The sequence below is a fragment of the Magnolia sinica genome, chromosome 16 (genome assembly GCF_029962835.1).
Source record: "Magnolia sinica isolate HGM2019 chromosome 16, MsV1, whole genome shotgun sequence".
Classification (NCBI taxonomy): Eukaryota; Viridiplantae; Streptophyta; class Magnoliopsida; order Magnoliales; family Magnoliaceae; genus Magnolia; species Magnolia sinica.
The window spans coordinates 13,758,643-13,902,821 of record NC_080588.1 but is presented as its reverse complement, the minus strand read 5'-3'; positions in this window follow the sequence as shown (position 1 = coordinate 13,902,821).

Genomic DNA, 144,179 nt, shown 5'->3' with positions numbered 1-144,179 from the left:
TTCTAAAGTTTTCAATTCTGTCATGCTAAGTGATATGTTAATAAGGAAACATGATGTATTCACTGCTTCTGCCAAAAAACCATTCGATAAACCAACATGTATTCATCATTACTCAACATATTGTGTGCTCTTTCTAAGCATATCAAGTTCATCCATTCTACAACAACATTCTATTATGGTGTATTTGGTGCAATGAAGTTACAACAATACTCTCATCTTTGCATAATTTTATGAACTCAACTGACTTGGATTTTCCATCATCGTCCTCATGTGACACAAATACATATGCTATGAAAGCGTCTAATCTGCATCACCTGACTGGCTGATGCTGCTCCACTTAAAATTATACTCCTAAAAGCTCATACAAGTTACTAACTTTTGTTCCTTTTAACACAATTATGGTCTCTTTTATAACTTTTCTGATACCATATTCGGTTGTTAACTTACAACTATTGGAGTCAAGCACACTCATAAATATTAGATTTTTCTTCAAATCTAGAACACATTGCACTTCTCTCATAGTTCTAACAATGCCATCAAACATCTTAATTCTTATTGTCCCAATTCTAGTAGTTTTTACAATAAGTATCATTTTTCATAACAACTATTTCACTAATAAATTACCTTAAGTGGTGAAGCAATCCTTATTGGGAGACATGATAAAAATAATCAAGATTAAGAATCCATGTCTCCTAAAAATTATTATTAATTGGGGCTCCAATTAGAACAACACTGCCCCTCTCATTAGAAGGAGCTTCTGCTACATCGCTCCATCTAAAGACTTTTCTTTATTTTTGTCTTTTCCTTTGAGTTTATTACACTCCTTCATGTGCCCCAACTTCTTACAAAAGTGATCCTTTATATTTTTTTCTTTTCAAATTTACACTTGTAGACCTATTACTTTATTTTTTTTATCATTTTTTTAATATAAATTTGCCTCTAGTTCCAAACCTTCAGCACATTTTCCCCATTATCTGATTTTTTTTACAAACTCTTCTAATGTAAAATATGTAAGATCATCTACCGTTATGGTCTCCTTTCCAAAAAATAAACGCTTAACAAAGTAGTAATATAATGAAGGAAGCGAATGTAATAAAATTAAAGCCTTATCCTCTTCATCCACTTTCACATTAATACACAAAAGTTAACAAATAATCTTATTGATTTAATTCAAGTATTCTTGCATAGATGTACCTTCTTTTATCTCCGAGGCATATAACTCTTGCTTTAAATATAACATGTTAGCAAGGGACTTTCTTATGTAGAGACTTTTTAGCTTTTTCACAACATTCTTGTTTATGAAGTTATAAAGCACATCATCTACATGATGTAATGTTAAGGGTCAAATATTGCATATTAGACCACAGTTATTACCTGCTTTTACGATCATGATACCTTTTAACGCCCTATGTTAATCATGTTTGTGATTAAGAGAGTATTTAGGAGCCTATACTGGAAAAGGGTAATAAAAGCATGGATTTAATGCTCATAAATCACTAAGGCAAGGTATGGACTCCAGGGAACCAAGGTCGAAGAATTTACACACCCAGGATTCGAGAAAATCCAGTATTTCATGATAAAAAGGCCTAAAATTCATCCAGAATACAAGATCACAGGGTTCCCACCATCCGTTAGGCTCGAAACTTCATATATGACTTGAGGACCATAAATTAACTGTACACATCAAATTTTAGTCCCTAAACCCTTGTGAAAATGGCCCAACAGACTGATCAGCCCACAAATCGTCAAACTGGGGCCCACTTGATATCTGGATATGCTTCAAAATTGGTTTCAATGGATTAAATGAGATGAGAAAAGGGATAGACGGATAAGATCTCTCACAATAAGCATAGTAGACTCCATTTTGTGTGGGATGTGCATAGAGCACATGTGCACGCGCCGTGCACTCCAACCAAAGTCGGGTCAAACTGACTTTAACCCGACTGATTTAGAAAGAACTCCATCATCCGCAAGTTGCGGACGCTGAGGTGATAAGTGGGCCACCACCTTCGATCATGTGCTCAATCCGGACCATGCATTCATCCCAGGATGTCAAAAAGAGCGTACACATGGAGGTTTTTAGACCCATTCACGTGTACTCATAGAAACAGTGCCACTGCATCTAACGGACGACAAGTTTAAAATTCAATGGGCCACACTCAACATAATCCAAAACAATCCATATCTGAATGGGTTTTTGACAGGAATCGAATGGACTAAATGGATCTATCCATAGAAGCCGATCATGGACCCCACCAACGTCACAGCGTAAGTCCTGTTACGTAAGCTCTGTTTCAGCATCTGAAACCGACAGTTTTGGGGTTATTGCACAATCATGGCCATGATAAGATGGCAGATCTGATCCGTTCATCATGAAGGCCACCCCAAAAAGTCTCAGGAAACGTTATTCCTTTGAGAAGAAAGCAAGGAAAATGGGTTTCTTTGGACTGTCTTCTTGACTACGTAATAGAGCTTACTCAGGGGAGTTCTCAGTTGCGTAAAGGGCAGTCTCCACTGCCTCTCCATACACCGACTCCACTGCTACAGCTGTCCACTGACTCCAGCAATCACTCCCAGCTGACCGACCTTGCTGGTTCTATTGAAAGGAGAGGAGAAAAGAAGGAAAGGGGGGAATCCAATCTGATTGTGGACGGGAGTGCGAGAGAGAGAGATAATAGTTTAGATTTTTTTTCCTTTTTTTCTTTTTTACTGTTTTCCTTGAATTTTGGAGATCTAGCCCAATCATGGTTGGCTAAACCTCTTAGCTAGGTCTAAGAGGTGAAGCTTGTGGCGTGATGGGAAGATATCTGTGGCTTTGATTTATATTTGAACTGATATCGATCCTGGTTTGATTTTAAGGAATGCCTTTAGTTTTTAATGGTTTGTGTGACTGATATTACAATAGATCTGCGATGGCTTTAAGTATTTCCTTTTCATTATTGTGATTATACAGTTAAGAAGCCCTGTTGTTCACCGTCGCCCCTTAGCCATGGTTGGTGATGGAATCCTTCCTAACATTCATACATCTCTTAGATTGGTTGTGAATTGGTTTAATTCTGTTCTTTACTTTGTCTCATGGGCATGGTTTTGTGATGGAATCCATTCTAATTTACATCCTTCTTATCTCCTGAAAACTAGATCAAAAGAAGTTCAGATTTGATTTTCATGTTATATCTTCCAACTAGATGAAGATGGGACTCGAAGTCCAGTTGAGTTCATGAATCAAGCGTAGATCTCCCTGATCTCTATAAGTGGATCCTTGGCACCCTAGTTTCCTACCTTTGATTTCCACAAGTTTTAGATTAATATTTCATCATTATTCTCTCATATTCACTCGATTTAGATTTCATCTTATTCTAGTTCTAGTTCTGGTTATTTTCATATTACATACAAAGTTCAGTCCCTCTGGATTCGACCTCGGTCTTACCGAAATTATTACTACATCACAAACTTATACTTGGGGTGTGAACACGTAAGAGGCTTGTGTTAACAGTCATCAAGTCCAAATCTTTCTACTTGCCATCACTCAATGATGTATTCTTCGTTCTTTCCTTTAACACCTTGTTCAAGCCTTGCTAAAGAAGTAGATCACATACCTTAATCTGGCACAAGTTAAAATGATTTTTTCCATCGAACTTCTCCACATCAAATTTTGCATTTGACATCTTGGTATCCATTTACACACCTTTAATAACTATTGGATTGCTAACCAAAAGACCACAAACCGACTAAATTTGAGCCCAAATCTCTGATACCAGTTATTACAGAAAAATATCCATGCATGTTTAACGCAAGTTACAAAAAAAAATTAAAAAAATTAAAAAAAAAATCACTTGAGGAAAGATCTAAAATAAAAAATCAAAAAACCAAACCAAAAGTTTAGAGACAAGAGACATTAAGATTTATATGGTTTCGCAATATGCCTACGTCGATAAGGTAATAACACAGAGCTTTTTCCTTTACAAAAATAAGAAAAAGCAAAAATGCAAACTTTATCTCTCACTCCCACTCTTTCACTACACAAGAAATTTCACTAAAAAAATCATTCCAGATGACTCTTCACTATCTACACATGCTTCTTTTCTGTAAACACACACACCACGTATAGAGAGCACATAAAGAAGCCTAGGGAAACTAGGCATCATGATGTAGGACGTGGAGGAAGTACGTTCCTATCACAAATGGACCTGAAGAAGTCTAAAGGGAAATACAAAATTTTAGCATAGTTTAATCGATCGAAGTCAATCGATAAAACTGATTGAGTCGATCGATCGACCAATCGGGTCAATCAATCGATGGATATTTGGATTTAGGTGAAAAGTTTGTTGGACATTTTTACTTAGTTTGATTGAAAAAAAATATATATGATTTTCTTATTTGAGTCTGTGGACTTTTTTGCACATTCTAATCGATCGATCATGATTCGATCGACGAAGGATAGAAACTTGTGCATTTTTCAGTTTTTATTTCTTTCTTTGTTTAGGTCTTTTCTAATTGTGTCTTAGGGTTTATTTAAGGGTATTTAAGCAAGAAAACTCATTTATTTTTATAACATTTTCAACAAAATATCTCTAAATTTCTTTTTTTCTCTCATGGATTTGAGAAATTTCTCTTATGGATTCAATGTGTTTATTCTTCAAGTAAAATGGTGATTGACATCATCATGCCCTTCACTGCATTAGTTTGGTATCAGAGCGAATCTTTTCCTTAGATTAATGGATTCAAACAACAGATCGGGCAATAATCCCATGGATGGTGCTCTAGAAATTATCCTTTAATAGCAACAACTTTCGAGGGGACGCAGTGGGAGAATCGGCAAGTCATGCAAGGGTTGCGGTTGCTCTCGATTGCTTAACAGAGACCTTATGACAACTCCGTATTTGTGGCGATAATACGCCTCCCATAGGTGTGGGAATTCGTAATTGTGTTGATCGTGGGGCAATACCGATAGTGAATCATAGAATCACGATTAAGGAGATGGGATCTAGCGATAAAGAGATCGATGACATGATCTTCCAACACCCCAGACAAGGCGATGATCAGGTAGATCAGACGGATTGAGAATTTAGTATGAGAGTCAATCTTTCTACCTTCGATGGTCAACCTCCACATCGAGGACTTCCTCGATTGGTTGCTTAAAATTGAGCCCTTTTTCAAATACATGGACATCCCTAAAAAGAAGAAAGTTAAACATATGGCTTACAAGTTGAAGGGCGGAGCTTCGGCTTGGTGAGAACAACTTCAATTCGCATAGACGAGGCAGATGAAGGCACCAATCCACATGTGGCAGTGGATGAAACAATTGATGCGCATATGATTCCCCCTATTGATTACGATTAGGTATTGTTCCAATAATACTAAAATTGTTGGTAGGGTAGTCGATTGGTAAGAGATTATGTTGAGAAATTCTACCAATTGACAGCACAAAATGATTTAGTTGGGATTGAATTACTGCAAGTCACCCGATTCAATAGTAGTTTGCGTGTTGCAATCCAGGATCGGGTTCAGATGCAACCCATTTAGATGATGAATGAAGCGATCAAGCTGGCCGCCCAAGCTGAAGCACAACTTGCGTAATCCAACACACTGGCCTATCCTGCTAATAGGGTAGCCATTGCAGGTCCTTCACATCGAGCATTACAAGCCAAGGACAAAGAACCTGCAGGGATCGTCCTCAACCTCCTACACCCGTAAACCAAGATTTCGGAGCGGATAAGTGAGATCTCAAAGAGCAGCGACCACTTCTATCAGTCCAAACAGGATCTCAAACGCCTATGGTTGGCCAATGAAAGACCATTGTTACCGATATGGTCAGCTGAGTCACCTATCAAACATGTGTCCTCAACGGCAAGTGGCTAACCTTACTATTAATGATGGAGATGCTGAAAATATAAAAGAAGACCCGAAGATTAATGAATTAAAACACATGTGTCCTCAACGGCAAATTGGGTCCTGCAAGATCACAGTGGATCTCTAACAGTGAGACAGTCGTTGTATATGCCAAAGAATGAGGCACACCTATAACAGCAAAACATCTTTCGAATAAGGTGCACAATGATCCAAAAAGTTTGTGAAGTAATCATATATAGTGGGAGCAGCAAAAATATCATCTCTAAGGTCATGGTGGAGAAGTTACAGCTGAAAATAAAAAGACATCCTTCTCCATACATAATCGGCTGGATTAAGAAGGTCAATGAGACGAAGGTAACTGAACAATGTACTATCTCTTTCTAAATTGGTAACATTATAAGGACTAAATAGTATGTGATATAGTTGACACAGAGGCTTGTCATATATTACTCGGTTGGTTGTGGCAATCAAATAGTGGTGTCACTAATAGAGGACGAGATAATGTATACATTTTCATCAAGGATGGCTGAAAAACCATACTCGTACCTATGGACTTGGATGGGCAACCTAAAGCTTATAAAGTGAATGGGCATTCTCTCTTAGCCATAAGGGACTATGTGGAGGAGTCTAAAGAAATGAGAAAAGTATATACATTGATTGTGAAGGGTGAAGAGGTAGAGACCACAATTATTCTTGAGAAACTAAAACAATTAGTGCGAGAATTTAAGGCAATCTAGCCCAATGAACATGCTCATTATGAATCAGACTGATGACTCGAAATCCTCCTTGTAGTATTCCAGGATCGGAACCTGGTGAATGGGTGCCGGGATCCGAAAATGGGGTTCTACGGAGGCTGTCGGCGCCGGATTCGGCGATCGGGAATTTTGTGAGCCCGGTTTCCGAGTTCGGGGCGTGACAGGTTGTGTTTGTCACAGTGAAAGTACAATGAAAGAGTTTTTTCTAAGTTTGATACAAAGAATTTTAACTTAATAGCCATTCCTCGTACCGATTATTTTAAGTTTTTGACTACTTGGTGACTAAGTACAAATGATGAGGGATATATTCTAAGGCCCTGTTTGTTTCACCAATTAACATAGTAATGCAAATGAAATGTTCATTGATTGCAAATTACTTTTTTTATCTCTTGATAACATTTGCATTTGACCACCAATTCCTATGTTTAGTTTATCGGCAATAAATGTTGTAATAGATGTCTTAAATCGAGTATATTACTAGGTCTGTCGATGTAATCGATATTCTGTTCGATGTCACCTTCGATGGCATCGACCAATTCTCTATCCCATCGATGTTTTCTAGATTTTCTTTAGTTGGTCGCTAGACTAACTGGGTACTTTTTCAGTGTCATCGATGAGTGTTCAATGCCATCGAGAATTTCTGAAAAGTCATGTTTTTATTTCTAAACAGTTGAGGTGTTAGTTTGATGCCATCGACAGAGCTTATGTCATCGACAGGATTAGTTTGATGCCATCGACAAGGCTTCGATAGCATCGATAGATTCTGCATAAATTTTACACAAAACTACGAATTTGTGGGATTTGTTTCTGATTTCGTTTGGGATTCTTTCCAAAGCTATATATATGGGTGTAAACGGGATTGGGAGGTATTTTAAGGGTTTTTAAATTGTCCTAGGGTTTCAAAGGGTGTAGTAAGGGTGAGATTTGAGGTTATTCAAATCAGGTAAGCTCTTTCTCTTTATAATTTCTACTTTTATAGTGATCATCTGTCGCTTTGTGCCGTGATTTTTTCCCAAAAGGATTTTTCCACATTAAATTGTTGTGTTCTCTTTGTGTTTGCTTGGTGCTATTGGATTGTTATCTTAGATTCATCTTTATGTGGTTTTGCGGTTCCCCCAACAAGTGGTATTAGAGCTAACATTGGGGCGCAGGCTTGAATCTAAAGGATTAGTATCAATGAGAAATTCTAAGTGTGATATTAAGAAGTACTCGGGAAAAATAATTTTGAGTTATGAAAGGTTAAGATGATTAGCCTATTAACTAAGCAAGGCAAAGAAGGTGCTCTTGAGGAGCAACGACCGTCTATGAGTGATGAAGAATGAAATACTTTTGATAAGAATGCCTTATCCTCTATCTGATTATGTCTTGCGGATGTGGTTCTATACAACGTTTTGAGGAAGAAAACCACAACTAGCTTGTGGGTGAAGTTAGAGGACGCTTATGCTAAAAATCCCTTGAGAATTGCCTACACTTGAAACTGTAGTTGTTCAACTTCAAGATGACAGGGGGTGGTGACGTGGAGGCCCACATCAGTAGTTTTAATAAGTTGATTTGCAAGTTGCTAGACATGGAGGAAGTGGTCAAAGATGAAGATCATGCATGTATGTTGTTGAATTCTCTTCCAGCATCGTATGAGTCATTCAGGTACTCATTGTGCACCAATAATAAGTCCCTGAGTGTGGATACCGTTATCTCATCCCTTCATGGGAAGGCTATGAGAAAAATAAGCGGTAGCGTAGGGATCTCTTCCAATGCACTGCTTACGAGAGGAAGGAATACTGAGCAAGATACATGAACTTCAAGGATGAGATCCAAATCCAAAGGCAAGGGCAAAGGCAAATTAAAGTGCTATAACTATAGGATGACTGGACACATAATGTTGTAAAAATACTAAGTTGAAGAAAAAAAAACTCAGAGGCTTCTTCCAAGGAGGTTAATATTGTCACATCTGATGAAGAGACAAACATAAGTGATGTGTTGTCAAAGTCTATGATCAGACACTTATACGATGATTGTAGAGACGATTGGATCCTTGACACAGGGGTTTTATATCACATGACTTCTCATCGAAGTTGGTTCACCAGTTACAGAGAGTGCAAGGGTGGACAAGTGTTTATAGGCAATGATAATGCTTGTAATGTTGTGGATATTGGTATGGTGCGCATCAAGATGTTTGATAGGATAGAGCGTACCTTGACTGATGTCTAGCAAGTTCCTGATATGAAAAAGAGTTTGATTTCTCTCGAAGTACTTGATGCTATAGGGTGCAAGTTCATCGGTCTTAATAGTGTCCTTAAAGTTTTAAAAGGGGCATTCATGGTTATGAGAGCGCAGAGGCATGGAAACCTTTACAGGTTTCACTACCAAAAAATCGAGTAAAGGCTATGGAAGTTGAAAGCTTTTAGCTACAGATTAAATCCGTAGCAAAATAGCTACGGATTTAATCCGTAGCTATAGCCTAGGTTCTCTGTAGCTAAAACATACCTTTCAACCTATAACCTATATGGTGCTGAGGGGGATCCATGAGGTCCACTGGAATATATGTATTTGATCTAAGCCGTCCAAAAATTCGGATATATAATGTTGTTGCATAAGCCCAAAAATTATGTGGATTGAATATCTAGGTGGACCACACCATAAGAAATAATATAAATTAAACGTGTACTGTTAATTTGTTGTGTGCTCAGCTTAAAGATTTGATCTAAATGAATTTTTTATCATCCTTAAAATAATAATTTAAATTTATTGGATGGAGTGGATATATGAAATACATCAAAGTGGGCCCCACATAGCTAAAATCCTAAAACAGCTCACGGCCGTCCGTCACGCGCCCGTCGAAAACCCCATCTCCCTCCAAAAACCAAACCCAACGCCATTTTCTCCCGCCTCCAAAACAGAAACCCACTCTCTATCTCCGTCTCCATCTCTCTCTCTCTCTCTCTCTTGCACGCAGTCTCTCTCGTTCCCTTGCCCTCTCTTCATCTCCCGATCTCCCTCACCCTCTCTCACTGTCTCAAGGCCGCATTCCGCATCTCCCGAAACCCATTTCGCTGCATGAAGTAGAAGAAGAAGAAGCATCGTACGGTGAGTATATTTCTTTTTCCCTCTTTATCTCTTTCTCAAATCTTTCAGAGGTTCAATCCGCATTGCCCTCTCTCTGTTTCTGAAATGTAAGGGCCGTTTGGCCGGTCGGATTGGAAGGGATTGGAAGGATTTGCCCCTTCTGTTTCTGAAATCTAAGGGCCGTTTAGCCGGTCGGATTGGAAGGGATTGGATGTTATTGGAAGGGATTGGAAGTTAAATCCTGGGATTGGTCGGGCGTGCCAAACAGAGTCGGTGATCAGATCCCAATGCCTGAGATGGGTTTGGCTCGAGGGATTGGAAGGGATGGGAAGGTTTAATCCCAGTATTGGCCGGGTGTGCCAAACAGACTGGATATATCAATCCAGGGATATAGCAATCCCATGTATCTGAAGACAATCCACTGTCATCAGGTGGGATGAACATGCCTTGGATTATAAACCTGTGGCTGTGGTCCACTCATTAGGTTGCATGCTAGTTTCTGAGTAAAATGGATGGTGGAAAGAAAGGGCAATGAATGGTCCATAGTTAATGTACACGTATGGTCCGCCTGATGAGTAGACCAGTTTGGTTTTTTGCCCAGGGGATGTTCATGTTAGGCTCTGTCTGATGAATGGTCTGGACCTTTCAAACAGCCTTAGAGGAAAGGATGGATGAGCAATTATTAGCAGTGTTGTCAAAATCCTAATATCTACGATTTATGATTTGAGTTGAATTTTAAGTAAGACGACTTGAATCTCACCTTGTATCCCATTTTATATAAATCCTACGATTCTCTGATTTGAATCCTATGATTTATGATTCAAATCCTGATTTACAATTCAAATTATGCTTGGTCTCTTCTATTTAAGCTTCCCTCGGCTTTCATATTATGTTTTTAAATTGGTGGGGGCTTTAAGAATCATTTAGAAAAGGTAAATTATTTTATTGTGCTCTTTATGAGAGATTAAATGATATATATTTTCTTCAACATTAAATCATGGAGCTCTCTCTCTCTCTCTCTCTCTCTCTCTCTATGTCTCTCTCTCTCTCTCTCACTCTTTTTAAGATCTCTTACTTCTTAACTAGTTGAAACACCAAATTAATGTATGACTTATCTGGAATGTTTTCATGGGTGCTTACGATCATGTGGACTTATCTGTATTGTGGAATAGTGGTTAGAAATCAAAATATCTTTTTCTGTTGGTCTACATAATCAAATGCCACTTTTCCAACATGATTCTAATTCATGAAATGTCACAAGAACATAAATTATAAAAGGATCCTTGTATGTTTTTTAAATGAAATTTCTTGAAAGATAAATAATAATAAAAAAGGAAGATAAGAATCCTTTATCGCTATCATAACATGGTATTACTTGGCGCATATTGATGGCAAAAGGATGATTGATAAGTTTTTAATTTTTTTTGCTTATTTATATTTTTCATTTTTGTAGAAAATCATAAAAATCTTACAATTTACAATATGATTTTCGATTCGATATGATTCAACCCCTAATATGATTTGCAATACAATAATAATTTTGACAACATTGATTATTTGTTCCAAACTTCCAACGCAACATGGAATTAGCTCCCCCAATTTCCATTAGAAAGGCCTCCTTGAGATGCACCTCTTTTGGTGAACCCACAAGATTTCGAAAGTTGTGTATAGTTCTCGGTTTTGTTTCTTGAGTTGTTTAGTTGCTCTGCTTAGTTTTGTTTTTCGAGTTGTTTGGCTGGTTCCTTGCTTTTGTTTTCTGTTTTGTTTGGCTTTTCTGTATTTGTTTTGTGCTTGTTCTTTTGGGTTACTTTAGAAAAGGGTGCATGCATTTGTTGGTGTAATGTTCTTTTTACCGGGTTGTTGCTTCATGTTATGTTGGGTTAGCTTGGAAAATTACATGATCAAGTTGTATATTTTAACAATTGTGGCCTGTTGGATGTCAGAAGTGATGTCTTGCATCATTTTGCATTGGATTGGATGCTTTGTATCCTAGAAATGAAGTGTCAAAGGGGTTGCGTGGGTGATGCCCGCTTCAATTGATGGTCTGCTATGTTCTTGGCATGAGGATCTGGGAGGAGTGATTGGGAGAAAGAAGTGGAGAATCCTTCTCCTGGCTGTTCTTTAGACTATGTAGGCAGAAATGAAAAATCATTTTCCAGAATCCGAGTGTCTCTTCAGCTGGGGTGTTTAACAGGGTTTTATTATTCTTTAGAGATTCGGTGCCTTTAGCTCTTAGGACCTTTTGGGTTTGGGTTTCCTCCGTCTTGGGACTGGTATTGTTGTATTTTATTTTATGCTTTTTTTTTTTCCTTTTTGCTATTTCCTGCTTGCTGGTTTGCAGCTATGCCTATTGCTTCATCTTTCAAAAAAGAAAAAGAAAAAAAAAAAAGGAAAAAAGAAATGAAGTGTCAAAGGTATGCAAACTTCACAAATTTTTCATTAAGCATTTTGTAAGAAAATCTTTTTGTTAACTAAGCAGTTGGTTGGAAGGAAGAAGAAAGGATATGGTCCAAAGAGGTACAAAACAGAAAATTTTTTCTCAAGGAGTAACAGGATATTGTGAGACTAGAAGACATGTTTTGGAGGTGAAATTCCTGTGCTATGCAGCTCAAGGAGGGGTGATGAGGACACTAGCTTCCTGTCACCATGTTGTAAATGCTATTAAGGGTGAATTTAATAAAGAAGATAAAGAATGGGGGATGCGCTAAAGGAGTGCTTTCTTAGTGAGTGCTTTGAGTTCTTAGGGGTGTGTCGGTGTGGAATTAATTGTTTGGTAGTTCAAGGCATAACAAACAAAGATATGTGAAGTATTGTTGAAGGTGTTGATTGATGTGTTTTTCTTTACGAGTATAGATGAGAAGAGGATCTGGAAGTTCACAATTCTCAGCTAGATCATTCTTCCATGCTTTGAAATCTAGGGCCTGTTTGGGTTGTGGGAAAAGAAAAGAAAACTCGAGGGTTTTCCATTATTTGGACCTTTTTTGTTGTTTGGATAGCAAAGGAAATGGTGAGATTGGAAGCGATTGCTAGCCTTTCCATAGTCAAATTTTCATGCACAATATAGAACGTGAAAATTGTGAGAGGAATGTGAGATTTCCACTTTCTATCGAAACAAGATCCTCAAAAAATAGAATCCATGGGAATCCATGTTTAAATAATGCTCATAGAGTCTATGATTGGATAATCACTGTACTTTTCTCATCTTTTCCCAGTCCAAACAGGCTCCTAGTGATGAATTTTCCCATTCGTATAAGGGAATTGAGTGTGCCTAGGTTGGAGGCACTTGCCCGGAAAGAAACAACCAATAAAATTCTCACCCTAAATCTCCTGTAACGTGGCATCATTTACTTGAAACTTGCATCATGTTCCATAGGAAACTATGGTGATTGAATGCCCACCATTAGGGCCTGTTTGGCTGGGCAGATTGGATGGATTTGGATGGTATTAGAGTAGATTGTACGAATTTTAAGGTAATGATAGTTGCGTCAATAGATTGGTGCAAGATCTATGGGATTGCTATATCCCGGGATTGCTATTTCTGGTCTGTTTGGGACGCCTGACCAATCCCGGGATTAAACTTTCCAATCCCTTTTAATCCCTTGAACCAAACACGTCCCAAGCAATTTTAAAGGGATTAGGGTGGATTGGATGGGATTTAAAGGTAATGATGGTGATGTCAGTGGATTGTCTTAAGATCCATGGGATTGCTATATCCTGAGATCAGGATCCTGTGTCTGTTTGGACATCAATTTGAATTTCTATGTTTTTTTTTTATTTTTATTTTTATTTTTTTACAATGTCTTTTATGTTACTGGCATAGGCATTCATATATATATTGAGAAATATGATTGAAGTGTTGGACTAGCATGTGCATTTACACCATTTTTTTAAATGTTGGTGACTCATCCACCACATGTGTCATAAAACATGTTAATCCACTGCATTGCATTCATCAGGAATCAAGCTTGGGGGTAAACATTTTTGGCTTTTATTCAAAAACTCAAGCTGTTTTAACTCCTAGTCTGGCCACTTATAAAATTATACCTAAAAATTGTAAATATACATCATATGGTCCACTTCAGTCTCGGAATAATACAATTTTTGGGTAGTTTTTTTCATCATGATGAGCCAATACTATATGAATGGATTGGATGCACAGGAAACAGTGGTAATTCACCATTAAAACTTAATGTGGGTTGAAGAAATTTTGGATAGAGTTGATATTTGTGTGGTTTCTTCATCCTAGGTCTTTGTAAGCATTCCATTGCCCTTGTGTGGTGAAGTCTTTGACTGGTACGATCCATCATTTAGCTTGATATATTAGAATTGCATGCGAGACTTTTCATCTATGCAAGTGGTTTAATATTATACTTATTAATTGCATTATTAATTTTTTGTAAAAATACAATGATGGCAAACTCCTTAATACATTGTATTTGGTAGATAATATCTGTATGGGTCCAATCATCTGATAGCACTTTCTTCATTTTCAACTTTTAAGGAGGATGGTGCATTAGGTTAATTTCCAACTTTAATTTTTGGTAAGGTGCAGGTTGAAAATGGACCCATTGGTTAATCGAGATTTGGCTGTAATGAATAGGGAGTGGATGACACTAAGTTTCCCTGACCTACGTTTTCTTTATGGAATCAGAAGTTTTTCAAAGTTTGCACAAGAAAACCTTCCTGGTAGAGAATTTGTTCCTTGTCCATGCACCACTTACAGATGTGCACGTTTTCCGGTTTCTTATGATGATATGGAAATACATCTAATGAAAAATGGATTCGACCCAAGCTATAGGGTTTGGAACATGCATGGGGAACATGTATCACCTAAGTGTACTGTACGTGAATCAAGTTCCCAACAATATCATAGTGTCTCGAACTTAAATGAGGTTCACAACGCGATCGTTCAAGAACTTGGTGGTAATAACCTAGATGAAGTTGTACAGGATGAGCCCAACGTGACCCCTATAGTTGAAGGCGTCTTCGGAGAAAATGAAACTAATGAGTTTGAAGCAAATCTACGAGACGCAATGACTGAGCTATACCCTGGGGCCCAAGATTTCACCGTGCTGACTTTCATTGTACAACTTTTCAAATTAAAGGTGAATCATGGATGGAGTGAAAAAAGCTTTACAGAGCTCCTTCAACTACTAAAGAAGGTGTTACCTTCCGGTAACAAGGCCCCAACTAATACCTACCAAGCGAAGAAGATCATTACAAAGTTGGGTCTTGATTATGTGAAAATCCATGCTTGTCCAAATGACTGCATCTTATACTGGAGAGAGAACGAGATGAAAACCATTTGTCCAAATTGTAAAACTTCTAGGTACAAGACTGAAATGGGTTCTGAGAAAAAAGAATCTACAATACCTAGGAAGGTGTTAAGGAATTTTCCATTAACACCAAGGCTACAAAGAATGTTCAGTGTGCCATGGTTGGCGAAAGAAATGTCTTGGCACTCAACCAGAAAATTTCAACATGAAAAGATGGAGCATCCTGCTGATTCTATTGCATGGAAGAATCTTGATGACAAGTATACAGATTTTTCAGCTGAGCCTCGCAATGTTCGATTGGGTTTGGCTACAGATGGGTTTAACCCGTTTGGCACTTTCAGTATGTCGCATAGTTCATGGCCCGTTATGTGTGTGACATACAACCTTCCACCAAAGCTTTGCATGAAACCTCAGTTTACTATGTTGACTTTGCTCATTGAGGGACCGCGACAACCGGAAAAGGATATTGATGTTTATTTACAGCCATTGATTGATGAACTGTAAAAGTTATGGCGAGAAGGGGTCACGACGTTCGATGCATACCATGAAAATAAATTCAACATGCGTGTTGTTCTGCTTTGGACAATTCATGACTTTCCAGCATATGGTAATGTTTCTGGTTGTAGGACAAAGGGTAAGTATGGTTGTCCTGTATGTGGTCCTAACACAGATTCTTTGCGACTCCAATATGGAAAGAAACATGTTTATATGGGCCACAGACGATGGTTGCCAATGTCAGAACAGGCTAAGAAGGACACAAGTGCTGGCACGTTCAACAAGAAGGTGGAGATACGACGTCAACCGATCCGTCTGGATGGGATTGAGGTTGAAAGACAAACCGCGAACTTGAATATGCAGTGGGGGAAGACTAGGAAGAGTAATATAAGGGGTATTGATGGAGGCCGACAAGAGCTAGCGGATGATGTTGAATCACCGTGGTTCTTCAAACGGTCTATATTATTTGATCTGGAGTATTGGAAAGATATTCCCGTGCGTCACAACCTTGATGTCATGCATATTGAGAAAAATATATGTGAAATCCTTGTTGCCTTGATGTTGAACACGCCTGGCAAAACCAAGGATGATGTTAATGCACGCAGGGACCTAAAACAATTGGGAATTAAGAAGCGTCTATGGCTGAAAAAGAACAATGGCAAGGTGATTCAGAAACAAAGTCCTTTCTGTCTAAGAAAAGAAGAGAAAAAACTTTTCATCTAGACTTTGCATGAGCTGCGTGTTCCGATCGGTTTTAGTGCGAATTGGAGGACCATCGTAAAGGAAGATTGCGTGGATTTAAAGGGAATGAAGTCTCATTCTTACCATGTGTTGATGCAACATCTGCTCCCAGTTCTCATCCAACATGCATTCAGGGATAGAAAGGTCATTCGTCCTATAATTACAAGCTTTTGCACCTTCTTTAATGCCTTGTGCTCGACAACCGTAGACCTTCAAACACTCCTTACTCTCGAGAGAGGCATGGCTAGGACGTTATGTCAGCTTGAGACTATATGCCCGCCATCGATATTTGTCATTATGATGCATTTGTCGATCCATTTGGCTTACGAGGCTCGCATATGTGGTCCTATATACTATCGATGGATGTATCCATTCGAAAGGTACGTTGTGAGCTTAATAAGAATAAATCGGCTTAACATCTACATTTGCATGTATATATAATGTATCATTAACTTTGTCAGGTTCATGAAGACATTCAAGGCCTATGTCCGTAACAAGACACGACCTGAGGGTTGTATTGCAGAGCAGTACATCCAAGAGGAGACAGTTATATTCTGCAACAATATAAAGGAAAACAGAAAACAAGCCTACTGGAAAAGCTGGAAAAACAGTTTAACAGAGTCATTCCAGGACTACGTAAGTTGGAAGATATCGTTGATGATGACTCTAATGATGACGATGTTGGTCCAGTAGGTACGGGTCAAAGTGTTATCCTAGCGGGTATCGAATACGAACAAGCTCGTAGATGGGTACTGAAGAGTCATCCCAACTACGACGAGTGGGAATGGTATGTATAATAAGCTCATATATATATGTATATATATATTTATCTTCTTTACTTTATGCGATTTCAATATAACAATGTTATCGAATATCGCGCAGGAAGCACAAAGATTTCTTGCAGCGATGCTATAAGAGGATCAACAGGGTGCCTAACGAGGACGAATTCATATCTTGGTTGAAGAGGCAACCAGAGTTCATTGAATCTGACGATAATGAATTTAAAGATGTTGTGAGAGGACCTCTAGCTTTTTCTATGCAATACAATAAATATTGTATTAATGGTTTCCTCTTTGTCACTAAGGACTATGAGGAGAATAAAACGAACCAAAACAGTGGGGTTAGGACAGAGGGTATGACAACCTTTCGATCAAGTGCTAAGGATATCAATACAGTGGATGAAAATCAACCTTACTACGGAGTCCTTCGTAGAATTATCCAATTGGAGTACCGAACAGGGTACAAGCCCGTCCTATTTAAGTGTGATTGGGTGAAAGTGACACATCATGGTGTTTCTTTTGATGCAGAAGCGAATTTGAGATTAGTAAATTTGGCTAGTCTTTACAGTTCAGACAAAGTCGGCGAGCCCTTCATTCTTGCAGAGCATGCTACGCAAGTTTTCTACTCCAGAGATCTAAAAAATCCTGACTGGCATGTGGTCTTGGAGGTTTCCCAAAAAAATTTTGTCGAAGAAGAGACGTGCGTTCTATCGGAACGATTAAGGGCTGTAAGTAATGCCGATGCAGGACCTGATCTCACCTCATTGGCAATGGTTGATGAATTGATATTCAATGAATCTGAAGATGTCAGTGTTGTGGTCGAGAAAACAAAGAAAAGAAAACGATCGAAGAGAATCTACTGATTTGTTTGTATTTTCTAAGAATGTAACAGAATGATATTTATTGGAGGAAGTTTAAACAAGGTTTGGATAATATAGTGAATTTTTTGTACTTTATCTGTGATCTAAATTATTTCTTAACTATTAGCTTTTTTTTAACAATTGTGTTCTTTTCTTATCTTTTCATATTAGGGAAGAAATAGGCACATGGATTCACAAGCAAAGGTATTGGGTGCGCAGGTGCTTGGGAGTACAGATTCAAGCAATACCAAAGGTAATAAGATACTTCTCCTTAATTATATATGTAAATTTCCTTTTCCTTATATATAGGCAGTAATCAATAATGTGTATATATAACTGTTATTCTTTTTATGTAATTGTGTCAGCTTCTTCTTCATCTAAAAAAAGAGGCATTACTAGGGGGTTTCTTTACTTGTGCCACCTGATAGGAAAAAAGTCCTTAAGACGAATGAATTCGGGCAACCGAATGAGGACTGTTCCGATCACAGGGACTTTGCATCGCATGTCGGTGTCCTCACCCGTTCTCATATCCCGATCATATACCCGGACTTTCGCCAAGTGCCTCATGAACAAATTCATATGGTCACAGAAAGATTGTCACAGTTTTATGAGTTTGAGGGTCAAAGTTGGGCTGTAAGTCTTGATTACGTTACAAAACGCATCAATGAAGCGTGGAGGAATTACAAGAGAAGATTGACTACAAAATATATTACAAACAAGGATCCTAGTGCTGTAAGAGATGGTCCTGCCCCCCCAGGTATCCCTATGGAGGATTGGAAGGCCTTCGTGGATCAACGTACCACCGAGGAATTCAAGAGGGTAAGCGCAAGAAATAAAGTCAATTGGGCCAAGCTAAAAGGACCTGCGTGTCTTGGGAGGCACAGCCTGGCTGTTACTCGCCATAAGATGGTATGTATTTAAAAATAGATATTATAGTTTAAAATTGAATTTAAATTTGAATTATCATTCATCTAAATCTATTAATGATGTGTATTTCAATGATATATAATGTGCCAAAGGCGATGGAGAAGAATCTTACCTCTGATGTCGAGATAGGTAGATGTGAAGTCTTCTTAAGAGCCCATACAAGAAAGGACAAAGTTGTCCAATATCCTGAACTTGCTGTAAGTGTATCCCTCGTACCACTAACTAGTACCCTTGTGAAAAGCCTAAGTATAACTTTGAATTATATTGCATTCATTTGTATTTTTTCACAGGAAAAACTAGATGAGCTCTATAGTAGTAATCCTGCTTCTAGGATGACCGGCATGGATGATGCCCTTACAGAGGTAGTAATAAAATTTAAAAATTAGTAGAGTTTTATGGTAATTATGAATATCCTAATAACTTAATTTACAATGTTTTACAGTTGGTTGGGTCTGACAATAGAGGGCGAATGCGGGGTCTAGGTTGCTCAATAAGCAAGGTCAGACTGAAGAAGTCAGCCCCTGCTCGTTCAAAGGTTGAGAATGTGACAAAAGAAAAAGAGAGCGTAACTCAAGAGTTATCTCAGGTGAAGAAAAAATTGGATGGTATGACCCAAGATATAGTTGAGATGAAGAAAACATTGATTGATATGCAGAAAGATAGACAGTATACTCAAAATCTCTCATCACCAACAGTCGCTAAATCTACTCAGGTGTCGTCGGTATGCAAGTATAAATTTTTTACTATAATGAACTTACAATTATATTATAAACGCTAACAATACCAATGCCATTTTATGTGTAAATGTAGCCGGATATTATATATATCGGTAAGAGATGCGACTTGCTTGGTTTTGGAAAACGTGGTGTAGTTGCTCGTGGTGAAGTACACGAAGTTAATCCAAATGCAACTGTCCATTGCGAGCCGTTGGAGGATGGAGCTTTTGTTGTTGTCCTGACTGAGGTTATACAACCTCACGCTCCTTTGTGGAAAGAAGATGGGTTCGCATCTACACTTGGAGAGGCCGGTCCAGGATCATTTGTGCAATGGGGGAAAGAGGCTTTGAGAATTCAATAATTTGAACAAATTTGGTACTGTATAATTGAACATGTGTTGTGTGCATTTTGAACTCAATTTAAACTTGTTGTGTGCATTTTGAACTAATTTTGAACTTGTTGTGTGCATTTTGAACTAATTTGGCACTTGTTTTTTTATTTCTTTTAATATTGAATGAATTTTGTACTCTATATTTGAACGTATTTATAGTCTTAGGCTCCATTTGGTCATCACATTAGTATTTATAAAACCATTTTTTTTTGAAAACCAAATGGAGCTAAGCTCTTTTTTAACTCCGCCAATGCAACTCCTTGCATTGCCGGTCCTAAGCCCGGGTAAAGGAGGAGGGAGAAGGGCTTTAGAATGAATCGTCAACTATGGAGGAGATCTTGAACATGCAGTGAGTATCTCTGGTTTTATAGTTTTACTTGTATATTCCTATAACGATTACTCAAGCATGACGGTTATGCGCATTCTTTCAGGTGGATGTTACATGTGGGAGGGTTGGAGCTGCATATTTCAGATTCAAGCATCTGGTACGTCTCTTGTCAAGAATGCACATGTGTAGTTCATTAAACAGTACATTATGTGATATCATGTGCATGATATCTATGTTGTAATTTCCCTCATGTATTTTGCTTAAAATCCATGTTTATGTATGATTCTCATGCATTGACATGGATTTGAGCTAAAAAAGATCGAAATAGAAAATTTGAGAAAACAGGGGAGATTTTCTTTTATAAAGTAAGTATTTGGGACCAAGTGGTTACGTATTTGCTCCATTAAATTTGCTCGAAATTAATGGAGCAGACTCGGATGTGCGTCGGAGCTATCCGGATGAGCGGGGGTCCCTGGAAGGTGGGAACCGCTGTTATGACCATGATGAAGCTGTCCATTTCCTATGGACAGCGTTGGAGGGGCCTGTCCATTTGGATAGGCCGTGTTTATGTATTTGATTGAAATTGATGGAGCAGTCCCGGATGTGCGTCGGAGCTATTCGGAAGAGCGAGGTTCCCTGGAAAGAGGGAACCGCTATTATGACCATGATGAAGCTGTCCATTTTTTATGGACAGCATTGGAAGGGGCCTGGCATTTGCGTCGGATGGCCTTGTTTATATCTGTATTTGCTTTGCAGGGACCATACCCTTAACCTTTCTCAATTCCCTAAACTTAAACCTACACATAATCCTAATCGTAACTCCCTAACCTAAACCTATCTTTAAACTTGAAAACCCAAACATAAACCCGACCCCGAACCCAAACACGATATCCTAAACCTAAACCTTAACCTATTCTCAATTCCCTAAACCTATGTCTTATAACCTAAACCTAAACCTAAACCTAAACCTAAACTTAAACCTTAACTTATACCTATAACCTATATCCTAAACCAAAACCCATGACCTAAAATCTTAACCTATAACCTAAACCAAAACCTATAACCTAAATATATTCTCAATTCCCTAAACTTAAACCTACACCTAATCCTAATCGTAACTCCCTAACCTAAACCTATCTTTAAACTTGAAAACCCAAACATAAACCCGACCCCGAACCCAAACCCGATATCCTAAACCTAAACCTTAACCTATTCTCAATTCCCTAAACCTATGTCTTATAACCTAAACCTAAACCTAAACCTAAACCTAAACCTTAACTTAGACCTATAACCTATCTCCTAAACCAAAACCTATGACCTAAAATCTTAACCTATAACCTAAACCTCAACCTTAACTTAAACCTATAACCTAAACCTGAACATATAACCTGAACCTAAAACCTAAAACCTAAACCTAAAACTATAACCCAAATGTATTCTCAATTTCCTAAACTTAAACCTACACCTAATCCAAATCGTAACTCCCTAACCTAAACCTTTCTTTAAACTTGAAAACCCAAACATACACCCGACCCTGAACCCAAACCCGATTTCCTAAACCTAAACCTTAACCTATTCTCAATTTCCTAAACCTATGTCTTATAACCTAAACCTAAACCTAAACCTAAACCTTAACTTATACCTATAACCTATATCCTAAACCAAAATCCATGACCTAAAATCTTAAACTATAACCTAAACCTCAACCTTAACTTAAACCTATAACCTCAACCTTAACTTAAACCTATAACCTAACCTCAACCTAGACCTAAGCTTAAACCTATAGCCTAAACTCAAATCCCTAAACCTTAACCTAGACCTAGACTTAAACCTAAACCTATAGCCTAAACTCAATTCCCTAAACCTCAACCTAAACCTAAACTTAAACCTATAGCCTAAACTCAAATCCCTAAACCTTAACCTAGACCTAGACCTAAACCTAAACCTAAACCTATAGCCCAAACTCAATTCCCTAAACCTAAACCTAGACCTAGACCTAAACCTAAACCTATAGCCTAATCTCAATTCCCTAAACCTCAACCTAAACCTAAACCTAAACCTATAGCCTAAACTCAATTCCCTAAACCTCAACCTAGACCTAATCCTAAACCTAAACCTAAACTCAAATCCCTACACCTATAACCAAAACCCAAACCGACACCTAAACCTAAACCTAAACCTAAACCTATAACCTAACCTCAACCTAGACCTAAACTTAAACCTATAGCCTAAACTCAATTCCCTAAACCTTAACCTAGACCTAGACCTAAACCTAAACCTATAGCCTAAACTCAAATCCCTAAACCTTAACCTAGACCTAGACCTAAACCTAAACCTAAACCTATAGCCCAAACTCAATTCCCTAAACCTTAACCTAGACCTAGACCTAGACCTAAACCTAAACCTATAGCCTAAACTCAATTCCCTAAACCTCAACCTAAACCTAAACTTAAACCTATAGCCTAAACTCAAATCCCTAAACCTTAACCTAGACCTAGACCTAAACCTAAACCTAAACCTATAGCCCAAACTCAATTCCCTAAACCTTAACCTAGACCTAGACCTAAACCTAAACCTATAGCCTAAACTCAATTCCCTAAACCTCAACCTAAACCTAAACTTAAACCTATAGCCTAAACTCAAATCCCTAAACCTTAACCTAGACCTAGACCTAAACCTAAACCTAAACCTATAGCCCAAACTCAATTCCCTAAACCTTAACCTAGACCTAGACCTAAACCTAAACCTATAGCCTAATCTCAATTCCCTAAACCTCAACCTAAACCTAAACCTAAACCTATAGCCTAAACTCAATTCCCTAAACCTCAACCTAGACCTAATCCTAAACCTAAACCTAAACTCAAATCCCTAAACCTTAACCTATAACCTAACCTAAACCTATAACCAAAACCCAAACCGACACCTAAACCTAAACCTAAACCTAAACCTATAACCAAACCTCAACCTAGACCTAAACTTAAACCTATAGCCTAAACTCAATTCCCTAAACCTCAACCTAAACCTAAACTTAAACCTATAGCCTAAACTCAAATCCCTAAACCTTAACCTAGACCTAGACCTAAACCTATAGCCCAAACTCAATTCCCTAAACCTCAACCTAGACCTAGACCTAAACCTAAACCTATAGCCTAAACTCAATTCCCTAAACCTCAACCTAAACCTAAACTTAAACCTATAGCCTAAACTCAAATCCCTAAACCTTAACCTAGACCTAGACCTAAACCTATAGCCCAAACTCAATTCCCTAAACCTTAACCTAGACCTAGACCTAAACCTAAACCTATAGCCTAAACTCAATTCCCTAAACCTCAACCTAAACCTAAACTTAAACCTATAGCCTAAACTCAAATCCCTAAACCTTAACCTAGACCTAGACCTAAACCTAAACCTAAACCTATAGCCCAAACTCAAATCCCTAAACCTTAACCTAGACCTAGACCTAAACCTAAACCTATAGCCTAAACTCAATTCCCTAAACCTCAACCTAAACCTAAACTTAAACCTATAGCCTAAACTCAAATCCCTAAACCTTAACTTAGACCTAGACCTAAACCTAAACCTAAACCTATAGCCCAAACTCAATTCCCTAAACCTTAACCTAGACCTAGACCTAAACCTAAACCTATAGCCTAAACTCAATTCCCTAAACCTCAACCTAAACCTAAACCTAAACCTATAGCCTAAACTCAATTCCCTAAACCTCAACCTAGACCTAATCCTAAACCTAAACCTAAACTTAAATCCCTAAACCTTAACCTATAACCTAACCTAAACCTATAACCAAAACCCAAACCGACACCTAAACCTAAACCTAAACCTAAACCTATAACCTAACCTCAACCTAGACCTAAACTTAAACCTATAGCCTAAACTCAAATCCCTAAACCTTAACCTAGACCTATACCTAAACCTTAACCTATAGCCTAAACTCAATTTCCTAAACCTCAACCTAAACCTAAACTTAAACCTATAGCCTAAACTCAAATCCCTAAACCTTAACCTAGACCTAGACCTAAACCTAAACCTAAACCTATAGCCCAAACTCAATTCCCTAAAACTTAACCTAGACCTAGACCTAAACCTAAACCTATAGCCTAAACTCAATTCCCTAAACCTCAACCTAAACCTAAACTTAAACCTATAGCCTAAACTCAAATCCCTAAACCTTAACCTAGACCTAGACCTAAACCTAAACCTAAACCTATAGCCCAAACTCAATTCCCTAAACCTTAACCTAGACCTAGACCTAAACCTAAACCTATAGCCTAAACTCAATTCCCTAAACCTCAACCTAAACCTAAACTTAAACCTATAGCCTAAACTCAAATCCCTAAACCTTAACCTAGACCTAGACCTAAACCTAAACCTAAACCTATAGCCCAAACTCAATTCCCTAAACCTTAACCTAGACCTAGACCTAAACCTAAACCTATAACCTAAACTCAATTCCCTAAACCTCAACCTAAACCTAAACTTAAACCTATAGCCTAAACTCAAATCCCTAAACCTTAACCTAGACCTAGACCTAAACCTAAACCTAAACCTATAGCCCAAACTCAATTCCCTAAACCTTAACCTAGACCTAGACCTAAACCTAAACCTATAGCCTAAACTCAATTCCCTAAACCTCAACCTAAACCTAAACCTAAACCTATAACCTAAACTCAATTCCCTAAACCTTAACCTATAACCTAACCTAAACCTATAACCAAAACTCAAACCGACACCTAAACCTAAACCTATAACCTAACCTCAACCTAGACCTAAACTTAAACCTATAGCCTAAACTCAAATCCCTAAACCTTAACCTAGACCTAGACCTAAACCTAAACCTAAACCTATAGCCCAAACTCAATTCCCTAAACCTTAACCTAGACCTAGACCTAAACCTAAACCTATAGCCTAAACTCAATTCCCTAAACCTCAACCTAAACATAAACATAAACCTATAACCTAAACTCAATTCCCTAAACCACAACCTAGACCTAATCCTAAACCTATAACCAAAACCCAAACCGACACCTAAACCTAAACCTATAACCTAACCTCAACCTAGACCTAAGCTTAAACCTATAGCCCAAACTCAATTCCCTAAACCTTAACCTAGACCTAGACCTAAACCTAAACCTATAGCCTAAACTCAATTCCCTAAACCTCAACCTAAACCTAAACTTAAACCTATAGCCTAAACTCAAATCCCTAAACCTTAACCTAGACCTAGACCTAAACCTAAACCTAAACCTATAGCCCAAACTCAATTCCCTAAACCTTAACCTAGACCTAGACCTAAACCTAAACCTATAGCCTAAACTCAATTCCCTAAACCTCAACCTAAACCTAAACCTAAACCTATAGCCTAAACTCAATTCCCTAAACCTCAACCTAGACCTAATCCTAAACCTAAACCTAAACTCAAATCCCTAAACCTTAACCTATAACCTAACCTAAACCTATAACCAAGACCCAAACCGACACCTAAACCTAAACCTAAACCTCAACCTATAACCTAATCTCAACCTAGACCTAAACTTAAACCTATAGCCTAAACTCAAATCCCTAAACCTTAACCTAGACCTAGACCTAAACCTAAACCTAAACCTATAGCCCAAACTCAATTCCCTAAACCTTAACCTAGACCTAGACCTAAACCTAAACCTATAGCCTAAACTCAATTCCCTAAACCTCAACCTAAACCTAAACCTAAACCTATAACCTAAACTCAATTCCCTAAACCTCAACCTAGACCTAATCCTAAACCTATAACCAAAACCCAAACCGACACCTAAACCTAAACCTATAACCTAACCTCAACCTAGACCTAAGCTTAAACCTATAGCTTAAACTCAAATCCCTAAACCTTAAACTAGACCTAGACTTAAACCTAAACCTATAGCCTAAACTCAATTCCCTAAACCTCAACCTAAACCTAAACCTAAACCTATAGCCTAAACTCAATTCCCTAAACCTTAACTTATACCTAGACTTAAACCTAAACCTATAGCCTAAACTCAAATCCCTAAACCTTAACCTAGACCTAGACCTAAACCTAAACCTATAGCCTAAACTCAAATCCCTAAACCTTAACCTAGACCTAGACCTAAACCTAAACCTATAGCCTAAACTCAATTCTCTAAACCTCAACCTAAACCTAAACCTAAACCTAAAACCTAAACTCAATTCCCTAAACCTCAACCTAGACCTAATCCTAAACCTATAACCAAAACCCAAACCGACACCTAAACCTAAACCTAAACCTAAACCTATAACCTAACCTCAACCTAGACCTAAACTTAAACCTATAGCCTAAACTCAATTCGCTAAGCCTTAACCTAGACCTAGACCTAAACCTAAACCTATAGCCTAAACTCAATTCCCTAAACCTCAACCTAAACCTAAACCTAAACCTATAACCTAAACTCAATTCCCTAAACCTCAACCTAGACCTAATCCTAAACCTAAACCTAAACTCAATTCCCTAAACCTTAACCTAGACCTAGACCTAAACCTAAACCTATAGCCTAAACTCAATTCCCTAAACCTCAACCTAAACCTAAACCTAAACCTATAGCATAAACTCAATTCCCTAAACCTTAACCTAGACCTAAACTCAATTCCCTAAACCTATAGCCTAAACTCAATTCCCTAAACCTCAACCTAGACCTAATCCTAAACCTAAACCTAAACTCAAATCCCTAAACCTTAACCTATAAGCTAACCTAAACCTATACTTATAACCTAAAACTATTCCCAAATCCCAAAACCTATTACCTAAACCTAACCTTTTCCTAAACCATAACCCATTCTCAATTCCCTAAAGCTATAACCTATAACCTAAACCTAAACCTAAACATAAACCTAACCTAAACTTATAACCTTTAACTTAAACCTAAACTTAAAACCTAAATGTATTCTCAAATTCTTAAACCCAAACCTACACCTAATCCTAATCTCAACTCCCTAACCTAAACCTAAACTTGAAAGCCCAAACCTAAACCCGATCCCGAACCCGAACCCGATTTCCTAAACCTAAACCTTAACCTGTAATCAAGTTCCCAAAAGTTATAACCTATAACCTAAACCTAAACCTAAACCTAAACCAAAATCTATAACCTAAACCTTAACCTATAACCTAAACTTAATTATAACCTATAGCCTAACCTTAACCTAAACCTATAACCTAAACCTAAACCAAACCTAAACCTATAATCATATGGTGAGACCATTTCTTTTGTGTCAGTTTCATTCCTCTTTGAGTTTTTTTTTTTAATTCATTAAGAAAAAAAAAAGTGGTTATACGTGATGCACTTCTTTTACTGTCTTTCTTTTCTCTAATGGGCATTCTAATTTATGAATAACATGACTATTTGTAGGATGATGGAATATACGAAGCTGCTGAAATTCGGTGAAGTCGAGCACATTTCTCTAATGAAGCCAAAGATTTGTATTTTCAGCATTATTGTATTTGTAACTGTATTTGATTGTAATTGTAATTAATTGAATGAAGGATTGTAATTGTAATTGAATGAATGAAGGATTGTAATTGTAATTGAATGAATGAATGATTGTACAGGTGATATTTGAATGAACAGGTGGTAATTGAATAAACAGGTGATGAATGAATGAATGATTGTACAGGTGGTATTTGAATGAACAGGTGGTAATTGAATGAACAGGTGATTTAATTTTTCAATGTACAAAATAGCTACGGATATTGACCGTAGCCACTAGTCAAACAGGTGTAGACTTTTTAATTTTGGCATATTGCTACGGACTTTTAGCTACAAATAATATCCGTAGCTGTTTGAAGTTTTTGCTACAGATATAATTGCTATGGATTATATCTGTAGCTATTTACAATATAGCTACGGATTAAATCCGTAGCCAATAATCAGATAGGTATAGCCTTTTAAATTTTACCCTATTGCTACGGACTTTCAGCTATAAATATATCTATAGCTGTTTAATTTTTTTTTGCTACAGGGGAAAAGGCTACGGACTTAATCCGTAGCCTTAGGTCCATGGCTACGGACTAAATCCGTAGCAATAGGTTCCAGACCTATCGTTATGGTACCTACGACGACGGTCGTGTTACGGACTAGCTACGGACTTAATCCGTAGCCATAGACCTAAGGCTACGGATTAAGTCCGTAGCCTTTACCCGTTTTTTTTGTAGTGTTTATTAAAAGCACTTCAGCGGTGGAGTGGCAGTGACGTTACGAATTTCATGCCTGCACGTATATGGCATGCTCGTCTAAGCCACATGAGCGAGCGAGGCAAGAAGGTACTTTTTGATCGATGTTTGATTCTAATTTTTAAGAATTCTGATTTAGATATATGCAAGTATTGTATATACGATAAACAATCTAGATTATCTTTCAAGTATGAAAAATATCTATGTAGGGGAATGATTGATTATGTGCACTCTAACATGGGGGTCATCGCTAGATGTTTCCGTTGGAGGGTCATCATGATTTGTCTCATTCATTGACAACTACTCCCAGAAAGTTTCGGTTACTTCATGAAACGTAAATCTGAAGTTTTCACCATATTCAGACAATGAAAGGCAATGGTGAAAAAATAATCAGGGCAAGAAAAAAAGGTTTTAAGGACTGACGATGGTGGAGAATTTACTTTAACTGTGTTTAATGAATATTGCAAAGATAAAGGGATCATTAAGCATAACACAGTGCGCCACATACCCGAACAAAATGGTGTAGCTGAGCGGATGAATCATACTCTTGTAGAGAGGGCCCGATGCATGTTAAGTAATGCTGGGTTGGACGAAGACTTATGGACTGAGGCCATTAACATAGCTTTCTATTTGGTGAACCGTTCCCTTTTATGACAATTGATTGTCAGATCCCAGAAGAAGTATGAAGTGATCATGAGATGGACTGCTCAGATTTATGCATATTTGGTTGTGAGGTTTACTCTCATGTACCATCAATTGAAAGAGATAAGCTAGACCATAGAGCCAAAAAGTACATCTTTGTTGGCTATGGTGTTGTTGTGAAAGGTTACAAGTTATTCGACAAGGTCACATGCAAGGTCATTACTAGCCATAATGTTAGATTTGATAAAAGCTCTCTATTCCGCAAGAATGATCAAAAGGGGTAGGAGGAATCGAAAATATTGATCGTAGACATTCAGATTAACACTGATAATACTCAGGAAGAGACAGATGTACAGACAGAGGTAGAGGAGTAGGTGGAGCAGCCACTGTGAGAAGAAACTCACCGCAAGATCGTAGGTTACCAGCAAGATACAGGGATAACTCTAATATCGCATATGCCTTTATTACAAATGAAGGGGACCAGTCAACTATTTAAGAGGCTCCTAATGAGACTGATGTAGAAAAGTAGAAGGCATCTATGGACAATGAGATAAACTCATTGCACAAAAATAATACCTGGGAGATGGTGAAGCTTCTAGTGGGTGAAAAAATGATCAGATGCAAGTGGTTATTTAAAAGGAAACAAGATATATACAAAGCAAAACTGGTAGCGAAGAGTTATACTTAAAGAGAATGAATCGACTTCTCAGAGATATTTGTACTGGTGGTTAAGCAGGTGTCTATCAGATTCGTGTTGGTGCTGGTTGCCCAATACAATCTTGAGCTGGAACATATGGATGTCAAGACTGCATTCCTATACAGAGAGTTGGAAAAGTAGATCTGCATGAAGTAACCCTAGGTTTATGAAGTTAAAGGAGCAAAAAACAAGATTTGAAGGTAAATGAGGTTGTTGTACAGCCTGAAACAGTTTCCTAGGCAATGATATTAAAATTTTGATTATTTCATATTGAGTCAGAAATTTACTTGAAGTGAATACGATCACTGTATCTATTACAAGATACTGAGTGATGAAAAATTCATCACCTAGTATTATATGTCGATGATATATTAATCGCCAGTCTTAATATATTTGAAATCAACGTACTGAATACTCAGTTATTATGGATATTCGAAATGAAAGATCTGGGGGTTGTAAAGAGGATTCTCGGCATAGATATTCATATAGATAGGAAGAGTAGTAGGCTTTGGTTATTACAAACAGAATACCTTGAAAAGGTGTTGATCAAGTATTGGATGGACTGGGCAAAGCTGGTGAGCGTTCCTCACATGACTCACCTCAAGCTTTCCTCAAAACCATGTCCCAAAATAGATGAGGAAAAGCAGAATATATCTCATGTGCCTTATTCGAATGCAGTTGGCAATTTAATGTATGTCATGGTCTGTACGAGACTGGATATTTCACAGGTAGTTGGTGTTGTGAGCAGATATACATCAAACCCCGGCAAGAAATATTGGGAAGCAATGAAATGGTTACTTCGATACATTCGATGTACAAAAGACTGCGTCTTAACTTTTGAGAAGATAGGAGAAAAGTTAGTTGGGTATGTGGATTCTGGCTACGTAGGTAGTATGAATTTCAGAAAGTCAACTTAAGGTTACTCGTTTGTACTAGCAGGTGGAGTAATTAGTTGGATATTGAAACTTCAGTCTATGGTGACTCTTTCCATAACTGAAGCAAAGTATATGGCAGTGACAGAAGCATTTAAGGAATGTGTTTGGTTGAGAGGCATGATAAATCAGTTGGGGCTTGAGCAGGAAACTGTGCCAGTTAATTGTGATAGCGAGGAAACTATCATTTGGCTAAAATTTTTATTTATCATTCACGTACCAAACATATTGATGTTCGTCACCACTTTATCCGATAGATGCTTGAAGAATGAGGAGTGACTCTGGAGAAGATCCACATGAGCGTGAATTTGGCGGAGATGCTCACTAAGATGGTTCCTACAGAGAAGTTCAAGTTCTTTGTGACTTCTCTGGGCTTGGCAATAGCATAAAAGGAAGATAGAATGTGCACGAGAAGCAATGGTGGAGTTATGATGCAAGGTAGAGATAAGAAAAAAGAACAATAAGTTACACGTTTGAAGATTAAAGACATGGTGAAAATTGTTATAATAGATGTCTTAAATCAAGTCTGTTACTGGGTCTGTTGATGTAATCAATAGTCTGTTCGATGTCACCTTTAATGGCATCGAACAATTCTCGATCCAATCAATGTTTCTGGATTTTCTTCAATTGATTGCTAAATTAGCTGGGTACTTTTTCGATGTCATCGATGAGTGTTCGATGCCATCGAGAATTTCTGAAAAATCATGTTTTGTCTTAGGAGAATTGAGGTGTTAGTTTGATACCATCGACAGAGCTTCGATGTCATCGACATGATTAGTTTGATGCCATCAATAGGGCTTTGATGGCATCGACAGATTCTACACGGATTTTACCCAAAACTGCGAATTTGCGATATTTGTTTCCGATTTCATTTGAGATTCTTTCCAAAGCTATATATATGGGTGTAAACGGGATTGGGAGGTATTCTAAGGGTTTTTAAATTGTCCTAGGGTTTCAAAGGGTGTAACAAGGGTGAGATTTGAGGTTGTTCGAATTAGGTAAGCTCTTTCTCTTTGTAATTTCTGCTTTCATAGTGATCATCTGTCGCTTTGTGCCATGGTTTTTTTTTTCTGAAAGGCTTTCCATGTTAAATCGTTGTGTTTTCTTTGTATTTGCTTGGTGTTATTGAATTGTTATCCTAAATTCATTTCTGTGTGCTTTCGTGGTTCCCCCAACAGTAAACTCATAATTATAGCATTTTTATATTACTTTAATATTACATCATCACCAAAATACACTAATGTCACTATTTAGATTTGAGATTCTCACAATAGTTACATAAAAAATATATATATAATGATTGCAAGTTCCTTATCTTCTAAATACATTTATATTTGACCGACCATTCTGTGTATGGTTTAGAAGTGATAAAATTGCATTGATGACATATTTCTTTTACATTACTGGAAAGATCTATGAAAAAAATATGCCCTAAGTGTAGTTGGTAGCATTATATATACCATGTTATGTACTTCCCTGCCATTTTTGTAACCGTCACCTATAATCCACATAGGTGTTCGCACCCCTTGAAGTGGACGAGAAAGAAATGATTTCTCAGTCCAACTCAACCTTCCTGGTTATAGACCTAAGAGTTAGTGTGGTGAGTAAGTCTATGGCAAATCTAGCAGAGATATATCGTCAGATTGTGAAAACGGGTTGTACACTACTTGAAGAAAACACAAGGTGCTATATTGGTGTTTGAAAAGAATGATGATAAAAGGATAATGTTATTGAAAATGTGGGTGCTAATTTTGCTGGTGATTTGGACAAGAAAATGCCTACCATGAGCTATGTGTTTACTCTTACTGACAGTCTAATATTAGTTGAAAATCAATATTTCAATAGGCAAGTGCATTATTTACCATTGAAATAGAGTATGGGGCCACTATAAAAGCTATGAATGAAGCTTTCTGGTTAAAAGGCCAGGTAAGTGAACCTAGTTTATAACAAGAAAAGATTTTTTTATTTTATTTATTTATTTTGTCTATTGTGATAGCTAAAGTGATTTGCATTTGGCCAATAATCAAATCTATCATGAGAGGTCCAAATACATTCATATGTTATATCATTGTATTTGAGATGTTATCTTTGAAGGTGTGGTGTCATTGCCAAAGATTTAAATTCATGTGCAATATCATTATACTTGATGAGGTTATCTCTGAAGGTGTGGTGGTGTCATTGGAAAAGATTTAAACCAATGACACATGATAGATATGCCGATGAAGCCTATTGTCAGAGAAAGTTTATTTGGTGTCGAATTTCTCTTGGGCCTAATGTTATCTAATGATGGTTGACATTTGGACCGTTGTTATTGGGAGTATTTTTTTTCTTGCTATTAGAAAAATTAGTTTTCAAGTGAGTTAAGGTTGTAGTGTCATCTCCTATTGGTATACAACTCTCTCTCTCTCTCTCTCTCTCTCTCTCTCTCTCTCTCTCCCGTGTACCTATGTAGGAGCACAATGATGCCTAGTTTCTCCTGCCTTAATCATATGCTTTTTGTATGGGTCGTGTGTATCTATATAAGGGATCATGTGAAGAGAGTGAACAATCTTCCTTTAGGGCCTCTTTGTTTTTCAAAGAAATGGGAAATACATGGGAATAGTAATTATTACAATTTCACTGCGTTTGAAAATTCATGGGAATTTATGTATGTGAAATTGGTTTAAAAGATGTAATTTTAATTTTTGAACTGCAAGGTAATGCGTATGATATATCCATTCTGTCAGTATGTTTTATTACAATATTTTGGAGCATGAGACAAAAAATGAAGCGGATCCAACACTCAAGTGGCCCATGCCAAAAAAAACAGTGGCCCTACAAAGTTTTTAACGGTAAGTATTTGATTTCTTTTTTTGTATGACGTGATCCAATTGAGTATTGGATATGACTCAATTTTTTACTCATACTATGAATTCAACTAGAATAATGGATGAACGGTGTGGATAAGCAAAATACATCACAGTGGGACCCACAGATATTTTGTAATATTTTTGGTTTTCGGGTCAAAAAGTAACTAGTCAAATTAGGTAAGTTGTAAATGTAGGGGGAAGTAATTATTACTTTTTTACACGGCATTTACCAATTCACTGGAAAATCAAACATGCCCTTAAAAATTTTGGTGAGAGATTTTGTATGGTGGAAGAATGGAAGTGAAAGGTAGGCTTTGTATTTCAAATTTTTTTATTTTAATAAAGAAAAAAACTCCAAGTTACTGCCCATTAATATAGACTTTTAGTAGAACCTATATGCCTCATGTCTCTTACCTTTGAGCTTTGATCTTTAGAATTTTTGTTATCAATCTTTTCAAAAGTGATTTTTTTTTTTTTTCCAGCTTGTATTGATTGTATGCTGGTGTTTTTCTGCAACAAAGTATTCTTAACCAACCTAAATTAACTCAAATTTACTCCACCTAACATCAAATGCACCAGCATTTTCCAACTTAAACCCAACCCAACTACCTTAACAGCCTAACCTGAACTTTAACGCTATCCTACCCTATGCTGAACAGATCCGATCTAACTCAAAGCCGTAGATGGATGAATCATACCATCAACGAAAACAGGCTGGTATCTTGCCTGGGTGGGTCATTGTAGTAGGTTTACATGAAAAATGGATGTACCTAACCTTTTTCTACTATATTGCCATTACTACTTAGAATTGAAAATAGCTGGGTCCACGTATCCTTTATGTTTCATTATTGTAAGCGGTGTCCGGCCCCACCCATTAGTACGTTGTGCACTGCACTGCAGCAATTTGAAAATCTGTATTTCTTTTAGGTACATGTTAAAATGACAAGCAAGGGTTTTACGAGTATGTTTCAAGTCACTGTGAGACTCTTGTCGCCGCAACAACTGACTAGAGCTGAGAAAGGCAGTTGGATTCAAGTGAGTCTTCAATAAGGTGGCCCACCCCTCACTAACCGCTTGAGTCCTGTTTAAAGAAGGCTAACTAATGGCCTCATCGAAGTTCCTCTCTCTCTCTCTCTCTCTCTCTCTCTCTCTCTCTCTCTCTATGTGTGTGTGGAAATGGTACATGAAGTGGAGATCTGTCGGCTCCACTTTGATGTATGTTGGACATCCAAACCGTGCATTTGGTGGGTCCCCTCTAGATTATGGGATATCCCAAAAATCAGCTACATCCGGTACTCAAGTGCGCAACACTATCTGAAACCGTGTGAAATCATGCCTAAAATATTGAAAAGCATTTTTTGGGGGCCCACTTGAGTTTTAGATGTGGCTGAACGTGGTGTGACCCTTTATCCAAGTGGGACACATACAATGGATGGGCTGGATGTATAAACCACATCTCAATGGCCCTATAAATGGTCATAAAAGTTTCAATGTATGGATATCCACTCTCAATTATTGTTTGTTGTGTGGCCTACCTATCTCATGGATTAGCCCTGATTTTAGGCTCGTGCCCGTCATGGAAGGGTGCATCTGATTTATGGGGTGGATTTCTATCATAGATCAAGGTGGGGCTCACACAGCTTAACCTCATGGAAGCTCCCATGAGATCGAACAACCATTTCCCAGAGAGAGAGAGAGAGAGAGAGAGAGAGAGAGGGCGCAGGTCTCATGTTCAACCGGTTGGACCATAAGTTATGGTCCACCCACCTAATAACTTCCCATATATTAAGTTTATGTATCATCCAACCCATCCAATAGCTTGGCCTCACCCTGAGGATCACCTTTGCAAAAATCAGCCATATCCCTTCATCAAGTGGGTACACTTAAATAAAATAAAATAAAATAAAATAATTTAAAAAATAAAAAATAAAAAAAAACAGTTCCTAGCAATTGATAAATAAAAATATATAAGTGTAGCCTACTTGATGAGTGGATATGAAATATTTTTGGAGTAGATGATCCCTGTCGTTTGGGAAAGGTATTGGATGGGTTGGATGTCGCATTCACTTAACTGGCTAGAATTAATCAGCTGGGTGGACCGTAACTTGAGGTCCAAGCTAATCAATCAAAATGGTGTGAAATTTTATTTATTAATTAATATTAATAATAATGTCATTTTTATTATTATTATAATAGATGGAGTGGGCCGCTGATCATCGAACCGGTGGTAAGACGCGATCGTAAGGTATGATAGATCAGGAGAGTGGTACACAAGCAACTCTGGTTCATTCGCAATAAGCTTATCTCTACAACGTTTTGTGTAAGGCCCATGATGATTTATGGATGATATCCAATCCGTCCGCCACATGGTCTCCCTGGATCCCAAAATTCATGCTTGAAGACTCGAAAATCACATGGTGTGGCCCACCTGAGTTTTGGAAGGGCCTTATTTTGATGTTGTTCATTCATCCTGGTGGGGTACATCTTCTGAAAGGATTGGATGGCATATACAAAATGTTTTGGGATCCACATGCAACCTAAAAGGTTTCTGTGTGTGCCCTCATTGGCCTTCCATATATTCCTCGTGGTGTGACTCGCTAGTGTTTTCATTTAGGCTGATTTTTGAAATACCGTGTAAAATTTAAAGGGCGCAGATTATGGAAGGATTAGATTTGAGCCTCATATCACAGTGCGCCCCACTCACTTCATTGTAGAATACTACAAATGCTGCAAAGATCTGGACTTTTCTAGCATTTGGGTTTTCTCATGCCATCCTTTTCAAGTACTCCGGCATCCTGCAGTGGTTAATGCTCAGGTACTAAGAAATTGTACCCATGATGTACAACCTGTGAGCCCCGCTTTAAACGGATGGTAAACCAAAAGTCGCAATAATTCGACGCTTAACTTACTGATTTATGGACACTTATCGGACCGTTGAGATGAAAATAACCATTGATCCACTTATCGGACGGTTGAGATGAAAATAACCCAATGCCCTACTTAGTTGACGGTTGAGATTAAATAAACAATCATCAGAATTCAGCAAACAACTGCCCGCGAAAGATTATGGCTACACAAATATACTTTGGATGATACAGCGACGGTTTAACTTGAGTTAATGTATGCCACATGTACCATTTCTGATTGCCAGTGTATCAACCATCACATCCTGCCGGAGTATAAAACACCCCTTCTCTCAATGGGAGTGGTGAAACACAACAGTTCTGATGCATCGTTGTTCACGGAATCACAGGTACGTTTGCATGTACCTCAACCTACAGGTAACGTGCCACAACTAGGGCTGTAAACGGGCTGGGCCGGGCCTTCTGTATGGCAACTATTTCGGGCCGGGCCGTCGGGCCAACCCATTGAAAATTCTGATTTTTTAGGCATTTTTGTTTTTAGCCGTCCCTTTTTTCAACCCACGACATTATTAGGATTGCCTGACAAAAGTGGTTCTCTTTAGAATTATAAGCAAGCTATGATGGGAAGTATCAAATAGGCCTGCTGTTGTACAAATGATCTTGGCCACTCGTATTATGGCCAATTGATCAGATGGTTAAGGTCATCAAATCAGTGTGATATTTACATGGTAGCCCATGAAGTGTGCATTGCAAGTAATGGACAGTCAAGATCAATCCAATGAATTATTTAAGTGTCCTAATCAAACTAGGGGTACCATGAGCCTTGAGCATCTCTCTTCTATGAATTCGTAATTAATGTCGGGATCTTTATATCATCTTAAGGAGGAAAATGCTCCAAATGCTCTCTGAGCACTTACAGGTTATAGTGCTCCTAGTTGCATTGTGATACTTAGAAAAGTCCAATCCACAGATCTAGACTTTTCATCAGGTCTGAGGTACATTTCATGGCAAACATGAAAAGATTAAACTAATCTGACGGATATTAACCATTTCATCAGTGTTGCTAAATATTGACGGTCAGGATATTTTAGACAAGAATAGGTTTAAGTATCAATTTGATCCAATTATTTGTTAGGGACCATCATGAATGACTTATAATTCTCATGAATGACTTATAATTCTCAAAAACTACTTTTGTTATTGCTCGTGAATGATTCTTACCTTACTTGGAGTCCCCACCACTGATGGAGCTTGGAACTCCACCGACTAATTGAGCTAGGAATCTTCTGTTAAACTCCACATCTTAAAATTATTATGAGTTCGAGAAATCTAAAGGCTCCACAAACTTGAATGACGCCTTTATTAGTTAGTTGGAGGTTTTAAGGGCTTTGTTGATGGAGTAAAAAAGGTTAGGTGTTTTTCTTTGTGCACTCGAATGTATGATTTTTGACTTTATGGAATTTAGAAATTTTGAGGATTTATTGAGCTTGTCATGATACAATTTACGGTTTCAGTCATGTGATAAATGCAGGTATGCTAAAATTGAATCTGTGACTCAATTCAAACCAAACGACTATGATCCCAAGTGCCAAGATAGGCAAATACGTGATATGTGACTGAGATCGAAAAAGATTCGGTCACTTATTCATACATTCACACAATATGTTAAAACAATTAGGTGATCTTCAAAAGGCAGGGTTCGTCCTCTGATAATCGGTTAAACATTTGCCTTATACGAAAAGACTTTTTGATGTAGATAAAAGAACAAAAAAAGAGTTTTTATAGTCGGTCATGGAGAAAAGCTGCAAAACACCTTCCTAGATGGAGAAACTTGCTTAGTATTTGAAATGAATCCAACATATGAATGTAGACTGGAATTATAACTACTTGATTACCACTATGGATTATACTACGGAATGTAAATGACTAGCAAAAATAAAAAGGTTATAATAAGGAATGTAAATGACAGATAATTGAAAGATAAATTTGGTTTGATTTGGTTGGTACGAGACAATTTGCTTCTCTGAATTCATTTTTATTTATAGTCTTAATCGAGTCATCTATATGTTTTCCATGTTCTGATGGTTGCTATAACCGTTTCAACGTTACTTAATCCTCTATGCTTCTAAACTTGTCATTTGTCTTGTAATCGCTTCGGCACGATCATTCTTCACTCGAATACTTAATGGATGATATGGCATTGCTCGATGCACTCTAATTATATTTCTGTAGAATCATCTTCGTATATCCCAAAAATCTTTAAATACACTATGCAAATCCATCCTGATTACATGCAATCCATTCTGATTGACTTTCATACAAATTGACGACAATAGGGATGAACAAAGCTAATGAGTCATATTTTTAAATAAGATCAAGACTACAGAGATGGAGCGCTCAATGTTAGCCAAGACTTCAAAGAAAAAAGGAACTGAAGTAAGCAACAACGATCACGATTGTGGAAATAGAGCACTTGAAATCAATCATGACTGAACAAATGGATTTTCAGTTTTTGTTGTATCAATATTCGACTAAATAATAAGATAAAGTATATGCCATAAAACTAAAGTGGAAATGTTACAATCAAATGGAGAATAAGCACAACTACATGCCAAGAGATGTAAGAGGGAAAATGAGAGCTTCAACACTCGTTAACGGAAGAGTGGTTGGATATCCTCGATTTTGAACATACTCCAATCGATTCGAACCGATTCAGATGAAATGTTTTTCCCTCTTTCTATCTTCTTCTCACTTTTCTCTCCCTCCAAGGCCTCTAATCTCAATCCCTCTTGAAAAGAAATAATAATGAAAAAAGGTTATCTCAAATCGATGTTAATTTATAGCCATATAATGATATAGACTTTATATAGTATATATATTTGAGATAATCTTGGAAGTACAACAATGCACAATCCAAAACTGTTACAATAAATTGTGGATCAGGAGGAAACCAACTCTTGTGGTCATAGTAGGACGATCAGCTTGGTTCTTAAAAATTGAAAACGCTTGGATGAGAGACCCTAGTGCCAACTCAAAGACCATGTGATTATTGTTTATGCTCGTTTTTGGTATACCTACATGGACTAATGAGATGCCACCATGTGTCGGCAATACACGTTAAATGATGGATGAAATCCTACTTATGTACCGATAATATTGTTTACAGCTTATCTGGCATACCTAGATCAAATGGTCCAAAAGGCACCATGTGGCAGACGTGCCACATGTGGTGTAGATTGTTAGTGCACTTATTTGTCAATCATGTGGGTCAATGTGTTAGTGAATTAGTTGAGCCATTAAAAGCTGAAGATCAAAGATACATGAAGACATGAAGCATCAAGGAGTGAAGGAACTGGTAAATCGAGGTGCCTTAGTGACCTTAACAACTTTTAGATGATCTCTTCCCAAATAAGTAGACACTCGTTTGATCATCCTTTAATCTTATGAGCTTCATTACAATAACTGTTGTAAATCATATAGCCCCCAAACAATAGAACTAGATGAGTTTTGTCGATCCTCAATCGATTGAGTGAATCCTTGATCGGTCAAATTCGCTCAAAAGTGTCCAACGAGCTAAATAGTAAACTATGGAATTACTTCAATCGATCAATTGACACTAGCCGTTATAAATCCATTGGAGCCTTTTCTCTATAAAACTAAAAATCAGATCTTTATAAAGCGGATTGATTTTAGTGAATTAGAAGCCCTAGTGTATTCCACTCTTCCTCATACCTCCTAGGGTCTGTTTGGTTTTTGTATTACAATGTAAATAGACTGCAAATTAGCATTTATTATTTACATCAGTAATTCCCTTCTTCTACTTTCCCTTGAAGCGACAGTTGTCGTCATCTACTTTAACTTGAAGTGACAACTGTTCATGTTTGGAAGGTATAGCTCCACTACAGGAAAAAGCTATAATGAATGCATTAAAAATTATTGGGCCAACTGATATGTTTATGTCTAATCCATGCCGTCCATCTATTTTAGTTGCTCATTTTATGGTATGACCCCAAGAGTGAGGCAAGTATGAAGCTAAAGTTGACCACACAAAGGAAATAAAAGGAATTGAATGATTACCATTGAAAACTTATCGTGGGCCATAAAAATTTTAGACCATGCTAATATTTATGTTTATCCTTCATCCGTGTATATATAATGTTATGAACAGGTTGGATGACAGCCCTACAACCCTATGAGCCCTAGGAAGGTTTTGGTTTTGAATGGTGCAAGTCATTATCCCCTTGCTTCCTCTAGTGTTGTCCAGTTAAGCTTACAACCTGCGTTAGTTTCTTATCAATGCCCTAAAATGTAACATCCTAGATTCTCATTATTTTGAATTTTTAAAAAACCCTTGAAAATTTTCATTATAATTAACTTATATTGTCACTTACTGACCATTAACACTTGATGTTAACCTATACACATGTGGTACCAATAAAGAACCATAACAATCTAATTAATCAATCGTAGGAAGCCAACGAATCTAGCCAATCACTTAAATATCGAGTTTAATCACATGATTTATTCACATGGAGTCCACATCTAGCTAACATATCACTGACTAATCAAGACAATCGTAACTAAATAAAGATCTACTTAAAGCCGAGACAAGTAAGGGTCAATCTTAATTAGCAAACCAAATCAATCCAATTACTCCTTTAGCCTAAAAGCTAACGCTTTAAGGTTATTAAGACCGAATCGTCATTTTCGTTAATTATAAATAGGTCACACTATGAACGTAATTAATCTAAACACTAATATTGCACACAAGAAATCTCGATAACTAATTCATTTTAAAAATGTCCCGATTTTTTGAACAAGCTTTATACCACTCATTAGTAGGCCACTAGTTTTGAAACTATAGAATAATGTCTGTCTCGCTGGGCTTGACGTCCATCGCAAGACATTTAACTAAGATCGTATCTCAAATCGTTCAACTTGGACTCGCAAGTCAAGTGATTGGGTTGTGTGAATATTTTATATGAAAATATGGAACTTACGTGAAATAAGTTCATTTCTTCTTTCACAAAGTTGTAACTTTTGGACCGTCAATTTACAACCAAAGTCGGGGTACCGACTAAAGATATTTCTCAAAACATATCCATATAGCCGTGGCCCCGATCGACTATTGGTGACCATTGAACAGACTTCTAATTATATTTGTCGATCGGCACATCCAAATGGTGGGCCGATCATATCCATACGTAGATTATTATTAAGGCTAACTATCCTATAGTGGATATCAATATGTACACCCCATAGTAGGCAATAGAGGTTAGAAAAATCCTCTAATATGGCTAGTATAGTAAAAACCGCCCTTGGGGCCATTTACACCAAATCTGGCACTATATAAGGGCTTCATTTGGGCACTCCATCTCTCCATACGAATTTGCATTTTCTAAAGGAGAGAATGAGAGAAAGAGAAAGAGAAAGAAGAAGAAGAAGAAGAAGGGTAAGAGTAGGAGTTAGAGGTTTTGGTGCTTCCTTTCATCGGTCTCCTCCAATCAAGGCCCTGGCTTCGATCATTTTCCTCCATTAAATCCACCCTATTTGCAATTGAGAGATAAGAAACAAATCTTACTTCCTAACCTAGGTTTTTCTAAAATTAATTACATAAATCTCATATTTCTAGTGTTTTTATAGGAATTTGTGATTTCTTCAAATCCCTAACCCTAGGAGCTAAAATCGGATATTCCTTCTTAAGGTGCGGACTATTATGCATAGGTTTCCATTTATCAACCCTTGAGGGTCTCAATTAATAATGTCTTATGATGAATGTGTTATAATAGCTAGCGTGTTCATATGTCATATTTGATTGTATTATATGTTATTGGTTGAATATGGATTCTCACATGTTCGATGAAATGTCTAAGTGATAGAATGTGTTGCTTTGTCGATGTTCACATGCTTGATTTATTGCCTAAGTGATTGTATTACTTTATACATGCTCACACGTTTGACTTAATGTTTTTGTGAGTGTAATACTCTATAGATGCGCACATGTTCGATGAAATGCCTAAGTGGTTGTGCAGTGAAATTTATCCTATAATTATGTGATCTAGAGTTTAGTCCATAGAAATACTTAAGATTGCTAAGATATTGGGTTAGTCGGTAAATCACTTAAATCAAGGGGTAACCCAAGTTAAAGCGGCCACCCTAAACATTTTCGATTGACCCGGGTTGAACACGGATGACCAACAGTAGCTAGACTACATGGGTTGCTTGCACCCAATACTGGTTGTGTCATGGTTCTCTAAAGTCAATCAAATTAGTCCACAAGCCAACTGATCATGTATGTTCACAATGTATGACACGACTAAATGAAATATAGGATACCCTATTCTCAATGGATGTGTCCATTCATAACCGTTAGAACGATATGATCCCACTGAGACTCAAAAGCCGAGCATGATAGTATGGGACATCGTGTCCGAGCTGTCAACCTATGCTGGGGTGACGAGCCTCCCCATAGTGACCAGTGAGTACTGATGAAGGTGATAGACCATTGTTCGAATTACCCCCGTCAAATTACCCGGCCAATGGTTGCGTACTAGAGTACCGTTCGAACGACATGGGCCTGAATGGAATTGGGTGACGAGCACTTTCCTTGTGGTAATTTGGTTTTATGTGATAAGCCCGCACTTCTGTAGCGCCCCAGCTAGTATTCATCCAGGTTGTGGTCCAAGCATGGGTTGGGCTGATCCGTCTGATCCGGACCCCCTTTTGAAAATAATGCTCCAGTTGATCGGGGCAGCGTGCTGTGGGTGTTACAACCTTAGAATTGAGTGATCATATTTGGTTTGGGTGACGACTCATACTGGGTTGATCCTCATACATTTAAGTATCATACCGTACCCTTAGAATTATTGATTTGTGAGGTAAACAAGTGATATTTAAATTTGGCTCAAGGGACACTGGTAAGGAGTCGCTACGTGCAGCAATAAGCCACGTGATTTGGATAAGGACTGGTGATATAATGCCGGTATCCTAGCTTCGCCAATATACCAGATAAATTGAACTTAAAAATCACTTGACTAACATGATTATTCATCGCATCACATTAGATTAGAATGTGGCGAAACAGGCGTGGTTGTCGCATGTTGAGGAAATGTTATCATTTGCGAACCAGGTGGTTGGAGTCGTGTGTGAGGGAGTGTTGTTTGGAAAGGGCATACATCATGACATATCTTCATATGCATAATTAATAAGAGTATTTAGGAATTGTTTGATTTTTTTTGTTTATCATTAACTGCGCTGATTGTATCGATAACATGTGTAACTTAGAATAATGGAACCACTGAGTTATCTACTTACTTCCACCTGGGACAATGTTTTAAAACACCAACCAAGCGTATCATTGATGTAGGTACTAGTGAGACCTCAGACATGTAGACTTATATTAAATTGTGCCAACACCGTTATGTTTTGGAGTATTGGGCGTGAATTGAAAACATTACATTTTAATCATCTTGGGTATGTATATTGTGGTTTGTATAATCTCATTTTGGACGATCATTACTATTAGAATTGTATTTTTAACTCTTAACCTTATATTTCTGAATCTATTGTTATCTCTACCTCACTTTGGATCTTTAATTGGAATTGTGCTACTCTGATTATCTGTGTGTGAAATGAAATTTGAATATAAAAGAGGACACACGTGTGTTTTCATTTGCTTAAAACTTGGGAACTAAGGATCGGAGTCTATATACTCAGGTGCCGATTTTCGGGGCGTTACATAAAATGAGATGGTAAAACATTTAGATGGCATGGATCAGACATATATATGATTGTGGGACCCACAGATTCTACCAACATGCATTTCTGTCCGATTTCATGTATGTACGCGAGATTTTCGAGACACATTTAAGAGAGGTAATTCTCCCCTTTTCAAACATGATGTAAAAGTAATTATGACTTATTTATATTCATTTACATGCAATTCTTAAAACCAAACAGGCCCTCAGGCTCTATTCCAAAGAGATTTATATTATCTTCTTAGTGATTCCTCACTCTAATGAGCATTTCTAAGCTCCGTTACAAGAAGAACATGATCTCAAGCTTTTTTTAGAGTTTAGACATCAATTTTTTAAGTAAATCCTAATATCTATCAACCTTCAGAGTGTCCATTTAGGTGAATCCTCATTTGAAAACCAATTATCCGTTAGTTATAGGAGATGTTACCATCCTCCCATTACCTTGATAACATCATTGGAGCATCAAGTGCAACATAACTGATTCAAGGAAGCGGAAGAAGACCGACTTCAAAGATGGTGCATGAGAGAAGCAGATTCAAGAAGTGAAGACGCATATCAAAGAGACACATTAACGAGACTCAATTCGACAAGTAATGTTGGCAATTTAGAGTCCATATACTCTTTATTGTGTAAGATTGAGTATAAAGTTTTCAACCCAAACTCGATCAAGTCCTTATGTAAGCCCTTAATAAGAGTGTAGTATGTTAAGTCCTTATGTAGGCTTTTAACAGAAGCAAACGTTTGTTAATTCCTTGTATAGGCCTTCGACGAGAGTGTATGCTTGTAAATCTTTATGAAAGCCTCTACAGGGAGTATACTTGTAAAGGTTAGGGGTAAAACTATTGAAAATTTCTAAGATAGTAAAATCTAATACACTTGAGGAGAGTGCGCCTGCCGAGTGTGGAGTAGGAAATTAGTTGAACCACTATATAGTCTTGTGTTTGCGATTGTTAACGTTTGCAATTCTATTCATGCTTATGTGTTTAATTAATTGAATTATATGACCACTTGAATTGAATTGTATATTAGGTACTTAACTTATAAGCACAAGATCACTATATCTAACTCATAGATCAGTAGCTCAATTAGTTAAATCTTTTGTAGTATATAAGAATTGGACCCTTATACCTTAATTGTTCATAATTGGTATATTAGTTAATTAGGTAAAGAATTTTTAAATAGTCCCATTCACCCTCCTTTAAGACTTAACCCATAATTCTAAGCTTTTATTAACCTTCTGCATGACATGGTAGACAATCCATGCAATTTCATAAATCAACTTCAAGAGTCAGAAACTGCACTTAAGAGAGCATTAAATGCAAGAGTTTTATCAAATGTATTCTCCATAAAAGCAAGAGTCTTATTAAAGTCTATCACTCAGCATTAAATGCCAAAATCGTATCAAAGCATATCTATATCTATTATTAAATACTAGAATCTTGCAAAACACAACTCTCTACTAATGCAAAAGCCAAGTGATGGTGGACTCTAACCAATGCAAAATTCAAAGAAGCAAGAGTCTCTCTCTTGTACATGTGGCCATAAGCGATAGGTTACGCTTGCTTGGAAGAATCAATGAGATTTGCACAACCAAATGTCCAGATCTTTCATAATGCTGAAGACAACACAGAGCCACCGCCTCCTATTACCTTATATAAACAACACTCCACAAAGAGCTCTAGGTCTCACACCATTACAACTAAACATATCTTTATTTATCTGTCCAATATAGACATTTATCATTTCTTTTTATTTTAGTTTAGCCCCCCACTACTACTCATAGCATAGGGCTCAAGTTTTTAATTTTTTGTATTTTTTTAAATATATAAATTATTTTACATTTAAATTTTTTTAAGGAACCTTACATTTATTTTTAATACACTACTTTTGGAAAAAATAGTTCGTTTGGTTTCATCTTAAGTTCGAATGTTGAATTAAGGCCTTAATACTCTAATTGTGCATGGAATGATGAAAACTTTATTTACAGATAAGAATAAAAAGTAATTGTCATAAATAGGTTCAATCGCTAAAAGTGATTTGCACAAAGGTTTCTAGTCTAGACAGGTAGTGTTATCACTTTGAGAAGGATATACTTATAATGATATTCAAAACCTTGAGTCAGGAGTCCATGAGAAAAGTTTGACCTGGAAATGATAGAAGATATTTGCCTATAATTTCAGAGAATCCTGGTACGGAAATATGATATATATATTCAGCTCACAATCAGTAACAACAATTGAGTGGAACTAATAACATGAATAAGTTGATCTACATTGAATACCTTATCAGTGGGAGGTCCAATTTCAAGTTTTGTTTCATGACATGAGTGTTATAACTCAATAGGGTATAATATGAGCACTTACGATATCATGTATTGTAGTAGAACTTTCACATCTATTGCAAAGGTAGGTGTTAAACGTTGCGGTGTTGCAATGCTCTAAATTAAGATATTGACAAAAGAGCATTTTCTTAGGTTCCTTGAAAGGAAGAATATCTAAAATCATCAAGTGTTTGTAAATTTCATATGATAATTGCATTATAGGGTACTTAAGGTCAGTGAGAAGAAAAACATTATGTTAGCATACACATTTCAACAAATTAAGGTTAATTGATGATTCAATTTTTTATATCCGTTTATTTAGGTATACTTATAAGTGAAACGAAAAGATAAGGTTGGATATGATTGAGGATAAGATATATCTTAGTAGAGATGAATGGACGGCTTGTAAGTATGCATGTGAGTTTCACCTGGCATGAGATTCATATTCTACACTCGTGTTTTGGGTATTCATATCATTGGGAATATTGGCATTTGCGATCTTGCTTAGTTCCGCCTTGACAAATGAGCAGTTGCTTGTTGTGGTCCAATTTCAATAATTCCAATAAACCGGATAATTGAAGAAACTTCACAAGATTTGTTAAAATATCCAATAAACTTTTAAGCTCGTTGATGAAATACTAGATAATACATTACATGCTAAAGAATGTCATGAATTCTCAAGTTGGAGAATTTTGGAATTATGAGTCATGAATGGCATAATTCCATCTGACAATGCAAAAATTGATATGGATCGCCGTATGACCATTAGGGTGGGACCCACATAGTTGATAAGTGTATATAGTTTGTTATGGGCATGAAGTACAATAAATAAGTCTCTATAGAGTTGTATTGAGAGAAGGCTTCTCTACTAGTGATGGGATTGAGAAGACATGGGCTTAGGAGAGTCTTATGATGGATTAGATCTTCACATAGCCCCTTTAAAAGGACCTGCTCGGTTCCCAATTCTACACACTTTACAAGTAGGATCATTTCTATTAGAGTGTGTAACCAATGTAAATAATATTAGAGACGGAAGACTAACTTGCAATAATCATCCTCTTACGCTTCCCGACAGCTAATACTATGGCCGACCAAGGTACGCACACAGAACTATTGAATCCCTTAGATTTAAGGCTAGTATCAATCTTGGAATTCATTGTGATTTCTTATAAACATAATTAACATATCAGTCACTTGAAGATGTATGGTAAAACATATCAGTTGCTTAAACATGTATAGCATACACGTAAGTATTGCTAGCCCATGGGGTGGTCTAAGATGAGCAATTTCACCTGTAAAAGCCATTGACTTGGAAGTTATTCCAATACTACCGGAAAGCCAGCTTCAGCCACTCTAATTTTCAATATTCCTTTTTATTTCTCATTGAATAATGCAATGAGTATTATTTGGTTGTCCATTGATTTTGAAATTGTGGCCAACCAGGTTAGTGGATTGGCCAGATTTTCATATAAAGTGATCATTATGGTGTGGCCCATCTTCATATTGATCGAATATTTCACATGTGATGTCACTACTCTTTTGATAATTTCTTCAAAAATATATAGGAATCTTGTCTTCAAGTGGCCAATGAATCTAGTCAAATGCCTTTCCAACTTTTTAAGCCATCCAATTCTTTTTTATTTTTTATTTTATTTTAATTACACTAGTAAAATCCACGTGCATTGCACGTGGTGGTCACGTCAATATCTTGTAGAGCTGGTGCACCATGGGACCCACATGTATGGTGGTCCAAATGAGATTATTCTGAGTAAAAACGGACGGTCCGAATTGTACGCGAAAGAATATGAACTATCAACAATTTCAGCAATTTATTTGTTGGGGCCATCATGGATCACTTGTGGTTGTAAATGAATCACATTTATTGATCAACCCTAACCATCCAATCAATGGCTTAAAATGGATCAGATCATTCAATCAATGTATTTTTGCATGGTGGCCTGTAAAAATGTGTGGTCAACCTAATGCATGGTCCGGATTGGCTGATTCGATTTCCCGGGTGTTGGGATGCATCCAGGCCACTGGAACATTTCTCATTTGATTTAGACCAGAAATTTTTGGAGAAATGGTCTACTACCCATTAGCTGTATAGAACTTGGAGAGTCTGATAAATCAATCTGGACCGTTTAAATTGTTGGCTGGATTCTGGATGAAGCATGACTCAAAAAAATCACAATAATTAGACGATGTTAACCGTCCATTTGTTAGCTAAACAATGAAAGATCAACGTTTCAAATTTAACAAGGAAATTAGATGGTTAGTATGATATGATCCTGTAGAGCCAGAAGAACCGTAGATATGGTAGAACATCTCTCCACAGGACACGTGGCAAGGTGATGTGAAAATCAGGTCTGAATGGATGATGGATCTCTAAAAAAATGCCTCTTATGAGACAATCCTATCTTACCTTTGGCCACTAAAGTAATGGTGGAAAATAAAATTGTTAACGGTCCACAATGAGGCTATGATTTGAGCAGGATAGAATGATGCATGTGTGCTACATATGGATGGCTGGGATCAAATAAAACTCTTGCAAGGGAAAACTGGAATCTAATCTAAACCATCCACATGTGAATTAGAAAATGAACAGTGGTCTTTAATAACTTACTTGAATGGCCGAATGCTCATGGTGGACCCCACAGCCCTGAGTACTATTTTATATTTTCTGTTCTCACCAGTCCACTCACTTATTTACCTACTTACTAACGTTTTTATGACTGTGTGGGGCCCACCGTGTTGAATGTACACCATCCAACCGGCGCATTAAGTAGTGATCCCTACAGTGATGAATGGAATGCTCTTAGGATACCCGTTATTAGTGGACTATACTATAAAAAGTAATTGACAACCATCCAAAATATAAATTCATGTGGTGACCCACATGACGGATGGATCGGGTTGATGTTTGGGTCGTCCAGCTTTCACATTGTGGCGACCCTTCTGGACTGGTGGGATTCCCTACACACAAACGGTGGGCCACGAGGAATTGTAGATGAACACATGTTGGGGTGGCATGCAAAATTCCAAAGCTCCGTGGGGTCCACCATGTAAAACATGTAAAATCTACTCCGTCTATCAGGTAAGAAGCATTATTTAAAATATGTACAAAAGATAAGCTCATTAAAAGCATATAAAATACCACGGTATGCTCTAGGAATGTATTAGTGATGGTGGTTCTATCTCACTATTTCTTGTACTGTGGTCCACACGAGCTTTGAATCACCTTCATTTTTACATCACACTTTCTAATATGAGAAGGTGAAACTCATGTACGGATGGATGTTAAAAGGCATCAAGGTGGGCCCCACATTGATAACTAAATAACTCACACCGTACATGTGGCATACCTGTATCTCACATTAAAACCGTTAAATACTGTGGGTCCACCTGTGATGGATGATATTGTAAAAATCGCAATGAAACTCGTGATCTCACGTGCACTATAGATGGTGGCATGACACCCTTGTGAAAGGCATGATCACACGGTCGGCCATCATGATGTGGCATACATGTGCACAATGCCCGTACAGTGGGACCCACCGTGGAAAGAGCATAGCCCCAAAGTGGATGATCCTGACCTTTGATTAATGAACATTTGTGTTGAACTTGGATGGTCCCATCCATTATTTAGATGGCCCACGAATCGACCATGCGAGATCATCGGTTCCATGCAATTTTGGTGCCATCAACCATCAGAGATGGGACCCACAGTATCAACGGTCTAAAATGACATACAGGTATGCTAGATACGGTGTGTACAGGGTTCATCATACCCGTGTATCAACGTTTATATTTCCTACGATGGATTGAAATGTGGGAAGCGGATTGCCTGTAACCCAAGGTACGAAGTTACTCTTGTGTCCGGGGCTGTGTGGGGCCCACAGAGATGTCCATGACAAAGCCACTAGTCCATACAAGAATATAAAAATAGCCAGAACCAAAAATCAGGTGGGCCACACCTAAAGAAACAGTAGGAACGGAAACGTCCACCGTTGAAACCTTCTTGAAGCTGACCATGATGTTAATATGCCATCCAAACCGTTCACAGGGTTATTATCACTCGGATAAAATGTAGGCAGAAATATTGTCCCGATAGAAAACTTCTATTGCCCATAGGCTTTCAATCACCACTGTTTTGTGAGGGTATGACGTACGTGAGTTTTGGATCTTATTGACTTTTAGGCTCTGTTTGGCTGGGCGAATCCCATGAGATTAGGAGGGATGAGATGGATTTTAAGGTAATGATGGTAGTGTCAGTGGATTGGTTTAAGATCCATGGAATTGCTATATCCAGGACAAGTTTACTGGGTCTGTTTGGCACGCCCAGCATATCCCGAGATTTTACCTTCCAATCCGTCCAACCAAGGAATGGGATTAATTTTAAGATAATGATGGTGATGTCAGTGGATTGTTTTAAGATCCATGGGATTGCTTATATCCCTGGACAAGTTCACCGGGTCTGTTGGGCTCGTCATGCATATGCGGGGATATCGTCATCCCATCCCTGCTAATACTGTGGGATCGGTCCAGCCAAACCGGCCCTTAGATTCTTGTCGTGTTGTGGTCTTGCAAAACAGATGGACGAAGTGGATTTATCACAGACACATCTCTATGGTTCCACACAGGATTTATCACAGACACATCTCTATGGGTCCACACAGCTCCGGGCACGCAGGCAATAGAGACATTTCTGTGATGCTTATGGAGATGTAAGTGACAAATCCATTCCGTTCATCTGTTTTGAAAGAAAACAATAGGATAGAATTTTAAAAATCAAGTAACTAAAAAGCTCAGGCAGGTCACACCAACAAAACGATAAAAACAACAACGTCCACCATTGAAAACTTTCTGGAGTTGACCATCATGTTTATGTGCCATCCAAACCGTTCATAAAATTATTACCAATCAGATAATTAACTATAGGAACACATTTCATCCTATAAAAAACTGCTGTCACCAACCGTCATTCAATCCTCACTCTTTCATATGGTATGGCTCAATATGCCTGATTTTTAGAATCATGTCTTATTATAGTCTTCCCTATGGGTCCCACACAGCCCCAAGCACAAAGATATTTGTATGCCCGGGTCACAAGCAATCCCCTCCCTTCCTGGAAAGCGAAGTCATTACTTAAAAGGTTTGAACAAAAACTTATATATACTGATTGCTTGAAAAGATAAAAGGTGTTTGACTTGATCCATTTGAGAATTGCAGGGAAGCTTATAATATATTTTTTAAAGAAAGGATCAGATACAATAGTTGTATGAGAATCACGTGGTAAGATACTCAAACCATATAAAGATGGGCCACACCATGATGATCACCTTATATGAAAATCAATCCGGTCTGCTCATTAAGCAGCTGAAATGTCCAAATCAATGGACCAATTTATGCGAGCTATCATGCTAAGAATAAATAGGATTTGTAGATGAAATTAGCATTGACTTGATTAGAAATAAAAAGTAATATTAAAATTTGGAGTGGCTTAAGATTTTCTCCCTACTTTGTGGATTGGCCCAAATTATGGTGTGGCCCACCTTTTGCATGGATTAGATATTCTGCGACATTTAATTCATTAGTGGGATAAAATGGTTCTATAGTAACTTATAATACAGCTGCCATATCTAATCAATGAGAGATGCTTCAGTTCTCTAGAATTGGGACACTTAGACAATCTAATCCATTGATCTAGACTCTTCATTCATGCAAAATTCACACTGATTTATTATGAAATATTAACCATTTGATCAATGGCCTTTAATTTGAAAGGACAAGATCATTAATTTCTATATATATATTTTTTAAAAGAGTTTTAATAAAAAATTGAATCCATCTATTTATTAGGAACCGTAATGGATTACTCAGTATTCTAAAGAATCCTTTTATTAGGCGATTTTAACCATCACATCCATAGTTTGGAAAAAGGATGACTATGAAAAATAAGGCCCAATCATGGATGGATTGGAACATCCGATTAATGCGATTTATTCACGGTGTCCCATGAAACACGTTCCAGACTTAACGAACGGTCTAGATTGATTGATTGAACTGTCCAAGTGTACAAATTCAATTACCAGTACTAACTAACAGTGCTGCATTTCTCTTGAAGATGAGTTTTCTCTTTGCACTCTCCACGTAGTATGGAAGGGAAATGAAATTGGAAAATGGGATATGGGTCCGAGATTCCACTGTCACATGAGCACCCACCATGCTTGGGCCCTTGTCCAAACTTACCCTGCCCTCACCAATCAGCTATTAATGCTTTGTTGGTCACATCTCCCATTTTTATATAAGTGGGCCATCTCCATTTCCAAATTCAAATATTACCCTTTAAAAATATATTCTTATACAAAAATATTCCAGTGTTCTTTGAGTACTTGAAGTTGTAGTGCTCCTAACTGAATTGGGGTACTTAGACAATCCAATCCATTGATCTAAACCGTTCATGATCTCTAGCACACATTTATGGGCTACTTTGCTAATATCATACCAATCTGACGAAAGTAACCAATTGATCAATTGACTTGAATATGGATGGTCAAGATCGTTTACACAGAAATCTATCAAGTCAATAATTTAATCCATCTATTTGTTAAGGATCATCATGTATTGCTTATGATTATGAGAATCACTTTTGTTAGGCAATCTTAACAATCCCACCCATAGCTTGGAAAAAGGATGGTTATAAAAATAAGGCCAAATCAAGGATGGATTGGATCTTTTGATTAGTATAATTTTTGAATGGTGACATATAAAATGTATTCTCAACTTAATTGACGGTTCAGATCGATTGATTGATCTGTCCAAGTGAGACAATTACACGGTATTCACTCATTAAAAAGAGAAGAAAAAAAAATAAAATACATTGTATTCTTTAGCACTTAAGTTTGAACAAGTGGGGCACATGGCTTCGCAATTCTGACTCTTGATCTGATAGGCCCCACCATGGATTATTATTATTATTATTATTATTATTATTATTATTTAACTCATCACCTACAGTCAAGGTAGTACAACTTGTGGCACCGTACCATCCATTCCCCCAACATACCACATATGTAGGACATCAGGACTACTAAAGTGGTAGGTCCCACCATGAAGATTCCCTTGAACTAAAATCATGCAGGCGTGCTCATCAAGTGGACCATGCATTTAGAATCAACGAACAAACGACAATTTGGCTCGAAATACAGGCTTGGCCCACCTAGTCAGCACATTGGTATGATTTTCGAAAATAATCATCTTCATGGTTGGACCTGTCATTTACAAGGGACTGTTTTTTCTAAAAAGGAGGCATGGTGGTGTGAAAACTGGCACCACACCACAAGTTGCAGTACAGTTTCCCTGGGGATCGTTTGGATGCATGTAAAGTACTTAAGTTGTAAAGGAATTACGGAAGTTGTTTGGATGCATGTCTTTACCTTTAAAGGAATTATAGGCTGAAAAAATTTAGAGAGGTGTAATATGAAATATGGTAAATATTCGTGTTTCATATCAGATGTTAAGTCTTTATAGCTGAAAAGGCATTATATATGTTAGAATACAATGGTTAATATATACTCATGATCGCAGCCTACTATAATGTGTATGGTACATCCAATCTATCATGTACTTCCCTTGATGATCTCCTGTGCTCTAAAAAAATAGCTTATCCAGTATCAAGTGGACCACACAAGGGAAGGAATGGGACGTCTACCATTAAAAACTACTATATTACATTTGTGACCCACTATAATGAGTGGAAGACTTCCAAATTTTGTAGCGCGTGCATGCTTTAATGATCTTTTAGTACCCTAAAAAAAAAAAAATTTAAGTCTTTCTTATGTTATTTATAGATTTTAGAAGGTTTATTGCCCAAGCTCTCCCGTACGAATAACTACTTTATTATCTAAACACTTTACAGGCTAGCCAAACACAATCTTTTTATGTATAAACATATTACCACTTAAAAGCCAAACAAAATAGCATCTAAAACAATCCCTAGGTGATCAGCTCTCTGACCAAAAACATTGGTGGAGGGGCAAAAGAAAATTTATGATCAACTCTTCACTCAAACTCATGACCTCTGTATTTAAATGCACTCCATCTACCACTGAGACATAGATTACTTTTAATTAAAGATGCATGCTTGCTTTCTAACATATGGTTGTGATTCAATGAGGCCTTCATGTGAGATGATGGAACACTTGTTATAGATCTTGTCAACAACCAATGTTAGAATTTTTTAAAACCCAAAAAAATTTAAATTTATAAAAGAAAATATCATATTTAGGATTTTCATGTAGAATACAATTAAAAACCTAAAGCAAAAGTATAAACAAATGATATACCATTACTTGTTGACCATTGACCGTGAAGAAAAAGATGATGTCAATTCTTCAATAAAGGAGTTCTCTCCTCAATCTATTTCAGAAGAAAGAGAAAGTGGAGAGCCAACCTTAGAGTTGGGCTAGGGTGTGTACAAGAAGAGCCATCCACAAAGTGGACCGATAATTTAGACACATGGATGATGATGTAGCACCCCACCTTAGGTTGACAAGTTGATCAAGTTGGATGAAAATCCTGATCCAAACCCTAACCAAATCCTGGTTCAAACTCTAATCCAAAACCCTAATCCTAACCCTAGAAACTTAACCATAGGAGCCCCAAACCCTAAGGACCGAAACCCTAGAAATCTCGACACCCAAGTCACTAGGTCAACCCATCGAGTCAACTCACCTAATCGATTCACTGAGTTAGCTCACCCAGTCATATCACCCACTCAACCCATCCAGTCAAGCCTGAGATTAAAATGAGACTGATCCCAAACTCAAAAGTATAAGGAAAATTCGGAAGAACAATAAAAGGATGAATGCCCAAGGAGCTTAAGCTCCCACACCCTTGAGGGAGCCACCCTGCCAAAATAGGAATCCACGTGTGGCTCTGGCAGTGCTCAGGGCATCATTGGCCACATGGTAGGTCACCTGTCTGGCAAGAGACCACCACAGAAGTGGGATTTCTCCCTTTGCCACCCCATCCATGTGCCCTTGTGAATGGACTCTGATGCCTCCCCCTGAAACCAGAAACCCTTGAGATCTTGTCATGTGACAATTTTAAATCCAAGATACCCAAACCCTGTTTACCGCTGGATTTAACAAGATTTGTAAGAAAACTAAGCTGGGAGGCTATAAATAGCCCCCTTTCCTTTATATTTAAATTTTTTTTTAAAAAAAAAAAAAAAAACATAGAGCATCAGGAAGCACCCCAAACAGCCCAAGCCTTAACCATTATATCCCTCCACCAAGGAGAAGAAAGAGTTAGAGGAGAGAGTCCAGCTCAGGTCCCACCTAGTCTAGGTTAAACCTTTAGCCATCAGAGCAACCAAAGCCTCAATTCAAGCCACTCAATTTAATCCTTGTGATACTACTGTTCATCCAACTTTCAATTAGCTTTATTCATTTTGTATAAGCATCGTGCATGTAACACTCCGAACTTTTCAATACCCAAGTATTGAAAGTTCTCGAGTGTTACCATGAAATTTAACTTATTATATACATGTGTACAATACCAATTTAGCTATCCTAACTTTACATTTATTCTCCAACATGAATCTGACCGTTGGGAATAATCTCCATTTATAGATCAAGCCACCTGACTATTGATTTTGAGATAGGATCATCATATGCTTAAGTATTCTTACTTTTCCATTATAACCGACTGTTCAGTCAACTATTCACCACTAGGTAAAGATATTCGACCGTCCACTCTGAGTTTAGACCACCTGATCATAGTAAACTAGATACTTGATCTCAACATCCACTTGTATACATATCAAATTGAGATTTCGATTCGCTTATCTTCTTCACCACCTATGAATATGCTTAACCCACCATTAAAACTACAATCTGAGAAACTTATACATATGAATAAGTCACTTGAATCTAACGGTATACATGTTCTACCTCTTGATCACTCCAAAAACTCACTTATGATCATCCATTTATAAAACTGACCATACACCCACTTACATACATGATCAAAGTACTAACCACCAAGTTTTTCTATTTTTAACATGTCGTTTGACCATCCATTATATTGGTTAATATACGTATATTCCCTTAATTAGTTTGATGAATAATTCCTTATTCATAATGATTTAAATATAAGTTCTTTCTCCTATAACCATGTTGAACCATTAGATTTTCTAAAACTCTCATATCAGTAATAATTACAAAAATGTCATTAACCTAGACCCCTAAATTCTAGATCACATAGTTCCCACAATCTTTTTGATGTAAAATTTTATACAATGCCTATGTATCATAAATTAACCATACATGTCAAATTTCGGCCCTTAAATCATTGTGAAAGTGACCTAATTGACAAATCAGCCCCTTAACCGTTGATTTTAATGTCCATCGAGTGAAGAAACCTTGTGGGTAGTCGTAGTAAGATATTTCCCTTCATATGAATGACTTGAATTGCTCTTCATATAAACCAAGTGTGAAATATGAAGACCTCACTTTGGTAGGTTTTTCATTAGGCTCGAAGTTACCTTATCAAGGCCTATCAACTCCTTATAAATCTGGATCTTCCGATTTAATCACCTCATTCCATCCATCGCAACTCAAATTTGGACCACACTCTGTTCTCATATGATTACGAGGTTATACAAAATTTAGGCCCTGATCTATGGTCTTACACCGATGAAGGTTGAAGCCAGTTCATTCCTTTTAGTACAAAAGGTGAAATTTTAGATTTAAGCCTTTTCCAAAATTGATTAACCACCAAAATTTATCCAACTGTTTTCCTATCCTGACTACACATTTCTCCCAAAATTAGGCCCTAATAATTAAGTGTAGACTGTTAATTGAGATCAAGTTCGTTTTGGTACCTGTTAAGAGAATTTTTAAACTAGCCAATCACCAAGAAAATCATATCCCCCAGCTCTATTCGACGTCCTTAACACAATGTACGAATTAAATTTAAAGAAAGATCGTCAGAAAAGGAAAAATTGGAAAAACCCAATCCAAGTGTGATGTGAAATATACCCCTCTCACACACCCACTCATTTTAAAATTGGGTGTGCGTTCCCCTCTCCACTCACATGCCCAATCTCCCAGTGCCTAAGGGGAGAGAGAGAGAGAGAGAGAGAGAGAGAGAGAGAGAGAGAGCAAAAGAAGAAGAAGAAGAAGAAGAAGCCTAAATGCCCTCTTCCTTCTCCATATGCATGGTGTCTCCCTTTTGCTCAAGCAATGTCATGATTCATATGGATATCTATCTAGGGTTTAGATTTAAGGCTAATATGAGGGATTCCTTTAAGCTTACACTAATTTAAGTTGAAATGATTTATCTTATTTTTGCATACTTTCATATTACTGTGATTTTTTACACAATTGATTGATTTATCATCATTAATTATTTATCCTTTTGGAAATTATGGTTAAGAGATAATTTTAATTATGCATGATTTTTATGAGTTTATATAGGGTGATGGATACAAGCCTTGCCCTTTACCAATTTTAAGAGCGACGCATGCTTTATTGAGTTGGCCTTTTACTTATCTCCCCTTATTTTTGTTGAGTTAGCCTATTGATACTCTTCTCCTTTATTAGGTCAGCCTTTTGCTACCTCCCTTTATGGCTGGGACATGTGTCTTGGAATTCCAAAACCCCCACGGTTTGATTTATTTCTATATTGATGCAAGTGATGTGTTATAGGCCTCATATATATTATCGTGGACGTAATGCGTTTCGAGTAGCAGCCTTCTTGGTCGGCACATAATCCCGTGGGTTGGTGAGTGGTACACAATCGATGTAAGTAAATTTTCATGCGTGTTACATCACTTTTTGGGATTGGAATTCACAAATAGTCGCTCCATGAACACATCGTGTCACGTAAATCTCCTAATTACATTGTTGTATCACCTTAAGATGTTCGCATAAATCCACGTTAACGTTGGATACGCTAACAAATCTCCATAGTATGGGATGCAGGGCGAGTCAGGTTTTCTAAGAACTATATTCCACATTGTGATGACCACTACATATGATAGACCGCACACACTATGATAAGTATGTATTCATGTAGATTAGTTGCACATATTGATATCACTCGTAATGGTGGAGTACGAGACGAATTAAAACCCTCACATTATTCTTATAAATTCCTTGAATTAATGTAAATCTTAAAGGATAACCATCACTATGAGTAGGGCATCGACCCTCTCCAACCATACAGATATTGTAGGTGAATTACAGGTGATAATATGGCTGATAATCATTCTATGGAAAATTCTTTCGAAAAGAAAAAAAAAGAAGGATAACTCCATGAATTGTTTTATTTATTTTTCGCTACAGACTTTGATAATGTAATAAGCTTCCATTGAGAGAGCATTAAAAATTATTTGTATGCTTTTTACTCTAATGGAATAATAAATACAGTTGATTTTATTCTCGCGAATGGTTACCTTTGTAAATGTAACTGGATGTGATTTATCTATAAAAAAAACAATGAGCAATTTTGAAGCATCTAATTTTTATATTATTAACACCTGAAATTCTCAGGTATGACTATGTACTTGGGCCACGAAAATTTGGGATGTTATAGTGCAGTACCTCTTCCCTCCTCCACCCCTGCTTACTCCATCCATAACACCGTATTTATAATATAGCACACCCAATCAGAATTTAGACTGATCAATTGATTGCTTTGGCAAGTTGGCAATCAAGGAGAATTTATCCAGTGAAAACTACAGCCTGTCATAGGCATTGCATCTAACACCTTCATACACACACAACATCACATACATAACTTAGCGAGTTAATTGGATCTTGTCCATTAGAAACTTGGGTTGGTTGGTTCATCGCTTCGTCAAGTAGGTAATTATGACAAATTTATCTAGTTAAAATTACAACTTATCAGAAGCATTGCATTTAACACAATATTACATACACCCATTGCATCATTAGTGCACAAGAAATAATCATAATCATCGAACGCTCATGGATTTTGTAAAGTAGATATTGTACGCTTATATGGGTAGAGGGGTGCCTAATACCTTCCCTCTTTGTAACTATGGTTCCTTACTCAGAATCTTCAACTGCAGATCAAGGAGTCATTTTAGGTAAGGGAATCTTGATATTCTTTATCTTAATGTTTCTATAGGATCTAGCCAACTTTGGAATCGGATTAATTAGCTAGTGGCAACTCCATTCAAACATAATCTTTTTGCAATCATACTGAAACTTCCATCTGCCTGCGTGAGGGTGATCCACCCAGGATCCTGTGTCCACATAATAGACACTCCATTGGGGATGTGCTAGCCCCACTAATCGTGACTTGACTTGAAAGACAAGTTCTCACAAAATTTTGAGAATCAATCATTCCAGCGTATCTGCATTAGCATCCATCATTCATCCAAAAAGGAACAAATTAGTATAAAAATCCAAAAATTCCACACTATTGTGCCTCTTCGAGTCAATCTCCCTTAAAAAAACATTGCTTACCTTAGCATAATCTGTACCCGATCCCAAATAGCTATGGCCAACCATGAAGAAGAAAGTCATTTCTTCCCTACTCTCAATCTGCCAGAAGGCCATCCTCAACAATAACATGAAGTAGAAACCGCACCAGCTACATGCATCCAAGAGCTGGCACAAGGAGTAAGGGAAATGCATGAAATGCTGCCCAATTCATGCAAGCCCAAGCTATGATGGCTAGCAACCTTACTAGCCCCACACAACAACAACTGCCCACACTCGCATTCAAGCCAGCCTCAAGTTCGGTTCAACCACAACCGTCAGAATCCATTTAGGATCATTGCCACCAATAAGCACATCCCTCCACCTCAGGGCATTTCTTTCAATATCCTCCCAACAATGAGAGTCAACTTCAAAACAATCCCATAGTCGGGATTTCTAGTCAACTTCCAACTAATCTCACAGCTAGGATTTCTAGTTAATTTCCAACCAATCCCACAGCCAGGATTTTTAGTCAATTTCAAGTAACAATAACTTCCCTGACTGGAAGTCTAGGACAAGCACTGGTGGATGCCCATAATGTGGATCAATGTGGAGTCCAATTCAACCAACAGGCAGTGGAAAATGCCCACCAAAGGGGCTACTTCCCAATGTCTCAGCCTCCCTTAATTAGGAGTGCATTTCAATATCATCAATTTCCCATATCTTAGAATATTGTTACATATCAATAAGTTTCCCCTAAAAGGAGCCATAGGGTCAAAGATATAGGCCACTATGCTAAAGAAGTGGAGTACGCCTTGCCGCAAAGGACGTCGATCCTTCAAAGGAGCCAAACCAAAATGGACGAGTTGTGAGAGCAGTTTCAAGCCATGCAAAATCAATTTATAAAACAAACTGAGGGTAGAACAATCCTACACAAATTTCAAAAATTTATGTCCCTTCCCAGATGCACAGCTACCTAAAAACTTTAAGGTACCCAAGTTCAAGAGGTAAGGTGGCATCGGCTGGCCGACAACCCACCTCAAAGCCTTATGTGGAGAACTTATCATCGTGGCCGAAAATAATGGAGCCATCATCTGCTTTTTCCAAAAATCTTTGAAGGGCGATGCTTTGGACTATTACACATCTCTAAATTATCATCACATTTAGACATGGGAACAACTTTCCTAAGCCTTCGTTGTTTGGTTTGCATACAATCTCAACATGACACCTGAAAGAGCAAACTTGGCAGTCTTAAGGTAACGAACATATTTAGGACATTAGAGAGCTATGACTATTAGAATGAGAACCCCCATTAATGACGAAGACGAGAAAATCTCCATAATTGTCCACTCGACAAATCCAAGTATCTATGAGTACCTGATTTCATACCCTTACGCAAACTTCACTCAAGTAATACATTATGGGGATCAAAGTTGAAGCCGGAATTAGGGTTAGGATGAACTCCCCTTGGCTTCACCATGCCACCCCAGAAAAACAAAGCAACATTGAAGGAACACCTATAAGGTATGTGAACAGGAATGAAAATCCTTCCTTCCAACGTCCAACATAAGTCAACAACATCATCGCCATCACTCAAGGCAACCACTATGTTGCCCAACAAGGTGCCAGCAATTCCAACAATACCACCCTTAGCTAACTTAATAGAGATATCAATAAAATCCCCTGCCACTGTCGCAACAAATCCAACAACTACAGCAACCTAGGGGAAATCCCCAATACTTGCATCAAAATAACCAGATGATAGCGAGGGAAAATAGGAAGTTTACCTTGCTCACACAAATGTATAGCCAAATCATGGCTACATTGCTACACAAGCAACTTCTTACTCCTTTACAACCTAGGCATCCTCCAAAGCCTTTTGTAATGACCCTGAAAATTTTGTGCTTTTCTTTCCTTAGTAGCTATTTGGGATAATTAGCGCTTATCTCGATTGCTTGTGAAATTTGCATCAATCACTTTAAATTCGATCTGCATGACTCTAAACTTGTAGATTAGTTAGCGCTATGTTAATCTGAAATCTGGGATTCATCGCTAAAGCCAGTTGCCCTTGGGATTTTTTGAAAGTTCTGGATCGGATTTGGACCGCACGTCGAAAGTCCGATAGCGATGATCTTACGCTGTTGCGGTCACCATGTTGGACTTGGTCATCACCTCGAAAATCAAGTCCAGATGATGTTCTGGGTCGATTTGTTTGAGTTCGGAGTGAAGAATGTGAGAACGGTTGGAAAGTAAATGTAATTTTATGAAATCTGAGTCGTGTCGCTTGCGCGATGATTTTAAGCAATCTGACCATTGGATTCTGACCCAATTTCACCCTCTGATCAAGGAAGGTGGCCCAGGCATGTCCTTGTGCTTGTGGACCTGATCGAGATTCAGTGACCGTTGAATTGAGTGTGGTCCGCCACGGCTGATCTGTAAAGCTGGTCGATACGAAAACTCAGCTTGACGTAGATCCATGGTTAGTGAGCTTAAGTCCGACCTTTTGTGGTAATAGGTCCACCGGAAGTGCTTCGTTGGATCGTGAGAGGCCGGTTTTGGTTATACCCTAAGTATACCTTGGCCTTGGGATTACTTTCATCAATGTTAGGCCTATTTATAAACCTTAAAACCCTAGCTCTCTTTTCCATACGAATTTCCTAACCCTAGCTAAGTGAGAGAGAAGTTGGTGAATCATCTTAGATTCTTTCCCATTCTTATTTATCCTTAAACTTTCGCTTTGAATCGTTATTCCGGCGATTCTAAGTTCATCTTTGGGTAAGTTAACCTAACCCTAATTTGTGTTAGAGCTTAGAATAGTCTTGGTGTTGTTGTATCTCATTTCTATTCTTGTCTTAGGTTATCTTGTCGCTGTTGACGAAGACATATCGTCTGAAATCAGTTCGGTGTTCTTTTCTGGCTTAAGGTGTGAAATTTAATCGTATAGGTTATGGTTTTCAAGGCTTTCAATGCCAGTTAATAGTTTATTCTTGTTATGGATGAGATTTCACATGCTAAATGTTAAGTTTATGTTGCGTTCCTAATATGCATGTGTTATATTGAGATTTGTATATTCTATGTGTATGTATAAAGTACCGTATGCGTATAAAATATGAACCTGTGTTTGTCATGATTATTTGTCGTGTATGTATGCTAATTGTATGTGTGACGACTCCTTGGCAAAAGGAATTGTCCAAATGTGTGTATTTCAACATACGTCATGTATGTTGAACTATGTATTCTAAGTGTTTATAGAAATGTCTGAATGATCTAAAGTGTGATATATCAACCTAGTATGGGCATTGAGAAGCGATTCTCAACTCTCCCACTAGTGTGTATGATTTCCTTCATGTAAGTTACATTCCTTATTGTTTAAATTCAAGTATTACTTATGCTTATATTCATGTTAAGTTGATATTCTTCAAATGCTTGTGTACCACATGATTTGAGTTGTTGCTCCATTACTGTTCTACATTTAATACGAATATCTAATGTAGTGTAATGTGTTAGTCCAGGAAATCGGTAATCGGCCTTAAGATCATGGCTGGGGTTGCTTTCGCCACGTAAGACGTGATTAGACGAACCCGAGTCGTATTAGAGTTGTCGGCAGTAGTTTGGCCATGCGGAGTGTTTGCGCACTCTATGTCATTCAACCCAACGTGCGCTCGTGCTAGTCGAGTTCGTCAAGTAACTCGATTGTCCGATGTATGTTCACCATGTATGGACGCTACTATTTGAATCTAGGGTACCCAACTTACCGATGAAATCCTATTAACCATGGTACCTTGATCTGCTAAGACTCATGAGCCGGACATGGTGGTATGGGACACCGTGGTCGAGCTGTCGGCCTACGCTGGGGTGACGAGCCTCCCTGTAGTGATCAGTGAGCAACCTAACTCGTGAGCCGATTATGGTAGTATGGGACACTATATTCGCGCTGTCGGCCTACATTAACTGGTGACGAGCCCTTTGTAGTGACCTCGAGCATACCTGGATACCGCATTGAGGTGACGAGCCTTAGTGTAGTAACGAAGGTATGATAGGCGTGCATTGATTGGTGACGAACCCTTTGCAATGACCTCAAACATATGATCGTCTGAGATGTCTAGGACTGACGACCCTAGAATGGATCACTGTTTGGATGGTGATATGAGAAAGGTATCTTAGCTTCCCAATCCTGCTGTATGAAAAGGATTAATAACAACTTGGTAATCATGCTCATGCACCGCATTTGCATGTGCTTTGTAGATGTGGCGCACTTTGAGGTGGTGTCATGCGTAACGTAAGATGAAACGCTGAGGGTGTGCGCGTGAGGGCACGCATCATTTTACATACATCCTTGCATTAACAAGAGTACTTAGGACATGTTTGATTATTCTGCTTTATCATTACTGCTTGATTGAACTGATAACATGTTAACCTTTGCTTTATTGTTTCACTGAGTTGATCACTCACTCCCACGTTCTGAGGCGGTGTTAAACACCCACCAGACTCTGTCTTAGCTACTGATGTTACAAATGTTGAGACGACCTCTGAGGCAGAGCAGGAGATGGATGATGATGAGGCTACTTTCTCTTTTATGCAGTTTTCAGACGGGTTCTAGTGAGCCTTATTCTGATGCGCAGGATGCTGGGATTTCTTTTGGAAATTAAATGATGTAATTTGATACTTGTAATTTTGATAGCAACACTTACATTTCAACCTGGTATGTATATGTATTTCAGGGATTTGCACATGTACACATATATTTCTATAAGTCTTCCGCTTGCTTTCTTCACTTATCCCTGAATTATGTTTGCTATTTGGCTTAATCTATTCCATATTTTATGCACTAATACAGACAACATACATCCATCATTAAATATGTTGCATAAGTGATGTTTTGGAACTCGGGAGCTGAGTTATGCTCGACCCCTGAATTTCAGGGCGTTACACCTTTACGTCCCAACTACAACGAGAACGAGTCTTATGCATACCACCAAGGTTGCCGTCACACAACAGACCCTTGCTTTGCCTTAAAGCATGTGGTTCAAGAGCTGATAGATGGCCAAAAGATCATTAACTTGACCCTCGAAACAAATCCTGCTGCTCCCACCAATATCCTCTAGAATCCTCTACAACCGCACGAAGTAGGCCTGAGTTTGTTAAATGGCCTTGCCGTCAACAGCATTGAGGAATGCCACGAGTTTTTCTTCTCCCATTTAATCTGTTAAAACTCAAATATTGCATATTTAACCCTTCAATTACATTAGTTTTCTTGGCATTTAATTGATAAATTGATTTAATTATATACATTTTTATCGTGCGAGGTGATTCAGAAGCTTATGATAAATATGTGCTTAAAAGGATGAATTTAGAGCTTAAAAGAATATAATGAAGATTTAGAGATTTGGAAGTTATTAATGAAGATTCACACACTAAAGATCCAAGGAAACCAAGTGAGGAATGAAGAGAATTGAAGATTTGAAGAGAAGAAAAGGAATCTTGAAAATTGGCTTGACAAAAGATATTCTGAAATTTCAGGGCCAGAAAACATAGTTTTGAAATAAGTCCAAAATACACTTTAATTCCATCGAAGGCACTTCAATGGCATTAAAGTAAGTTATCCATACAATCGAAGCAAATTCGATGCAATCGAGAATTTCAAGATTTTTTAAGCTAAACTCGTCAGACAGTTCTGGACCAATTTTTGATGGCATCAAAGGTGCAATTGAAGACACTTCGATGACATCAAACGTATGCAGAGAGTGCATAAATTTGAGGTGATTTGCGAATTTTTCCAAGGCGGTGCGAAAGTTTGAGTTGCAAAACTATTTAAAAGAGTCCCCAGGTTACTCCAAATCATCTTCTAGGGTTTGGAAAGAGAGAGAAGGCTTAGGCGGAGCACCGACAATGTTCTTCCACTTCGAATTCTTCACGGTTCTAGTAGATCATTTTATTTTTCTTCTAGGATGTTAGTCTTCTCAGGCTAATCTCTTAGCTAAGGCTAAGGGATGAAGCCTGTAGTTTATTTTATATTTAATTTGCTTTGATTCAAGTTTATGTTGAACTTCCATTAATCCTTAGTTTGAATAAATTAAGGTATATTTCTAGTTTTGTATGATTTATTATGACTAAAACTATAGTAGATGTTATGAAAGCTTTTGATATTATCTTATTGGCTTTAGAATTGTGTGATTTGTAAAATCATGTTGTTCACCATCGTCTCCTAGGCATGGTAGATGGTTGAATTCCCTGCAATCATTACAATTAGATGGATCTTTGAGAACTAAACTAATGAAAAGTTCAGATTCTATTTTAAATACTCCATCATCCGATTGGATATGATAGGACTCCGATTTTAATCGAATTATCATTGAATCAAGTAAATTGAATATTGAGATTGTTATAGGTGGATTCCTAGATTCTAATTCTTTTATCTTTATTATTTTAAAACCTTTTTCTAAATCACTGGATTAAAAACCCAGACCAACTAAGTTAGAATTAGATTAGTTTTAGACCGTGTTCCCCATTCCCTCTGGATTCGACCTCGTTCTGACTGAGTTATTACTACATCGTGACCCTACACTTGGGGTGGTGAATATAATCTATTCACACCATTACCTATGACTAGGAAGATGCACCCCTGGTCTTGCAACGGGCACCCCCTGCCCCTCCAATAGAAGAGTCGATGGTCCTCTAAGGTGCACACTTTCCACACCCTTCTTCATTACCCTCATCCATACAAGGGACCTCCTACAACAGATAAAAATGAGAGCATGTGGTCCTAGAAGGATCTCCCTCCTATTTCGAGTCAGTCATTCTGCAAGGGGTAGCTCTAATCCCTTATCCAACTATTGTACAAGGGGCACCCAATATCAACCAAAGTTGGGAGCCAGTGGTCCTAAAAGGAGCCCCTTTTACATTCGAACTGGTCAGGTAGTCGTTCTAGCTCCTAGAATGAGAAGGCCATGAGGAACCCTCCCTCTCTTACCTACTGAAAGGCCCACTGAAGAACAATGAGTAGTAATGAGGAAATGCTTCACCAACTAATAGTCATTCCATGCGGGCCTCCTGCATCTAAAGCGACCAACCAAGGGTTACAAAGTCATGGCATCGATGGGAAGATGGACCCTCAAGCGGCAGACCCATATGAGAACATTCAAGCATCCACCTCCTCTATGGCACAACCGTCTCCTCTGAAGCACCAGTAGTCCTCACTGGAAAGGAAGCACAGTCCTACAATGTGGTTCCCTGGAACTACTTGGAATGTACTAAAGTAGGGAACATGAACTCCAATGGATGGTGTATTAAAAGAGATAACCCATATCAAGGGAATCCCGAAGGTGCTCTGTTAGGGTTTGGCAAAAAGAATGAGGTGACTTATGACATCACAACCCAGCTCAAGCTAATCCTTACCCAAATATCTCTGAGGACTACTATGCACCTCATGCATGCATCGTGAAGCATTCTCCATGGCTCTGAATGACACGCACATCTCTTTAGATACTCCACCTGAGATGGTCGCTCTTATGAGTAGGTAGCTCCTTGCCCCCCGAGCCATTACCTTCACTAACGACGAGCTTCCACCAGAGGGACGCAACCACAAATGCTCACTGAATATAATCGTGTGCCACAAAGACCTTCAAATCTCGTTGGTCCTTATCGATAATGGCTCTAACCTAAATGTGTGCCCTTTAAGAACAATGGTTTAGCTTGGGATTGAGTCGTCTTCATTCCGACCCAGTCATATGAACGTGAGAGCCTTCAACAACTCCGATAGAATAATGGCGGGAGAAGTGGACATTGAGGTGCAGATCAGTCTCAACGTTTCAATAATTACATTTTAAATTTTGAACATATCGAACTCTTTTGTCCTGCTACTCAGAAGACCATGGCTCCACTAGGTCTGAGCTATTTCTTCCATCCTCCATCAACAGGTTAAGTATATCCTAAAAAACAAAGTGATCTCTATTCTAGTCGAACTGGAATTCATCATCCCATCTAGTTATTCCACTCCTGAGCCAAATATCCCCTTCATCGACATCTATCATTCTGAGGAGGAATCCCGTATCATAGTTTTAAATTCAAGACTGTGAACGTTATTACCAACCCCTCCCCCATGGGTGTTGAATATGTCTTCCCACCGGCTGAGCAATTGGCCCTTAGATATTGGAAGAAGAATCACTACAATGCTACAAAAATTGATCCACTATCCAATGCTAAAAAATGTGGGCTAGGAAATCAACCTTCTTTCAAGGAGCGGAAGGGTTGTTGAAAGGCTTTCAGGTGCACTCCCATTCAGTTTGTGAAGGTTGGAATGTCTCACCAAGATGAGGAATCTATCATGCCCCAAACTCGGAAACCGGGCTCACAAAATTCTCGATCGCCGAATCCGGTTCCGACAGCCTCTGTAATACCCCATTCTCGGCTCCCAGCGTCCATACGCTAGGTTCCGATCCTGGGATCCTACAAGGAGGATTTTTCAATATACATTTAACTCGTAATAAGCATAACCACAAGATTACCCAAAACATAAAGGCAACATCATCATTACATATCCACTAATATAATTATTTGAGTATAATGCTGAAAACGAAATACATAAATCAAAAATCATGCTCCAGAAGACCACTGTACGTTCCAAGCTCAACACTGCTGCATCACCTGCATGCATCTATCGTGCATAAGCTTATAAAAAGCTTAGAGGGTGGTGTAAGTGTGTGCACAAGGTAAGTGCCAAGTATTCAATATAATGCCATAGTCATACAATACCGCACATACTGGTAATCCATAAATCATACAATGTCAGAATAAGCAGAAATATTGACAAGATCATGAATTATCAGAGTAATCAGAAATACTGACAAGATCATAATTCACATGATAACAGAGTAAGCGGGAATACTGATAAGTCCATAAGTTATACAATATTAAGATACGAAATACAAATCAAACTATGCAAATGAGGAGTCATAGAGAGCCAAATATTAGATGCAGAGGATGCAATGCAATATACATTCCTGATGAGTAACACAGTTGGCGTCAGCCATACCATATGCCGCGGATGTAATGCAACATGCGGTGTGAATGGAATGATCATGCTGGAGTGTGAAGTCGGGATGGTAGTACGTAGTATCGCAGGCTATGGGGTCCATCACAATGAAATTCTATCCAAACTAGTCTCATACCTAATTTGGATAGTCAGACTCAATGTGGTAAACTCCTGATCTTAGGTTAGTCGCATGCCCCAACCGAAATCCTGGCCATTGCGAAGGTACACATAACAAATAGTTACGCACCACCACCCCGAGTGGATAGTGAATGAATGAATGAATGAGTATGCAACTCCTGCTCAATAATTCCACATATCAATACAGTTCATCTCTGGGATCATCACCGGGGTTTAGTACACTCCAAATGGCACTGCCCCTCTCCCAGCAACACAGTCTAAATGAGCGTAAGAAACCTCACTATCCGCCTGACCAATAGTCTACCAATACCTATCCGGCACGTCAATAGCGGACCCATTTATGAGCTGGTCAAACTCAGCCTAGTTATGCCCCCTACGCTCAGGTGGGTAAGGCCACACCCCCTCCCAACCGATCACGACACAGTGGAAGACGCAGCCTCCTGATATTCGGTACTTGGGCGCTCATGTATTCACTCGGTCTCAATATTAGGGCATCTCCTGCCCTCGGAGGCTCAGGGACTTTCATCCACGGACATCCAAAGTGCCTAGATGCTTGAACCAAATATTTCCGGTGTCCCATCTAGCCATCCACGATAAGCCTGCGGAGGTCATTGCCGTGATGTGGCACAATCACACAATGCAAGATGCATGAGTCATGTAGTCCAACTATGCATCAATCATGCGCATACCGTGGGGTCATGTGGGATAACTCCACCTATCAGGGAGTCCCATAAACCATCTACCCAATGACATATACAAAAGTCAATCACATCTCATAACAAATATGCAAATGATGCTTATGGGCATGTATTATGATGCTATGCTGTCTCATAATCGACATCGATAATTTGCCTAACGAGGCTTGAGGGAAAGTTACAATGTGGACCTTTAACCATCTTTTCCCATCAATGTGAACATTCAACCAACATTGCTCCCAAGGAGTGGTTCACATAGGGCCGAACATATAGTGGGCCCATGGCCTCACACAAGGGCCTAATATACACTATCATGGGCCTCATGCAAGGGTTACATACACATCACTATGGGACGCATCACATGAGCCTCGAATACATCACGATGGGCCTCGCTCATGGGCCTTATATACTCCACAGGTGGGCTGCATCAATGGGCCACACTAATAGGCCTCATACAATCAAGTGGGTTGTATCAATGGGCCGCACTAATGGGCCTCATCACATAGACCTCACATGCATCACATTAGTCCTCACACAAGGCCACATGTAACATCATAATGGTCCCCATATACGAGCCGCATGTACATTACAATGGACCATATTCCATAGGCCCTGAACACATCATAATGGGCTACATCCCATGGGTCTTGAATTCACCACACTGGGCTACGTCCCATGGGTCTTAAATATATCACAATGGGTGGGCCCTACATATGGGCCTAATATACATCACAGGTGGGCCCTGCACATGGGCCTTATACGCAACAAGTTGGGCCTATCAATGGTATCTAGGGAGAGGCATAATGCGGACATTTAATCAACATTATCCTTACAATGTGGACGTCAAACCATCATTGCTCCCAAGGCACAGCCTGCCATAAACATCATTACATAAACCATGGTGGAATCACACAATGCAATGGGCCTTATATACATCCTATTGGGCCTTGACACAAGGGCTCCAAATACATCAAATGGGCCTCATAACATGGGCCTCATATATATCAAAGTGGGCCTCACACAGCGGGCTGCATATATCACATCGGGCCTAGTCAAATGGGCTGAGACAATGGGCCGAATCAACTGGGCCAAATTGAATGGGCCAAGTTGAATGGGCCGAGTCAAATACATCAAATGGGCCGCAACACGTAGGCCTCATATATATCAAAGTGGGCCTCAATAACGGGCCATAAATACATCAAGATGGGCCTATTCACATACCCAAGAAGAATCATATTGAAGGATCATTTGGGCCATACCACAAATAGCAATGGAGATAACGACTTTCACTGTTAAACAATTCACAAGGCCTACTATAAAGTTTATTTTCCAACCAATCTAATCATAAGGTCATAAAGACCTGGAATAAGAGGGAAAACAAATTCCCTATTGATCCAAAACTTCTATGACCCAAATGGGTTTCCATGATAGACGTTCAATCCTCCACTATTATGTGGTGTGGTCTACCTGATCAATGGCCGGATACATCAAGGTGTGGCCCGCCTTAATGTATTAGAGATCCAACCTATTCATAAACTAACATAGTGGTAGATGAAGTGGAAACACATATCAGCTTAATAGGAAAATACTGTGGCCCTTAGAAATTTTTAATGGAGGATGTCACTGTCCCCATTAGTGTAATGGTGGGGTCTACTTGAACCATGGATCTAACTCATTCTTAGCCTCAAGCCTGTAAGACAAGCTTGCCAAATGGTAGACGGTTTGGATGCAACACATGCATCATGGTAGGTCCGGGTCCTGTGGGGTGCACACGTCACCAAATGGGCTCCATAGAAGCTGTGTCAGCAGCAGCTACAGGGCTGGTGTGCAGTACACTAGCCACTCCAACTCCCTTCACAAGTGGGTCCCACGTGGGGCCCACCACAATGTTTATTTTCCATCCAATCCGTTGATAAGGTCACACGAACCTGGGTGAAATAGAAAAACAAATTTCATATCAGATCCAAAACTTTTGTGATACCCAAAAGAGTTTCAATGGCAGACGTTCAATCCACTGTTACTTGTGACGTGGGCCACCTGAGTTCGCTACACGACTGATTTTTGGAGGGTTTACTATCAAAAGGGAGGGCCACCAAGTGTACAGCGTGGATGCTCGACACACATCACGGTGGGGCCCACGCCTGGGACCCTTGTCCCTGCCCGCCCGTTACATGCAGCAGGACACTACTGGTGTCCTCTGGCATCAGCGGCAGCACCTGCTACCTTGTATATATATATATATATATATATATATATATATATATATATATATATATATATTTTATATAAAAAAAACCTATTTTCTTGAGGTTTTTCACAAGTGGGGCCCGCATCAACTAAATTCACCCTACTCATTGGTTTTTATTGCTCAAGACAGGCCAAACGAGTCCAATATTCGACATATTTCAGTGTAAAGAACCATCAAGGTGAGTTTTAATGGTAACAAATACTGTTTTCTATCCTATGGCCCGCCAGAAAGTCAGATTGGCTCCATTTTTCAGCTCAACGCCTAAAATGATCAGAGGAAAAGGATGGACATCTTAGATTAAGTACATACATCAAGGTGGGACCTGTATGAGTGGTTCACACTTCACTATTAGCCAAGCCACCCACCTAGACGTTAGTTCACACCCTTGTCAGTACACGCACTCCATGTTAGCCACCCCTACTGCCACGTCCAGCATCTAGGGACGCTGGAGGGCATGGATAAACACAGGCATCATGGTGGGTCCCACATGGATGTGGCTCACCATTGCATGTGTATATATATAATATAATATAAATATAGTATAACATATATCATTCAGTCCAGTATGGGGATTTCCACCGTCCCAATAATGGATGGTGTGGATCTCCACCTACAATGGGATGGGCCACACCGCCAGATGGATAGTTATACATAACACATATTTGTGGGGCCCACTCCAATCATGATAGATAGATAGATAGAGAGAGAGACGTGAAAGGGGAGGGACCCCGCCACTAATGGGCCCTCCCTTAAACAATGCATACATCATGTAGGTCCCACAACAAGTGGCCCCAAAATTTTGAGATCAACGGTAGATCACCCACCTCTAGGCCTTTCCCTTTCTCCCTTAGACTTGTAAGCTTCTTGCCTTCACTTTTAATGGTGGTTGATGGGGTTTTGATGGTGGGGATGAGAGATGAGAGGGTGGGCCACACTTGTTGCTTGCTTGGGAAGGCTTGAACATATGGAGCTTGGGAGAGTAGAGATAGAATGAGAGAAAGAGAAAGAGAGAATGTTAAAGGAATGAGTGATGTGGTGGTTGTAAGGAAAAGGGGATGGGAAGCAAGGTGTTGTTTGATTTTTTGTAAAAAGAGGAGTGGTGAGGGGAGAGAGAGGATTGACTTTTGAAAAGGAGGGATGAGTTGTTGTACTTGGGGCATGGTGTGTACTTGACTTGGATGATTGATTGATAATGGGACATATCGTAGAGATTCTCCCGAAATTCGTAACGCGTGGTGTTTCTTCAGAATGAACGTGGACCCATATCTCCTTGCCTAGGTATCGGTTCAGTGTGCGAGTCACGGCGACAGTGCGGTCGCTAAGGTACAAGTTTCAGGTCAAGCCGACTTCAGTATGCAGGACCCGGCTTAGGCTCGCGCGCAAACATAGGATACGAGTCGAGAGTTGCCGAAATTTGGCTGGGAGGACCGCAGAAGCCTACGAAATGGTATGGACTAGGATACGGGTCTTACAAAATCTATTCCAAAGAGAATATCAGGGAGACTCCGATCCCAAGAGGCAGCCCCATTTCATTTCTAGGTTGGTCAGTAGCTTGGTCTCCCATATGATGGGAGAATGTCCTAAATCCATAAGGGGAAGGGTTAGAGATCAAGGACGTGCGTCAGCAAGAGTAAGAGTAAGGGCAAATCATGCAAGATCTAGGAGCTAGCCATTAGGCTTTAATTCCCATCTTAAGTCACACAAATCAACCAGGGGCATGACCTGCCCACTCCAACACCAATCAACTAGAAGAACGACCTGCCCACTCCAACAGCAATCAACCAGGGGCACAACCTGCCTACTCCAACATCAATCAACCAGGAGCGCAACCTGGCCATCGCACTTTCAATCAATCAAGGGAACAACCTCCCGCCACAACATCAATCTACCAGAGGCGCAACGTGCCCACCTCGACACCAGCTAACCAAGAGCCCAACCTACCCACCTTGGTTCCAACCAACAAGGGACATAAAGAGTCCATCCATTAGACTAAGAAGGGCAAGTGGTCTTCCCTGGATGGGTCTGATGTCCAAATTCGGCCATCATCCACGATTGAGTAGCCCGGAGACCTCCAATGTGTGCTAAGTGATCAAGGGGGAGCTGAGTCCAATTTAAACTCTGAACCTGACACAACAAAAATTATGGTTATTGGGTCAGACCCTGATTCTTTGCATATATCATCAACCCCCATCTCTCAAGGGGAAGGAGTTCGAGGTGTAAATTGATATGTTATTCCCCTGTCTGTTAAATCGGATGGCGAACCCAAAGGGGCACTGGTCTAAAAATGCATGTTTAAATTCCCTTTGGCACCTTGAGTAAGGTTAAGACCAATTATGGTTTGCAATGTCAGCATGCTGAGGGTCCTTTTGAACTCAAAAATTCTCAAAAAATAAAAAACTTTCAAATTCAAAAACATCAAGTATTTTAGCTTTTTAAAATCTAGAAAATCCAAAAATATTAAAATATGCATGCAATAATGTGCCAAGCGTGTTTATTGTGTTGCATGAGTTCATGGGTGATTCATATGAATTTTACATCGAGTTAGACTTCAGGCTTATGGATCTGGACGAAGTCCAGGATGAGAAAGATGATGATTGACACAACTTCCAAATTAGAGGACCTCCTTAAAATTTTTGAAACTAAGGCTAATGTTGTGGCAGATGACTTTGAGATTATAAACTTGGGGATCCCTGAAGTTCCTCGTGAATTGCACATCGAGAAATCCCTACCTCTATAATACAGGCATAAAATGATAGACTTCCTGACTCAAAGATTGTCCAACTTCGCATTCTTATATGAAGGCATCCCTGGGCTCGATGAAGAGTTTGATGTACACCGTCTGTCGACGAAGTCAGAGATAAAGCCAGTAAAGAAAAAGATGAAAAGAATGAAGCTGGAATGGGCCCTAAAGATCTAGGAAGAAGTCATTAAGCACTACAATGCAGGATTCTTAGTAGTCTCCAACTACCCTAAATGGCTTGCGAACATAGTGCTAGTACCAAAGAAGGATGTCAAGGTCTAGATGTGCATCGGCTCTAAAACCTTAATAGAGACTGTCCTAAAGATGACTTCTCCCTACCTAACGTTGACACTCTCATTGATAACATTGCAGGGCACAAGATATTCTTATTCATAGATGGTTTCTCCATATATAATCAGATCAAGATGGCCATAGAAGACCCCGAGAAGACTTCATTTATCATGCCATGGGGTACATTCTGTTATAGGGTTATGTCATTCGGTCTAAAGAACGAATGAGCTACATATCAGCGAGCAATGATGGCCTTATTCCACGACATAATGAACAAAGAAATGGAAGTCTACGTGGTTAATATGATTGTCAAATCCCACACAATTGAAGGACACTTTAAATACCTGAAGAAGCACTTCGACAGGTTAGAAAAGAAATTCGGGCTTTCAAATGCAGAATTAGTACATCAACCGCTTTATCGCGCAACACATGCCCATCTGTGAGCCGATATTCAAGTTCATTCAGAAGAATTTGCCAAAGGAATGGAACGACGATTGACAAGTTGCCTTTGAAAAAAATCAAGAGGTATCTAATGAACCCTCCAGTTCTAATGTCATGAACTCCCGGACAACCCCTATTGTTATACATCTCGGTAGAAGGAGACGCAATCGATTGTGTCCTTGATCGACATGATGAAATAAGAAGGAACAAGTAATAGATTATCTGAGCCGCAAGTTCACCGACTACGAGATCTGATATTTAACTCTCGAGAAGACGTGCCTCACTTTAGTATAGGCAACTCAGCGACTTCAACAATACATGATTGCATTCCCTATCCTTCTCCATGCTTGCATGGATCCGCTCAAGTACCTATTAGAGAAACTGACACTTGCTAGAAGGATGGTTAAATGGAAGCTACTTTTGTCTGAGTTTGACATCACCTATGTCATTAAGAAGGCAATCAAGAGACAAGCATTAGTTGACCATCTAGCCACCCACTCCCTGCCTGACTATCGACCATTGAAGACTTTCTTTCTAGACGAGGATATCCTCCTCATCAAGGAAGAGGAAGAAAAGTAGGGAGGCAAGTGGACACTCTTCTTCGACGGTGTGACAAACTCTAAGGGGAGTGAATCAGAGTAATCCTCTACTCCCCCGACAATATCCATATCCCAATCTCAAAGCAACTAGCATTCAATTGCACTAACAATGTGGCAGAGTACGAAGCATGCATCGCCAGTTAAAAGGAAGCCATAATCTTAGGTGTCAAGAGGCTATGAATATTCAGAGACTCGCAACTTATCATCAACCAAACCAATGGCGACTGGAAGACTAAAAATGAGAAGTATATAACATCACGCCTATCTCAAGAATTCGGTTGAAGAATTTGAAGAAATCATATTCTCATAAATGTCAGGAGTAAAGAATCAGTTCGCAGACGCCCTTGCTACCTTAACATCGATGCTAGATATTCCAAAGGGAACCTTTGAATGGGAGCTCGTAGTTGAGATACAAGATGTGCCTGCTTTCTTCCTGTAAATAGAAGAAGTTGAGGCCGTCCCCAACATCAAACCTTGGTATACCAACATTAAATGATATGTGGAAAGCCAGGAGTATCCGAAAGAAGCTATAACAACAGAGCGTCAAATCATCTAGCATTTGGTGGGATAGTACACAATTAGTGGTGAACTTCTCTACAAGATATCATTCAACCAAGTCCTCCTTTCAAAGCTGCAAAAATTATGAAAGAAATCCACGATGGAGTCTATGGCCTATATGAATGGTATATGACGACGACAAAGATTCTATGACTCAATTACTATTAGCTAATGATGGAGACGGACCACAACCAACACGTCAGGAAATGCTTTTTAAGTGTCAGGAGCATGAGAATCAAATCCATTCCTCCGATTCTGAGCTACACAACTTGACTACACCCTCGCCTTTCTCTATGTGGGATCTCCACATCATCGAGACGATAAATCCTAAGGCTACAAACTGTCACGATTACATGCTTGTGGCAGTCGACTACTTCACAAAGTAGGTAGAAGCAGCATCCCACATCACTATAGCAACATCTCATGTGGTCAAGTTTATGAAGAATGATATCATCAATCGACATGGAGTTCCGTATGCCATTATCACTGACAATGGGTTAGCCCTCATCAATAAGAAGATGGATAACTTCCTCAATAAATTCAAGATTTAACGCCATTAGTTAAGCCCCTACCGCCCTTAAATGAATGGTGGAGTCAAAGCCACTAACAAGATGATCATTGTAATACTCGAGAAGATGGTCAAGATATATTGGGATTGGTCGATGATGCTTCCATATACACTATGGGCCTATCAGATGTTTGCACGGTCTACTACAGTTTCAACTCCTTTAAAGCTTACATATGGAATGGAAACAGTTCTACCGATTAAGATACAAATCCCATCTCTGCTAGTATTATTGGAAAGCAAAGTTGAAGAACGGAAATGACGGTGAGCTAGATACGATCAGCTGTATCTCACAAACAAGAAGGGCATGCCTTTGCTAAATCATTTCCAATGCTATCAAAAAAGGTTATTTCCAATGCTATCAAAAAGGATCACCTAGGCTTACAACAAAAGAGTCCAAAAGAAAAGCTTTAACGTGTGCGATATGGTCATGAAGCGCGTCTTACCGTCGCACCTACCCAATTCCCGATATTGAAAAACGTGAACTTATGTTATAAATTTAATAAAAGGCACCGCATCTTGAAATCCTGAGGTACACCTTGTTACAAAGTCAATTTAAAAGGGGAGGGAATGCAAATATTCAAAATGAAAAGAGAGGGTTACTAAGAAAATATAAAATTGAAAAGAACCATAATTGAAAAGAACCATTCTCTCTCTCTCTCTCTCTCTCTCTCTCTCTCTCTCTCTCTCTCTCTCTCTCTCTCTCTATATATATATAAATTGTACAGCATAATTTGTACTATTTTATTTACATAGATCAGAAAAGAAAGGGTGGGGTATTAACTAGGGTGGGTGTGGATATGAATTCCCAAAATGAATTGAAGCGAAGGGCATAGAGATGGTTTGCTACGCCCACATCTGCCAACATGGCACATGAGTGTGACGTCCAAGCAGTCCATATTGTGGGCCATCCTTCGTAGACCGCCTGGCCCGAAATTCATTCCTGTACGCTCATTAAGTGGGCGGCAAGGTAAAAAAGAATTGGACAGCTAAAAGAAAATAAAAAATAAAAAAAATCAGCCGTTTGTTTGTGGCTTGCATTCTGGCCCACCCTAGTGAATTGACCTGCCTAAATTTTAGGCCATACTATCTAAATAATAAGACCCACCAGATGGACCGCTCGAATCTTTGTCACGTACCAAAATGGCACGTGTGTGGGCAACTTGAGGGAGAGCAACATATGAGTTGTAAGAAGGTATAGAACTGGCTACAAGTCAACAAAGCATAAGAGAACATATGGGAACTTCATGAAATACATTGGAAGAAAATATTAAAATAATAAAATATAAGGCTCCTAACAAAATACAACCACTAAATTCTCCTATGAGAATTATGATTTCATGGTGAGATTGATGCAATTATCAGTACACCCGTTTGTATCACTGGGCACTGCCAGTGCCTTAAATTTCAAAAAATACAACCTTTTCTTCTTCTCTCTGTACGGAAACGATTATGTACGCACATCTGTTCGAGTGATGCGGGGCCCATCTGCGATGTTTATGTGGAATCCAAACCGTGCATCTGGTGAGCTGCCTCATCTTCACCGTAGATCACAAGAATAATCCTGATCCAAAATTCAGTTGGGACACACTGCAGGGAGAAATTTACAATCACGCTCAGCCTATATATTCATGTGAGTGGGCCACCCGAGTTTCTGTATATCCATTACTCGGTGTCGGGCGGCGGACATGATGACAGGGTTGGATGGCATGTTCACTACACAGTGGACCCCACCTTCCATATGGAAGTGTCTACGTTGGGCAGAACCGTCCCTAATGTAGGCCCCACCTGAGTTATCCTTCCTTTTGAGTAGGAACCGCTGATAAATGCTATAAGTTAGTTATCCAACGTTCAATGTTCCTACGAGTGGCACACGTGTGTAGATTCATAGATGGGCCATGCACGAAAATCAGACCAATCCAATGATCCCACACCCCAATTGAGATCTGTGCCTGAACTAGTGGACGGTCTAGATCGATAGATTGGACTGTTCAAGTGTCCCAGGGAAACTAGGAGTACCGTAGCTTACACTGCTTTGAGATCAGTGGATCATTTATCTTTTCTATTCTATTTGATACTCTGGCAGAGTATGATGCTTGATACACATGCACTCAGAAATTATAAACGTCTCATTCAATCACTCAAATTAAAGCGCCAAAATTGTGTAACACACTGTTGCTAAGTCACTATCTCATGAACATATTAGTTGAACAATCCCAATCTTTGATTTGTGACCACTTGAAATAGACCATTGGATATTTTTCATCCTTATCTATCCAATTAATGTCCACTGCTTCAATAGTTGGATCATTAAATAAGCTTCATTTTTGGTTCATCATACATCTTGACATCTTGACAGATGGTCATAACTTGAAGAGTTTGGTTTGAAGTATATGTGTGTGCTATTTATGCAATTCCTGGTAATTTCTTAGTGCCTGAGTATCATCCATCACACTCTGCCAGAGTACCGAAAGTAAGGAATAACATAGGCCACAGGCCTCGGAATTAAAAGGCAGTGCGCAGAGTTTAGTGATCCAGACCGTTCATTTTGTGGGCCCACTTCATGCTCCTAAATATGCCAAGTTGGAAAGATCTTGAGCCTTCATTGATGTCACAAATAGATGGTTGAGAAAACAACTCACCATGTCTAGATTCTTCCGAGAAAGGACAATGATTAAAGCGTTAGGATCTTTTTAGAGTGTCACTATCATCCATGGTCACCCAACCATGTCCCCACGTGTACGGAATAAGCATCACCACACCATACATCTATGGTACAGAAAATATACTATTTTATGAGGAAAGCTATTTGCAGCCATGCATCTGCATGTGCCACACACATGTGCTGAGGTCGCACACGTGTTTGAGATATGTGATGTTTGTCAGGTAGGCCCCTCGGTGAATGTTCCATGACCACAAATTTTTTTTTTTTAAAAAAATGGCTCATATACCATTATTAGGTGGACCATTTTGTGGTGCATGGACCATATACAGTAGGGCAAAACACATTTAACGGTTTGGATCACTGAACAATCGGCTCCACCCATACAAACTATCTGCCCGTGCCGTACTGTACAAACATTCCGCACCACCATTAATGCTTGTACTAACGTAGAATAAAATGCTAAGGTGTGAGTCTACGATCGAGAAATGTTCACATACAATCGGATCTAAAGTTTCCCATACAACACTTTCTTTACTAGCGACTGCTGTTCTTCTAGTACATCTGATCCATTCAAAAGGTGGCCAGTAGCGTAAAGATGAAGTGGGACAAACAATAGGATGGTCTACTCATTTGGTAGGCTACACCATCAAAATAAATTGATAGCTGATGGTCTAACTCAATACCATCCGTGGTCCACCTAATAAGTTTATTGATCCAATTTTGGTCCAATTTGATATTTATGGTTCGGCCCACCTTTTTCACTGTTCAGATTTGCCATGCAATTGACAATTTTGTGGGGAGAGGACTCTACGGTCAACTTGGACACAAATATTATACGAGCTGTACAGGAACTGAGTTAGCTCAGTTAGCTTGCTCGACTCAATCGAAAAAGCTGTTTTTTTTTTTTTTTTTTTTTTTTTGGTTTTTGGGGTTAGCTTGTTAGTGCACACCCAGTACACACACTCCATGTTTGCCACCCGCGCTTGGGATCGATGCCAAGACATCAAGTGTTGAAACGTGGTATCTCCACTCAGTCTGCCAGTTGAGTTATAGATCTGGGTGTCAATCGAAAAAGTTTGATTTGGAAGCTGATTTTTTTAGCTCAAAAAAATTAGGAACTGAGTTCAAGCTCGCCCAAGCTTAACTCAACTCAGATCGAACCCTAACTCGGATTGAATAAGTTGGTGACTCAATTATTTTGATATTGATGTTGCTCACCAAGTGTTTGATAAAATGACTCAACGAAGTGTCAATTGGTGACAAGGAAGGTATGAATATGAAACAAATACCCTTGTATCTTGATTTTGATGTTGCCTAGTAAGTATTTGATGAAATAACTGTATTCTACTACTGTTGTTCTATATATCATGAGAAATTGAAAGTGCACTCCATGTGTTTGTGAAAATGCCGCACATGCTCGAACTCAGCTCGAACTGGCCCGACCTGCTCATCGAACTGAGCCGAGCTGAGTTTGAGCTGGGTCAGCTTGTGGCCAAGCTGAGTCGAACTGTGCTAAGCTCAAAGCTGTTCGAATTGTGTACAGCCCATGTATATGTGTGAATAATTATCTCTCAAATACTTACAACCTACTGAATTTCAATGATCACATCCAGTTGCTGTACGTGACAGTCATTTCCTATCTGACTAACATGTCATGTGCTTAGAGTATCCTATCTGTGAAAAGGTGGGCCACACCATGACCATCATATGGCGCGAAAATCAGAGTAAAGACAATCTACTCACTGGTATGCCAACCAGGACACTAGTCATACAGTCAGCTACTCATTGATCTTTAAGTTGTGTCCCACTAGAGGAGTGGATTGTACTGATTTTTGGACGACGTGATCATCCTAGTGGGTCCCACTTCAACACACGTGGCATGAAGGAAAAACCTTAGTTTTGGTGTGTCCTTCATTCGAGTGGGGCACACCTGATGATTGGGTTGGATGAGACATACACAACTCAATGGACCCCACATCTCATCTGGAAGTTTTTATGGTGGGCATCACCTTCCCTGATGTCCATCATTTTTTTTTCTTGGGTGTGACCCACCTGAATTATAGATCAGGATGAACGGGTTGGATGTCACTCACAGATCACGGTGGGCCCCACACAGCTGAAACATATGTTAACTAAGATAGCTTGAAGTGTAGATATGTATGGATGGATGTATGAAGACAATGGGGAAGGAAGGTGATGGGGATAGATGAGAATGTGGGATGAGGGGTGAGAAGTCCATCACATGCAAAAAGTGAAAGAATCACATGGGGGATGCCTTTGGAAAGTAGGCAGGACCAACTAACTAGTCTCAATCATCCAGCCCATGTTCCAAGGAACCACAACACTCCTCCATTAGCCCACATTGATTGGCCCCATCATCTCCCTTCTCCTTTTCTTTTTCTTTTTTTTTCTTTTTTTTTTATAACCTAATCACCATGTGCTCATGCTTTCTAATCAGTGGCACCTTGAGAGAGAGAGAGAGAGAGAGAGAGAGAGAGAGAGAGAGAGAGAGATTTTTATTTTTTATTTCTAACTAAATCATCATGTGATCATGGCCCACCAATCAGTAAAAGGGAGAGAGAGGAGAGAGGAGAGAGGAGAGAGAAGAGAGGAGAGAGAAAGAGAGTCTTTTTTCTAACCAAATCATCATGTGGCCATGGCCCACCAATCAGTATAAGAGAGAGAGAGAGAGAGAGAGAGAGGTCCACGAGATGGGATCAATGAACTTAAAAAGTCTCCCTGCATTATGAAGATATATACACTCCTGTGATATTTCACCACCATTTTAAATTATTGATGACTTTCCAACCATAGACATATGACAGTTGTCCTGGATCCAGATGACCCATATCTTTGACCGAATTGAGAAGATGATAGTAGCCATCTGATTTTTATCCTGAAATTTGGACCACTCATTATTTTCAACCATCTAATTCATATCCATTAATCAAATGGTTATGATTATTCAATGAATGTGATCTTAAACATATGCTCCATCCACAATGTTCCTCTCAATTTGGACGGCCTAAGTCCCCACCATTTTTTAAAGGCCGTCGAAGTTGACACGGAATTCTAACCCTTCAATGGGTGGTGATGGTGGGTCCATGGTCAATTTGGGACCACCATCCCTTTTCCATTTTCAAATGCCTGTGAAAGCCTAAGCCTATCAATAAATAAATGAATAGAGAGATTTATATAGATCAGGGGGAGTTATTTGCTACTCCTGCTCCGTGTGAGCCTTGATATACAGGCGGTTAGATTTTGTACAAGAGGCAAATCCACGAAATTGTGTGACGTGTTGTATCTAAGTCACAATCTCAAAACAAGATCGCTTGAACAATCCTAACCACTGATTTGCAGACCTTTGTTTGTTTAGGACCACTGGATATTTTCCTTTTTAACCGCTGAATAAATGTCCACCAATCGGATGGTTAGATGACGAAATGAGTATAATTTTTGCTTGGAGGTATATCTAAATATGGAGGCATGATTTGGACAGTTTAATTTGAAATATTTATATTCCAAGTATGAAACTTGTAAGTAATATCTAAATGCAGGTGTATCATGCACCACACCCTGCCAGAGTATAAAGCTTTTCTCTAAATCCACATCCATGGAGGTTCAAGAATGTATAAAAAAATTCAATTCAAAGACTTTGTATTAAAAAATAAAAATAAAAGCATGCAAGTTAGTGTGACCATCAAACAAGGGAGGAGAGAGAGTGCATGTTTGGGATTCACATGCTTATTATTAGAGGAAGGTCAAGGCCCTTCCCTCCTTTTATTTTAACTAATCAAATGGTTTGCCATCTGAGCCGTTCATTTCATGGAACACATAATGGATGGACCATTAATTGGAAATCACTGTGGTCAGGCAATCCTAACCATCTGATCGGAGTTGTTTTGATGTGAAAAGGAACGGTTTAAAGAACGTCCACAACGGTTCACATTCATTGGATGAAAGTCCTCCATTCGAACAGTTAGGACTGTCTGATCATGTGGTTTCTCTTTTCTTCTCTATTTTTTCTAAGATGATCCATCAGTGATGGGACCTGACAGATGAGTGGTCCAGATTTTGTACTAATGTACCACGTGACCTCATGGAGTGTGTGCTACATTTGCATGTGGTATTTTGCGTATTATATTTGGCTTCCTTAAGACGAGTGAGCAATCTTTTCTGAGAATTTTATGACTGTGGACCTCAACTTTTATCCATTGGATATTCCTGAAGCAATACAAACTTAACATACGAACTTATACCTCCTCGTACGGACACCAAATTCCAAGACGAAATTACCCCTCCTTTTCACCGAGACGGATTGGCTACTCCCCCTGCCACCAGCCAATGGCAGATGATCGGTGGTCTGTGGGCCCCACCATGATGTATGCTTTTCATCCATGCCATCCATATATTTTTTTCAGATCATTTTATGGTATGAGACCAAAAATGAGGTATATCCAAATCTCAAGTGTACCACATTATAGGAAACAGTGTTGAATGAGAGTCAACCATTAGAAACATTTAGGGGGCCATAAAAATTTTGGATGAAGCTGATTTTTGGTTTTTCCCTTCATCTGGGCCTGTATGACCTAATCAACAGATTAGATGTCAAATAAACAGTTCATTGGGCCTTAGGAGAATTTTAATTATCAATTTCCAGTCAATATTATTTTCCTGTGGTGTGGTCCATTTGAGATTTATATCCCTCTCATTTTTGGAACAAGCCCTAAAATGAATTGTAAAAATGGATGAATGGAATGGATGAAACACATACATCATGGTGGGGCCCACAGACCAGCAACCACCAGCCATTGGCTGGTGGTAGAGACGAGCCCTTACCAACGGTCTTGCGATGGGAACTCAAGTGGGGCCTACTGTGATGTTTGTGAGAAATCCTCCCTAGTCTAAGTTCATTCATAGGGTCACAGAGACCTGGATGAAGAGGAAAACAAATTTCATAATGATCCAAAACTTTTGTAACTCCTAAAAGGGTTTCAATGGTAGGCGTTCAATTCCCCACTACCTTTTACAGTGTGGTCCACTTGATAGTTAGATTTATCTTATTTTTCATCTCAAGCCTTAATATGAGCTTGCCAAATAGATGGACAGTTTGGATATAACACAGACTTCATGATGGGACTCACAAAAGCAACATAGTCAAAAAAAAAAAAAAAAAAACACACACACACACACACTGCTGCTGCACTACCGCCGGTACGGCGGCAGTGCCGCGACAGTCTGGCAAATTTTTATTTTTATTTATTATTATTATTATTATTATTATTATTATTATTTTACAGGGAGAACTTTTTCCCCCTTACATTTTTCTCTAATACATAATTATGTAAATATGTATATATAAGTATATAAAAATAATTTTCTATCTTTTAATTCATTTATTTGTCTATTTATTTAACAAGCATATCTCCTAAATTAGAATGAGTTACTTAACGTACCATATATGATTTTGGGGTAAGAGAAGCAAATTTAGCCAACCAAGATAGTTATTTTCTAAGATTCCATCAGGTTAATAGTCGAAAATCCATTTCATTCTCTTCACGGTTAATTTCAATCAGTTCGGGGTCAAACTAGAAATTGAGTGGGGCAAACCAGAAATTGAGCAGGGAAAATTAGAAATTGAGCGAGGTAAACTGAAAATTGAGTAGGAAAAACTAGAAATTGAGTGGGGCAAACCAAAAATTGAGCGGGGCAAACTAGAAATTGAGCGGGACAAACCGAAAATTGAGCGGGGCAAACCAGAAATTAAGCAAGGCAAACTAGAACTTAAGCGGGGAAAACCGAAAATTGAGCGGGACAAACCGAAAATTGAGCGGGGCAAACCAGAAATTGAGCGAGGCAAACTAGAAATTGAGCGGGGCAAACTAAAAATGAGCGGGGTAAACTAGAAATTGAGCGGGGTAAACTAGAAATTGAACAGGGCAAACCGAAAATTGAGCGGGGCAAATTAGAAATTGAGCGGGGCAAACTAGAAATTGAGTGGGGCAAACCGAAAATTGAGTGGGGTAAACTAGAAATTGAGCGGGGTAAACCGAAAATTGAGCGGGGCAAACTAGAAATTGAGCGGAGTAAACTTTAAATTGAACTGGGAAAACTAGAAATTGAGCGGGGCAAACTGAAAATTGGAGAACTACTTCATTATGAACACAAGGAAAACATTATTAGTTTCACCATTTCTTCTTAATTAAATAATGCTTGCAATTCAATCTATTTCCATTTTGCATCCAAACACAGCTCATTGTATCAATGCACAGATGAATTGAATTGTAAACATTCGCAAGATAATGATGTTTTGTAGAAGTAATGCTGAGGAACCAGCATTCAAACCATAGTTATGCTTCTTTCAAGTCACCTTGAAAGTTGTGGCATTACAATTGGATCCCACACACTCAATTTTTAGTTTGCCCCGCTCAAATTATAGTTTGCCCTGCTCAATTTTCGGTTTGCCTCGCTCAATTTCTAGTTTGAACGGGGCAAACATGAAATTGAGCTGCAAACATGAAATTGAGCGGGGCAAATTAGAAATTCAGTCGGGCATTAATGAATTTGAGCGAGGGAAACTAGAAATTCAGCGGGGCAAACATGAAATTGAGTGGGGCAAACTAGAAATTCAATAGGGCAAACATGAAATTGAGCGGGGCAAACTAGAAATTCAGTGGGCCAAACAAAAAATTGAGCGGGGCAAACATGAAATTCAGTGGGGCAAACATGAAGGTTGAAGGTCATCAAAGAAATTTAAATTTTTGACAAAAAAAATTAGACAATTTTTGGAGTTTTCGACATATCAAAAACTTTAGTTAACATGTCGACCCGATCGATCAAAGCGTTTCGACCGATTGACTCGATGGATAGATAGGTTACATAGTTTTGAGTGTTTTTATGCAATTTGTTTCTATTTCTAGTTTTGATTATATATACTGGTGTAATCGATATTAGGGTTACTGCTAGACATGCTTAAGGGTTTGAAAGGATTATACCCTGGACTATATCTCAAGTGGTAGACTAAGTGAAGATACCTTATTTCAACATTGAGGTCTTGGTGTCAATTCCCTAGTGGGGGGTGGCTAATAGTGGAATGTGCAATGACAATGGATTGTACTAACAAGCTAACCACCCCCCCCCCCCCCCCGCAAAAAAAAAGGAGGGTTTGAAAGGATTTTTGAAGAAAGAAAAAGATAGGGTTTTTCTCATGGGTCTTCAAATTAGTAATGCAATGTAAATGAGCATACACTACAGTTATTTTAAAGAAAGATGATCTGTAATCGTCAAATATTGTTTGTAAACCCTATCTGATAATTGTATCGTAGGATGCTCATGTTCAGTGCGAGTACAAATATTAAGTTGGCATATGCATTTCAGTAAATTAAGATTTAACCGCTGATTCAAGTTTCGATTTTTGTTTATTAAGATATACTCATTATACATGCATAAGGTGAAATGAACAATTATGAATGGCTATGATTGAAGCTAAGGCATCTCTTGATAGAGATGATTGGACCACTTAGAAGTGTGCATGCCAGTTACACCTAGCATGAGATTTTCATGTTTTACACTAATGTTTTCAGTATTTATGTTGTTGGAAATGCTGACATTGTGATCATGCCTACTCCCACTTTGATAAATGAGGTGATGATTGTCGTGGTCTAGCATCGATAGTTCCAATCGACCAAATAATTCAGGATACTTTATAGGATCCATTAAAATATCTAGTAGAATCTCGATCATTAATGAATTACCATATAATACATTGCATATTGAAGGATATCATGATTATCCCAAGTTAGAGAATGTTGGAATCATTAGCCATATATGGCATGTTTTCATCTGGTAATGCAATGATTAGTTTAAATTAATCAAATTGGGTATATAAGGTTTTATAGGCATGAAGTACTATAGACAACTCAAGAAAGAATTGTATTGAAGAATGACTTCTTTTCTTGTACGTGAGAGATTGAGAAGACGTAGGTAAGTGAAAGAGTTCTACAATGGGTGGACTCTCTCCCATAGCCACTCCCCTATATAAAATGCATTTGGTCAATTTCTTGTTTGCCCCGCTCAATTTCATGTTTGCCCCTCTAAATTTCTAGTTTGCCTCGCTCAATTTCATGTTTGTCCTGTTAAATTTCTAGTTTACCCCACTTAATTTCATGTTTGCCCCGCTGAATTTCTAGTTTCCCCACTGAATTTCATGTTTGCCCCGCTCAATTTCATGTTTGCCCCGCTCAATTTAATGTTTGCCCTGCTGAATTTCATGTTTGCCCCACTCAATTTCATGTTTGCCCCGCTCAATTTCCAGTTTGCCCCGCTGAATTTCTAGTTTCTCCCACTCAATTTCATATTTACCCCGCTCAATTTCACGTTTGCCCCACTCGATTTCTAATTTGCCCCGCTCAATTTCATGTTTGCACCGCTCAATTTCATGTTTGCCCTACTGAATTTCTAGTTTATCACGCTTAATTTCATATTTGCCCCGCTCAATTTCATGTTTGCACTTCTCAATTTCATGTTTGCCCCGCTAAATTTCTTGTTTCCCACGCTCAATTTCATATTTGCCCCGCTGAATTTCTAATTTGCCTCGCTCAATTTCATGTTTACCCTGCTCAATTTCCAGTTTGACCGCGAAGTGATTGAAATTGACCACGAAGTGAATGAAATGGATTTTTGACCGTCGACCCGATGGAATCTTGAAAAATAACTAGGTTGGTTAGCTAAATTAGCTTCTCCTACCCCAAAATCATATGTGGTACGTTAAGTAAATCATTCTAGTTTAGGAGATATGCTTGTTAAATAAATAGACAAATAAATGAATTAAAAGATAGAAAAATATTTTTATATACTTATATATACATATTTACATAATTATGTATTAGAGAAGAATGTAAGAGGGAAAAAGTTCTCCTTGTAATTAAAAAAAAAAAAATAACTGCCAGACTGCCGCGGCACTGCCGCCATACCGGCGGTAGTACTGCGGCAGTTTGTGGTTTTTTTTTTTTTTTGGGTCCCATCATGAGGTCTGTGTTATATCTAAACCGTCCATCTATTTGGCGAGCTCATATTAAGGCTCAAGACAAAAAGTAAGACAGATCTAACTATTAAGTGGACCACACTGTAAAAGGTAGTGGGGAATTGAACGTTTACCATTGAAACCCTTTTAAGGGTTACAGAAGTTTTGGATCATTATGAAATTTGTTTTTCCTCTTCATCCAAGTCTTTGTGACCCTATGAATGAACTTAGATGGGGAGGATTTCTCACAAATATCATAGTGGGCCCCACTTGAGTTCCCAGTGCAGGGACGTCCGTCGACACTCGTCTCTGCACACTAGCCAATCCGCAAGGCAAGGGTATTTTTGTCCTAGAATTCGGTGTCCGTACGAGGAGGTCTAAGTTCATATTTTAAGTTTGCATTGCTTCATGAATATCCAATGGATAAAACGTGGGGTCCACAGTCGTAAATTTCTCCTCTTTCTTTTTTTTTCTTTAGAACCCATTTAATGAAGGTACATGTACATGTTTTTTTTTTTTTTTTTTTTTTTTTTTTTTTTTTAAAAATTTGTTATTTTCAAATTACAAATTTACAATTGCTGTAAAATAGAAGAAAATAAGAAATAAAAAATTATAATATTAAGGATAGGTTGAAGTACGTGTGGTTACACTCTCATTAAAGCATTGTTCACCTAATCTCAAAATAATTGAGACTACTGACATATTAAAAACAAATAGTTTTCAGTATGCAACAAGCCTATTCGTGGTTCTACTTTCAGTGAGCACGAAGGAACCACTGATAAAACTTTGTAAATACGATTTTTCTGGCAGATGAAAAAAAGAAGGAAAAAAAAAATCTTAAATGTAAAGAAAGTTAGAAAGTAGAAGATTGACTTTACTATATTAAACCACTATACTAGTCTTGTTCTTATGGATTTGCTGGCTTCGGTTCTGACGCAGGGGAGGACATGAGGTCGAGCACCGTCTTCCTCAAGAGGATAACTACTCCGAATCCACGAAACTTCTCTGGACTCCTCATAGAGACTTCTCGAATCCACGAGGAAAGAAAGCAGAAAATAGAAATAAATTCTAATAAATTCGAAATTGATTAATTGATAATTGATAATCCTCTAATGCGTCTCCTTACACCATTAATAAAGAAAAAAATAAACTAAAATTCGTAATTACCAAAAATAGCAAAATTCTAACTCTAATAAAAATCCTAATTCTAATAAAACTCTTCTAAGGCCTAATTTCTAAAAATAAAAATTGCAAATAAACTTTCTCTAAAAGATTCCTAGTATAACTAAAAGTTATTTCTAAAAGGAAAGAAAATCTAAAACTCTAAAAATATTTAAAAAATCGGAATTACTAAAAATAGTAAAATTTTCCTAAAAATTCATTTTTGAGCTGAAAGCGCATGTTTTCTGACGAAACGGATAGATGTGACCCACTTTGTGGGTCAGGTCACCTCGGATGGCCCATTTCAGTAAAGATTGATAGGTTGTGTGCCCCGTAACGATACCCGGATCAAAAGTTATGGTCAATTTATGGTCCATCTTCTTTTAGCCCAACCATGCTAGGAACGTATCTATAACAAGTTCTACATCAGACCCCTCCACTTGAAAAAAATTCGTTCTCGATTTACGCAAGAGACTTGGCACATGCTGAGATAACTTCTGACGCCGATGTTCATTAGCCTTTTTTTTTTGTACTTGGCATTAAGCTCTTGAGTTGACATAATACATGTACTCATGCTTTCCTTGACTTGACTAATATCGATCAGTTCCTTCACATCTGCTTTCAAGATATCATATTTTTTCTGATAATGTGGGCAATTAGGCGGACTTGCCCCTGTGATGGGATCAACGTGATTTTGTATATCTTGTATGGGAGGTAATTTATTAGGGAGTTCATCGAGCACAACCCCCTTGAACTCTTGCGATACTGGTTCCAAATCCTCTAGGATATTCACAGGCTCCACATATTTTTTCTCTTCAACTAATGCATATATATCTCCCGTTTCCTCAGATTGTTTAACAAAGGCTTGTTCAGTCATGAGAGATTGTCTCTCAACTTTAGAAGTCTTGAGTTGGTTCACCGTTCCCATAGGGGTCACATGTTCGCTACTAATAAATCCTGTGGTCTGTTGCAACTCCGTTTTGACCCGGTACCTCTCGCCGACAAATAATAGGATTTCTTTACATAACCCTTTAATGATTGGTTAGCTTGCCTATAATTTTGATTTTGTTGGAATAATACCTGATCGTAATTGGTAGGGAAGAATCGCATGCACAATAACTTCTTCATTCGCGACCACATGCAGATTGGCGCCTTCATCCGTCTCGTTCGCTCGAGTTGAATTTGTTCCCACCAATCTGAAGCTCTGCCTATCAACTTGTAGGTCACGAGTTTAACTTTTTTTTTCTTCCATTATGTTTATGTAGTCGAAGAAACCAATCGAGGAAGTCCTTGAAGTAGAGTTGACCATTAAAACTAGGAAGATCGACTTTCATCTTGAATTCTTGATCCATCTGATCAATGCCTCGTCTAGGATGCTGTGAAATTATGTCGCTAGATCTCACTTTATCAAGAGTGATCCTGTGGTTCATTGATAGCGTCACCCTACGATTAGTATGATTACGAATTCTAGGAATTGTTGATGGTGGATCACCACCATGAATACGGAGCTGCCCTAGGGCCTCTGCCAAACGATCCGCCCTGCGATTGATGGAAGCCTGCAGCCCTTGCATGGCTTGCCGATTCTCTCGTTGCGCTACTTTGAAAGTTGCCGTCGTTAAAGGTAAATTCCCTAGAGCACCGCCCATGGGATTGTTACCCGACCCGTCGTTAAAAGCCATCGATCCGAGGAGAAACCTCGCTTTGATACCAAGCTGACGCAGGGGAGGACGTGAGGTCCAGCACCGTCTTCCTCAAGAGGATAACCATTCCGAATCCACGAAACTTCTCTGGACTCTTCACAGAGACTTCTCGAATCCACGAGGAAAGACAGCAGAAAATAGAAATAAATTCGAAATTGATTAATTGATAATCCTCTAATGCGTCTCCTCACACCATTAATAAAGAAAAAAAATAAACTTAAATTTGTAATTACCAAAAATAGCAAAATTCTAACTCTAATAAAAATTCTAATTCTAATAAAACTCTTCTAAGGCCTAATTTCTAAAAATAAAAATTGCAAATAAACTTTCTCTAGAAGAGTCCTAGTATAACTAAAAGTTATTTCTACAAGGAAAGAAAATCTAAAACTCTAAAAATATTTAAAAAATCGGAATTACTAAAAATAGTAAAATTTTTCTAAAAATTCATTTATGAGCTGAAAGCGCGCGTTTTCTGACGAAACGGACAGATGTGACCCACCTTGTGGGTCGGTTCACCTCGGATGGCCCATTTCAGTAAAGATTGATAGGTTGTGCACCCCGTAACAATACCCGGATCAAAAGTTATGGTCAATTTACAGTCCATCTTCTTTTGGCCCAACCATGCTAGGAACGTATCTGTGACACGTTCTACATCAGGTTCATATTGAACCCGCAGGCTTGATTAGAAAACACTTGGAGGTTACTGGTTCATATGAGAAAATGAGTCAAATTGTTTGTGATATTGAAATGAACCAAACAAGCTCTGTTAATATAAGCAAGGGTGGTTGGATGTTTTTGATTAGGTTCATTATTGTAAAGGACCGTTTCAACTTGTTGTTGAGAAAATAGTCATTTTTTGGCAATTTCTGACCGTTTTGCACGTAAGAGACTAATTGCATGCTAACTGTTTAGACACATTGACTAGCATTTCTGATTGTTGGGCTAGCCACATGCAGCAGTTTTTACATGGTCTTGTTAATTATTGTACAAGTAGTTATACCAAGCCTCTTAAACAACTCAATGACTTTTATATAAGATAATGAGGTCTCTCTCAAACATTTTACATACAACACTTTGAATCCAACCACTTAACCCATCTCTCTTATCCATAGTCACACTGCGACTCGCACATGCCTCACTCCGATTCATGTAAAGTCACAAGGGAGCGATCCATTTGCAACACAATGCGCACATGAAAAGTGCGCTACTAGAGCCTCTACAGCCATACTGCCTCACATGCCCTCTCACCAAGTCCGAGTCTGAGTCTCTCATCATGATCATGCCCAAGCTCATGCTTATCCTCAATCTCACCGAGCAGATATTAAGATACTCAACACATTACTTATTAAGAGGATTTTTTTCTCCTATTCAATAACATATTATTCCCAAATGTGTATGCATGTAATTTTTAAATATATTTTTTAAAGAAATCATTTTCCATAACATTTTTTATGTACACAATTCAAACAAAAACAATTACTGCAACCTATATTTTTCAGGGAAAATTTACCAAAGCCCCCTCTAAGGAATTATAACAAAAAAACCCAAGATGTATAGGGCTTCACGGCACGTGTGTCAGCATGGCACACGTGTAGAATTCTAAATTGTTCATTTAAGTAGGACGTATTGTGAGGATGCCCTTTACTGAAAATTTGTTTGGTCCACTAATGGGATGTAGAATATTTAGACCTTAGTCATTTTCCAACCATTCATTTTGCCCTTACAATTGTGACCCACTCGAAGAGTGTACCAAGCCTTTTTTCAGTGAAGGGCAGCCTCACGTGCCCTACTTAATGAATGCAGCATATCTCATGCCATGTTGGCACGTAGGGGCCATGAAGCACTGTGCATACCATGCAGCCACTCACCTCTATGTGTAGCAGTTCATCTCCATCATTTACAAGATGGTGACACGTGGACCATGTTAAGTAGCTCAGCATCCAAAAATGTAACTACTGAACATTTCCATCCCTTTGATATTTGGCAATAAAAAGATAAAATGGCCAATCGCCCAAATTCAAAGTAAGAATTCCAAACGGTTAAGATCTACCAGTTAGTGAAATAGGCGGTTTGGATGGTCCAAATTATCCCAAATAAACGGTGAATGACTCACCATCAAACCATCAATACAAGGATCGTGCAATGAAAATATACCTAGAGCACTTGGTCCTAGTTCTTTTCATCGGGGGCTCTTGTAAATTTTCCTATTTTTATTTATAAGGTTGCACATTTTCTCTACTCTTGTATTGGAGAGGGAGTGCATTAAAACCATTTTCTCTACTCAGTGTAATACTCTTTTATTGGAGTAGCACATTTTCTCTACTCTTGTATTGGAGTAGTACCATTTTCTCTACTCTATCACCAAAGATGCATTATCAACCATGATAGATTGAGGAAATGCTATCCCAATATGTTGTCAAGCTCAACCTTACCTAGATTCTAAACCGTACAACAAAATGACATCCTGTCATGTGGGAGTTGGGCCACACATACCTAACTGTCATGGACAGGCCCACTTGATTCCATTAAAAAATAAAAATAAAAACAAATCGTTGACTCAAATGTCATCATCAATCTTCATCAAGCATTATGAAAAAATCCATTGTCATTGACAATTTTACCCTACAATTAGTCATAAATGGCCAATTTTATCAATGCAATTAGTCATAATTAAGTGTTACCATAGATTAAGATATTTTTATATTTGTTAAGATGTGTATATATTACATAGATTAAGATATTTTTATATTTGTTAAGATGTGTATATATTAGTATATCTCTAGTTCTCATATAGATTTATCTCTTCTATATATTTATGTTATTTTTAGTAAAATAAACAAGTTACAATTTTTTATAATATATCATCTAATGTTTTAACATGATATCAGAGATAGAGTAAAATTGAAATAGCAGAATTTCCTTTCTTCTTTTTGTTCCTTATCCCAAAAATATCTCTACAATTAATCTTAGCTAATTTGATTATCTGTCGTCATATTTGGGCTTTTTCATTACCAATGGCATTTTAAGGGTTTTTGATCTTAGAGAGAAAGAGGAATGGCACATAAAAAAGATTCAATTGTGATTGTTGGTTATGAGCCCGGTGGGCCTTGCATTGCTTAGCTATGAGAACTACACAATCAAATTGGCCACTCTTGATCACACTAGCCATGTTGAGCAGGACAATGACGTGGATTTCTTAGTACCGGGGCTTTTGACAAGATCTATTTTGTTGTTGTATCGGGCATTTTAAACCAGACTTATTCTTATGCTGGGCATTTTAAATTGAAAATATTCTTGTGTCAGGTATATTGATCGAACTTGTTATCATACCAAGCATTTGGAACGACTCTATTTTTTGTTGTTGAAATATCTAAAGTCATCGGAAGAGAAAATATTGAACTCTGAGCACCGGAAGTATGTATTTACAATAAGAGAAATAAGTGAAATCTCTGTCAATGGAAAGTGATTAGATTGTTTGTCAGTCATCGAAAGATTCGCACCTCAAAAGTTATTAAAAGTGTTACCTTATATTTATTGGTTGTTTCATCGCCTCATGTTTGCCTCATACTATAGTTGAATTTTTCTTTCGCTTTTCAACAAATGTTTACCTTACATTTCAAACTTAAAACTAAAGTTACTTCTTTCAAAGCACGTATCTTTTTGACAAGGAATGTTAAAATAAATTAAGGTAATTTTACTAAATTAACATATTTAAATATTTTTAAAGATGTCCATAAGTTAGAATCTATATAGATCTCACACAAGTCTCTCCTCTTATATATATTCAAATTATTTTTAGTAAATAAAAAAACTCTTATAATTTCCATAAGGTAGCCTCCTGTGGTTTAACCTTGTGAGAGTGTGAACTTCAAGATTTAAAAAGCATTAAAAGGAACATAAGTGAGAATATTTATATTAATGAAAATTTTACATGCTTATATATTTTTGGCTCAGATTCTTCCATCTACCCATCATGCATGGTACAATTTTAGCCACTCATGGATAATCTAGCCAATTTGATTTTTGATTTGAGATGCCCACAAAAATATTTCTCATCAATCTTACTCTCTCCCTTCCTCTCTCCACTTGCATTTTTACCCACTAATACCTTATAACTCAACAATCCAATTTCATTAACTACCATGGAAGCTTCGAATGACGGCTGTCAATCAGTAGAGTTTACATGGCCTAGCGGGCTACATGATATTAAATTAATTTCTTGTTGGGGAGGGCCGACCACTTGCTACTAGGGCTCTCAAGCATCACCTACTTAAAGATACCTCGTTTCAACACTGATGTCTTGGCATCAATACCCAAGGGGGGTGGATAACCGTGAAGTGTTATCTGACAGTGGATGTACTAACAAAAAAACAAAAAAAACAAAAAAAACAGCATCACCTGCTTTGCACTATTGCGTGGGCCTGGCGCACCCCTCAAAAGGCCAAAAGGCCACAAAAAAAAAACAGAAGAAAAAAACAGAAAAGAAAAATCAAATAAAAATGAGGGGTACCATTAAATGGTATCATCATCAAATATCCATACTAGGTTCATGGTATGGAAACATGCTAACTGTACTTTGTACTAATTCTTTTCATCAGGGGGCATATTGTAAATTTTCCTATTTTTCTATGTAGCACATTTTCTCTACTTTCTGTATTGGGAAGGAACAAATTGTACTAATCTATTACCAGAAATGCGTCAACCTTGATAGATTAAATACCATCCGTCTCATATCATACCCAAACAAGCTCAACCAAAACCACACACCATCATGTGGAAGGTGGGCCACCCGTACCAAGACCATCTTCGACAGACCCACCTGACTTCACGATAACAACAAAGCATTATCAAATGTCCGTCACATTGTGAGGATGCCCTCTACTGATATTTTGGTTGGTCCACTCGCATCAGATAGGCCACATAAAAAAATATTTAAACCATTGATCATTATCTCCAACCACTCATTTTGCTCAGACGATTGTGGCCCAGTGACCAAGCGAATTTTTAGTAGAGTGTATCCTCACATGCGCTCTACCCAATGAATGGCATGGATTTCGTGCACATATATGATGTAGGGATGAACGTGATGTGATCGATCGCCGTATCTTCCTCGAGGGGATAACTTCTCCGAATCCACGAAGCTTCTCTAGATTCATAGAGATACCGTGAATCCACGGGAGAAAAATAAGAAAATAGAAATAAATTATAGAAAATTTGAAATTTGATTGATAGAAGATAAAAACGAATTTACAACCCTTTAAATAGTGATTATAAACCTTGAAAGATGTTTTAGAATCAAACTCCAATTCAAAATCCTTAAAAATCAAGACTTACTATAAATAGTAAACTTACTATTTATAGACGGTCATGATTTCCACTAGACCTTATGGTTTTCGGCTAAAAATAATTAGTGTCTTATTTGGCTAAACCATGTTATTCTCTTATTTTTTCTAAGCACTTTTCATGTTGGACACAACTCCTAAAGCTCAAAGGTTATAATCAAACTAAAACTTACTATAAATAGTAAAATCGAAAATAAAAAGGATTTTCAACTGTTGATCTGATGGAATCTCATAAATTCGGTGTGGGTAACCCTCAGCGTAGGAGGGTTCGATGGTTAAAGTAGCTTTCCTACCCAAAATCATATATGGTACGTAGAATAACTCATTCGAATTTGTAAGATATACCTATTTTATGGTTCTGACAGTCCAGATCACTTCCACCTCCAATCGCGCCTTCTCTAGTCCATCTTGGACATTAAAGTGTCCGTGACCCGCTCTACATCAATATCCCTATATCCCATATTGGCATGTGTGCGGTGAAGAATTATGCATGCATGCAAACCACTACGTCCATTCCTCCCTACTGTTACTCTTCGCATTTTCTCTACCCTTTTTTCTTTTGTTTTAATGGAGTGGTATCTAAATCTACTGATCTAATACGAAAAATGCATAAAAATTGTTAGACTTAGGAAATACCATATCCTATACATCGTATATGTCTAATCAAACTCAACATTATATATATATAGACCCACTAGCCAAAATGGCATCCCATCATGTGGAAGGTGGGCCACCCATGCTAAGATTGTCCTGGACAGATCCACCTGATTGCTTCCTAATAAAAGGCATAAAAACACGGCACATTCAGGGTAGTTGTCTTATCCAACCATTGTCTGGAACCGTCCGCCAGAACACTGTGGAAATGCATGCCTTGTGGCTTCAACAATCGTTTGATAGGCCCCTATATAGGGCTTTCATTCCGTAGCTTTGTTTCGGAGGAATCTAGGGTTAGGTTTGCCCTCTCCCCACTTTTCTATTTATAAATAATAAAAGTTAATTAGACGGTCAAGGGACTGCCTCATCAGGGACACCACGCTCAAGGGTGGATTGGATGCTACTGAGTTTTAAGCCTCTTACACTTTACAACTAAAAAGAATTCCAGGTGTCTAGTTAAATATTATTTTATTTGGCTTTTAAGTGGTAATTTATAATTACAGTAAATAAGTTATGTATTTGGCTAACTGGTAAAGTGTTTACAATGTTTAAAGTAGGCATTCACACCACATAGAGCTTGGATAATAAATCCCATCAAAATTGACAAATTATATAAAAATGACTTGAATTTTTGGAGATTTTTATTAAAATGGCTCAAGGTATGGTTGTTGCAAGAGCCCTTTTTATTTATTTATTTATTTTTCTTTGATTTTCCAATAACTTTTTAGTTTTTACAAGACCAAAATGTCATTGTTTTTATGAGTTGCACCCCGTATCTACTTTTACTTGCGAGGAAGCTTTGTAGCCCTAATCCCAATGCATCATCTTGCCATCATGTGGTAATTGGGCCCACATGAAGGGAGATCCAACCCATTTATTCTCTTCATATATGGAAAATAATTTCAACTGAAAGATACCAATTTCAGTTGGATATGAGCTCTTCATGGCCCACAACAACTGATAATGATATTCGTTCACTCCAAATTGTTTCTTTATGGTGGGGTATATCTTATGTCACGCCCTAAACTCGAAAATCGGGCTCACAAAATTACCGATCGCCGAATCCGGTGCCGACAGCTTCCGTAGTACCCCATTCTCGACTTCCAGCATCCATACGCCAGATTCCGATCCTGGGATCCTAAAAAGATGATTTTTCAACGTACATTTAACTCGTAATAAGCATAACCACAGGTTTACCCAAATCACAAAGGCAACATCATCATCATATATCCACTAATATAATCATTTGAATACAATGTTAAAAGGAAAATACATATATCGAAAATCAAAGCTCCAGAAGTCTACTGCACGCTCCAAGCTCAACCCTCCTGCAACCAATGTCCCCTGCATGCATCTATCGTACATAAGCTTATAGAAAGCTTAGTGGGTGGTGAAAGTGTGTGCACAAAGGAAGTGCCAAGTAAGTAATATCAGAGTAATTAGATTAAGCAGAAATACTGATAAGCCCATAATCATACAATATTAGAAATACTGGCAAGATCATAAATCATACGATATCAGAATAATGCGAAAACATGCTAATACGCCAATAAATACCATCAGCCTTATCCAAGTTATGCGATGCAAAAATATAATAAAAACAATATCATATACTGATGAAGTAATGTAGATCAGCTATGCAATGCGGGGACAGTAAGCCAAATATCAGATGCTGATGATGCAATGCAATATGCGGTGCGAATGAAATGACCAAGTTGGAGTGAAGTCGGGATGATAGTACGTAATATCACAGGCTATGGGGTCCATCACAAGAGACTTCTATCCAAACCAGTCCCATACCTAAATTTGGATAGCCAGACTCAATGTAGTAGACTCTTGATCTCAGGTTAGTCGCGTGCCCAACCGAAATCCTTGCCATTATGAAGGTACACAATAATTAGTTGTGCATTACCAACCTGAGTGGATAGTGAATGAATGAATATGCAACTCCTACTCAATAAGTCCACATATCAGTACGGTTTCTCTCTAGGATCATCATCAAGGTCTAGTACACTCTACATGCAAATCATCACCCACTGACGTGCGACCATGCAAGTGGAAGAGATCTCACTATTCGCCTGGCCAGTAATTAGCCAATATCTACTCGGCACGTCGATAACGGACCCATTCACGAGCTTGTCAAACTCAGCCTACCTATGCCCCGTACGCTCGGCGGGTAAGGCCACACCCCTCTCAACCGACCACGACATAGTGGGAGACGTGACCTCCTGGTATTTGGCACTCAAGAGCTCATGTATCCACTCAGTCTCGACGTTGGGGAGTCCTCTGGTACCAAGAGCATTTAAGGATTTTCACCTAGGGCCATTTATGGCAGCCCGATGCTAAAATAGATTTTTGGTGTCTCATCTGGCCATCCATGATATACTTGTGGAGGCTATAACCCTGATGTTGCTAGGGCGTATAGTAATCACAACATAATGCAAGATGCATGAGTTATACAATCCAGTCATGCATCAATCCTGCGTATACCGTGTGCTTATATCAGACAATCTCTACCTATCCAAGAGTCCCATAACAACTTGCCCAATGATATATGCAATGGTCAATCACATCTCATAACAAACATGCAGATGATGCGTATGGGCATGTATCATGATGTTATGCTGTCATATACTCATAATCAGTATCAATAACCGACATCGACAATCGACCTCGACAATGTGGACATTTAACTAACATTGCCCCCAAGGAATGACCTACATAGAGCCTAACATATAGTGGACTCATGGCCTCACACAAGGGCCAGATATACAACACCATGGGCCTCACTCAAGAGCTTAATACACATCACGATGGGCATTTCACATGGGCCTAACATACATCACAATGGGCTCCATCGTCTGGCCCCCAAATGCATCACGATGGGCCTCATCACATAGATCTCATATTCATCACATTAGGCATTAAACACGGGCTGAATACACATCACAATGGGCCTCAAATACGGGCCGCATATACATCACATTGGGCCTCAAACACAAGCCGAATACACATCACAATGAGACTCAACTACGGGCCGCATATGCATATCATTGGGCCTTAAACATAGGCCGATTACACATCATAATGGGCCTTAAATATGGGCCGTATATACATCATATGGGTCTCGAATTCGGCCTCGACAATCAGAATTGACCTCGATAATTGACCTCAATAATCGGCCTAGACAATCGGAATCAGTCTCGATAATCGAAATTGGCCTAGACAATCGGAATCAGTCTCGATAATCGAAATTGGCCTAGACAATCGGAATCAGCCTCGACAATCGGAAAGGCCTCGACAAATGGAATCGGCATCGATAATTAGAATTAGCCTCGACAATCGGCACCAATGATCGGCATCGACAATCGACACCGACAATCAGCATCGATAATCGGCACCGATAATTAGTATATAAACAAGGCGAGATCCATAGATAAACAACTAATCAACCATAATATAAAGATAGGCCCTCGGTCGTGGTTATGTCAAATCCGATAGCGCGAAACCATCCATCTATGACAAATAGGGCTCACTTCTCTGGGTTAACCCACAAGAGGATTACGAGAATGGGCCTAACAAGGCCTAAGGGAAGGTCACAATGTGGACATCCAACCATCATTGCCCATCAATGTGGACATCTAACTAACATTGCTCCCAAGGAGTGGCCTACATATAGAACCAAAACATATAATGAGCTCGTGGCCTTCACATAAGGGCCATATACACATCAAGTGGGCCACATCGCATGTGCCTCGTATACATCACAATGGGCCTCGAATACATCACATTGGGCCTCACCCATGGGCCTCGAATACATCACATTAGGCCTCAACATATGGGCCAAAATATATCACATCGGGCCTCATCAAATGGGCCTCAAATACATCATATGGGCCGAAATACATGGGCCTCATATACAATAAGTGGGCCGCAACAATGGGCTGCACCATCTACACCATTCATCTATTTTTTTTTTATAGATATCATTATAGAGTATTACCCAAAAATGAATCATACCCAAAGATCATCTGGACCATACTACAGATAACAGTGGAGATAATGATTTGCACCGCTTAAAATTTCCAAGGGCCCACCATAACATTTATTTTCCATCCAATCTGTTTCATAAGGTCACAAGGACCTGGATTAAGAGGAAAACAAATTTCATAATAATCCAAAACTTCTATGACCCATAGGGGTTTCAATGGTGGACGTTCAATCCTTCACTGATCTACAGTGTGGTCCACCTGATAGATGGCGTAGATAAAATACTCATACCATGGTGGGGTCCACTGCACAGACGGTGCAGATAAATTACTTATACCATGGTGGGGTCCACTACACAAATGGATGGTCTGGATTTAAGGTTGATAGATGGCCAAGGTTGAATAAATACATCAAGGTGGGTCCCACCCACACGTGCCACACGTGTGGGATGGTCCACATATCAAAACAAATGGACGGCTTTGATAAAGCACATACTTCATGTGGGAATCCACGTCCCACGTGGCATGCTCCACCTAAGATTTGAATCTACTTCATTCTCTAGGCCTTCAGGGTTGGGTCGATGGTGGGAATTAAAAATACATATATCACGTTGTGTCCTCAAATGGGTAGATGGTGTGGAATGCTACACATATACAAACAAGGTGGCCCCACCGCTCACATGTACAGCACGTGTGGGGTGGGCCCACTGCTGCCAAAACAGGTGGAGAGCGTGGATGGACAAATATATCATGGTAGGTCCCACAACACCGTCCAGAGAACTCTGGACGGTGGGATTCATAGAACACGTTCATCAAGGTGGGTCTCACCACCTGTACGTGTGACACGTGCAGGATTGGCCATGCATGGATGGATGGTTCGATATAACACATATACCATGGTCCCACGGCTGCTGGACAGCTGTCCAGCAGCGTCCATAAGATGGACAGTGTGGATCAAATCCACTCATCATAGTGGGCTGTGCATGGCACGCTAGGTAGATGGATGGTTAGGATGGGATACGCCCACCAGCAGTGGGTCCCATCAATCTGACCTGCGTCCAAAGCCAGATACAGTTATATATATCTATATATATATATATATATATATATATATATATATAAACACATCCATCATGGTAGGCCCCTCATGAAAGGACGGTTTGGATGCAATACACATCCATCATGGTAGGCCCCACGTGAATGGATGGTTGGAATAAATGGGGCCCATGTGGTGGCCCATCAAAGCTTTGGATTGGCTGATATTTGTGTTTTACTTCATCCAAGCCCGTCCATTGAACAGGCAATGGGGTGGGGTCCAACACATGGACGGCCTAGATCAGGTGGGCCACATACATCATTATCACATAAAAAAAGAGCAAAGGCGAGAGAGAACAACGTGAAAGGGGAGGGACCCCACCACTAATGGGCCCTCCCTTATACAATGCATACATCATGTGGGTCCCACAGCAAGTGGGCCCTTAGAAATTGAAATCAACAGTGGATCACCCACCTATTGCACTCCTCCTTTAGCTCTTTAGACTCCTAGGCTCTTTATCTTCAATCTTAATGGAGGTTGATGATGAATGAGTGGTTGAGATGGGAGATGAGAGGGTAGAAAAATGGGCCACACATGGATTGCTCTTAGAAGGCTTGGACATTTGAAGTTTTGTTGCTTGGGAGATTGTTTGAGAAATGAGGGAGAGAGAGAAGTGATAGGATGATAAGGGATGGGTGTTGTAAGGAAGGGATGGATATGGTATAGGCTTGGTTGAAATTTGGGTGAAAGAGGGATTGGTGGAGAGAGAGAGAGTTAACTTTAGGTAAGGGTGGTGTAAGAGGGGGATGGTTCCTTGTACTTAACTTGATTGATGGATTAATGTGACGTGTCGTAGAGAGTCTCTTGGAATTCACAACATAAGGTATTTTTCACGAACTGAACACGTGCCCACATCTCCTGGCCCGGGTATCGCCTTGGGTGCGAGACGCAGCGTTGGAACCGCGGCAATAGCGTGGTCGCACTGGTACAGGTTTCGAGTCGAGTTGATTCTGATATACGGGACACGACTCAGGATCGCATGCAAACGCCAATAATAGATCGCGGGTTGTCAAAATTTGACCAGGAGGACCGCAGAAGCATACGGAACGGTACGGGCTAGGATACGGGTCTCAAAACTCTCCTGTCCTAATAAAAATTTCATCCTCGAAATTTATAGAATAGACAAGGGAAGAGGAAACATCATCAAGTATATATGTCAAGGCTTAATCAATCTACAAAAGGATGAAGATAGTGCTCTCTAATCTCAACCTCGCCCTCCCAAGACGCATCATCAACACTATGGTAATTCTACTGAACCTTAGCTTCTGGATAAAAAATGATTGAAGATAAAATACTATGCAGCCTCACAATCTCAACGGTAGGGAGCTATATCAGAAAATCTCTAAGTTATTCGAACTCGGGGATCTAACCATTCTAAGTTCTCAACAATCATAGAGTGTAAGGTAACTATCAGCAGATATGTGATGTTATCTTTAGGTATTCCTAAGTTATGCTCTGATATCAACTTTTGTCACACCCTAAATTCGGTACCGATAGCCTCCGTAGTATCCCATTCTCGGCTCACAGTGTCCATACGCCAGATTTCGATCCTCGGATCCTACAAGGAGGATTTTTCAACGTACATTTAACTCATAATAAGCATAACCACAAGTTTACCTAAATCACAAAGGCAATATCATCATCACATATCCACTAATATAATCATTTGAATACAATGTTGAAAGGGAAATACATATATCGAAAATCAAAGTTCCAGAAGTCCTCTGCACGTTCCAAGCTCAACGCTACTGCAACCAACGCCACTTACATGCATCTATCGTGTATAAGCTTATAGAAAGCTTAGTGGGTGGTGAAAGTGTGTGTACAAGGTAAGTATCAAGTAAGCAATATCAGAGTAATTAGAGTAAGCAGAAATATTGATAAGCCCATAATCATATAATATCAGAAATACTGGCAATATCATAAATCATACAATATCAAAGTAATGCGAAAACATGCTGACAGGCCCATAAATACAATCAACCTTATCCAGGCTATGTGATGCAAAAATATAATAAAAACAATATTATATATTGATGAAGCAATATAGATCAGCTATGCAATGTGGGGACAGTAAGCTAAATATCAAATGCTGATGATGCAATGCAATATGCGGTGCGAATGAAATGACCAAGTTGAAGTGAAGTCGGGATGATTATACGTAGTATCACAGGCTATGAGGTCCATCACAAAGGATTTCTATCCAAATCAGTCCCATACCTAAATTTGGATAGCCAGACTCAATGTAGTAGACTCCTAATCTTAGATTAGTTGCGCGCGCAACCAAAATCCATGCCATTACAAAGGTACACAATAATTAGTTACACACCACCAACCTGAGTGGGTAGTGAATGAATGAATATGTAACTCCTACTCGATAAGTTCACATATTAGTACGGTTCCTCTTTGGGATCATCACCGGGGTCTAATACACTCTACATGCAAATCGCCGCCCACTGACGGTCGACCATGCAAGTGAAAGAGACCTCACTATCCGCCAGGTCAGTATTCAGCTAATATCTACCCGGCATGTCAATAGCGGACTCATTCACGAGCTGGTCAAACTCAGCCAAACTATACCCCTTACGCTTGGGCGGGTAAGGTCACACCCCCTCCTAATCGACCATGACACAATGGGAGACGCGACCTCGTGGTATTTGGCACTAGGGCGCTCATGTATCCACTCAGTCTCGATGTTGGGGCATCCTCTGGTATCAAGAGGGTTTAGGGATTTTCACTCACGTCCATCTATGGCAGCCCGATGCTAGAACAGATTTTCGTTGTTCTATCTGTCCATCCACGATATGCCTATGAAGGCTACAACCCTGATGTCGCTAGGGCATACAGTAATCATAACACACAATGCAAAATACATGAGTCATACAATCTAGTCATGCATCAATCCTACGCATACTGTGCGCTCATGTGAGACAGTCTCCTCCTATCAGGGAGTCTTATAACAACCTACCCAGTGACATATACAATGGTCAACCACATCTCATAACAAACATGCAGATGATGCGTATGGGCATCTATCATGATGCTATGCTGTCATATACTCATAATCGGTATCAATAACCAACATCGACAATCGACCTTGGCAATGTGGACATATAACCAACATTACCCCCAAGGTATGACCCACATAGAGCCTAACATATAGTGGACTCATGACCTCACACAAGGGCCAAATATACAACACCATGGGCCTCACTCAAGAGCATAATACACATCACGATGGGCCTTTCACATGGGCCTAACATACATCACAATGGGCTCCATCACTTGGCCCTTAAATGCATCATGATGGGCCTTATCACATAGATCTCATATTCATCGCATTAAGCCTTAAACATGGGCTGAATACACATCATAATGGGCCTCAAATACGAGCTACATATATATCACATTGGGCCTCAAACACAGGCTGAATACACATCACAATTGGCCTCAACTACGGGTCGCATATGCATCTCATTGGGCCTCAAACATAGGCTGATTACATATCACAATGAGTCTCAACTATGGGCCGCATATACATCATATGAGTCTTGAATTCGGCCTCGACAATCGGAATTGACCTCGATAATTGACCTCGACAATCGGCCTAGACAATCGGAATCAGCCTCGATAATCGGAATCGGCCAAGACAATCAGAATCGGCCTCGACAAACGGAATCGGCCTCGATAATCGAAATCGGCCTCGACAATTGGCACCAATGATCAGCATCAATAATCGGCACTGACAATCAGCATTAATAATCGGCACCAATAATCAACATATAAACAAGGTGAGATCCATAGATAAACAACCGATCAACCATAATATAAAGATCGACCCTCGGCCGTGGTTATGTCAAACCGATCGCGCGAAACCATCCGCCTATGGTGAATGGAGCCCACTTATCTGGGTTAACCCACAAGTGGATTATGAGTATGGGCCTAACAAGGCCTAAGGAAAGGTCACAATGTGGACATCCAACCATCATTACCCATCAAGGTGGACATCTAACCAACATTGCTCCCAAGGAGTGGCATACATATAGAGGCAAAACATATAATGAGCTCGTGGCCTTCACATAAGGGCCATATACACATCATGTGGGCCGCATCGCATGGGCCTCGAATACATCACAATGAGCCTCGCTCATGGGCTTCGAATACATCACATTGGGCCTCACCCACGGACCTTGAATACGTCACATTGGGCCTCACCCACGGGCCTCGAATACATCACATTGGGACTTGCCCACGGGCCTCGACTACGTCACATTGGGCCTCAACATATGGGCCAAAATATATCACATCGGGCCTCATCAAATGGGCCCTAAATACATCATATGGGCTGAAATACATGGGCCTCATATACAATAAGTGGGCCGCAATAATGGGCCTCACCATTTACACCATTCATCTATTTTTTTAGATATCATTATAGAGTATTACCCAAAAATGAATCATACCCAACGATCATCTGGACCATACTATAGATAACAGTGGAGATAATGATTTGCACCGCTTAAAATTTCCAGGGGCCCACCATAACATTTATTTTCCATCCAATCTGTTTCGTAAGGTCACAAGGACCTGTATTAAGAGGAAAACAAATTTCATAATAATCCAGAACTTCTATGACCTATATGGGTTTCAATGGTGGACATTAAATCCTTCACTGATTTGCAATGTTTTTCGCCTGATAGATGGCGCAGATAAAATACTCATACCATGGTTGGGTCCACTGCACAGACGGTGCAGATAAATTACTTATACCATGGTGGGGTCCACTGCACAGATGGATGGTTTGGATTTAAGGCAGATAGACGACCAAGGTTGAATAAACACATTAAGGTGGGTCCCACCCACACGTGCCACACGTACATGTGGGATGGTCCACATCAAAACAGATGGATGGCTTTGATAAAGCACATACTTCATGTGGGAATCCACGTCCCACGTGGCATGCTCCACTTGAGATTTGAATCTGCTTCATTCTCTAGGCCTTCAGGCCTGGATCGATGGTGTGAATTTAAAAATACATATATCACATTGTGGGGTCCACATCCTCAAACGGGTAGATGGTGTGGAATGCTACACATATACAAACAAGGTGAGCCCCACCCCTCACACGTACAACATGTGTGGGGTGGGTCCACTGCTGCCAAAACAGGTGGAGAGAGTGGATGGATAAATATATCACGGTAGGTCCCACAACACCGTCTAGAGATATCTGGACGGTGGGATTCATAGAACACGTTCATCAAGGTGGGTCTCACCACCTGCACGTGTGACACGTGTAGGGTTGGCCGTGCATGGATGGATGGTTGGTATGATATAACACATATACCATGGTCCCATGGCTCCTGGACAGCTGTCCAGCAGCATCCACAAGATGGATGGTGTGGATCAAATCCACTCATCATGGTGGGCAGTGCATGACACGCCAGGTAGATGGACTGTTAGGATGGGATACGCCCACCAACAGTGGGTCCCACCAATCTGACTGGCGTCCAAAGCCAGATACAGTTATATATATTATATAATATATGGTGATATAATATAATATATTATATTATAATATATCATAATATACATAAGCTATAAAGAGCCATCGTCCAGACCCCTGGATGTTCTGGACAGTGCTGATCTAGCACCCAAATCATGGTGGGTCCACACGTAAGAGTGGCCCACCATAACATTTAATATAAAATATTATATTATATAATAATATATATCATATATATATATATACACACACACACACGTGTGTGTGTGGGAAGGTGGGAGTGTTAACGTCCAGCGTCCAGAGACGTTGGACGAACGTCCTGATGAATGAAACACAACCATCATGGTAGGCCCCTCATGAAAGGACGATCTGGATGCAATACACATCCATCATGGTAGGCCCCACATGAATGGATGGTTGCAACGAATGGGGCCCACGTGGTGGCCCATTAAAGCTTTGGATCGGCTGATATTTGTGTTTTACTTCATCCAGGCCCATCCATTGGACAGGCAACGGGGTGGGGTCCAACACATGGATGGCCTAGATCAGGTGGGCCATATACATCATTATCACATAAAAAAGAGAAAAGGTGAGAGAGAACAACGTGAAAGGGGAGAGACCCCGCCACTAATGGGCCCTCCCTTATATAATGCATACATTATGTGGGTCCCACAGCAAGTGGGCCCTTAAAAATCGAAATCAACAGTGGATCACCCACCTATTGCACCCCTCCTTTAACTCCTTGGACTCTTAGGCTCCTTATCTTCAATCTTAATGGAGGTTTATGATGAATGAGTGGTTGAGATGGGAGATGAGAAGGTAGAAAAATGGGCCACACTTGGATTGCTCTTGGAAGGCTTGGACGTTTGAAGTTTTGTTGCTTGGGAGATTGTTTGAGAAATGAGGGAGAGAGAGAGAAGTGGTGGGATGATAAGGGATGGGTGTTGTAAGGAAGGGATGGATATGGTATGGGCTTGTTGAAATTTGGGTGAAAGAGGGATGGGTGGAGAGAGAGAGAGAGTTGACTTTAGGTAAGGGTGGTGTAAGAGGGGGACGGTTGCTTGTACTTGACTTGATTGATGGAGTGATGTAACATGTTGTAGAGATTCTCTCAGAATTCGAAACGGGCGGCATTTTTCTCGAATTGAACGCCGGCCCACATCTCCTAGCCCGAGTATCGCCTCGGGTGCGAAACGCAGCGTTAGAACCGCGGCGACAGCGCGGTCGCACCGGTACAAGTTTCGAGTCAAGCTGACTCTGATATACACGACATGACTCAGGATCACGTGAAACTCCGATAATAGATCACGGGTCACTGGAATTTGACCAAGAGGACCGCGGAAGCATACGGAATAGTACGGGCTAGGATACGGGCCTCACAACTCTCCCCTCCTAATGAAAATTTCATCCTCGAAATTTACAGAACAGATAAGGGAAGAGGAAACATCATCAAGTATATATGTCAAGACACGATCAATCTACAAAAGGATAAAGTTAGCGCTCTCTAATCTCGACCTTGCCCTCCAAACACGCATCATCAACACTATGGTGACCCTACTAATCTTCGGCTCCCGGATAAGAAACGATCGAAACAGGAATACTATGCAGCCTCATAATCTTAACGGAAGGGAGCTCTATAGAAAATCTCTAAGTTATTCAAACTTGGGGATCTAACCATTTTAAGTTCTCAAGAATCATATGATGCAGGATAGCAATCAGCAGATATGTGATGTTACCTTCAGGTATTCCTAAGTTATGCTCTGATACCAACTTCTGTCATGCCCAAAACTCGAAAACCAGGCTCACAAATTTTCGATTGGCGAATTCAATGCCGACAGCCTCCGTAGTACTCCATTCTCGGCTCTAAGCGTTCATATGCTAAATTCCAATTTTGGGATCCAACAAAGAGGATTTTTCAACTTACATTTAACTCGTAATAAGCATAACCACAAGTTTACCCAAATCACAAAGGCAACATCATCATCACATATCCACTAATATAATCATTTGAGTATAATGATGAAAGGGAAATACATATATCAAAATCAAAGCTCCAGAGGACAGCTGCACACTCCAAGCTCAACGTTACTGCAACCTAACGCCACCTGCATGCATCTATCATGCATAAGCTTACAAATGCTTAGAGGGTGGTGAAAGTGTGTACACAAGATAAGTGCCAAGTAAGCAATATCATAGAAATCAGAGTAAGAAGAAATATTGGCAAGATCATAAATCATACGATATCAGAGTAATGTGAAAACATGCTGATACGTCCATAAATACTATCAGCCTTATCCAAGCTATGTGATACAGAAATATAATAAAAATAATATCATATACTGATGAAGCAATGTAGATCAGTTATGCAATGCGGGGACAGTAAGTCAAATATCAGATGCTGATGATACAATGCAATATGCGGTGCGAATGAAATGACCAATTTGGATTAAAGTTGGGATAATAGTACGTAGTATCGCAGGCTATGAGGTCCATCACAAGGGATTTCTATCCAAACCAATCCTATACCTAAATTTGGATAGCCAGACTCAATGTAGTAGACTCCTGATCTCAGGTTAGTCGCGCACCCAACCAAAATGCTTGTCATTACGAAGGTACACAATAATTAGTTGTGCACCACCAACCCGAGTGGATACTAAATGAATGAATATGTAACTCCTACTCGATAAGTCTACATAATAGTACGGTTTCTCTCTGGGATCATCACCGGGGTCTAGTACAATTTATATGCAAATCGCCGCCCACTGACACGCAACCATGCAAGTGAAAGAGACCTCACTATCCGCCTGGCCAGTAGTCCGCCAATATCTACCCGGCACATCAATAGTGGAATCATTCACTAGCTGGTCAAGCTTAGCCTAGCTATGCCCCCTATGCTCGAGCGGGTAAGGCCACACCCCCTCCCAACCGACCACAACACGGTGGGAGACGTGGCCTGCTGGTATTCGGCACTCGGGCACTCATGTATCCACTCGGTCTCGACGTTAGGGCGTCCTCTGGTACTAAGAGGGTTTAGGGATTTTCACTTAAGGCCATCTATGGCAGCCCGATGCTAGAACAGATTTTTGGTGTCCCATCTGGCCATCCATGATATGCCTGTGAAGGCCACGACCTTGATATCGTTAGGGCTTACAGTAATCACAATACACAATGCAAGATGCATGAGTCATACAATCCAGCCATGCATCAATCTTGTGAATACTGTGGGCTCATGTGGGACAGTCTCCGCCTATCAGGGAGTCTCATAACAACCTGCCTAATGATATATACAATGGCCAACCACATCTCATAACAAACATGTAAATGAGGCGTATGGTCATGTATCATGATGCTATGATGTCATATACTCATAATCGGTATCAATAACTGGCTTCGACAATCGACATCGGCAATGTTGACATTTAACCAACATTGCCCCCAAGGAATGGCCCACATAGAGCCTAACATATAGTGGACCCATGACCTCACACAAGGGCCAAATATACAACACCATGGGCCTTGCTCAAGAGCTTAATACACATCACGATAGGCCTTTCACATGGTCCTAACATACATCACAATGGGCGCCATTGCCTGACCCTCAAATGCATCATGATGGGCCTCATCACATAGATCTCATATTCATCACATTAGGCATTAAACATAGGCTGAATACACAACACAATGGGCCTTAAATATGGGCCGCATATACATCACATTGGGCCTTAAACACAGGATGAATACACATCACAATGGGCCTCAACTACACATCTCAATTGGCCTCAACTATATCCTATCACAAATCCCAATTGCTTCTAAGCTTTAGCTAGGTGGGTTGTTCACTCCCCAAGTATAGGGTTGTGATGTAGTAATAAACTCGGTGAGACCGAGGTCGAATCCCAAGGGACTAATACCTATACGTAATCTGAAACTAAGTAGAACTAGAACTAGACTAAGATGAAATCTAAATCAACTATAATTTGAGGAGTAATGATGAAATAATTATCTGAAACTTAAAGAATTCAGGGAAAGGGAACTAGGGATTTAGAGGATCCACTTGTAGAGATTAGGAGATCTTATGCTTGATTCAAGAACTCAACTGGGCTTAGAGTCCTGTCTTCATCCAGTTGGAGGGTGTAACCATAAAGATTAAAGCTGAACTTCCTTTGATATAGTTTTCAAGAGATGAAAGGTATATGAATTAGAATGGATTCCATCACCAAACCATGCCTAGGAGACAAAGTAAACAACAGAATTAAACTAATTACCAACTAATCAATAATGTATGAAGGTTAGAAGGGTATCGTCATCTGACCATGCCCAGGAGACGATGGTGAACAACAGGGATTCCTGACGTCATAAACATAAAAAGGAAAGGAACATGCTTAAAGCTATCACAGACCCATTGTAATTTTAGTCACAACAGACCATTAAAAACTAAAAACATTCCCTTAATTAAACTAAAATCAACATCAGTTTAATCTAAACAAAAGGCACAAGCAAAAAAGGTCTCCCATCACGCTACAAGCTTCACCTCTTAGCCTTAGCTAAGAGGTTTAGCCCGACATGATGGGGGCTAAAGTACTCCAAAATTAAGGAAAACAGAAAACAAGAAACAAATAAAACTAAAACTAACAACTCTCTGTCTTGCACTCCACGTCTGAAGATAGGATCCGCTGATCTTCTTCTCTTTTCTCTTTATAGTAGCCAAAGGTCGGTTGGTTGAAGCTTTCGCACGAAGAGGTGGTGCATGGACAGCTGGAGTCGGTGGAAGAACCGACCTCCTTTCGTAAAAAATGAATCACACCTGCAACAGCATCCTGTGTCGAAACGTAGTGGGGCCCATGAATGATGCTAACAGAGAAATCCGACCCGTCCATTGAATTCCTCTCGGAATTTCAGTCAGGAAGGGGTGTTTTTGCTCGGGTTTAGTGCGGTCCATCGAATCAAATATTTCCACCGTCTGTCTTCCATTTGGACGATCGAAAACCGATCTCTGATGTATCTTACAAGTTCGCCACCTAGAACATGTTTATGGGGTCCTTTTATGCCTGATGGATGGTCCCAATTATCTGGATCATCGACCATGGTGGCCCACAAGAACGGACCGCAACCTCTGTTGTGAAACAGAGTTTCCGGCTTCGCACTGTGATGGTCGGTGGGCCCCATATTGACAGTGATGGAGAAATCTACGTCGACCATTAGATTCCCAATGAAAAATCGTCGGGAATGGTGAGATTGTATTGATTTAAGCCCACAAGATCTTCTCATTTCACCGATAATCATCCGTTCAGCTGAGATATTCACATGAATGCTAGCATGGTGGCAAAAAGACACTTATGCACTGGTCTTGGCCATCCTATAGATCGAATGGACGGATATGATCATCACACTGGGCGTCTAGTGGGGCACACTGGCTAAAACTGTAGCTGCATAGTGAAGACGCTGGTGCGTTTTTAAAATTTTGAGAAGTTATCAGTCAGCATAACGCTGACCAATTGGGACGATTGGGGTGCACGGTGAGTGCGTGCACACTGTGCACATACACTATCCTGAGCGGGGTTCACTGAGATTCGTGTGAGAATCCTCTCCGTCCATCTGATGTGCCACTCCATTTAAGGGGTTAATACTGAATTTGAAGCACATCCAGATATCAGACGAGCCCCAAATCAAGATTTTAGGACCTGATCTGTCCGTTGGGCAACTTCTAAAAGGATTCGATGGTTCAAATTTGACTTATACGGTTCATTTATGATCCTCAGGCCACATATGGAGTTTCGAACTGAACGGATGGTTAAAACCTCGTGATCTTGCATTCTGGCTGACTTCTAGGCCACTTGAGCTTCAGCTACTCAATTTCCTTGGATCTCTGGTGTGTAAATCCATCGATCTTGATCCCCTAGAGTTCGTCCCTTGCCTTGGTGAATTCAGACCGTCAAATCCACGCTTTTAGTACCCTTTTTCAATCCAGGTTCCTAAATACACCTTGCATCACAAACACGATTAAATTGAGCCGTTAAACAGTACTACGTTCGTAAATCCAGGCAATAATTAGGGTCTAACATGTAATATTTGACCCTCAACACAACCCCCAACTAGCATCTTGCTAGTCCCGAGCAAAGTATGCGAAAAATAAGTTGAGACTTACAGGAGAATTTCTCGAGTGATTTTTCAAAAACTATCCAGATCCCAGAATTCTAAGATTCATGAATGTTGGGCATTACTTTCTCCGGGACTCAAGCGCATGGTAAACTTGATAATTACATTCAATGTATTAACCCATCAATTAGAGAAAATTCTAAACATTAAGTTCCATGGGTGTATAGTGTAATCTCGGCTTACCATCATTAACATTCACTTCTCTATTTCAGGATATCATTGGTAACCAACAACATTAAGATTCACTTCTATAAAACTTGCCTCATAGATCATCTTTTCATTCTTCCAACTTTTGATTTTTCCATTAAAAGTAACGCCAAGAAGGGGAATCAAATCCTCACCTATAGGGAGCAAACCTATGGTGAAGACTGTACACCCAACCCTTTTCACATATCATCCATGGGGAATTAAATCTACACCTATAGGGAACAAACCTATGGTGAAGATTATTCGCCCAACCCTTTCCAAGGGTATATCTGTTTTTTTTTTTTTTTTTTTTATTTTTTATAGCTAGGTAAATTTTTCTAGGCTGGTTCCTTACGTGCTTAGTGATTACCAACTTAACCCTTCAATATCAAACTAAAACCTTAATGTGAAAGCGAGATGTGGCATGTGAAATCATGACTCAATCAATGTTTAGAACTTCTAATCATGGATTAACAATTCAAACTTAACTGTTAAATCTAACAAATAACTAAATCCAATAGTTGTAAATTACCAACATCACGTATCTTGAAATTCTAAGTGCCCTGGATGGCCGTCAAAATCACTTCGAATTTACAAGAAATTCCAAAAAATTTTAAAAATTTTAAAAAATTTTGCTCAAGACCAAGAAAACACTGATTAGGTAACCTAATCTCCCACCCCAACCTAAAATCTACATTGTCCTCAATGTAAAAGATATAAGCATGCAGTGCACATGGGACATTGAAAGTAAATGAGAAGTGATGGGAAGATAGTACCTATATAACGAATCGAGAGAGACTTTCCAAGAGATCGCAGCATGAAAGCCGATCAGCATGAGAGTGAAGACACGAAAACAAACTATCCTAAAACAATGCAAGAAGCAAACTAACCTAATGGCATAAAACTGTCTATCGTAGAACAACATAAAGCAAACTACCCTAGTCCTATGAAAGCAGAGAAAAACTACTGAGTCACGCCGCGAGGTTCCTCTTTCGGCCAATATCTTGATAAGTTTCTCAGTAAATTCTTCAACAAGATCATCCAAAAGCCCTTTTTGCAATAAGCTTGGATGCCCTGGAGCATGACTTTTCAGAGAAATTTATGGACCTCAACATAAGGTTTCCTTTTAATTTCCTAAGGTGTCCAAAGTATATATGATTCACCTGTGATAGAGAAAGTTTCAGAGTTAGTACCCCAGGGTGAATCAGAGACTACAGGTAGATAAAATTCAGAAAAATTCTCAGGAAGTAATTTAGTCTCAACACATTCTGAAGTTCTAGACTTTGGTTCAATTTTCAGCTCCTCTTCCTTTAATGGTAAACATTTATGGTCTGGGGAAGGAGGGGCTTCAGAATGAGGGTTCTCTTGGTCAGTGATAACTACCGAGGTATTGTCTTGTGAGGCATCCACTATTTCTTTTGTTATAGGTTCATTTAATTCTGCAAAGTGTGCTAAGCAATCGTCCAAAGTTTTAAGACATTCAGCTGAGAGTGACTCATTTTTCACGTTGAAGTGTGTGATAATCTGTTCAAGGATTCCATCATCTTTATGAATAGATGGAGGTATGCTCTCTTGCTCCAACCCTGCACAAATAAATTGAGAGTCAAGAGACAAAGTATTAATGTGAGGACTCTGTTTATTGATACTACTCAGAAGAAGCATTGAATCATCAAAAGTGTATAACTCAGATGGTGGCCTCAACTGGGTGGTTTCAACTTTCAGAGTCATATCAGGTGGCTCGTTCATCTCCTGAATCATATCATCATCCATTTCAGGGGAGTGATCTAAACATGCCTTGCAAAGGTTGGAAGGTTTAGGTGAAAGTGGTTCATCCTCTACATTTAAATTAGTCATGTCAGATAGGTGGAGTAGATCTTCCTGTGCCTTGTGATCACCTTCCTGGACCATCATTGAAGTTGATTCTAGTGAAAGTTAGGCTGTGCTCTCATGAATCTTATTCCAATACTTATCAGCTTCAAATTCAGTGCAGTACACACTTGGGATGGGATGACTTTCCTCACATTCTATTCCTAAATTGGGTTGAGGTTCAAATAAACTGACCTCTTCCTCATCATTGAACTCGAGTGTGTCATGTGAGTGAAGTGTGTTATCATCATTATATTTGAAAGACACCCATGTCTCTTCACCATTCTTTTGAACAGTCATCGAGATCGACTCATCGGGAAATTGAACCGTATGCTTGTTAAGGGAATCTAACTCCTCATTCCAAATTCCAAAGCTCTTCAAAAGCATGTTAGGATCACCTTCCTCGCATTGTATTTCTGGAATGAATTGTGGTTGGGATGAACGAGCCTTCTCTACCTTATCAAGGCGCGAATTAAGCTCTTCCAACGATTTTCTCATTTCCGCAAGACAAGCCATGGTACAATGAATTGAATCCTCTTGGATCATTTCTGGTTGGATCTTGAAGGTAGGGGATCCAAGAGAATAATCATTATAACATGTTTTTAGGTCATTTCTTCAATTTTGATGTTCCACTGATTATAGTCATACAGATCATAGGTGGGAGAATCTGATGGTTGGTAATACATATTATCACTCATAATATAATCACGCATTATTTTATTTTTGTCGGATGGGTGATAATAATTCTCACTCCCATAGTTATGATAACCCCCACACTCACGTACTGTTTTGTTAATCCATAGGGTGTAATTATTCTCCTGCATATGATCATGTAAGGACTTCTTAACCGGTGGATCTTTATATTCCGATCGGTTCTCAATGATAGTTTCAGAAAATTTTTGAGACATAGGTTGATTTCTACCATAATCATAATCCCAATATAAATTATTCTTCTCAGCATACTGATGTTCCCACTCGTACATATACATGGTGAGACCTTAACTCTGAATCTAATCCTAAGAAAAATAAAAGAAAGGATCCTACAATAATATGGAAAGTAAGAGGAGAAGTTAGAAAGGTGTTACCAAATAAGTTCTTATGTTAAGATCCTGCAAAACAAAACAAACCAAGTTAGTATCTAAGAGATAAGACCTAATCTAAAGAATAAAGAAAGTAAAGAAATTAGGATAAAGTTACCAACTTAGAAGATCTATCAACCACCCTACAAAATAGGAAGTTAGTTCTAAAAATCAAATAGAAATAAAAATCTAAAACTAAAGTTAGTAAAATCCTAATCTTAATCTAATTCTAAAACCAATTAATTTCAAAAATACATAGCCGTCAGTCCCCGGCAACGACGCCAAAAACTTGTTCACTCCCCAAGTATAGGGTTGTGATGTAGTAATAAACTCGGTGAGACCGAGGTCGAATCCCAAGGGACTAATACCTATACGTTATCTGAAACTAAGTAGAACTAGAACTAGACTAAGATGAAATCTAAATCGACTGTAATTTGAGGAATAATGATGAAATAATTATCTGAAACTTAAAGAATTCAGGGAAAGGAAACTAGGGATTCAGAGGATCCACTTGTAGAGATCAGGGAGATCTTATGCCTGTTTCAAGAACTCAACTGGACTTAGAGTCCCATCTTCATCCAGTTGAAGGGTGTAACTATGAAAATCAACTGAACTTCCTTTGATATAGTTTTCAAGAGATGAAAGGTATATGAATTAGAATGGATTCCATCACCAAACCATGCCCAGGAGACAAAGTAAACAACAGAATTAAACTAATTACCAACCAATCAACAATGTATGAAGGTTAGGAAGGGTACCGTCATCCGACCATGCCCAGGAGATGATGGTGAACAACAGGGCTTCCTGACGTCATAAACATAAAAAGGAAAGGAACATGCTCAAAGCCATCGCAGACCCATTGTAATTTTAGTCACAACAGACCATTAAAAACTAAAAACATTCCCTTAATTAAACTAAAATCAACATCAGTTTAATCTAAACAAAAGGCACAAGCAAAAAGGTCTCCCATCACGCTACAAGCTTCACCTCTTAGCCCTAGCTAAGAGGTTTAGCCTGACATGATGGGGGTTAAAGCACTCCAAAATTAAGGAAAAAGGAAAACAAGAAACAAATAAAACTAAAACTAACAACTCTCTACCTTGCACTCCACGTCTCAAGATAGGATCCACTGATCCTCTTCTCTCTTCTCTTTATAGTAGCCAAAGGTCGGTTGGTTGAGGCTTCCACGCGAAGAGGTGGTGCATGGATAGCTAGAGTTGGTGGAAGAACCGACCTCCTTTCACAGAAAACGAATCGCACCCCGCAACAACATCATGCATTGAAACTTCGTGGGGCCCATGAATGATGCTAACAGAGAAATCCCACCCGTCCATTGAATTCCTCTCAGAATTTCAGTCAGGAAGGTGTGTTTTTGCTCTGGTTTAGTGCGGTCCATCGAATCAAATATTTCCATCGTCTGTCTTCCGTTTGGACGATTGAAAACCGATCTCTGATGTATCTTACAAGTTCGCCACCTAGACCATGTTTATGAGCCCTTTTATGCCTGATGGACAGTCCCGATTATCTGGATCATCAACCATGGTGGCCTACAAGAACGGACCACAACCTCTATTGCGAAACAGAGTTTCCGGCTTCGCGCTGTGATGGTCAGTGGGCCCTATATTGACAGTGATGGAGAAATCCATACCGACCATTAGATTCCCAATGAAAAATCGTCCGAGAATGGTGAGATTGTATTGATTTCTATGAGGCCCACAAGATCTTCTCATTTCACCGATAATCATCCGTTCGGCTGAGATATTCACACGAATGCTAGTATTGTGGCAAAAAGACACCTAGGCACTGGTCTTGGCCATCCTACAGATCGAATGGACAGATATGATAATCATTTCGGGCATCTAGTGGGGCCCACTGGCCAAAATTGCAGCTGCGTAGTGAAGACGGTGCGTTTTCAAAATTTTGAGAAGTTATCGGTCAACGTAACGCTGACCGATTGGGACAATTGCGGTGCACGGCGAGTGCGTGCACACTGTGCACATGCACTCTCCTGAGTGGGGTTCACTGAGATTCGTGTGAGAATCCTCTCCGTCCATCTGATGTGCCACTCCATTTAAGGGGTTGATACTGAATTTGAAGTACATCTAGATATCAGACGGGCCCCAAATCAAGATTTTAGGAGTGATCTGTCTGTTGGACAACTTCTAAAAGGATCCGATGGTTTAAATTTGACTTATACAGTTCATTTATGATCCTCAGGCCACATATGGAGTTTTGAGCTAAACGAATGGTGAAAACCTTATGATCTTGCATTCTGGCTGACTTCTAGGCCACTTGAGCTTCAACTTCTCAATTTTCTTAGATCTTTGGTGTGTAAATCCGTCAATCTTGGTCCCCTAGAGTCCGTCCCTTGCCTTGGTTAATTCAGACCGTCAAATCCACACTTTTAGTACCCTTTTTCAATCCAAGTTCCTAAATACACCTTACATCACAAACACGATTAAATTGAGCCGTTAAATAGTACCATGTTCGTAAATCTAGGTAATAACTGTGGTCTAATATGTAATATTTGACCCTTAACATGGGTCTCAAATTCGGCGTTGATAATTGACCTCGACAATCGGCCTAGATAATCAGAATCAACCTCGATAATCGGAATCAGCCTAGACAATCGGAATCGACCATGACAATCGAAATTGGCCTCGACAAATAGAATCGGCCTCGATAATCAGAATCAGCCTCGACAATCTGCACCAGTGATCAGCATCGACAATCGGCATCGACAATCAGCATCGATTATCGGCATAGATAATCATCATATAAACAAGGCGGGATCCATAGATAAACAACCGATCAACAATAATATAAAGATTGGCCCTTGGCCGTGGTTATGTCAAATTCGATAGTGCGAAACCATCCGTCTATGGCGATTAGGGCCCACTTATCTGGGTTAACCCATAAGAGGATTATGAGAATGGGCCTAACAAGGCCTAAGGGAAGGTCACAATGTGGACATCTAACCATCATTGCCCATCAATGTGGACATCTAACCAACATTGCTCCCAAGGAGTGGTCTACATATAGAGCCATAATATATAATGAGCTCGTGGCCTCACATAAGGGCCATATACACATCAAGTGGGCCGCATCGCATGGGCCTTGAATACATCACAATGGGCCTCGCTCATGGGCCTCGAATACATCACATTGGGCCTCGCCCACGGGCCTCAAATACATCACCTTGGGCCTCACCCACGAGCCTCGAATACATCACATTGGGCCTCGCCCATGGGCTTCGAATACATCACATTGGGCCTCACCCACGGGCTTCGAATACATCACATTAGGCCTCGCCCACGGGCCTCAAATACATCGCATTGGGCCTCGCCTCAAATACATCACATTGAGCCTCACCCATGGGCCGCACCATCTACTCCACTCATCTATTTTTTTAAGATATCATTATAGAGTATTACCCAAAATTGAATCATACCCAAAGATCATCTGGACCATACTACAGATAATAGTGGAGATAATGATTTGCACTGCATAAAATTTCCAGGGGTCCACCATAACATTTATTTTCCATCCAATTTGTTTCATAAGGTCACAAGGACCTGGATTAAGAGGAAAACAAATTTCAAATAATCCAGAACTTCTGTGACCCAAATGGGTTTCAATGGTGGACATTCAATCCTTCACTGATTTACAATGTGGTCCACCTGATAGATGACACAGATAAAATACTCATACCATGGTGGGGTCCACTGCACAGACGGTGCAGATAAATTACTTATATCATGGTGGGGTCCACTGCATAGATGGATAGTCTGGATTTAAGGTAGATAGATGGCCAAGGTTGAATAAATACATCAAGGTGGGTCCTCCCCACATGTGCCACACATGTGGGATGGTCCACATATCAAAACAGATGGACGACTTTGATAAAGCACATACTTCATGTGGGAATCCACGTCCCACTTGGCATGCTCCACCTGAGATTTGAATTTGCTTCATTCTCTAGGACTTCAGGCCTGGATGGATGGTGTGAGTTAAAAAATACATATATCACGTTATGGGGTCTACGTTCTCAAATGGGTGGATGGTGTTGAATGCTACACATATACAAACAAGGTGGGCCCCAACCCTTACACGTACAGCATGTGTGGGGTGGGCCCACTGCTGCCAAAACAGGTGGAGAGTGTGGACGGACAGATATATCACGGTAGGTCCCACAGCACTGTCCAGATATCTCTGGATGGTGGGATTCATAGAACACGTTCATCAAGGTGGGTCTCACCACCTGCACGTGTGACACGTGTAGGGTTGGCCATGCATGGATGGACAGTATGATATAACACATATACCATGGTCCCACGACTGCTGGACAACTGTCCAAAAGAGTCCACAAGATGGACGGTGTGGATCAAATCCACTCATCATGGTGGGTCGTGCATGGCACGCCAGGTAGATGGACGGTCAGGATGGGATACGCCCACCAGCAGTGGGTCCCATCGATCTGACTGGCGTCCAAAGCCAGATACAGTTATATATATATATATATATATATATATATATATATATATTATAATATAAGGTGATATAATATAATATATTATATTATAATATTTCATAATATACATGAGCTATAAAAAGCCACTGTCCAGACCCCTAGATGTTCTGGATGGTGCTGATCTAGTGCCTAAATCATGGTGGGTCCACACGTAGGAGTGGCCCACCATAACATTTAATATAAAATATTATATTATATAATAATATATATCATATATATATATATACACACACACACACACACATGTGTGTGTGGGAAGGTGGAAGTGTCAATGTCCAGCGTCCAAAGACGCTGGATGGACGTCTTAATAAATGAAACACATCCATCATGGTAGGCCCCTCATGAAAGGATGGCCTGGATGCAATACACATCCATCATGGTAGGTCCCACGTGAATGGACAGTTGCAACGAATGGCACACACGTGGTGGCCCACCAGAGCTTTGGATCGGCACATATTTGTGTTTTACTTCATCCAGGCCCGTACATTAGACAAGCAATAGGGTGGGGTCCAACACATGGACGGCCTAGATCAGGTTGGCCACATACATAATTATCACATAAAAAAAGAGAAAAGGTGAGAGAATACAACGTGAAAGGGGAGGGACCCCGCCACTAATGGGTCCTCCCTTATATAATGCATACATCATGTGGGTCCCACAATAAGTGGGCCCTTAGAAATTGAAATCAACGGTGGATCACCCACCTATTGTACTCCTCCTTTAACTCCTTGGACTCCTAGGCTCCTTATCTTCAATTTTAATGGAGGTTGATGATGAATGAGTGGTTGAGATGGGAGATGAGAGGGTAGAAAAGTGGGCCACACTTGGATTGCTCTTGGAAGGCTTGGATGTTTGAAGTTTTGTTGCTTGGGAGATTGTTTGAGAATTGAGGGAGAGAGAGAAGTGATGGGATGATAAGGGATGGGTGTTGTAAGGAAGGGATGGATCGGGTATGGGCTTGGTTGAAATTTGGGTGAAAGAGGGATGGGTGGAGAGAGAGAGAGTTGACTTTAGGTAAGGGTAGTGTAAGAGGGGGATAGTTGCTTGTACTTGAGTTGATTGATGGATTGATGTGACGTGTCATAGAGATTCTCTCAGAATTCGCAACGTGGGGCATTTTCCTTGAATTGAACGTGGGTCCACATCTTCGGCCTAGGTATCGCTTCGGCTTGCGAGACGTGGTGTCGGAACTGCGGCGACGGCGCGGTCGCACTGGCACAAGTTTCGAGTCAAGCCGACTCTGATATGCAAGACACAACTCAGGATCATGCGCAAACGTCGATAATAGATCGCGGGTCACCAGAATTCAATCGGGAGGACCGCGGAAGCCTACGGAATGGTACCGGCTAGGATACGAGTCTCACACCTTATTTGTGAACGTGACTCATTATTTGATCTATGGCCTTGGATTAAATTCTGAATCCAATGGATGGAGTGGATTCGACACATACCCCACAATGGTCCCACAACTCTTAATACATGGCAACCTAAGCCCTTGATACTTAAGAACCACAACCCATACTTAACACGTGACAACCACGACCTTTATCATGTGTAAAGGATCTGGGTCATAGTTTTCATGTGTGGATTGTGGGGTATATCATGGGATATGTGTCGAATCCACTCAATCCATTGGATTCAAATTTTAATTTAAGGCCAAGGGCCAAAGAATGAGTCATATCCACAGATAAGGTAGACCCCACCATAAGAAAATAGTTAAGAGTGAATGGCCACGTTATCGGTTCTTGTGGGTCATAAAGAGCTCATATCTAGCTGAAATTAGTGTCTTCCTACCGAAATGGTGAGCCACAAAAAGAATGATCAAATTAAATCTCCCATCAAGTAAGCCCAATAACCAGGTGATGGCCATGTGGCTTCTCCCTCAAGAAAAATTAGGTACAAGTGCAGCTCATAAAGGTAAAAGCATTAATCCTATAAAAATTTAAAAGTTATCATGAAGCTAAATAAGAAAATGAAAAGGGAGACTATTTTTTTAGAATGGTCATACCTTGAGGCCATTTTGAAAAAAAAAATCATTTTTTAGGCCATATGATAGCATCAAAGCATGCACATATTGGATGTATTGAATGTCCATCCACCCATCACAGTGGGTCTCAAATGCAATCAGAGAGTTTTAAATAGTGGACATCCTACCGAAGAGCATAAAAAAAAGCACATGATGGATATATTGGATGTACCATACACATTAAGGTGAGCCCCACACATCATGAATGTGTATCAACTAGTGTGGTCTATTATGTATAATGCCTTTTTAGTTGTAAAGTCTTTAAATGTAATTTAAAACAATCGTAATGTTTTTACAACTTGTAAAGCCTGTAAGGCCTTTACAAGCAAATGTATTTACAGCCCGTAAAGCCTTTACAAGCAAATGCAAGTATATAAATAGCATTTATAATCCTACAATTCGATTACCTATAATTCCTTTACAACTCCAGGAACTTACAGGCATCCAAATGACCCTTAATAGTCTCCTTAAGCTAGGGCATGGATATTTATCATGCCTTGTTGGATGCAATATGTTGAAGATGAGCATTGAAATCAATTTGGCAAACATGTCAGCCAACTGGTCTTTGGATGAATGCGGAGTATGAATGATCCCAAAGGTAAGCATTAAAAAAAAATGAGAATTAACTTTAATGTACTTTTTAAGCTCATGGAAGATAGGATTGAACATTATATGAATGGTCACCTAGTTGTCGCTAAATAATGACAAAGGTGTAGGAGTAACAATCCCGAGGTCAACAAGGAATAAATGGAGGCACAGTATCTCACTAGTACATGACCCTTGGAACAATTCTCGATGGAAGAATGAGCAACAACTACGTTTTACTCTCCCACAAGATTACCACCAATATAAGTACATAAACTTGAAGTAAAGCATTGGTCTTCAACGGAACTCTTCAACATTTTTTTTTTATTCACTTAAGGCTAGTTTAATAAAACTTATTTTTAGCACTTATCACTAAATTTGGTATTTTCAAAAATTTTCACTTATTCATAACATTTGGTAAATTCATATAATTAAATGCTTAATTTCATTTTCAACTAAAAAATGAGATTTTTTTTTTTCAACTCCCCTCCCTTGGCTTATAACTTAACATGGAATGTGGTAAGTAATTTTGCTCCATGTTAATAATTTAAAATGAAAACAATGCCCTTCATCTTTTAAAAATTGACAACAATTTTGGGCCGCCTTATGAGGTTTGATCACAGATATAAACCATTAATCTCGAAGTACTATCAAGTCCTTCGAAATGAGTGGTCACTCACCTAAAACATGGACTGAAGCATTAAGATCTTAGATGTCCAACTTGATGTGTTGTTGTACATCCAGGTCACATATGCAGTAATAATGATTTGACATTATGGTCCATTTTTAAAGGTGTTTCTAGATTCCTTTCATAAAGTGGATCACATATCTTATAACACTCATATAAATTCAAAACAAGTGATCCCATATCTTGAATGGAGATTGGAACACTAAGATCTTGTATGTTGAAGTTGGTATGTGGCTACAAATCCAACCCACAAGCGTGGTAATAACGATTCTACTTCGTGGCTTAATTTTTATGGCATTTTTAATCTCCTTTCATCGAGTGGACCACACATCTTGTAGTAGTTAGTGATAGTTTGAAATAATTAGTTGCATATCCTAAACAATGATTGAAGTGTTGAGATATTGTAAGTTAATCCATGTGTTATGGCACATCGGGTCACATGTGCGGTAAAAAGATTTTGACTTTATGGCCTAGTTTTCAAAGTGTTTCAGGCCTTTTTTCAAGATATGGACCGCACATCTTGTAATGCTCATTTATACCTTTAAAAAAAGTATTTGTACGTCCTAAAAAGCAATTTGAACGTTGAGATCTTGGACATATAAAATTGTGTGTCGTCACACATGTTGATAAAAAAATAATTTAAAAATGTGAAATCTAAAGTCAGTTGTTTGTGTCCCATTTTTTTTAATTTTATTTATTTATTTTTTTTGTATTTTTTCCTCCTTTGGGAGATCTGACCTTCCATGATATCCAACACTTCGAGTTCTATGAAATCAAATGGTTACACATCCAAATCAGGGCATGGATGCAACAAAAATATAAACGAATGTTCAAGATGGCATATTACTTCAGCAGACCATATCCCCTCATTTGCTTATTGGATTTGGCCAAAATTTGGTCTAGGTGGGTTTCTCGATATGTTCTTTGAGATGATCTGGTCATATTGGATCATGCATAACCAGATCCATCTAGATGAGATTATGATCATTTGATGTTCTTTTTAATAGAACTAATTCAATTTAGGTAAGCTTGGGATGAAAATCATTCTATAGCTCAATGAATACCCACTAAACATATTTAATAATTTGAAATGATCAGATGGTGTTCCAATCAAAAGGATGTAGGTCATGAACATCAAGGCTTGTTATTGTTGGGATTTTGGCCTGCGGAAACACACAGATCTAGATCTAGGATAACAATTCAATGGCACCAAGCACATACAAGAGAACACACAGATTTAACGTGGAAAACCCTTGCAGAAAAAAACCACGGCACAAAGCGACAGAATTCCACTATGAAAGCATCAATTACAAAGAGAGATGACTTACTTGATTCGAACAACCTCGAATCTCACCCTTGCTACACCCTTTAAAAACCCTAAAACCCTTTTAGGAACCTTTAGAACCCCTTTAGAAAGCCTTAGAATACCTTAGAATAGCCCTAGGGACCCCTATTTATAGTTTAGGAAACTTCACTTTTGCACCATTGCGAAACCGCCTCAGATTTCCACAGTCCGCACAAGATCCGAACTCGAATCTGCATAACCTTGACTGGTCGAGCAAAGTCATCGACTGGTCGAGGGACCCCCTCGACCGATCAAGCCATCCCCTCGACTGGTTGAGTGGCCCAGATACCAAAAATCTGTGCTCGTTGGACTTCGAGTCGAGATGGCCTTGACTAGCCTAGCAAGCAACCCAGAAGATTTAAGTCATCTTCTCTAACAACAATCTCCACCATGTCTTCAATTTTCAAACGTGTAGCTCCTTGACCTCTTCTCTTATCTGTGCATCACATCATAGCTTCTCGTGCACACTCTGTCCTTCTTTTCTGTTATTGCCAAGCCAAGAGAAGTTACACAGAACTTGAACTTCTCTGCAGGAACGATCTAGGTGAACATGCCTGCTGGATCTGAGTCCACGTGCCTAACCACCTTTGTTCATGTCTTCTCAAAAGGAAAGACATAGTCTTCTTACCATATCACCGCTACCCAATATTGCTTGTCGGGGTACTTGCTCACAACATTGATAGCCTGTGAAATAGCCGATCTAATCCAGACCCTGGCATATACTGCCAACCGCATTCGAATAAGGCTTATGAGATATCCTGCTTTTCCTTATCTGTTTTGGGACATGTCCTGAGGAAAACTGGAGGAGAGACGTGTAGGGAACGCTCTCCGGCTTTACCTGGCCCATCACATCTTTGATTAATACCTACACACAAGGTATTCCTCCTGTGATTACTAAAGCCTACTCCTCTTTCAGTGTCAATGCCGAGAACCATCTTTGTAGCCACCTGATCCTTCATCCTAAATGTCTCACTTAACCGAGTCTTAAGTACATTGATTTCAGACATGTCATAATTAGTGATCTACATGTCATTAATTCCTGACTCACCATGAAGGAATCAAACCATTGCCTAGGTGACAGGTCCAACCACGACCTCCTGCAAAGTCTTTTCTCATCCCCTTTAACTTTGAATAGCTCTGGTTGCTTCATGTAGATCTTCTCTTTACTTTCCCTTACAGAAGTGCAGACTCCACATTCATCCTTCCAGCTCAAGATCACATTGGCCAACCAGCGCCAATCATGGATCTAATAGACACCTGCTATACCGCCAGCGTAATATCTCTGAGAAGCCGATCCCCTCTCTCTGAGCATAACCCTTCGCTACAACCTCGCCCTGTATCTATGTTGTATCCTCCTAAAGATCCACCTACATCTAACAGCTCTTTGGCCCACTGAAAGCTCCACCCGCTCCCATATGTCAGTCTGGTACAATGAATCCATCACATCGACCATAGTCACCTTATACTTCTCAGCACCAGGCTCACCTAGAGCCATCCGAATAAAAGACGAATCCCCTATAATATTGGAATCATCCATGTACCTCGCCAATATCCTGCGATCATGCCATGCGATTCTTCTCACAGGTGGCTGCTTCACCTGCTCTGTATCCCGATCTGCACGTCTCAGCCTTCCTGCCCTACCCGCTCATGTGGCCATGCCAGCATGCCACACATGTGTAGAGGTGGATTCCGCTACATCCACTGTAGCTCCACCTTTTGAAGTGCTCCCGATCAACCTGTACAAGTTACCGAGTCGTTGCGCTTTCATGATTACCCTTGCCCCCTTAAATACCTTAAGAGCACCATCAATACCTGTATACTTGCATCCTTTTACCTCAAGTACACCAAGAGAAATTAGATTCTGCTTCAAGTCAGGAACGTACTTGACATCAGTCAAGGTACACTCCACCCCATCAAACATCTTAATGCACACCATACCAATAGGCACAACATTACAGGTAAAGCCATTGCCCATAAACACCTGTCCACCATCGCACTCCCTGTAGCTAACGAACCAACTCCGATGAGGAGTCATATGAAAAGATGCCCATTTGTCTAGCATCCACTCATCCTTACGATCATCATATGGCCGCCTGATAGTAGATACAGACAAAACATCACTATCACATCTACTCGATCCATCTAATGTGGCAGCATTGGCCTCCCTGTACGAAGCCTCAGAATCTTTTCTCTTTGATTTAGGATTTTCACAATCCTTCTTCATATGTCCTTCCTAACCACAATTCCAATACTTTACCTTTCCTTTGCCCTTGCCCTTTGATTTAGATCAGAACTTGAAGAACCTGTACCTTGTTCAGAATTCCTACCCCTTGTAAACAGTGTATCAGAAGATATCCCCATGTCGCCGTTTAGCTTTCTCATAGCCTTCCCTTGAAGGGCTGAGATAACGGTGTCGACACTCAGGGTTTTATTCGTGCTGCACATAGTGTCCTTGAATAACTCATACAACCCCGAAAGAGAATTCAGTAACATACATGCTTGTTCTTCATCTTTCATCACTTCCTTCATATCCAGCAATTTGTAAACTAATTTATTAAAGTTACTGATTTGAGCCTCCACATCTCCACCCTCTGCCATCTTGAAGTTATACCACTACCGCTTTAAGTGTAGGCAATTTTTTTCGTATAGACATCCTCTAACTTTGCCCATAACTTAGTCGCAGTTTTCTCCCTCATGACGTTGTAGAGAACCTCATCCGTGAGACATAAACGAATCGATGATAATACCTTTTTATCAATAGTATTGCATTCGTCATCAGTCATAGTAGACTTTCGCTCCTCAAAAGCACCATCTTCACCTTGCTCGATTAAGGAACTCATCATCTTAATCTTCCATAACTCAAAATTATTTTTCCCTGAGTCTTTCTCAATCTCATACCTAGTGCTTTCCATTATTACTAATCCCTCAGATTCAGATCTGTGCCCCAACGATTGCTCTGATACCACTTGTTGGGATTTTGGCCTGCGGAATCACACAAATCTAGATCTAGGATAGCAATTCAATGGCACCAAGCACATACAAGATAATACACAGATTCAACGTGGAAAACCCTTGCGGGAAAAAACTATGACACAAAGTGACAGAATTCCACTATGAAAGCATCAATTACAAAGAGAGAGGACTTACCCGATTGGAACAACCTCGAATCTCACCCTTGCTACACCCTTTAGAAAACCTAAAACCTTTTTAGGAACCCTTGGAACCCCTTTAGAAAGCCTTAAAATACCTTAAAATAGCCCTAGGGACCCCTATTTATAGTTTAGGAAACTTCACTTTTGCACCCTTGCGAAACCGCCTCAGATTTCCGCAGTCTGTACAAGATCCGGACTCGAATTTGCGTAACCTCGACTGGTCAAGGGACCCCCTCGATCGGTCGAGCCATCCCCTCGACTGGTCAAGAAGCCTAGACATCAAAAATCTGTGCTCACTGGACTTCGAGTCGAGATGGCTTCGACTAGCCTAACGACCAGCTCGACCGGTCGAGCAACCTAGAAGATTTAAGACATCTTCTCTGACAACAGTCGTATGGTGAGATCAAAGGATGACCTATCATAATCGGGAGCGGATTAGCTATTACTCGGGTAATAGCTTAGTGGGTGTTACCCTTACCATGTGGGGCCCACCTTGATGAATGTGTTTCATATCCACATTGCCTACACAATTTTCATCTCATTTAAGGATGTTATCTAAAAATTTATGCATATCCAAATCTCTTGTGGACAATACCACTAAAAAAGGTGGTGAATGACCATTAAAAGCTTTTTGTAAGTCACAAAAGTTTTAGATCAAGTTAATCTCTTATTTTTCCCTTCATACAATTATGTTTGACCTTATCAACCGGTTTGATGGAAAATAAATATAATTGATCTTCTTACAATGGGCCTTGGGAAGCTTTAAATGGTGAGCGCTCAATTAGCATTATTTATTATAGTGTGGTCCACTTGATATTTGGATATGCTTAATTTTTGGAACCATGTCCTAAAATGGGCTATAAAAATGGATGGATGTTGTGGATATACAAAATATGATCAAGGTGGGCCCTATAGTAAGGATAACACCCACTAAGTTGTTACTCGGGTAACACTTAATCTGTGACATCACAACTAGCTAATATCTAAGCACAATATACGGTCAATCATGATTGGCATGGCATACCTGCGAGATATCTGAGCCATTTATGAAATATTTGACATAGATCTCACACATTAATTTAATTAATTTTCAATCTCTCATTACCTGCAATTCACCATTGAACTTGCTAAAGTAGTAAGGGTTAAAACTTATAAATTAAGTGACATTTGACATTCTCTTACTGTACTGGGCATAGATGAGCCAAATTTATAAGGATAGAAATAGCAAGTTTTGTTTCATACTCTACAAGAGATAGAAATTGAAACAATGTGGGCAAATATAACAAATTGTCAAATTTTAGACATTTGTGGTTCATGTTTGCCAAATAAGTTTTTTTGTGAAAAAAAAAAATACTCATTTTCAAATATTTTGACTTTTTTGGGACATTACCAAAATGATTTTTTAATACTTATAAGTATTAAAATTCAACACTTAAATTAATCTTCAAACCTTATTTTTCAATTTATCAAACGACACCTTAGTCATCATTGGGAAACAAAATCAGTTAGTTAGCATTAGAATAGGCATGAATATCAAGAAACAAAACTGGATGTAGTGAAGACTATGATACATAACATGAAGATAATAAGAGCACAGTAAAAATGTCTGGAATTGGAGAAATTCCAATTGCTTTTTCTGTATTATACTTCACCCCAAATCGGATTTAAATAAAGAACATACATGTGTATACAAGGAAATCTTATAAGGAAATCTAATTAGAACCAATCATAATTAAAGTATTTCTATATATGGCTAATGGCTAATTAAGCTAATGTTATATATGAAAAATGTACAATTAATGACATCCCCCCCCCCCCCCCCCCCCTTGAACTGATGTGGGAGAATGAACCACCATCAGTTTGCTACTGAGAAACTTATGTCGGGATGATGTCATGGATTTTGTAAATAAATCAGCAAGTTGTAGTTCTGATGTCACATGAGGGAGAGAAATGATTCCAGCCGTATATTTTTCTCACACAAAGTGGCAGTCAACTTCAATGTGTTTAGTGTGCTCGTGAAATACTAGATTAGAAGCCAACTGAATAACACTCAAGTTGTCGGCATATAATGGAGTTGAAGAAGACAAATGAATCTCAAGATCAGTTAACAATCCCCATGAACTAAGTAATTTCACTACAAGCTTCTGTCATCACAAGGTATTCGACTTTTGTGCTGGATCGAGATATCGTGGTTTGCTTCTTACATTTCCAGCTAACAAATGATTGTCCCAAGAAAACACAATAGCCGGTAGTAGATCATCGTGAAGTGGAATATCCTACGCAGTCATGTGATTGGAAGCCCCTGAATCAATATACCAGGTTTCGGTGGAGTCAATATTACCTATAGAACTTGAGAAACCCATAGCCTGGAGAATCTGTTGAATTTGTTCCAGAGAAAGAAGATTTGGCTGCACTGATGAGGGTGAGACAAAGAAGAAGAATCAGTCTTCTTAGAAGGAGATGTCACAAATGCACGTCCATGTCGCTGGTACTGAGGGGGTAAAGGAGGTCGAATTGGGCAGTTTTCTATGTCATAACCTTCTTGTTTGCAGTATTAACAAAATAGAGTACTTAGATCAGATGATTTCAGAGGCTTTTTCTTGTTGGTACAATGAGTAGCTACATGATTCATCACAATTATAACACTTAACTTTTGACATGTCATGTGACCTTCCCATAATATTGCAAGTAATGAGGGCAACATCAGGAATAGTTTCTCTCATGGAAGTAAGGGTTTTCAAACATGTTTCTTTTGCCATCAAATCCGATAGAGCTATCTCAAGAGATGGAAGTTGATTCTGGTTCATTAGTCCGATTTGGGTTGGCTCAAACTCCGGACAGAGTTTATATATGAATTGCATCAATTTACTTGTTTCTCAAAATGTCTTTACTGTCTCTATTGTTGCGGCAGAGATCATTGGATCCATAAGTTAAATCTCATGTGAAAGGGATGTAAGCTTAAAATAAAAATCCTGGACACTCAGAGATCCTTGTTCCAATTTTGATAGCTTGTACTCTCCTTGATATCTATGAGCATGATTTGATTGCTGATAACACATTTTCAAGTAAGCCCATATTTCTAATGTTGTCTCGAATGATATAAGATTAATCACAATGCTGCTCTCAACACTTTTAAGGGTCTATGTGACCACCTTCAAATTATTGGTGATCTAAGTTATGAGTTATTTTTCATCAGTTGGTTTTCCCACAGAACCATCCACATAGCCATAAAGGCTCTTTCTTGCTAGAAAATGCTTGAAATGAAATTGCCAAAAGGAAAAATTCTTCTCATCCAACTTAACATGGATGGTCTCGATCTTATTCGAGGAATTTATTGAGGCCATAGGAAATTAACCATAGAGATGAGGGGTGAAAAATATACCATTGTGTGAATTGGGAAAAGTGGCCCCAATTTGAGAAGAGAAAAAAAAATGACAACCTTGATTGCAACAAGATGGGAATGATAAAGGACGTTTGCTGGTTCTGTTGGTCGTGTAGAAGAGGAATGAATTGTTGGGCAAACGGAAGTACAAAGTTGTAGCAATGCACTAAGAGAAATCTGGACCATCTAAAGATTTCAGATTAATGGCTCTGATACCATGAAAATGTCTGGAATTGAAGAAATTTCAATTGTTTTTTTCTGTATTATACTTCACCCTAAATCAGGTTTAAATAAAGAACATACATGTGTATATAAGGAAATCTAATTAGAACCAATCCTAATTAAAGTATTTTTATACATGGCTAATGGCTAATTAAGCTAATGATATACATGAAAAATGTACAACTAATGACATCTAATATAATCTCACACATGAATCCTTCATAAATTGGTTTGCCATACTATTTTCATATATCATGTAAAGCCGAGTAAATATATAAATTTATCCACAAGTTCGTAATACATTTCTAGATTAAAAAAAAAAAAGATTCAAATTGCTCAGAGAACATGTACTGGTTAACTTTAATTAGTGAATATGTAGGATGAGTATAAAGCATGTCAGTAAGTTGCAAGATGTCCAATGTATACTTCAACTGAGGGATGAAAATTCACATTTGAACAAATGAGAGTAACCATAATTGTGAAAAAGTAATAAAGAGATACTAAGTCCTTTATTTGAAAGCTTTATTAATCAAAAAACAATTTTGTTGTATAAATTTTGACATCACTATTACCAATAAAAAGTATGTCATCAACATACAATGCGAGCATAATAGTTAAAGACTGGTTTAATTAACAAAGACAGAGTATTTAGAGGAGCAACATTGAAACCCAATTTGAAGGACAATAGTTCAAAGCAAGCACAAGACGATTGCTTAAGGTCGTAGACTGTTTTCTTTAGATGACATACTTTGTGAGGGGGTACATGTAACTTTATTTATGGAGATCTCTATTGATAAATGCATTCCTGACATCAAGTTGATAAATCGACTACTAAAGATTAGCGGTGATTAAAAGAAAAATATGCACGAAAGTAAGCTTGGCAATTGGAGAGAATGCGTAATGATATTCCACCCTAAACTTTAGTGTAAATCATTTAGCCACTCATCATACTTGTAGCAAGCAAAGAACCATATGGGTGATATTTAATAGTATACATTCATTTGCATCCAACAAAATAGTGAACATTAGGAAGATCAACCAAATCTCAAATATCTTACTTTTCAAGAGTAATCATCTCTTCAAGCAGAGTGGCTTTCTACCTAGGGTATTTCAAGACTTTAACAACTTTAGAGAGAATTAAAAAAAATTAAAACATAGAAACAAATACAAGAAATGAAGGAGATAAAGAAAAGCAATACTATACCGGAGGAATAACGTTACGCTTCACCTTGAGAATAATAATGAGATGATTAAAAGACATGTTGGGATCTATAGCCCTTAAGAAAGATGAAGGAGGTAAAGTAAAGGACGAGTTGTGTTCTTTAACAAAATATTTTCATCTACAATAGGAAGAGGGAATTGACTGATGAAGTTGATTTATCCTTGGTCTAAATAGGAAAGATCTTAAAGAATGTGGTATCCCAAAATATATACTGATGCTTTCTGACTAAATAGTAATATTTATGTCACTTTTGAATAAAAGAGTACTTGAGAAAAATGAGTTGGACAAACCAGGAAGAAAAATTATCCTAAACAAGACCAACTAGGTGCGTAAAAAAATACACTTAAATATTTTAGATGAAAGCATAAATAAAGGAAAATCAAGCTTAGGAAGTTTTAGTGGGTAACTCCTCTAAAATAATTGAGTTTACATCCTATTGATCTATATATATATATATATATATATATATATATATATATATATATATATATATATATATATATAGGACATGGTACTATGCGCTCGACCTCACGAGTCCGTCCCATGAGGTCGAGCTGTGTGGGCCCCACCGTGATGTGTTTCGAACATCTACCCCATCAGTCAGATGCACCATTCCATCATGGGCCTAGGTCTCAAAAATCAAGTCAATCCGTGACTTGTGTGGGCCACACCACATACAGAAGTGGGGAGGGGCCGTGCACCATTAAAACATTCATAATCATTTTTTGGGCCCACCAAGATGTGGTTTGCAAATCCAGACCATCCATTATGTGTGTCCCACTTGGATGAGGGTTCAGACCAAGTTTCAGCAGCATTCAAAACTCAGGTGGGCCCCACCAAGTGCTTTTATATGTTTTAACGGTGTCTTCACATGATTTTAGATGGTATGGCCCACCTGAGTTCCGTATATGGCTGATTTTTGGGATATCCCATAATTTAGAGGGGACCCATCAAATGCATGGTGTTGATGGTCGACACACATCACGGTGGGGCCCACACAGCTCGACCTCACGGGCGCTTATCATGAGGTCGAGCGCATATATAGTACCTTTTCCATATATATATATATATATATATATATATATATATATATATATATATATATATATATATATATATATATATATATATAGCACTTAGATCGCTCATCCTAATAAATTAAGGGTATTGCTACTCCAATTAGTATGGACCTTGTTACCTCTAATAGATGTTGATTCTTCTATTTTGCCACCCAATTCTATTGGGGAGTATAAACAAAGAATAATTAAAAAGCAACATCGATGTTATAAAAGAATTTGTTATAGTTTATGACACACATAATCCATATCGTTGTTAGATCTAAATACTTTAACAATTTGCCCAAACTAGATTTGAACATACTTTATGAAATTTTGTATGATTGATAAAATTTTTTAGTGGTTTTCATTAAAACCACTATGTAAACTTAGATAAAACGTCAACAATTGATATAATACCCATAACCAAATGGATAAGGTTAGAGTTGGTGCCCTAAAAAATCAACGTGTCTATGTGGATGTGATAAGGTCAGTCTCAATTATTGATCTTGATGATCATGGGTCCATTTGGACATGTGCTCTATACATTTGATAGATATAGTGTTATCTTAATCTTATTATTTGTGAGTTGTGTGAGGAGTATATATTATATCATCTTGTCATTGGGAACTTGAGATTGGTTATAATGGTTGTTGACCAAGGAAAGTTGTATTCCATAGATCTTAATACTCTAATGACGTCACAGATGCATAGTACACCTCTATAGACATCATTCTTTGAGATGTATGGTAATCCACGATGAGAAAATTGATTGCATTAAGATGGAAGGTCTTCACCACTGGTTTCTGACTTAGTCTCGATCGTGCCTTTAGCTCTTGTGCCATGGAAGAGAGATCCTAGTATGAATCCTTGAAAATTTACATTGGATGATCGAAGTTCAAGTCAATAGTTTGGGAGACCATTTGCCTATACTATGATCCTGTGATCAAGAACTTAATGGTACACATTAGTGAGGAGGTGTGAGGGTCTTGAATTCTGATCAGACTATTGTGGCTTACTTTACGAGGTTTCCTAAATGCCACAAAAAGTGAGTGTTATTGGGCACATCCATTAGGCTTTATTGATTCTTACATAGGCCTATGGTGTCATGCCCCTGATTCGGTAAGTGGACTCACAAGGAACCCAATAGCCGGTTCTGGCCACAACAGCCTCCGTAGTACCTCATTCTCGGCTCCTGAGGTAGGTTCCGATCCTGGGATCTCACAAGGATGATTTCCATAACCGTATAACCATTTTCAATATGAGCATACCCAAGATCAAAACAAGTATATCTGAGAATAACAAAGGCACACATCACAAAATCCACTATGAATTTGAACTTTTACAAGTACAAAATAGAAAAGGAATACATTTGATAGAAAAAGAAGTAAGAAGAAGATCTGCAACACTGGGGGGTCCTCAACTCAACTCTAATTCAAGCTCTGCCGCTATGATGCTGATCTAAGATCACCTGCATGCATCAATCGTGCATAAGCTTATAGAAGTTTAGAGGGTGGTGAAAGTGTGTGACAATGGTGCACAAAAGAATAATAGAAGATATAGAAAGGGAAACATGATCAATGATAATATTATTAGCCTTACTGAGGCTTAACATGAATACAATGCAATGAGTACTAGGCGCCTTACCAAGGCGATGCATTAGGGGGGCTTATACAGGCGATGTGAATGCAATGCGATGTGAGGTGATGCCAGTACTCTTATCCAATCCACATATCAAGTACATTTTCAATCATAAGGAAATCATCGGGGTCCATTACACTGTTAGATGACTGTCGCTCTCCAGACCCGCATAGTTAAACAAGCGTAAGACACCTCACTACCCACTTGTGGACAATCAATCACCAACAAGGCTTGACAGCAGTGGACCAATTTACGAGTTGGTCAGACTTATCCTAGCAACGCCTTCTTACACCATATGGGGAAGGCCATACCCCTACCCAACCAACTACACAACAGTGGGAGTCGCGGCCTAATGGTGTAAGGCCCTCGTGCGCTCGTAGTTTCCACTCGATCACGGTATTGGGGCAGATCCTTGATACCATGAAAGTTTGGAAATTTCACCCATGGGCATCCTATGCACCCTGTATGCTTAAGTAACATTTCTGGTGTCTACATATACGGCCATCCACGAGTGTCCCTATGGAGGCAATACTCTGATGAAGCAAGGGTGGATCATTATGAATGTGATGCTAATGCATGAGTCACGCACACAGATCATGCACTAGCTTCAAGCACTCGATGTGCACAAGGGGAGAAATTCCATCCCTCTATCAAGTCAACTAACGACCACACACAATGTAATCTATTCACGCAGATGATGCATATGGGTCATAATGGTGTAGGTGTGCTACTCGGTGATGATGACGGGAATCATACTCCTCCTTCCCAAGGAGGGACAAGGCCTAGATATATAGACATGTGTTCTAAAGAGAAGTCCTCTAGTGGGGGCCCAATATTTTGGGGTAGCCCACAAACTAAGATAGTTATAAAGCCCAAGGGGAAGCGGTCCTAATCAAGGGCTTAAGGTGTGCCTTCAACCACCTATAAGAACCCTATGGGCCTACCTTAGGGCCACCAAGGAGGACATCCAACATCAATTGGGTCCCAAAAGGCAGCCCGCTATGCATATAAAGTAAAGTCCAAAGCCCAAGCAATCCATGGCCTAGTGGGCCATACACTAAGCACAATACATAGGCAACATGGTGGGCCCTCAAGAAAGATTTGGGTCCAACCATAAAGATCATGAGTCCACTCATTGTGGTGGGCCTAATGGGCGGCCCATTATTCCAACATATCGGTGATCCTTATATTTAAAACAAGTAAGTTGGGCCTCACATCTCGGCCCAAGTATGGGTTTATTTTTATGTGCAAGCAAGGACCCAACTACTTGAGTATTTTGGCCCATAAAACCCATCACAATGGTATGATAAATATAGGCCCCAAGGGTCTAATGGGCCTATCAAAAGCTTCAAGATAATGGGCCTAGGAAAACCCAACAAATAACTAAGAAGACTAGTCCAATAAAACCCTAATTGGAATGGGCTTTAAATATGCACTAATTAAGCCTAAAAATCTAACTAAAATGGGGCAAGATATGTGTAATAATGTCCTCAAAATTTTTGGACCATTTTGCCCCAAAATATTCATTTATGGGCAGCAACCATGAGCCTATTACTGAAATTTCAGCCCACCCACAATCTGGCTTGCTGAAAATTAAAAAATTAATTAATTTACATATTCATTTTAGCTCCTGGTGACCCATACATGTCACAGGGGGTCCACCAAATGAAGTGGGTAGATTAAACACATAAATCAGATGGGCCATGCTACTGGACTGGACGTCTAGCAGCAGCCCAATGGGCTAGGCGTCTCATGTGTAGGCAGCTCTATGAGCCTAGGTATTTGGCCCAAAAACTCATCCACTGGGCCTCAATTAGATGCTAATGAAGGGGAGGATGATCACGTCCCCTATGGACCCCACATGGATGAATGGTGGGATATAAAATACATTAAGGTGGGCCCATCAAGTGGCCTGGACAGCCAGCCAAGGCAAGACGCCCCAGCTTGGTGGCCCACTCCAGGACTCACCACAGGCGATACAAGGGCCCGATGGACTTGAAAATTTGCAGAGTGGTCCTTCCATGGGTGAGTCACACCTTCACAAAATTTCATAATTTTTAGACAATCAGAAGTATTTTATTTAATTTAAAGAAAACAGACTGTTTAGAAAATTTGTTTGACCTAGGCATCCCAGCCTGTTGGGCCGGTCTAGCCCTTTCCACGGTCTACACAAGGGTCCATTGGCCCTAAAAATTGGTAGGTGGGTCTTACCATGGGTGCGTCACACCTCCATAAAATTTTAAAATTTTTGGATACTCAAAAATATTTTAATTAAATTCGGAATTACAATCTATCCAGAGTGAAATGTTGTTGTCCATGCAATGTTTATCCAATAAGGTGGGCCCAAACTTCATCTAAGAGGGGGAAAATGGATGTTTAGTATTTTTTCCATAAAATACAACAAGGTAGGGTCCATAAAAGTGGCCCACCCCTTAGAGAAACCAAGCTAAAATTTATGTTTTTTCTCCATGCATGTGGGCTGGATGGTTCAACAAGGTCGACCGCCCACCCATATGGGCTTCCCTTTTTGGGTACCATTTCATGGGCCATCTGAGGTATGATTCATCAAACCTTAAGGTGGGGTCCATACCTTCATATTACACCCCACAATCATAAAAAAAAATAGTGAAAATCATGATCCAAAATTCATGCCAAAATTGACCATGACAGTCCATACAATAGTCCAGATTTTTTGGACTACAATACATGACTAGATATATCAGCCTATATCTCAATAATCTCAGCAATTAAAAGGTGTGTGGCCTTCCTTAGTGGGCCCCACACATGTCCAAATCATGAACTAAGGTCAGGATACTTGTACGCATTAATTTAGGGTGTCTAAAAACCATGGAATAAGGTGGTAGGGGCGTCCCACCCTTGCTGAATTTTGGGACGTCCTAGGCCCACCAAGTGGGCCACACACATCATCATCAACAATAATAAGAGAAAGGAGAAGAAGAAATACAACCCGGCCATGGGGATAAGGCCCCGCCACTAATGGGCCCTCCCAAGATTCAATCTCATCCATACAACTATGTAGATTGTACATGCAACAATAAACCAATGCATGCATGATCCATAACTAAAATAGGTGGTTGGGATGCCATCCCAACATGACTTCTAGGGTTTCAATGCCCTTGGAATGAAGTAGATAATACAATATATCATGATCAGGTCCATGGAGAATAGCCCCATCATGTATCATGACATACATGTAGGATGGGCCAAAGGGCCACATCCATGGGGTCAAATGGGATCCCCACCATGGATTGGTGGGTCCCATATGATCCATTTATGAAGAAAAGAGAAGATTAAAGGTCAGGAAAGAAATCAAAAATTTATATTCACCCACATGCAAAGCAAGCCTCCAAACTTCTACACCAAGAAGATCTTGAGCCTAAGAAGAGGTTTTAATATCTATTCCTAGTGGTGGGATTGGAAGTATGTTGGGGATTAGAGGGCTAGAGAAAAGAGGGAGAAATGGACATTGGGAGAGGGAGAAGTTGCTAGCAAATGGAGGGAAATGGAGGGAAATGAGAAAGATAAAGAGTGAGAAAGGGATCATAATGAGTTTGTAAGAGAGGTCATCATTGCATAGGGAGGAGTTTATAATGCTTAGGCTTTAGGCTAGGCTTGTGTAGTGTATGTTGAGGTGGGTGGTGTTTTTCATAGAATTTGTGTGGTGTGTGTAATATGTATAGGGGCTTGTGCCAAGGAGGTGGTCTACTTGCATTGCACAAAAGTAGGCCACATAATTAAGGGTCATACTATGTAATGTTCATAACTTTTGATCCATATATCAGATGGACGCACAAGACTCATCGTTGGAACCGCAATGACAATGCGAACAAAATGGCATAGGTCTTGGGTCGATCCTAGTCGGGTCTACATGACTGGACTCAAGGATGACTGCAAACACAATTCGAGGGTTGCGGGTCACCGGAATTCGACCAGTAGGACCACGGGACTAAAAGAAATGACATGTATACTCACACACATACATGTACATGCAGGAACTCGAGTCGGTTCTGACAATCCTCCCCACCAACAAAGAAATTTTATCCTCAAAATTGCCAAAATTATAACAATGAAAATGTAAAATCATCATCATGTATATATCTCAATCATTAATCACAAGAGAAGGCAATACAAGAAATCAATCAATGAACAAATGGGGATAATGCTCTCTAATATCGGTCTCATGCTCCCAAGACTCTTCAACCTCCAATGATTCCTCCATTGTACCTTCACAAAGGGAATGACCTTGGTCCTGAGGACCTGCTCCTTCCGATCAAGAATACGAATCGGCTGCTCAATGTAAGAAGCATCCTCACGGACCTCGAGTGGCTGCCAATCAATCACACTAATAGTGTCTGACCCACATTTCCGCAACATAGAAACATAGAATACGTCGTAGATCACGGACAACTCAGGAGGTAAGGCAAGCCTATAGGCCACAGCGCCCACGCGCTCGGTAATCTCAAAAGGTCTAATAAATCTCGGAGCAAGCTTGCCCTTCACACCAAAATGAACCACGCCTTTCATAGGTGAGACCTTATGATATATCATGTCCCCGACTGCGAACTCGAGGGTGTTAGTGCCATAGTTTATAGCCCTTTGTGTTGTCAAATTTGTGGTGTCAAAGACACTGTTATGAAGTTGCATCTATGAAGAACAATGCTCTACTCAATATCAACTTAGTTTAACAAGCACTGTTCACAAGTCAAGAATCTCAAAAAGCTTTCAAGTTCAACCTCAAGATCTCAAGAAGCTTTCAAGTTTGAGCTCCATCAAGACTTCAAGCTCCATTACTTTCAAAGGTCACTCATCTCTAAAGTTTCAATGTCCTTACTTCACTATTGAGGTATGACTGACCTTAGGTTGACCTTTAGAGTAGGCCATTTTGGATACATAATTCATATATTTTATATAAGTGAGTTTGGTCTGTTCTAAGACTAGTCCTGGACTTTGTTCGACTAGTCCTAGCACTGCTTCGACCTGTCTAAACATTTCCTGGATCAGTCGTAAGTTTGTTACAAAAATCAAAATTTTTTTGTTAGGCTTCGACTAGTCCTGGGGACTGTTCGACCAGTCGTAGGAGCAGTGTCGACTGCATTTTCGACCAGTCGTAGACCTACGACTCAAAGAATAACATTGAAATTTGGCCACCTACGACCAGTCGAAGGAGACCTACGACCAGTCGAAAGAAACCTACGACCAGTCGTGAAACTGCCAAATCTTATCGCGCCTGAATTTTCAAATATCTGTTGGTTCTACGACCAGTCGTAGAGGTCCTTAGACCAGTCGAAGGCGTGATTTGCTTACTTATAAATAGAGCATGAATCTCAGAATTATACATGAAAATTAAAGAACTTCAAGCTAAATTAATTTAGCCTTCTGAGAGATAAGTCAGTGCTCCCTATAAGCTAAGTGTGCATATTTAATATTCTCTTTCTTTAGCTTTCTTAATTGATTTTGTTTCTTGCATTCCAATCTAATCTGAAAAGAGGAATTGTTGTTTTCCTTTTTCTGGAATCAAAATCAATTAGAGCTAGCCCTTTTATTTTAATTTAAAATCTATTAGAACCTAGAACCATTATAAAGTGAGTATTGGACATTGAACTTTGACATTCAAATCTCTACTCTGACTTGGTTCTTCTGGGCTGCTACAACGAAGGAGAAAATCAGGTATTTTACAATTTGTGTAATTTACATTGTTTGGTTTTATTTGAGGTAAAGCCAGAAAAATCTCAAAGTTGTTGGTTATCTGAGGAGAGCCAGAAAACTTAGAAGTGAGGGTTTTTGAATTGTGTAAGCCCTTTGAAAAAGACACAATTGTGAAGGTTTTGGGTGAACCTGTGAAAACCTATTTGATAGTGAACGCTAATATCCCCTGTGTGAGGATATTAGGAGTGGAGTAACATTCTGTGTGGCTGTTGTTTAACAGTTGGTGAACACACAGGCGAACCCCTATAATTCTTTGTGTTGTGGATGTGTGATTTATATTTTCTATCTTTTATCATTCTGAATTGTGGAATGTATGTGTGAATGTGAATGTTGTAATTATTTCATTTCAAGCACAGTGGGTAATGTTGTAATAATTTAGATTTACATTTCAGCATTATATTTTTGCTATCTCTTTATTATGTTGAGCTTCAGTTTCTCTATTTGTTTTAGAAATAAGGTTGTCATACCATAAATTTTGGTTTTTGGTGTAAGGTTGTCCTTAGTACAATTTTTGTCTTTATTTCTCTATTTTAGGTTACTTTCCATTCATATTCTGTGATTGGTGTATAGTGTTATCTATTCTTTGGTTCATATTTCGCTGTATTTATTTTTAATTTAGGATAGTCCTATTCACCCCCCTCTAGGATATATAACTTGGCCATTTCTGAGGGGTCGACGCCAACGATCAGCAAAACTCCTTTGCTGGCTCTGAGCTGTGCCCATCCTCTGCCTGAGAACATCAATAGCCTTCGACATCTGCTACACAAGCTCGGGACCTAAGAGATGACGCTCTCTAACCTCAGTCTAACAACTAGGAGATCTGCATGGTCTGCCATAAAGTGCCTTAAAAGGAGTCATGCCGATAGTTGCCTGATAGATATTATTGTAAGCGAACTCGGCGAGGCGCAAATGCTCATCCCAACTGCCCGTAAAGTCAATCACATAAGATCTGAGCATATCCTCA